Source organism: Miscanthus floridulus, chromosome 1, assembly GCF_019320115.1.
Source record: "Miscanthus floridulus cultivar M001 chromosome 1, ASM1932011v1, whole genome shotgun sequence".
Taxonomy (NCBI): domain Eukaryota; kingdom Viridiplantae; phylum Streptophyta; class Magnoliopsida; order Poales; family Poaceae; genus Miscanthus; species Miscanthus floridulus.
In genome coordinates, this window is record NC_089580.1 from 94,133,632 (window position 1) to 94,277,810 (window position 144,179).

General features: G+C 43.2%; 3 protein-coding genes and 1 pseudogene across 8 annotated transcripts; all 4 read right to left on the reverse strand.

The window, feature by feature from the left end:
- Window positions 1-24,745: 24,745 nt before the first annotated feature.
- On the reverse strand, window positions 24,746-29,305 carry LOC136460459 (suppressor protein SRP40-like; annotated as a pseudogene).
- A 7,585-nt stretch (window positions 29,306-36,890) lies between these two features.
- On the reverse strand, window positions 36,891-39,385 carry LOC136489778 (uncharacterized). Its single transcript, XM_066486328.1, has 2 exons — window positions 38,587-39,385; window positions 36,891-38,341 (listed from the first exon to the last, which is right to left on the reverse strand). Exon 2 carries the CDS (start codon window positions 37,763-37,765, stop codon window positions 37,340-37,342), a length of 426 nt encoding a protein of 141 aa, XP_066342425.1. The 5' UTR covers window positions 37,766-38,341; window positions 38,587-39,385; the 3' UTR covers window positions 36,891-37,339.
- A 2,064-nt stretch (window positions 39,386-41,449) lies between these two features.
- Window positions 41,450-44,150, reverse strand: LOC136537855 (cold-regulated protein 27-like). 6 transcript variants are annotated; one of them, XM_066529858.1, is made up of 4 exons: window positions 43,423-44,150; window positions 42,628-42,958; window positions 41,985-42,095; window positions 41,450-41,851 (listed from the first exon to the last, which is right to left on the reverse strand). In XM_066529858.1, exons 1-3 carry the CDS (start codon window positions 43,498-43,500, stop codon window positions 41,989-41,991), a joined length of 516 nt encoding a protein of 171 aa, XP_066385955.1. In that variant the 5' UTR covers window positions 43,501-44,150; the 3' UTR covers window positions 41,450-41,851; window positions 41,985-41,988. The 6 variants fall into 6 exon arrangements, with proteins under 6 accessions (XP_066385955.1, XP_066385935.1, XP_066385948.1 ...); XM_066529838.1 differs by having other exon boundaries at window positions 42,616-42,958; window positions 43,423-44,144; XM_066529851.1 differs by having other exon boundaries at window positions 41,963-42,095; window positions 43,423-44,142.
- A 6,967-nt stretch (window positions 44,151-51,117) lies between these two features.
- On the reverse strand, window positions 51,118-56,041 carry LOC136537894 (protein STRUBBELIG-RECEPTOR FAMILY 6-like). The gene is given in 17 exon segments (XM_066529877.1): window positions 51,118-51,361; window positions 51,451-51,607; window positions 51,703-51,833; window positions 52,093-52,228; window positions 52,438-52,709; window positions 52,948-53,083; window positions 53,085-53,232; window positions 53,320-53,621; window positions 53,698-53,763; window positions 53,846-53,911; window positions 53,999-54,070; window positions 54,163-54,234; window positions 54,326-54,397; window positions 54,474-54,548; window positions 54,640-54,711; window positions 54,807-54,939; window positions 55,866-56,041. Coding segments are annotated over 17 exon segments (2,157 nt in total). The 5' UTR covers window positions 55,969-56,041; the 3' UTR covers window positions 51,118-51,217.
- Between the last annotated feature and the right edge of the window lie 88,138 nt (window positions 56,042-144,179).

Here is a 144,179-nt window from a genome sequence, read left to right on the forward strand (position 1 = left end):
AGGAAATTCTGTCCGAAGCCCATGATTCTAAGTACTGTATTCACCCTAGAGGTTCAAAGATGTATCAAGACTTGAAGAAACACTTTTGGTGGAAAGGCATGAGGACAGACATTGCGGGACATGTGGCCCGATGTGATACCTATAATAGAGTCAAGGCTGAACATCAAAGGCCAGCAGGATTGTTAAAGCCTCTTGACGTTCCCGAGTGGAAGTGGGAGAGCATATCCATGGATTTCATAGTTGGATTGCCCCGTTCACAGAAAGACAATGATTCCATTTGGGTGATTGTTGATCGTTTGACCAAGATTGCTCACTTTGTACCAGTTAAGACCAAGACCAATGCCGAAAAGTTAGCAGATCTATATGTGGAGCAAATCCTCAGACTGCATGGAGCTCCCTCTAGTATTGTATCTGATCATGGTCCTTAGTTCGTGTCCCAATTCTGGGAAGCCCTGCACAAGTCCATTGGAAGCAAACTTGATTTCAGTACCGCTTACCACCCACAGACAGATGGACAGACTAAACGAGTAAATCAGATCTTAGAAGACATGCTTCATGCTAGTGTACTGAATTATGGCTCTGATTGGGAGAAATGTCTGCCCTATGCAGAGTTCTCTTACAACAACAGCTACCAAGCTAGTATCAAGATGTCGCCATTTGAAGCTCTGTACGATAGACCTTGTAAGACACCTTTGATGTGGTCTCAATCGGGTGAAAGATCGTTCTTTGATTCCGCTAAGATCCAAGATGCAGAAGGAGTTGCTCAAGTGAAGGAGAATTTGAGGATTGCTCAAAGTCGATACAAGAGCTATGCTGACAAAAGAAGAAGAGAACTTGAGTTCAATGTGGGAGACTTCGTCTATCTCAAGGTATCCCCACTACGTGGAACTGTCAGGTTCCATGTGAAAGGAAAGCTTGCCCCTAGATTTGTTGGCCCATACAAAATTTGCAAGAGGATTGGAAAGCTCGCCTTCAAACTTGAGCTACCTGAGGAATTGGTGGGTGTGCATCCCGTATTCCATGTCTCACAGCTACGAAAGTGTTTGAGAGTGCCCGATGAAGTAGTTCCAACTGATATACTTGACATTCAAGACACTCTCGAGTATAAAGAACATCCTATCCGAATTCTAGGTAGAGATACCAAAGAGACCCAAAGCAAAACTATTCCTATGTGCAAGATCCAATGGAGCAATCACACTGAGAGAGAAGCAACATGGGAGAAAGAGTCTAACCTCTGGCTACGATACCCTTACTTCTTCGAAGAGTACGTTACGCTTTAATCTCGGGGACGAGATTCTGTTAAGGGGTAGGACTGTAACAACCCAAAAATCCACACACCAAAAATCACAACAACAAATTTTTTGTTTCTAACCCCATGCAATGTTGAGTGACAACTGTAGGAGCCAACCCTAGGTTTATCATTAGTTGTAACCCAACTAGACAATTTCATGAGCATAGCATGTCATTTGTTAATTATGTTTATTTAAATTCTAACAAATAAAGTAATGCATACATTGTCAACTCAAATTGTGATTTGGATTTCCAACTGCTTTACAACTTCTTTAAAGTAATAAACCACAAAGTAATTATTAATCAAACCAAAGAATAAATGCTTAAAATGAAAACCATTTCTATTTTTGTTAAACAAAATAGCTAAATAAAGTTCCTAATATATAAAAAAGAGTGTTGTGGGCCTCATATCTAAAAATCCAATGAATAAGGTACACCAGATTTGAATTCAAACTACAAATCAAATTTGAATTCAAACAAAGAAGAAGAAAAATAAAATAGAAAAAGAAAAGAAAAGAAGAAAGCCTCATAGTCGGCTCGGCCTGCTCGGCTCGCAAACCAGCCCTGCATCACGCGCTGGCCGGCACAGCTCGCGCGACCGAACGACCGGCCCAGCAAGCCGGCCTAGCACGCTGCTCACGCCCGCGCGCCCATCTGCCCCACCTGCTGCCGCTGCCACCCGAACCCCACGCGTCAGCCACTCCCGGCGCAGTGCCTTCTTCCTCCCCACGCCGGCATCTCCTCCCGACCGAGTCCCGACCAAAGCGACAGGCGTGGGCCTGGGGTCACGCAAATCACCTGGCCCTGTTCCCTTGGCGCCGCACCCATGCAACTCCTGCGCCAACTACCCGTGCCCGTGATACCGTCCGATGCAATCGGCGCATCGCCTGCCGTCCGCCCCTTCCGCCATGGGTGAAGCTCGGACCTTGGGGCTATAAAGTGACACCCAGAGCACACTAGGGATTCCTCAGCCCACCGTCGCCGTTCGGTGGCCCAACTGCCCGCACCACTCTGAGAGAAGAGGGTCGAGAAGGAAATTCAAAAGAGGGAAGCGAGTAGGGAGCTCGGAGACGTCGATCACCAGAGCCCAGAGCGCCGCCCTGAGCACCTACCCCGACGACGCGTCTTCCACCACTAGGCAGCGCCTCACCACCGCACCACCACCAAACGCCGCTAGCACCACTCGGTGAGTTCCTTTGCTGAGACCTCCTCCTAGCCCATGGATGCCATAGCAGTGCACACGCTCGCAGCGCTCACGATGCCGCCATCATGGCGCGGCCACCGCATGCGCACCTGGCCGCCTCGCTGGACTAGGACGTAGCCGTAGAGCACCGCCGTGATGCCTGTAGGGTAGCCACATAGACCAAGACACCGTTAGCCGGCCATAGCACCTTGGCCACGAGCACCGGACCTCGGCCGGAGCTCCGCCATGCACCACCACCGCGTGCAGACTCCACCGCACCCTATGGTCGTTGTCGATGCTACATCCTACCTCCCGCTAACCGTCTAAAAGAAAACGGGGCACCAGGACCCCTGGAACTACCCCTAGATGCCCCGTCGGCGAGCACCGCCACGCCGAGCCACTGACCACCATGGCCAAAGCCCGAGGAAGCCCTGGCCACCACCTTGACCCCACCACCGTACTCGCTAAGGCCTGGCGATGCCTTTCCCCCACATCAATTGAACGCTAGCGCCGCTGTGGGAGCTCGTCGGTGAGCTCACCACCGGTGGGAGCACGCCGGAGAAGGAAACAGAGGAATTCCCCTCGCCGGCCACACACACATGCACCCGGTGCACGTGGACCAGGCCAAAGGGAAGAAGGATAGACTCGGTCCACCAAAGACCTAGCCTACAGTCCATGGACCGTGAACACCAGTCCACCATGAGCCACACGGTGTGGGCCGATCTGTGGACCGAAGCCCAGTGGAGGCCCTTGGCTACGACGTGGCAACACCACAACATGCCACGTGGTGGGCTAAAGCCCAGATCATATCCAGGCCCAACCGGCCTAGTTTGGACCCGGTCTGTGTTGACCGTTGACCGGTCAACGTTGACCGATTGACCAGACCCACATGTCAGCGACATAGAGACTCTGGACCCACTTGTCAGTAGGTGACGTCATGACGACGTCACGCGGGTCCTACCTGTCAGTAACAACACAGCCGAGGTGACGTCATGATAACGTCATGGTGACGTCAGCTGCTGACGACAGCAGCTCTGGCCCCACCTGTCAGTGACTATGATCCGTTGACCATTGACTCACCCGTTGACTTGACTTTGACTTTGACCGGACCCACATGTCAGTAACCCAAGAGCTCTCGGTCCCACCTATCGGAACCGATGACGTTGATGACGTCATGCTGACGTCAAGATGACGTCAGCAGGACCCCACCTGTCAGCTCGGAGCCGAGATGATGACGTCATGCTGACGTCACGCTAGCGTCATCATGCCACGTGGAACAGTCACAGTGTGACACGTGTCAGCCTAGGATTAATTCAGCCTTTTCCCATTTTCAGAAATGATTAAAACTTCGGAAATTCATAACTAATTCATACGGACTCAGAAAAATACAAGACTAGGACCAAAATTCATCTAAAATCAAGCTCTACGCAATGAACCCATGTTTGAGTGCATTTGGTTCTTTTGAATTTTCATTGCTCTTTCTGCTATTCTATAGACGTCGCTAACACGACGATAATGCGATCGTTTGCAGACTTGGAGGAGAACCAGACAGACGAGGACCGAGAGTACCATGAGGAGTATGGAGACGACTTCACTGAAGGTGCCACATCCCACCCAATCTCATAGCGCCTATTACGCATGGCTAATATAGAACTGCTATTGCTTTACTTTACTGTTATAATCATACTATGATAGGACTTGCATGGTAGTATGCTTACTTGATGGCCTTTACCTTGACGCAACCTTACCCCTGCATACCCTGCTATTAGGCTAGACACACGCTTGCTGCTATATTTTATTGCTTATACTTCTACTATGCTTATACTACATTAATGCGTGGTGGAAACTAGTGTTATCTAGACTATGGGGCGAGTGCTGCGCGTGTGACTTGGGTGTGTGGAGGGTGAGGGTTGTGTCGACAAGGTACAAAGTACTAGAAAATCATTAGTGGTAGTCAAGGTAGACACATGCAGTATGAATTAAATGATTAAAAATGTATAGGACAACAAGGAAGATCCCATGCTATACTTGCCTTAAAACACTGATCCTTCGGTAAGCTTTAATCTTCAACGTTCTTCTTCTTCTTCTTCTTGATCACCATGTATATCTCACCGACTGGATGTAATCATAAAGCACCACACAAGCATCCATAAAATCATTCATGAAGCAAACAACAGAACTAAATCAGAACAGTACACCAATCATAGAAAAATAAGTAAAAGAGTTTGAAACATGATTTTATGCATTGCTACGAACACACAGTCGCAAGAAACACTCTAATCCGAGCTACGGCGAAAAAGATACATCTACCGATAGATCTGCTTTATACGTGGAAAACAAAACTATAGGCTTCATTTATTTTAACTATTGAAAATAATATAAATTGAATTAAGTCAAATTTAGATTTGAATTATAAAACTAAAATAAAACAAGTCATATTTTATTTATGAAATCTAGCTGCATAATTATTATCCAAATTAGAAGTTAAACCATGAAATTCTAGTATTAGTGACATGATAAACATTGTTACTAACGTGTAGATCTTGTTGTAATGAATCTAGCACAACTTGAACGGGTCAATTCTAAGCTAATACGTAAAAGATATGAATTAAACAAGATTTCCTTTAATAAAATAATAGATTAAATCTAACCTTGGATTTTAAAAGTTGAAAACATATCTAACAGTAGTATGAACATGTAGATTATGAAATTACGAACCTAACGCAAGGTGAACGGGTCAAATCGGAGTTAAAACGGAGATTTTATGGCTAAAACAAGATTAGTGGCAAAATAATAAATAAGTGAAAACGTATTTTGGATCTAAACCGAAGAAACTACGCTTTCCAAAGAAGAAAACGTAATCTGTGATTGCACCTTGGACTGCGGGTTAAGATCCAATTAATTATAAGGGGGGGTTTTTGCAAATTTCACAGCGAAGGGGTACCGGTCGATCTGGACCATCGGATCGAGAGTGGACGGCGGGGATTAGAGGAGGGAAGGAAGGAGGGGCGAGGCTGGTCAGAACAGTAAGGCCGGCGCGGTGGAAGCCATGGCCAGCGACGGAGCTCATTGGCAAAACAAGAAAATGGCCTTAGAGGCCACGGTTATCGACGGGGAAAATACGGGAAGAGAGAGAGAGCGGCGAGGTGAACTTACCAAGGGGAATTTTGGCGGCGCGGAGCAAGTGAAGGCGGCGCTGTGCTTGGCGAGACAGGTGGCTCGTCGGCAGCAAAGATTCGATGGTGGCGGTGTGACTCGAAAGCAAGGCAGCAGCTTGCAATAGGGCACGGTAGGAGGTGGCGGACATAGGGCTTAGCTTTAAGGAGCAGAAACAGCATGGCGCGCAAGGCAATGACGTGGGGCAGCCTCGGACTCTCGGCGGTGGCGGCGATGGAGTCCGAACGGGACACATCCGAAGGTGGAAGACGCAGCTGACGCATGGGCCAATGATGGTAGCGACTGCGTGAGGGGGAGAGGAGACGCGGTGTGGCCTGCGCGGGTGCCGAGCGGCTACAGGCCTCGGCTGGGCCGAGCGGGAGAGGAAGAGCTGGGCCAGAACATGAGATGGGCCAGTGCGCACAGGAAGGGAGCTGGAGGAGCTGGGCCTCGGGCTACTTCGGCTAGAAGAGGAGGAGAGCAGGAATGGGCCGGCTGGTTCACTGAGTTGCAGCCCGAGAAAGAGATGGATGGAGGAAAATTCTTTTTTTTTATTTCAAACCCTATTTCAACTATGAACCAAACCAAATTTGAATAGAACTTCAAATACACTTTTCAACTTAATTAAAGATAAGAAATTTTGGTAAGTTCTCAAAAATAAATTTTACAACCTTTTTAAATTCTTTATTTTCAAATTTTCTTTTACTTCAAAACCATTTTTAATTTCTTTCCAGAAGCAATTCAAACCATTTTGAATTTTAATCAAAACCACTCAACCAAATAAATCAAATGCACCGGCATGTATGCACAACCATGTTGCTACTCCTTATGATGAATTTTTAATTTAATGATTTTTTTGTTATTTTCCTATATTTCATGAGCGCATAAATTCATAGATAAAGCATTGTAATCCTATTTCCAAAAGTACAAATTTTAGGGTGTTACACCAATATCTCACTAAAGTGAACCAGGTGCATCTTCAGATCTCCTGAAGAAGGGAGAAAAAAGTACTTAGACCAATCTTGTTGTTCAAGCTAGTTTAAAGCCAAAAGAAAAAAATGATGTTTTCCTCGGTGCTCACTAGTCTTAGAGGATATATAGTACTCCCTTCTTTCCAAATTATAAGTCATTCCAAGAAACTTGGAGAGTCAAAGCATCTTAAGTTTGACCAAAATTATAGAGAAAATTACAAAGATTTATAACATCAAATAGGTATACTATGAAAATATAATTAATAAAGAATCTAATGATACTTAATTGGTACATAAATATTATTATCTTATCATATAAATTTAGTCAAACTTGAGATCCTTTGACTCTCCAAGATTCTTGGAATGACTTATAATTTGGGATGGAGGGAGTATCACTTAGATGCTTATAACTAAAAGCCAATTCTCACCTCACTAGACTTGTAATTCTTCACACAATCACATATTTACTCATGCTTCTTCCGTATCTACTAGCTATGCCAAAACCAATGATTTGAACTACTACCCATGTTCTACTATAGCTCTTTCCAAAAGCTAAGAATTTCTTCTCAACAAGGCCAACCTAGGTTTTTAGGCTCTGTTGGTTTCCACTTATAACCCATTAGATTATAATCATTGTACTACAGGGATTTTTTTGATTCTCAATTGTGATAGTTTTGAATTCAAAAGCGGCGGTCAAAAGAATCAGAAATAATCAAAGCGTTTGACGGGATTCTTGCTGTTCTTTCACCAAGAATCCAATTATAAGCAGAAACAAATAGGGACTTAGTCGACCCAAAACATATGGTTGCTACTTAGACATAGGTTTCCACAAGGAGTTCTACACTCGAATGCATACACTACATAAAAACAATTTTTAGCAACAATTCAAATTTTTTGTAGGGGCGGCTGGTGATGTAGTCGCCCCTATAGTGGCATGCTTAGATGCCCAGACACTAGCCGCCCCTACAAATGGAACAGCAGGGGCGGCTGGTGATATGAGCCGCCCCTACAAATGGGGTCTGATTTGTAGGGGCGGCTCAATCACCAGCCGCCCCTGGTGTTTCTATTTGTAGCGGCAGCTGGTGATTGAGCCGCCCCTACAAATACCCCCGTATATATAGCTCCGATTTGTAGGGGTGGCTCAATCACCAACCGCCCCTACAAATGACCCACATATAAAACAACTGCAGCACCTTCTTTCTCCTCGGGTCACTCACTCCAACCCATGAAAGAAAGGTGGGGAGGCCTTGGGCACCTCCCAAAAATTGCTCTACTAAGGGGGAAGGTTTTGGTCTCAAATCCTTTCGTGGAGAGGTTGTAGAAGGTAATAAAATGTTATTCCACACTTTTTTTGAAGTTTTAATGGTTGGTTAGTGAGTAAATAGAGTTTTGTTTTTGTCTCTCTTCTATGGTGCTTGAGCTACTTATGAAGCAAATTAGACCCAAGTTTTAAATGTACTAGGGTAAATTAGGGAGGGGAACAAGATCATACCCTTATTTGGTCCATGTTTCTTGATTTTAGTGAACAATTAGTTAGTTTTATGCATGTTTCATGTGCATGTAGATCTAGATCTAGGGTTTGGTTTTTTATTAATATCATTTTTGTAAATTTATGTTTGATAAAATTGGACTAGGGTTTGTATGAAAGATATTGGTAAAGTATAATTGTTGCTAATTGTTGTCTTCGAAATTGTTTATTGTAATCAATAAATATGTATTTTAATTATTTATGGATAAATGGGCCATTAATTAATTTTCCTCTACCATGGTGTTTTTGTATGCTTCATGTAATTATATTAGATTTATATTCATATATATCTGAAGTATATACAATTATTCTCAAGTAATTATTAATTTGATTCATTTTTATATATATCTGAATAAGTAGTCCTTTAATGTTTGTTTTGTTGTTGTTGTAAAAGATGGAGTATAGGAACTCTTGGATGTATGGTTTGTTAAGGTTCAAGGCAGGTTTCCGTGAAGAGGTGGATAAATTTATTGTAGCCGCAAAGAAGCATGCAACGACATTGAAAGAGAATAAGGATACAACTATTTGCCCCTGTAAAGATTGCAAGAACTGTATGGCATGGACAGATGTGACTATTATCAGATCACATTTGATTATGCGAGGATTTATTGAGGACTACACAATGTTGATTCATCATGGTGAAATGTTTATTGTTAACGACGAGGATGAGGAGGAATACGACGACGAAACCATAGAATCCCTGTCTCAATATTTAGCAGAGCTTGATGCATGAATGGATTTCAAGTTTGGCAATGAACAAGGTGGTGATGCTGGTGGTTGGGATGGTAATGACGAAGGTGGTGCCAATAATGATGGTGGAGCATGTGTTAGGGATGAAGATGATTTGGAGGACATGATTCGAGCCCTTGGACCAGAGATTTCACTAAATAGCTCAAAAGGTCTAGAAAATTTGGAAAGGGTGACAAAAGCATCGAATGAGACTGTGTATGGTGTTGAAAAGGGTTGTGCGACATATTGGACATTGCTACATTTTGTGCTTGAGCTACTCATCCTGAAGGCTAAGTATGGCTGGTCAGACTGTAGTTTCAATGATCTATTGCATCTCCTGTCATGGGTACTGCCACAACCAAACTCAGTTCCCGCTAACACATACCAAGCGAAGAAGGTCATAAGTCCATTGACAATGGGGGTTGAAAAAAATCCATGCATGCCCCAACCACTGTATACTTTTTCATGGCAAAATGTTCAAGTCATTGGATAAATGTCCCCGGTGTGGGACCAGCCGGTATAAGAACAATGACCTTTACGGTGGGGACGAAGCCTCTATGGGAAAAAAGAGGAATAAGAAGGGAACAAAAAAAGGTGGTACAAGAATCTCAGCCCCTAGAGGACACTCCATTAGGCAACGATGCAAAGCAGAGAAGAATTTCTGCCTTGGTAATATGGTACCTACCAGTGACCGACCGCTTGAGACGTATCTTCCTAAACCCTAAAGAAGCCACACTCATGACATGGTGGGATGATGAGCGCAAGGTGGATGATGATAAGATTGCACACCTGGCTGATTGTAGTCAGTGGCAAAGGTTTGATGAGAAGCACAAAGAATTCAGCGATGACCCAAGGAATGTACGGTTTGGCTTGAGCACCGATGGAATGAATCCCTTCAATAAGAGGATGAGCAACCACAGCACATGGCCAGTGATCTTGACCATGTACAACATCCTAACATGGTTGTGTCAGAAGAGAAAGTACCTTCTCCTCACTATTCTTATTTCTGGCCCTAAACAACCAGGCATTGATATAGACATGTTCCTTGAGCCTTTGATGCAAGAAATGGAGAGGCTATGGAGGCATGGGGAGCAGATGTATGATGTGTTCCAAAAGGAGGACTTCATATGTAGAGCAATAATATTTGTTACTACTAATGATTACCCCGCGTTGTTTGCTTTGTCTGGACAGATCAAAGGAAAGATGGGATGCTTGGTTTGCTTGGATGGTACTACATGGGTGTACCTGGATGCATCCAAGAAGATAGTTTACCTAAGAAACCGATGCTTCTTAAAGACAAGTCACAAGTACCGCAGCAAATTGTTCTTTAGATTTTATGACAACACCCCAGAGATTGAACCCCCTCTGGAGAGATGTCATAACGGAGAACACGTGTACAGAATGGTGAAAACATACGCGTCGTCTATGGAAAGAAGAATCCAGATGGGACAAACAGAGATAGAAGCACACCTCCTGTCGAAGGCATACCTTTCAAGAAAAAATTGATCTTCTTTCAGTATCTACCTTATTAGCTAGACTTGGAGATCCCCCATGCCATTGATGCTATGCACGTGCAGAAGAATGTCTTTGAGAGTCTCATTGCTACCATGATGGATACAGGCAAGTCAAAGGATGGTCTGAAAGCATGGAAAGACTTGGTGTAGCTAAATGTGATGCCACAGCTTCACCCGGTACCTGAGGCTAATGGAAAATATACTCTGCCCGCGGCGTGCTTCAACCTAACACCAGACGAGAAGAGAGCTATATGCACTTTCCCGAGGGGGATCAAAGTCCCAACTGGGTTTTCAGCAAATGTGAAGAAGCTAGTGTCGATGAAGGACTTGTCAATAACACACTGCAAGGCTCACGATTGCCATGTGATGCTGATAGTGTTTCTACCTATTGCAATCAGGGCTATAAAGCCAGAGTTCTTGAAAATGGCCATCACCCACATGTGCTACTTCTTTTCGAAGATCTCACAGAAGACGATTCACAAGCATGAGCTGAGTGACCTACATGAATTTGTGGTGGAGACACAAAACCAACTAGAGATGTGTTTACCTCCTGCTTTTTTGATATAATGCCACATCTCATGATTCACATGGTTCATCAGATATAGGCGCTGGGCCCTTGCTACTTGCATGAAATGTGGTCCTATAAGCGGTTCATATCGGTTCTAAGTAGATATGTGCATAATCGAGCATATCCAGAGGGCTCCATGATAGAGGGTTACAGTACTAAAGAAGTCATCGAGTGCTGTCAAGAGTACCTAAAAGTACAGAAAGGGATTGGTAAACCCGATTCTCGTCACAAGGGTAGGCTAGCTGGGAAGGGCACCAGTGGTAGAAAAGTGTTCATCGACCATGATTACAAAGAGGTGAGTCGGGCGCATTACAGTGTCTTGTAGAGTACACAACTGATTCAACCGTACATTGATGAACACTTGGCTATCATTATGGTGGAGAGAAATAGTCGTTTGGATGATTGGGTCATGAAATATCATAAGCAACGACTAACTACATGGTTGAAGGACCAAAACATAATGCCTGGAGAAACCATAGACTCTATTACCATCAGTAGGTTGGCGGAGGGGCCATCGAGACAGGTGACATCTTGGAATGCATATGACATCAATGGGTATACGTATTATACCAACGCAAAGGATAGTAAATATGTGAACCAAAACAATGGTGTTCGAATAGAGGCTCTTGATGGATTGGGGCAAAAGATCTAATACTTTGGCATCATTGAAGAGATATGGGAACTTGACTATGGAAGGGATATAACGGTGGCCCTATTTCGATGTCGCGGGATCAAACAACACCAACTGAACAAGATCGGATTGAGAGTCCTGGACCTCGAGAATCTAGGCTACCAAGATGACCCTTGGGTGCTTGCTTCACGTGTCGCACAAGTTTTCTATATGTCTGACCCACAAAGTAACCTCCCTCCGAAGAAGAAGATAAAGCACGTGGTTGCCTCTGGGAAACAGCACATTATCGGAGTTGATGGCGTGGACGATGTTGAAGCTTACAATAACTATGATGAGATGCCGCTATTCATAGACTTTCCTAAGAAGATCAGTGTTGTGGAAAAGGACCTACACAAAGACATATTGCCATGGGAACGAAAAGGTGTCAAGGGGAAAGTCGTTACAGCGGGCTAGCTAGTTGTTGAACGTGGAGTGTTTGTGTAAGTGTGTGTTTGTAAGACTTCATTTATCCAGATGAATCTATTTCAACATCCACTCTATTACTACTAAAACTTTATGAAATCACTTAACACTTTATAAAATGAAGAAATGGCCAAAATAAAAGTAAGAGATAGTAAAATTTGTACCTAGTCTTTCTCCCTCATACTAGCTCCAAATGTGATGATTTTTTTTCTAAAATTTTCTAAAATCATGCCCTATCTAGTTACTGTGTTGATTTGGTCATTCTTTTCATTTGACAAAGTTTGAGCAATTCAAATTTTCAAATTTAAAAAAATGACAAGTTCTAACGTGATTTTCAACCATTAAATGATTTCAGCTAAAAAAGTGATGAATACCAAAGTTGTATAACTCATCAAGATCTATAGCTTTTATTTTGGTTATTTTTTCATCTGACAAAGTGATAGTAAACATTGTTTACAAATCAACATGTCTCTCGTATAGTTCATGAAACTATGAGTCATATGTGAATTTGTGAACAATGTTTACTAATACTTTGGCACATGAAGAAGTGACCAAAATAAAAGTTGTAGATAGTGATGAGTTCAACAACTTTTATGTTCACGACTTTTATTGTTCAAATCATTTAAGGTTTCAAAATCTTGTTTGAAGTTGCCATTTATTAAAATTCAAAATTTCAACTATTCAAATTTGGTCAAATGAAAAGATGATCAAAATAAAAGTTGTACATATTGATGAGTTCTACAACTTTGGTATTCATCAGTTTTTCAGTTGAAATCATTTACTCTTTTAAAATATTGTTTCAAGTTGAAATTGTTTGAATTTTAAATTTTGAATCGTTTAAACGAAGTCACATAACAAGATGACCACAATAAAAGTTGTATATATTGATGAGTTATACAACTTTTATGTTTACAATATTTTTATTTTAGGTCATTCAATGTCCTAAAATTGTAGTCGAAGTTTTAAAATTCAAATTTTAAAAATTCAAATTGTAGTCACATGACAAGATTGAGTTATGTTTATAACTTTTATGACTACAATTGTTTTTATATATATATTTGTGCATACATAGAATAATACAAAATATTATATACATTTACTTTGTGTTTTTGTGATTTAAAAATTATAGAATTAATAATTTAATAAAATAGAAATGCATTTCTAGGGGCGGCTAGATCAGGAACCGCCCCTACAAATGTATTTGTAGGGGCGGCTGGATCAGGAACCGCCCCTAGAAATGCATTTGTAGGGGCGGCTGGTTCAGGAACCGCCCCTACAAATCGTCCTGAGTATAAAATCGGGGGACGCTCGGGTGAAAATGTGTTGGCGCTCTCTTCTTCCTCTCGACACCGTCAGGCTTCCCAAGTGCAGGGCGACGACCTCGGCGGTGGCCGGCCCTCCGCATGGTGGCAGCCACCCTTCTCCTCCTCCTCTTCCTTCTCCTCCTCCTCCTCCTGGTCCTCCACCACTCCCCTTCCTCCTCGCGACGCAAGGCCGCAGGTTAACGGCGGCCTAGGGTTTGGCGCGCGGTGTCCTCCTCGCCTCCTTGCCGGTCGCTGCCCTCCACCTCCCCCAACCACTCGTCGAGACCTCGATGATCGCTCGCCTCACCGCGGAGCCGACGACGGCCTTGAGCGAGCACGCTCCCTGATTTGCGACCGGATCTGGGGCAAGGGCACACCGAGCAGGAGGTGAAGACGGTGCGAGCGAGGACGGTCTAGCTGAGGCAGGGATCGACGGCGGAGAGGCTTGGTGCGCTGTGGAACGGTGAGGTAGGCTTCTAGCGTCTCACAATTTCTTTGTCAAAGTTCTTGTGATGTTCTGTTCTTGGTGACCCTCATCGAGGGAGTAGTTGATAGGAATACATGTCAGGCTAGATCGATGTGGTCACCAGTGTTGCGTGATTCAGTAGTGTATTGTAGATTTCAGTTAAAACTTAAATCTATTCTGAACAAATATGTAACATCAGGATGCCATATATTCACGTACTGTGAAATATTGAGCAATAAAAAAGTGTATGGCACAGAACCTAACTGAAGTGTTGATAGTTCAATCTCTGTCTCAGAACCTAACTGCTCGATATGTTAAGTGAAGTGTTGATAGTTCTGTCTCTGTCTCAGAACCTAACTGCTCGATATGGAGATTATGTCTGTTCAATTTTGCTCCAGTGCTGACCTCAACAAACTCATATTTACTAGTTGTATCCTGCAAAAAGAAAAAAGAAAGTTTCACAACAAATAAGACTGATTTCCCCTGTTCAACTAAGGTTCATTGATCAATCCCAGCCCAAACACACTAGAGCAAGCACAACTCCCCTAACACCCACAATGATTATTAACACTAGCAAATTGGAGGCAACTGTCTTGAGTCATGACTCATGAGCTAGATCAAACAATGACACTCTAGAATGACAAATGTCCCCAGCTCAGAATCAATCTGAGTAACGCCAACAATCTCTCTTCCATAATCAGCACTGGTGACCACATCTGAATCGATCTGTTTTATGTTAAACATACCTTCCTTCTAAAGTATCTAAGATGATCGAATTAGATTATTTATTTTTGGTTAGGACTCTGACTTGTTTGTATGTTTAAGAGTGAAACTGATTTATGTAATTAGAGCATGTATGTGTTGTCCTAATGTGGATTTAAGTACTGAAATGCATAAAAGAACATTTGAATTGTGTGCTTAAAAAATTCCTACTGGTATAGTTTTGGTTAGAAAAATGTTTTCATGCTTTAAATGACCTTTTATGTGAACCTAGACAATTTAAGTATCTTTGCTGTCCTAAAAATTTCATGATTTTATCCTTTCCGGTTTGGGAGCTATGAAATTTTGAAGTTTGCTGTCAGGATTTTGCGGTGTGATGTATAGTTCTGAGATTTTGTATAATTCGACCATGTTAGCTTGAAAATTAGCTCATATTGATAACTAAGTAGTTGTAGTGTTTTTCATAAGATTTCCAAATTGTTAAAGAACAATATTTTTGGTTGGCTAGAACTCCAGATATGAATTTCTAAACTTTCCTGTCAGGTTGTGTCTATGTCTGTGCAGCAATGCTTCTTTATACTTTTCGACCCTGTTAACATAGAAATCAAGTTTGTATTATAACTAGAAAGATGTGTAGAACTTCAAAAGCTTTCCAAAATGTTAAAGAACATAGTTGTCCATGATCTAGAACTCTGGCTATGATTTATTCTTTCGACTGTACTGCTGTTGTCCTGAAATTTCAGATCTTGTAGTTACATGATTTGCCTATTTGTATAGCTTCAATAGAGCATGGTTCCTGTATGTGGGCTGTAGACGGTATATAGTTTTCAAACTCCAACTAATATTGTTCTCTAGGTTTAGACTGAGCTTTATTGTTTGAGAAGTTGAGTTAATTAAACTGTAGGGCGAAGCAAATGTCTTTCTTTTACACAGATGTTTTCAACTTGTTGTTAATGCTTGATCAAGTTAACTTTGCTGGTTTCTACTTCTGTGGATCCTTGCTTTGTTATGTCCATCCAAATATTTTAATGGTTAGCGTAGAGTTAAGTTAATACACTAAACCTGTTGTGTAGAGGTTTAGCTTATGAAACTATTAAGTGGTCACCTGCAAATTTAATCTAGTAAAGGCTTTTCTTTCTGGTTTGTTGATCTTGCTTAGGCCGACTATATTTTTTGTGAAGCTAGAACATGCTTGCTTATATTATTGCTTTGTTGCTTGCTGGCACGAATCAATTTGCTATTATTAAGTGCAAGTGGCATCCATTTCAGCGAAAGCGTACAATTAATTTTTTTCTATTTCGTCATGGGTTCCTGTTTTGGCAATTTAAGTATTGGAATTTAGCCTGGCAACTATTAGCTGGTTTGTTTGCTTGTCAATTTCAGTTTCATTTTTTAGTAGCTATCTCCATTTTTACCTCTCTCTCTCTCTCTGGTGTGTGCGTAACAGCACCAAGGCTGCTCGGCCAAGCCTGCTGATCCACCAGGCCATCTCTGGTGTGTGCGTAGCAGCAGCAGCAAGACTACTACTACTACTACTACTATACTGAACTACTACTACTACTCTACTCTACTGAACTACTATTACTCTATCTACTCTACTCTCTTCCCTAGCTGCTGGCTGCAACTCTTAACTACTGGCTACTACACTTCTCTACTCCTCCTCTACTATTACTCCTTTTCCTCTCTAGCTGCTTTTTTTACACCTTTTCCTCTCTATGTTTGCTAAGCAGTTGTTGCTTTTTTTGCCAAATCTCCCCTCTCCTCTCCTCTCCTCTCCTTTGTTTTGCCGATGATGAAATTGTCCAAGTCCATACATTATATGGAATATGAGCTGACGATCAAGAACTTGTGAGGAACTTGGCATCATTAGCAGCCGCCCCTACATTACATTCTCCTCTCTTCTCTGTTATGATGCCTTGATGCTCCAAGTTCAAGATTAGATAATGATTGATATGTTTCTGAGGCCTCTACTACTGCTACTTCTCGTTTTTTGATATATTGTTGTTTTATAGGACTACTTTGGTTTATAGACCTTTTTTATTTCTTATACCTTCTCGTGTACCTAAAGCACACTTTCTTGCATCTATTAGAACAAAGCGCGAAATAATGTCGCGGACACCAAACAGTGCAGCCCGATGCCCCAAGCATGATGAGTAGCCAACCTATGAGGAGCAAGCACTAGAGGACCAGCTTACTCAGGAACAGTTCGATAACAAGGTAGAAAAGGATCTAGAAGTGATGCTTACTCAGGAGTAGTGTGACGAGGAGGAAGGGGGAGCAGGAGAGGCTGTTGAAGGCGAAGAAGAAGAGGATGATGATGAGGAGGACTCAGAAGAGGGATATGTAAGTCCCGAGGATCCTTTCCCACGTGAAGCTAGAAGGAGGCCAATGGAGGAAGATTTGGACAAGGATTTTGACCCGAACGAGGAGGTAGGGAAAAAGCCTTAGCTTGTAAATTTTGCTAAAGCTTTAGCTGTGTTACCTCTGCTAACACTTTGACCTATTGTATATACAGGTCCCTCCTAAAACTTAGAAAAGACGATATCGACGTCCGTGACATCTCGCTGGACAAGATCGAGTAGAGGAAAGAAGAGCAGAGGCAACAGCCACAGAGATGGATCACGATGCCTCTGCTCCACAACCTCAAGACACAACCACGACTATCAAGCCTAAGAGGAAACGAAGGGATAGAAAAGGAAATCTATATCCAGATAAGGCATGCTATGTGATAATGGAGGTCGGGCCAGCAGGGGAGATCCTTGAGCCGAAGGAATTAAGAGGATGATTCTGTAATGCGATCGGGGCCCTAGCAAGAGATAAATTGAACCCAGCAATCCCTAACTAGAAAGAGGTACCAGAGAACAAAAAGAATGAACTATGGGATAGGCAGCTAAAGCTCAATTTTAGATTTCTAGAGGGTAAGCACGAACTGGTAAAAAATGCTTTCAGAATGATGGGAGAGTTATTCCGATGTTGGAGGTCGGAGCTCAACACAAAGTATATCCAAAAGGGGTTAACTCCCTTCAACGAGTTCGGCAAAATAACTCCTAGTCAATGGGAGGAGCTCATGGCTCAGAAGACTTCATCGGAGGCATTGGAGCTCAGTGCTCGTAACACCGAGCTAGCAAAGAGGAACAAACACCACCATCATCTAGGCCCCGGTGGCTACTATGCTAAGGAAGAGCAGTTTAGGAAGATGGATGAAGAGGCCGCAACTGCTAGGAATATCGATGTGACAAATTTGAAGGTACGCTCAAGGAATTGGATATATGCGAGGAGTACAGAATCATCTGGCGGTAATCTTAAGTTTGATAAGCCGGAGACCCAAGAGGCAGTATCAAGGATACTAGAATATGCTAAAGACAAGGAGAAGGGCTCATTCAATCCTTCTAGAGAGAGAGACGAGCTTAGCCTTGGTTTGGGAAACAAGGAGCACACATGCCACACCAGGGGGCTAGGGAAAAGGACGACCTAGAAGCAAGGATTTGAAGAGGATAGGCACATGTACAAGAAACATGGCAGAGATCAGGAGACTAGTCTTGAGCTCCAAGTGAAGGCTCTAGTTGCGAAGGCGCTGGAGGAGCAAGGACTATCTACGGAGCCACGGATATTAGTGACGCTGCTGGGAGAACTAGCATTAGTTGGCAGCCCTCCGAAAGTTCCTAGCAGCCAAGGTTCCACTATAGCCACAACCCCCGTCGATCGCATACGGGAACCAACTAGTTGCACCTTGGTGTTTCTCAGCGGTCGGCAGAACACTGTGATGGAGGTGGCAACGGGTGTGGCACAACCTCCCGGTGGCTTACACCACAATAATAAGATACTGTCCGACTACACTAGGGCCGAGGTGCATATAGTGAAGCCCGAGTTCATGCAGTGGAGGATAGACTACCAACTCCCGAGAGGCTGGTGTTACTCGGAGATGTTATGGGGCAGTTCATCCTCTGGCACAAACGGGACATTATATTGACTGCTTCTTCGCCACCTCCTCCTCTCCCAAATTTGGAGCGAGTTGTTGAGGTCGGGGAGATATTTTCACCGTCTCATGACCACCACATTCCTGAGATGCCATATTCTTCCCCGCCTCCTAGCGAGCATGTGCCTGATGAGATGCCACAACCTTCTCCAGCTCATACCGAGCAAGTGCATCATGAGATACCACAGTCTTCTCAACAAGCATAGCCGATACATGAACAACGAGTGCCTCCTGAAGAAGGTGATGCACAAGAAGATGAGGACGTGCCTAAATGGGAACTTCGAAAGAAGCATCCAATCACCATAAGGCCAGTTTATGTTCCGATCAAAGACGTCTCGTCGGTGTCCAAGTGGTTTTCCCATGACCAGTTCAAGCCTGAGAACCAAGTTAAAAAAGTCCCATCACGGGGTTCTGAGCACTGGCACATTTGGAAGCCTAACCGGGAAAATTGTCTTTGACTTCAATGACATGCACACATGCTTTCACCTGGGAGAAATGGAGATGAATCTAATTCGCACGTGGTGCCTGTAAGTCCTTGTCCTCCTGATATGATATGAATGTAATCTTTGAATTTTGTTGTAACTAACCCACGCCGTGATTTGTAGAGTGCAAGTGTACATTGTCAAACAAATACCAAGTGTGAAAGCCGGGTATCTAGACCCTTAAGCTATAGCCCAAACAAATTTTAATTACCCTAAACAGTGGACACTGGATGCCAAAGAGCTAGCTACTGCAAAGACTCTTCAGGAGAAAGAGTGCATCCGTACGGCGAAACTAAGGGAAGAGTCCCTTAAGGTTGCGGCATACATTGCCCTGGCTTTCAAAAATCTCCAACAACACTCTACTATATGGCTACCATACAACTTTGAGTAAGTTCAACTCTATACTTAAAGTTTTGTTCGATATATTTTATTCGATGCAAAAGAGCTTATCTAGTTCTATGATTAAATCCATGCAGCAACCACTGGATTTATATAGCCGTCGATGTCGGGAGGAGCATGGCATGGGTCTTTGATTCAATAGATAGGGACCCGGTGACATACAAAGACTTTATATCGATTCTCAAGACATATATATATCGACAATCCTCATTAGCTTATATGTTTGTATACGTACTTGTAACGTTCACTTTTGGATTCTAACAAATTGTATTTGCTAAAATAATTTGAACATGGCATTTATGTTCTATGTCACTAATCATCACGGAAGGCATGATCCAGCAAGGAAGGAAAAGCTGGCTATAAAAACACTATATGCGGTAAGTGTAACTTACTTCTTCAGTACTCCGTTATATGGCTGTCAAAAGCATTACTTAATATTTTCATATGCAAAACACACAGTGCCCCAAGCATAAGCCTGGGAGTGTACATTGTGGATACTATATATGTTCTATGATGAGTAACACCGGTGCCTATAGGAGACACCCCTTAAGGGTAAGTTTGAACCTCTTCACCCGTAGTATGAAAACTTTGTACATGGTATGAAATACTAAACCGAAACTTGTTCTCTTGTAGTGAAGAGAAGAGAAAGGAATGAAAAGAGACCCATACAAGGATGACCAACTCTTAGAGCTCGTCGGCGACCTTTGCAACTTCATATTGGACCAGATTGTACACGTCAAAGGCGCCTACCATGACCGAGAGTCTGAGTTAGGTACAAATCCTCAGTACCAACACATTCGTGAGACTGAAAGACTAGGTCTAGGACGTTGATAACAATGTGTATGTAATTTGTATATTTAATGATGGATTGTATATATTCTTGTGAATTGGACTTATAATTGTAGTTTATATAATACTCTTGTGCTTGTAGTCGCGGTCGCGGGGCGTTCGGCAACGCCAACGCAGTTCAGAACGTTGGTCGCGGGGCGTTTGGCAACGCGAACGCTGGTCGCGGGGCGTTCGGCAACGCGAACATTGGTCGCGGGGCGTTCGGCAACGCGAACACGGTTCAGAACGTTGGTCGCGGGACGTTCGGCAACGCGATTTTGAATTGTAAATTTGAAAAAAAAAATTGCGGGAAAACGTACTGTAGGGGCGGTTCAACCAGCCGCCCCTACAAATCGATTTGTAGGGGCGGCCTGAGAACCGCCCCTACAAATGCATGATTTATAGAGACGGTTTGGTAGGGGCGGCTAGCCAAACTGCCCCTACAAAGGGTTACGAGCCGTCCCTAAAAATCGATTCTGTAGTAGTGATATGTAACTGCTCTGGCACCAATATAATAGTGACAACTCAGCGCAATACTGTTTTCATGCTTTTATCTGATTAGGTATATCTAGACACAGACTAGGACTCATGCATGTTTCTAGGGCACCAATATATATAGTTGGTACTACGTTAGTGAAAGTTTTACAATTTCAAACCAGAATCAGATACTATTGGTCCGGAAAAACAAACATAAACGAGTATGCATTTCTAATCTTAATGAGAAACAATCTCCAATCCAAATAGGAATAGTCCGTAACTCTTACCTCTGGTAAGACTAGCCACAACGTGGTGTGCAACCGATGCCTGAGTAAAGAGAGAGATCCAGGCATCGAAGCATACCACTGCAGGAGGCGATGTAGGAATCAAAAACATCCTACTCGATCCATGTACATGCATCAATGCTCAATGAGTAAATTACTATTTTCTTCTCAAGTGAAGGTGAGAGATATCAAAGAATCTTATACCGTTGAGTTGGTCCCACAAGAATTCAGCATCGATGCTGACACTGTGTGCTCTATAGTGTTCCAGGCATCGGAAGAGGTGGCATATGGGCATGATGATTTTTAGCATCGGCTACGCTGTGGCCAGTCTAAGTAAAGCATACCGTTTATGTGGCTATGTGTCACCGTATATATAATATTAAAAACGAAAGAAACAAAGAGAAAGATGAAACCCCCCTGTCCCCAAATCAAGGGACGCACGGAGTAGCAAGCAACCGGGAATTTAACAGCTTACCGATCAGAGGGATCGCCTGGAAGTCGGAATCCATCGTTTCTGTGTGTGCGGCTCGTAATGAGAAAAAATGTTGCGAGATAAATTTTCACTTGCTAGATGCTGTGAGTTGTTGGGGTACGTGAGTTAGTTCTTATATAGACCGATGGACAAACTAGGAGTAGGTTGTTGCCATCATATCCGATTGTAGTGTTTTACACGTGATACTAAAGATCATTTTAGTATTTCATTTTACACGTGATCTGACCCCAATGTTTTCCACGCAGTCAAACAAATCTATATTAATTACTTCCTTCATTCCATAATAATACTCCATCCGTCCAAAAAGATGCAATTGAATTTGTACAAGTCAAACTTGCTTAATTTTAAATAGATTTATTTATAGTCAATATTCTTAACATTTATGTCTCCAACTAGATATACTAAGAGAATCAATTTTATAATTAATTTATTAATATTTATTTTGTATCATAAATGTTAGTATTTTTTATATAAATTTAGTCAAATTTTAAATAGTTTGACTCCTCAAAAAGTAGGGATTACATCTTTTCTGAACGGAGGAAGTTCTTTTTTGCGAAGGGGACGGGGACTTATATTAAATATTGATACAGTACATCTCCAAATTACATATGAAAAAAATCTAAAATAAAAAATACATAATATTCCATCCAGATTTTTCCATCTTCTTCTTCACCAATGGCATCCTTCGAACACTGGAGCCAAAGTGAGTCCTTTTGCCGAATCCAAACACCAACCCCAAAACATTGGACATGCCGCAAACGCTTCGTAACCAGTCCAAAACACATCTTAATTGCTGAAAGAATATCGGCAATTGCATCGTCGGGTACGACATAGGCTACAGATTCATCACCTCAAGACCTGGAAATCCTCTCCGCGACTATCGACAATGAGATCGATGACCTGGAGTCGCTGTCCTCGTAGGGGGCTCCTAGAAGCACCCCTCCCCTTATAGATAAAGGCCACAAATTGGATATCTGCCGATAAAATCGATGCCTGCAACGGCGATCTCGTCGTGGCAATCACCGAAGTCATCGCAGGACACACGATCCCGACTGAAAATCATCCGATTTCGCTGAAAATTTATTTGGACTAAATCTAAACAAAATGGAACAAAAAAACTATGAAAAAGAGAGATGGGTCCCCTCTCCTTCTTACCTCCGGCGACATGCCGAAGAGGAAGGAGAGGGGCCCTAGGTGGAGCGTGGAGATGGCGAGGCCCTAGGAGCAAGGGCGGTGGCGGCGCTTTTCTGGAGACCCTAAATGGAGGAAGTATTTGTCTATTGAGGACATCAATTCCACTCTCTTCCTCTAACTAAATGCTTTGAAAAATGAGAAGTAATTTTGCGACAGCATTTTGACCCCATAGAAATCTCCTTGCCCATCACTACTAAGCACAGGCAAGCCGCCTCTAAATAGTCATGAGTGACTGCGCTGTGGTTAGAAAGCAACATGTTTTGTATTTATTTTAGTGAATATTGTAATATATATTTGAGACCCTACATGAATTTAATTAGAAAACTTTAAACTGGAAAGTTTTAGATCTCTTCAACTACTACAATTTTGGTTTGCATCTATTCTCCATCCGAGGAAATTTGAAAATTTTAATAAAATTTGAATTTCAAAATCATTAATTTTAAAATAAATTTTCTAGGCCCCAAATGGTTTCAAATGAAACAGTGGTGAATTGTAAAGTTATAGATCCCTTCGATTACTGCAACTTTGTTTTAGATCACTTTTTTATCCGAGGTCATTTAAAAATTTTAAAAATATTGAATTTTAAATTATAAAAACTTAAAACAAAAATTACAATATTAAATAATTTCGAATGGAAAAGTCATCGACTATAAAGTTATAGATCCTTTGAGTACTACAGATATAAAGTTTGTCTTCACCTAACTTGATATGGAAAAGTCATGAATTTTACTGTATTGAGAGACGAGACAAATTGGTAACTGTGGAGGTTGGAAAGTCTAAAAATGACTGCACCGGCTTTCCACCGACCTCTAAGAATAGAAGAGCATTCCTATAGGCTACTGAAGAACCTAGACACCCTAAAAAAAGTCAGTAAATTATTTTTATAGGTGGATTTTGATAGGGCTGCATCTACCTAAGACGGGAGGCGTCTCTAAAATAGTTTCCCTTGTAGTGACACTCTTATTTATTCATTGCATGTTTCTCACATCTCAAACGCAAAATTTTCCTCCCCATCCCGTGTTCTAGTTTTGCTGTACCAGTATGTTTATTTAGTACAGGGAGGACTCCAGTACAACCTTGTTTTGAATGTGCTCGGTCCATGGCTCCATATATTGTCATATTAAAGATATGAAGGCACGCCGAATCGGCGGCTTTCTGGGATGTTCATGTAAGTTCTTTTTATTTTATACGTTAGATCGAAATTCCACGGCACAGATAAGGCGCATCACAACCGGCCTTCATCCGTGCATTCCATAGTAGATAGATGAAGCAACTGCACGCGTTAAATAAAATACGGCTTTCTCTAATCGTAGGCGGCATGCAAATAGACGGTGTCGCGTATAGATTTTCGACATGGCTGGTGCCTAATTGGTACGGTGATCGACACACATGCGAGTACGTGTGCTGGGGCCTAGCGCGGGTGGTCGGCACCGTCCATTGAATGAATTCTCGGCGGGCATTCAATGAACTGGGAGCATGCGCACTGTTTGGCGGGCTTCACGCTTATCCTCTTTCTCTCTCGTATAAATGGCAGGCGGCAGCAGCTGCTTCTACTCCCTCCCTCACTCTCAGCACCGGCGCAGGATCTCTGGCGCGGGCAGGCGGGTCCGGCGCAGCTGCCACCGGCACAGGAGGACCCCAGCGCGGGCGAGGCCTCGCTCACTCTGTCGGCGTGCGTCCTCACCTAGGGCGGGCCCCACGCGGAGGTGGCGCGGCGGCGTGGTGGCGCAGCGGCGCGCCGGCGTGGCGTCCCGGCATCATGGCCTCGGCAGTGGCGGGCTCCCACACAGAGGCGGAGGCGGCGTTGCTGCTGCGGCGCGCGGCGAGCAGCTACCTGCACGCCGTCATCACCGAGGCGATGCGGCTGTACCCGCCGGTGCCGTTCGACGGCCGGGTCGCGGTGCGCGACGACGTGCTGCCGAGCGGCGCGGCGCTACGAGCGGGCTGGTACGCCAACTACTCGGCGTACGCGATGTGGCGGATGGAGAAGCTGTGGGGCGAGGACTGCTTGGAGTTCGTGCCGGAGCGGTGGCTCGGCGAGCGCGGCATGAAGCGATCAGTATGGTTGCAAGTAAATCTTCGGAGTATGCCGTTTCCAATCCAAAGTTCATGGGTTTGCTGCGGCATCTACCTCAACAGTGGCCTTCCTATTCCTTCTAGATCTGGACCTTCTCCTTCTATGTCTCTTGTTTGTTTCTCTTCTCTCCTCATTATTTGTGGATGTGCTGGGGTTTACATCTGTGGGGTCTACAGCAGGTTCCACTGCTTGCGTTTTGTTTTGGTTGGCTTCGCTCAAGCTGTCTTCTGAGCTCGTGCCCTTAGGATTTCTTTCTTTCTCATTTTCCTTCTCAAGCAATTTAGTTTCTCTGCTGTTGTTGCTGGCCTCACCTTGAGGGTCCTCCACCTGTCTTGTTCCATCTGATTCTTCTTTGTTGGCTTCCTGATTGTCTATCAGTTTTTGGTTCCCCTGCTGAGGCTCAGATTTATCTTAATGGCTTCCGTCTGGAGCATCATCTGATTGCTCATTGGCATCACCTTTGTTCTCTTGAAGCTGGACATCTTCTATGTTGGTTGTTAACTTTAAGAACTGTTCTTGTGAGGAACTGTTATCTTGTTGGTTGCTCTCCCATGTAGTGGTGTTGTAGGAATTTTGTTCTTCTGCTACAGGTACACAACCATTGGTGTTTTCAGATTTGTCAAGTACCACAAGGTCAGAAGTTGCATTAACGTTTTTTGCTTCCACTACAATGCCCTCATCTTGGTGGCTGCTATCTGATGGATTAGTGTTGCTTGAATTTTCTTCTGCTGGAGGAGACATGGAATCACTGGAGTTTTCAGATTTATCAAGTACCACGGTTTCAGAAGTTGCATTTTCGGTGTTTGCTCCCACTACAATGCTCTCATCATTGTGGTTGCTCTCTGATATAGTAGTACTGTTGGAATTATCTTCTGCTGTAGCAGGAATGGAATCACTAGAATTTTCGGATTTGTCAAGCTCAGGTTCAGCTTCTTTCTGCTGCAGGAGTTCCTTTATAGTTGTCTGATTTGGGTTTGAAGCAGCTGCATTCTCTTTCATTTGGTTGATATGGCTCTCTTTCTCCACAAGAGCTGCTTCCAATTTTTTCTGGGTGTTGGTAAGATATGTGGTGGTAGTTTCTGAATCCATGAGCTTGTTTTTCAATTCTGCCCTCTCCATACTCAGGACAGATGTTTTGGCTTCCAGTTCGTCAACTTTCCTCCTCATCTCTTTATTAATTTCTTTTTCTTTCTACCAAAAAGAAGACAGTAATATTTGGTTGATGAGGTGTTCTTGAATAACAGGCTGGATAGATAGTTCATAGAAAACACTAACAGAAAAGGCAGATAGAATGCTCTAAAGTGCTACAGTTATTGCAGTTTACATCAACAATTGGACCATACGGCGGAATATTCTCAGTATTTACTTGCAGAATAAGAGGATGTTCAATTGAATATAGTGACTTAGTTGGCTACTTGCGTTTTAAAACTAAACTGTGATGTGATGCTTCCAGATAAATATATATCTGCAAATAGTGTCAATATTGAAGTCCTCTCAGGGGTGATTAATATGGACTAACTTATGAAGGCATGATTCTAGGTTTGACACTATCTTCATGGTTTGGGTATGGAAAGATTTCGCATGTGCAACACTGTAGTTTTGTTGCATCCATCTTTCTTCCAAGGGCCTGTTTACAATGTGGGAATTTTTCTCCTGCTCTTCTGTAAATCGTCATGAAATTTGTGCTTACGTACACCCTAAATTGGCAATATGATGGTTTTGTCATGACAATACTGAATGCAAATAGAATCATACTTTGCATGACATTGTAAGTTTGACCATTGACTGATAGTACCATGGTTCTGGAAATAAAAAGAAATATAGGTTAGGGAAAACTAGTGTTTGTTTTACTGTTTCGCAAATGTGCAAAGTTGCAGTAACAATATGATTTATCTTTTTCCCACTTAGCTGGCTTAGTAATTCTGCATTAATTTGATTCTTATTAGGTAGTTACATTCTTACCAAGTATTGTTGACTTTATTGTAAATGGAACAGAAACATTTGGCTGCATGTTTGCTCATGAGGTGTTCTGTCATGCTAACGCTGAACGCCTACCTTGGAGGATATTAAACTATTAGCTCAATCCTTTGATCAGCCTGCCATGGGTCTATCTGACACTTAATTCTTCACTGCCTGTGAAACATGATTTCATATATTCTTATTGAAATAGATATTGTTGGCGTTTGTTGCTAGATCCTTATTACAGGATGCTCTACACTAACCAATGTGTATAATCATCAATGTTGGTGTATGCATATGTATCTAAAAGAAAATCCATTTGAAAGTGTTTGCATGTCTAGCCTTGAAACACCTTACATATAGCACCTCAATTGGAGCAGCTCCTTCCTTGCTTAACTGAAAATAAACCTGCACGTGACCACCATGTATGGCCATTATGTTATTCTTAGGCTTTGTAGGCTCTCTGAAGTAGCATTATGTTATTCCTACTCATCCTGATATCCTCTATACCTAACAATACTGAAGCAGTAAAAATGTTATGTTCTATAGTGATTGCCTTAAAATAATATGAAGCAATGGCTACTAAAACTAGACTCATCATATACTTTTTTATACAAAATGTAATGTCATTTTAGTACCTGGCACGGTGGAGCTTGCAAATATACATTTTTGTAAACAGACATTGTAGCATATGGTGCTCCCATGTTGCCAAAGTATAGCAAATCAACTACAAGATGAACCAGCTATGCTGTTCTCAAATGCCTCTGGAAAGATTGAGTTGGATGTGCATAGTTCTTGTTTACTTTCATTTGTACTTAGTATTCTATGGATGTAGTTTAGGGATTAAACATGAACTACTAACAATTTTCTCTTTAAAGATAGACTGTATTGGAAGGGAAGATAAGTGCAGACAAAGTACAGTAAACTCCGCTTGCATTGCTGTGGCTTTTCAAAAGCATTTGTTTCCCGATTTTGGATGCAGTAACAGTTAATATCATTATTTTTGGAGGCCAAACAGCAATATCCTATTATAATGGTACAAGATTCCACTATAACTGGCTACCTATTACAGCATAGCACATGAACCATGAAATGACCATGCTTCTATTTGATGTGAAAAGTTTCTAGAGACCATGATCGTGATAAAAAGCCATAGCCATACTCCACCACACTTTCATGTTTGGTGACTTTGATCAAATTAACTTTGGACAAATTAAGATACATACTGTGTTATGTGGGTGCTAGGATTGAGAGGAGAGAGTCGAGGGGAGCGACGGCGGATGCCGCGCTACAGTACCCGTGGTGCTACAGTACCGAGGGTACTGTTCACGGCTAGGGCTGTGAGGGTGAGAGAGAGAGAGAGCCGGCCACGGGGCGTTTGCCCACGGCCGGGCAGGGCAAGAGGGAAGGGGTTTCCTTCTTAATTCTTGCTTGATTAGATTGATACATATCCTCTCCTTATATAGAGAGGTTTACTTGACTCCTAAGCAAGCGACCCTTATCTCTAATTAACCCTAACACTAATGGGCTATACATCCTGCCCAGGCTTAATAGGCCCCTGCCATACTCTAACACTACACCCCACTTGGACATGCAGCTCGTCCTCGAGCTGCAACCTAACCAACTTATAACGATGTCTCGACACAAACCTATCACTTAAAAACAAGCCTTTTACATCTCGGCTTATTTTATTATTATCAACCGAAAATAGATGTGAACTCTTTATTTTTGCAGCCTCTTCAATTGATGGCGGACACCAGCCCGACGCATAAGCTGCACGTAGACAACCACCTGGATCCCATGGACACCATCTTGACGAAAGGGGTGCATGTATATGGCCACCTAGAAGTAGTCGCAACAACGGCCAGCGAAGGCGCCCTCGCGGTGGTCGGTGGCGGAAAGCGGCGGTGCTAGGCAGTGCGCTCCCGCCGGTGACACCATGCCTTCTCCCCACCGGACGGATGCTGGTCTGCACCGCACAACGAAGAGCGGATGGCTTTCGACGGAGAACGACAAGGGGAGCGCCTCCCCAACCGCCGCCACCGCAGAGTTTGAGTTCGCCGCCCGCGAGAAAAACAGCATGCCCGTCACCCGTGCGGGAAACCGCCGACACCTGGTGTGTAAGCATCTTCCCCGCCAGCTCCATCGCGATGTCCGTCGGCTGCTCGATCTGCCGCGACTTCTCGCCCGCGTCTTGGATCTGCTGGACGCCGGCGCCCCTATAGAAGATGCCATCGGTGAATGGGTGCTGGAGGCTCGGTCCACCGGAAAGGACAACAGCGCCGGTGGTAGGCGCTGGAGCGACCTTCGTCGTGGCCGCCGTGTTGCTCGCCATCATGTACACCGGCCCCATCATCGATGCCATAGCATAAGACGGGATCGGCGAAGGAGAGGGCGGCATCCACGGCTGGTGGATGGGAATCAGGGAGGTCAAATACGCTGGGGGCGGCGGCGGCGGCAGCAGCTGCTGCTGGGACGTCGGCGTCGGGTTCGGCTGTGGCCCCAGCAGGAACCCATGAATCTCGGCCACCATCTTGCCGAGGTCAAGGACAGCCGCCGTCAACTGCTCGTTCGTCATGACGCCCACGGCGGAGGACGACGCACCCGCGGCCATCTACAGTGAGGATTGTGGCACCCTGGCCGACGTGGAGACTACGGACAGCGGTGCGGTGGTGCCTGGCGGGTCCACGCGTGGAGAGCGGGGGCATGGTGGTGGAGGGCAACGGGATTGACATGGCCGGCGGGTGGACATGATCGAACCACATGATCGAACCAGAGATCTCTGATACCAGATTGTTATGTGGCTACTAGGATTGAGAGGAGAGAGTCGAGGGGAGCGACGGCGGCTGATGAGCTACAGTACCCGCAGTGCTACAGTACCACGGTCCTGTTCACGGCTAGGGCTACGAGGGTGGGAGAGAGAGCCGGCCGCGGGGCATTTGCCCATGGCCGAGCAAGAGGGAAGGGTTTTCCTTCTTATAAGGGTCGCTTGATTAGATTGATACATATCCTCTCCTTATATAGAGAGGTTTACTTGACTCCTAAGCAAGCGACCCTTATCTCTAATTAACCCTAATACTAATGGGCTATACATCCAGCCCAGGCCCAATAGGCCCCTGCCATACTCTAACATACTGATCTGACCAATGACTAATGGGACTGCCGAATGCTGCTGTAGCAACATCCCGGTATTCTAACTTTCCTTTCCTACTTTGGTCCGTTTGCTTGATTTCCATTACCTGTCCTCATCTCCTTTTTATTTGTTTTGCAAGGATGTACTGGTCCAGGTCCTTTGTTTTAATAATTTTCCCTTTGTCTTTATTTCTCTCATTGGTAGGTTCTCCCAGTTTTTCGCATTGGTGTTTGACATAGCACATATGACAAAGCTTCGGTAATTACTCTGATGCCTCCTATTTGTTTACTACGCTACAGCTACAGCCTAAATCATGAATTGGCTGCTTCTAGCCTTTCACTGTATGCTGTGGACACGTTTATCTTTCGGAGGTTGGTTTAGATTTAGACTGTACTACAAAAGTAGTCAGTGACCCAAATAATGATCTTATTCAGCTAACTTTATTTTATTTGTGGCCTTGTGCTTCTTTCAACTGACATATATCATATATCATCTATGCGAATTCTACAAAAATTATAGTATAACATCTATCATATATCATATATCATCTATTTGTGGCCTTGTGCTTCTTTCAACATGGGTTATTTTTTTTTACCTTAGCACCTGCAATGAACTATGGGGTTTATGCAAGTTGACAACTTAATATCGACTAGGCTTCTCCAACTGCGTTTTGATCTAAGAAAAAAAAAGAAACCTATTGCCCTTTGGTGGAGTTTAGGATGGCTGTCATGCCAACCTGGTGCCGCTTGCTGCTTCCTGTTGATCTGGATCATTCAAGCCCAGCTACATCACCTTTTAATTAAGATTTGCAGATAATGATGTTTCTCCTTCAATCTGATTTTGCACATCATTAGCTGATTACAGGTGCTGTTTCCCTCAGCTAAACTTTGTCATGTTTGTGATTGGTAGTTAGCACAAGCCTTGGTTCTTCTTGTGTTGTTAATTTACTCTTGTTTCTCTCTCTCTTTGCTGATTACCTGAGTATGGGGTGCTTCTGGTGCTTAGATCGTCTATGCATTGTGATGGTCTATAAAGGCTCAGGCATACAGTCCTATGGGATATAATCTATGAAGGCTTAAACATGGTTGCCCTGTCAGGCTGCCATCTGCCCCTTCCTTTTGCTTAAAAATTATTGATACATTTATGACTGATGCGATATTCCTTTGCTTCAAGTTCTGTAGGCTGCCGGTAGATATGTAGTTGCTGGACCACCTGCCAGAAAAGAAAAGATCAGCATGTGCTGCCATTTCACTGATTGCTGCTGTAGCAACATCCCAGTATTCTAACTTTCCTTTCTTACTTTGGTCTGTTTGCTTGATTCCCATTACCTGTCCTCATCTCCTTTTTCTTTGTTTTGCAAGGATGTACTGGTCCAGGTCCTTGTTTGGGGTCTTGCTTATACTATACCGCACCATGTAGCTGTGATATTGTCTAGGCAAGGGTTAGACACCTCCCTATCCACTTTACCATCTCATCCTCTTTGTTTGACCCCTTTAGTATTCTGTTATGGTTTTCTCGATTCAGTTCTGCTTTGAGTTCTGCAGCGGAAAAAAAAAGACTTATGAGACTTACTTTCTATAGTCTATGCCCAATTCCCTCGCAATTGTGGGACTTATACTCTGTGCTCTTACTAAACTCTATGCTCTTAGCTCCATTATCTGCCGCTGTTAGCATATAATTTTACAATTATTATAACTTGACTTTCTCTCATGAAACATGGCACTTAGGCTACAATTTCTATTGTATGCAAAGATTGCTCTGTTTTGTGGAGACTAAATACCTGCAATGTTGCTACATTTCTAAGGCATGATTATATATACTCATTTCAAATGGATACATATTATGTTCAGAACATGGAAACATTGAGACTAAATACTTGCAATGCAATGCCGCTACATTTCTGAGAGATGATTATATATACTCTCATTTCCTTCCATCTTCCGTAGGTTCTGTGGACTCATCGGAATGAAACGGCCTGGACATAAACTGCAGCAGTAACTCACAACCATGCCGTGAGCTCAAGTGGCTCCATTTCATGGCCTCGTCTATTGATGTATCTCCGCTTAGTACATCTTCTACTTTAGGTTTACTATATTCTGCAGTTGTACCATACGACAGCTATTATGCATGTAATATATGAATAAGTACTTGCTCTCGTAAAAATTATATATTGCAGTCTGTATATTGACATTCAAAAGCTTTCCTGTTGCCTGCCTACGCACCGCATTACTCAATGATGAAGCACTTGCCTCAGCACCAACTGTAATTGCCCAACCAAGCTGGTCATCTCTACACAACGCAGTATCTCAATATTATCTGTATCAAACATCTACCCATGTATATTTGAGTAATGGTATCCTATACCTATCTACTTCTACCTATACAGCCCTAGAAACAACCTAGCACTGATACTATGCTAGGTACGTAAAAACTTAACCGCAATGACAATTGCAAATGACCTCGCATCACAATATAGCTGGTATAGGAATTGCGCTGCTATTTATTTGGTGAATGTAAGAAATAGCTTAGTCATGCGTAGTCAAGTTGTGGACAGGCCCTATGCCCTCGAAATTTGAATAAATCCGCGAAGCTTGAATATTTATTCAGCTCTTCATATTTCAACAACTATTTTAGGGCTTCTCGTTGGGTAGCGGGCGCATTACAAGGATATACAATATGATTGATGCCACCATAGTGGAGTTAGGATAGCAAAGATGATCATGGTGACCTCATCTTCATCTAAGCACATCTTGAGAGTGTCAGCTTCTTACTTCTAACAATGTACTCCGGCTCCTGCTTGATGTTTTCTTCGATAGTCTCTACCTTGCAACATTTGTCTCAGGCTTCTTCTTAAAATGTTGAGATAGGTTGGCATTTGAATAGGGAGCTTATGCGGGTGATTAGTGTTGAGTGTGGAGTGCCTTGTTGTGAAGGGGGAGCTGGGTGCGTTTCATAGGCGATTGACGGCGGGTTTAGAGGGTGGGTGCGCGTCATTATCGGCGGCACTGAGCAGCATTAAGGGCCGAGGGAATCAGGTTTGTGGGGGAGAGGCATTAAATGCATCTAAGACACGGCTTGGTTTGTGTGCACGTTGCTCCCGAGGTGGTCGGTGGTTGGGGTTGGTCGCCAACAGGGAGAGAACGATGTGCCAAAAAGCTAAGACCAGTTTCCCTATATGTTGGCAATAGTGAAAGAACGTATAGGACGTGCATTCATGCATATCCTGTTTGTGCATTATAGTGCCGCATTGCTGGCAGATACGCCATCCATAGGTGTCACACGTGTCGTATTGTGCATGACCTACTCGTTCCTGTTCCAGAGTTAGGTCTGTGTTGTGGCTTTGTCCTCCGTGTTTGTCCGTGTTTCACGGCTGTAGTGACCCACGTCTCCTCATACCCCTTTTCTGCGCTCTTGTTGGACCCTTGCCCTGCAGTCGTACTACTCAGTAATGGCACCGCACGTCGCTCACCTCGAACACACGGAATTTGGTCGATTCATTCATAGTGATCCCGCGCAGGAACCCTAGTGAACCACGTCAGGACCACAGACCGCTCCGCCTTTATAAGCAGAGCCTAGCTTAGCCATTGGTACCGCCACTCGGTGCACTTTAGCTCACTTAGCTTTTCCTTTAAGCACCACTGGCCTTTTGTAATGGTGGAGCGGTCATTGGTCCTAGCACAATCCACTATTTAGTCTGGCACGGAGACTAATAAAAGGAAAGCGTCAGGATTTTTACGCGCACGAAACGAGCAGTGTCCGAAGCCATTCCCTAAGGTATCCAGAAATTCAGTAAGTTTGAAAGCACTGGACATCTTCACCTACGCAGGGTGAGTCGATAGCAGGTGGACACATTTGATGGCTCCCCTTCATGTTACCATCAGATAAAAACAAGTCGGGCAGGTGAACACATTTAATGCCTCTCCTCCTTACCATCAGATAAAAATGATTCACCGACCATGCAGGACCATTTGTACTTACACATGCATCCATGCATCTAAGACACGCCTTGGGTTGTGTGCACGTTGCTTCCGAGATGGTCGGTGGTTGGGGTTGGTCGCCATTACTACAACTGCCATAATTGCATCTGCATCCATGCTTGCAGAGGCGCTCGTTCCTTGTGGCTTTGTGCTTTGCGTCGCCTACGGTTACGCCTACCATGACCCAAGTCTCCCCGCACTCTTTTTTGGGTTCTTGTCGGAACCTTGGCTTGTAGCCGTATTAGTCATTAATGGCCTCGGACATCGCTCACCTCGGACGCATAGGACGTGCATTAATGCATATCCTGTTTGTGTATTATTATGCCGTATTGCTGGTAGATACGAGTTAGGTCTGCGTTGTGGCTTTGTGCTCTGCGTTCGCCCGTGAGTCACGTTAGTAGTGACCCACGTCTCCTCATACCCCTTTTCTGTGCTCTTGTCGGACCCTTGCCCTGCAGTCGTACTACTCAGTAATGGCACCGCACATCACTCGCCTCGAACGCGTGGAATTTGGTCGATTCGTTCGTAGTGATCCCACACAGGAACCCTAGTGAACCGCGCCAGGACCATAGACCGCTCCGCCTTTATAAGCAGAGCTTGGCTTAGCCATTGGTACCACCACTCGGCGCACTTTAGCTCCCTTAGGTTTTCCCTTTGAGCAAGCTTTTTGCTCAGCCCTTCTTTGTAGCCACCGCCAGAAATGGCAGGAGCCTGGGTTGGTAGTTACTGCTTGAATGTTGAGGGTTTTCCTAGAATCCTGCATGCCACCCTGCAAAAGCTCGGAGTCAAAGATCGTCCCGAGTATGAGGGCCGTGAGTATGAGAAGCATGGCACCGATCGGTGTGAGGTTACCGTCTACATTGGGAAGAGTGAAGAGTTCCTCGACATCACCGAAGCCTGGAGTGTGATCGCAACCGGGTTTAGCTTCACCGACACCTACCAAGTTGTGGCCTGCAAAGCCTTGCGGTACCTTTGCCAGCTCTATGAAGAGCCCATTGCCCGTACCCCCATGAGGTTCTTTCCACCCTTTGATAGGAATCGACGGGCATGGAGGGATCGCATGGAGGCTTTGCAAGGGCGGGATGCGCAAGAAGATAGTCCTACCATGGTGCACTTGACCACGTACATGCTTGCTCTGGATGAGCAGTATGACCGGCAAGCCTTGGAGCTGAGGGCGTGCCTCCGGCGCGCCGAAGAAGCCGAGATCTTCACTCGGATGCTCCAGGTGCAGCTCGCCGAAGCGCATGCCAATGTTGCAGCTGCTGAGAGCCGGGAGACTGCCATGTCAGAAGCTCTGAAGGAGGCCGAAGATTGGCATATTCATCAGCTGGGTGAGGCCTATCTGTTCACTAGGGCCAAGCGGAGGACGCTGGTTGATGAAAGGCAGGATGCCCCGATCTTGGAGGGGATCCCTATCCACCCGCCTGAAAGAAGGAGAACCGGTGATACAGAACTGCCAGCACCTCCACCTTCAGAAGTGTTAGAAGCAGAACCCTTGGTTCCTCTCACTCAGCCATTGCCATGAGAAGATACGGATCCATAGCCAGGGCGGTAGAAGAATCCGCCGAGCACACGAATAAAGATGCGTGGTTCCAAGGTAGATTAGTTGCCTTGGGATGCTGTACCCATAGTAGTAGTGCTTTTCATCGCTGTCCTCCTGTATTGTACTCTTGCCGTTGTTGTCGTCCGTAGTTGTTGGATGCGTGTTGTAGTTTTTGCTATTTCCACCTATAATGTAATCCTATCCAATGTTGTGCTTTAAATCTAAGTGTGTTAGTTGCTTGAGCCCAACTCCATCAAATACTTTTTTCCACTAACATGTCATTGATTTGTTGGCCTAGAATAGGCACCATGTAATGACAGCTAACCTCTATGTCCATTTATAATATTAAGACCAAACTTCCGTACCAACACGATGAGAAAACATATTAGACATATGAGCCATATTTCTCAAAAATTTTCCTATACCAAGTACATCACCCACAGCGAAGCGCGGGCAGCAGTGGCTAGTTGATGCTGAATGTCCAACCAACCAACACTACGCATGACGTGTTCACGCGAAGCCATATACAACCTTCCAAAACATCTTGCCTTTTGACCTCGGCCTGCAGCAACTTTTCACGTTATACACGAGATGGTGCAGCTACATTACGGCTGTTCCAAATTATAAGACGTTTTGGTTTTTCTAAATACATAGTTTTTATTATGTATTTAGATATAAACTATATGTAGATGCATAGATAAAGCAATATATCTAGAAAAGCCAAAACGTGTTATACATTGGAATAGATTGAGTATTAGAAAAGGATGCGTGCTTCGCGGCGCCCTACCAATGCCTTATTGCAACTCAATTTCAAGATTGTGGGGAAGTAGAACAAAGATATATGGAGGAACTCATATAGATACATGTATTGATAACACTAATCACTTAGTCTATCCATATAGTTTACATGAAGACTTCAGTTCATTACTAACACTGTTTTTCTAGTAGTTTAAAATACTTGTACAAATTTGCATCCAAAGCACTAAATGAGTTCATCCTAATAATGAATATAATTGAGGTAGCCAAGCTCTTGTTCACCTAGATATCTAGTTGACTAAAATAGTAGCAGGTTGCTTCAACGCCAACCTCTTGGTGTTGTTTTGCCACGAATAAACCAAGATGTGGAGGCTTATCCATCAGCAGAAGCCGGTTACCTAGTGGAAGCCTGCAGTAGAGATCAGAACGTATGCCTAATGATCAATGTCATTAGCTGTGGATAAGAAGCTCCTCATGAAGAACAATTTAGTGTACTAAACTAATGTAACAACTAAAGGCCTTCAATTATGATACTATAATCTTATTTATAAGAACACTGGCTTGTGTGGTGGAGGGTGCATGGAGCCAGCAGATTTGATCTATCTAAGAAACTGATGAAACAAAACAACATATGAAACTAAGTTGGCCCTATGTGATGTAACCCAAAGATGATTCAAGTAAACAAAACACACTACTACAGAAAAGATTATGCGAGGCGTTTTGAAAATAGCGTTGGAGGCGGGCGGGCATTTCAACTGCCTCGGTTAATGCTTGAGATTAACCGAGGCGGTCATTTTTATTAACCGAGGCAGTCACAATCAATTGCCTCGCAAAATCGATTTACGGAGGCGGTAAATAACCGCCTCCTAAAATCTATTAACAGAGGCGGGCCTTATAACTAGCCCGCCTCAAAAAATGCCTTCATTTTCGGAGGCGGGCCACCTAACTTGCCTGCCTCGGAAAAAAGGCTGAGGCCCCACAGGCCTAGACTGAGGCCTGATAGGCACCTTCAATATAAATTGGCAACTTAGGGTTTCAGTCAACTCACCTCACCCTCTGTCCGACTTCCTCCTCTCCCGACTCCCTCTCGCGACCGCGCCGCTCCCTCCGCCTCGCGACAGCGCCGCCCCTCCCTCTCGCGACTGCTTCTCCCTTCCCTGAGCAGCGCCGCCACCCTCTCCTCCTCCGTCTCCCTCTCCGAGCAGCACCGCCACCCTCCCCTTCCTCCCTCTCTCTCTCTCAAGCCCCTCCCTCCCCGGCTCCTCTCCTGAGCTCCTCCCACGGCGAGGCAGTGGTGCTGGCGGCGCGGGCGAGGCGGCGGCGCTCCTTCGGCGTGGGCGTGGGCGAGGTGGGTCGGCAGCTCGAGCGCGGGAGAGGCGGCCCGATGACGCTCGGCAAGATCCACCTGAGGAGGTGGTGGCCGACGAGATCCGGCGCGAGGAAGCGCCCTTCTCGGCCCTCCATCCTCAGCACGTCCTTCTCCGGCGACGACGCCCAGCAATAGCGCGCGAGGAAGTTGCCGTCCTTCTCCGACGATGGGTCCAGATCCGGCCACGACGGGTCTAAATCCAGCCATGGCGGGTCTAGATCCGGCCATGGCGGGTCTAGATCTGGCCACAGCGGGTCCAGATACGGCGGCGGGGAGGCCGGATCTGGCTCCGGCATGCGACGACAGCGGCGGCGCGTCGATGGGCTCGGCGGGCCTGTGCACGGTTTTTTTTTCTTTTTTTATTTGATTAACCAAGGCGGTTAAAGATTTGATTTACCGTGACCTTTAGACCGAGGCAGTTGCAATGGCCGCCTCGGTTAATCTATTTTGCCCGCCTCGGAAAAGTTTTTAAGTTGTAGTGACACTGCATCACCAAAGAGCCAAGTCATTCAATTTTGCTCAATTAGACAGCAAGTTTTTGTTAATGTTGTAGCTAGTCTAAGGCACGATGGTTATATACATATGAAGAAGCATTAAAAAAAATGGAAACCGTAAACATCCATTAGTATGGGTAACAGACCGCAAGTAATCGAATAAGAAATGTCTATGCCTAAAGTTGGAAGGAGTCAAGAAGTAAGCGGGCTTAACAGTGTCATCTGAACATTCCCAAACGTCTTCTTTGTATTTTTTTGGTAGCAGATGAATACAATTTAAAAGGTAGTGGAGCTAGATTTGATGGAAGCACAATCCCACATGGTAGATCAAAGTTCAACTTCACAGGATTGTCAGGTAGTCAGCCGCAAGCATAACTACTATGGCCTTGTTTAGATTGAAGATTTTTTCAACCCGATGAATAGTAGCACTTTCGTCTTATTTGGTAAATATTGTCCAATCGTGGACCAACTAAGCTCAAAAGATTCATCTCGTGATTTCCAACTAAACTGTGTAATTAGTTATTTTTTTTACCTACATTTAATGCTCCATGCATGCGTCCAAAAATTGATGTGATGGAGAGAGAGTGAAAAAACTTGGAATTTTGGAGTGATCTAAACAAGGCCTATATTGAATGACTAAAATCATAATTCCTTTATTAGGATCAAACTTAGGCATAATGGCTTCATCATTGTTCTGTAGTGTTGCTGGTTATTTGCATGCATGGTTGGAGCATTGATGGGCTCTGAAATTTCCTCTGATAGGAGTAAACTCAGGTCAGCACCTTTCTATGGAGTGGCCTGCATAGTACATAGAAATGACATTCGTACACATACATCATTGGCATTTGGCAGAAAGATCTATCAACAGATAAAGAAAACAGAGCAAGCTTGTCCTATTATCCAGTTCTGTAGCTAATGGCCGCACTTCTTATATACAACCATGTCAAGGATAATAATAAAACAACTAAAAGTGGATCATATTACTGCTTATCATTGTCAGCTTATGATCTATGCTGAATCTGTTCCACAGAAGAAAAGAGCAGGGGGAGTCTTGTTTTGTTGTTGTTTGAGAAAATTAAGTACATTCTTGTATTTCACTGTTAAGGCTATGTTGTTGTTGTTGCTGTTGTTGTTGTATTTCACTGTTAAGAAATTTGGACCAAATTGTAGCTTGGAATAAGCTCTATTTCAAGGACTGGTTAAACCATGTAGAGCAAGAAAGGACATGTACTGTTAACTACGCTATCCATATGTTACTTCAATAGGTATTGTTTTAGCTTTATCATAATAAATAATCCCTGTCCTGAAATTAAGCCCATAGTTATTATATCTACAGAGGTTCAGCAAAATGGAATAAGAAAATTGGAGACATTGCAAGTTCAGGCCTTGTTTAGTTCCAGGGTGTAAAATTTTGGGGTGTCACATCGGATGTCACATGGAGTGTCGCATGAGGTGTTCGGATACTAATAAAAAAAATACATTACACAATCCGTCAGTAAACCGCGAGACGAATTTATTAAGCCTAATTAATCCGTCATTAGCACATGGGTTACTGTAGCATTTTATTGTCAGATCATGAACTAATTAAGCTTAAAAGATTCGTCTCACAAAGTAGTCGCAATCTATGCAATTAGTTATTTTTTAGTCTATATTTAATACTACATGCATGTGTCCAAATATTCGATGGGATAGGACGTAAACTTTTGAGGAAGAAACTAAACAAGCCCTCGGTAACCGGAGGACACAGGATGGCTTAAATAGGTTAGCAACTTGATCTTGTCAACAGTCTTCCTGACGACACGAGACTCATTGCAGTTTATAATTACCTGATCCAGAAGAATCCTTATGGAGTCAAATACATGGGTCAGAATGTCAGATCATCAGTATTTGAAGATAACACGGCCAGAAACTTGAGAAAAAATAATACATTTAACACATATATCAACATCAGTATTCCACTATCCTAGTTTCAATGTAAGCTTATTTTTATGCTTTTCAAGATATGGCGGTAGTGTAAGGTGGAGTTTCAGGACTGCACAGCCAGAGTTATACTCACGAACAAGCCAATCTCGACACATCATTTTTCCCACAGCATCGAACCATGTCTCCCCTAAAATAATGGCAAGTTTTTTCTAAAATGAAAAATAGTATATTTATATTTCAGCGTATAAACAAAATGCCTACAACTATATCTGAACCATAAAACTGCAGTTAATTTTTTTTCCTTCTTCAACAAAGCAAGCTTCGGACAACCTGTCACAAGAACAAACGAACGACTTGCAGCTACTGATTTATGAGAACTCCTTTGCCCAAATAGAAAATGTAGTGCCTGCGACAAAGCTGCGCCTTCAAAATCCGATGGGATACTCGTGTACTGGCTGGATCTGGGCGAGATCATCGCCCATGGCCGTGGTGAGGGAGGGCAAGGACAGTGTAGAACCGCTTGCACTATTTTGACATCAAACAAAGTTTAGAGACCTTGTTTTGAGAGTTTGGGGACCGAGATGACATAGCGACATAAGTTTGAAGAACGCTAGTGTACTTTACTCATACCTTTTATAAACTAGTGTTGTTAAAAAAATTAAGCAAGTTGATAAACAAACTAACTAATTAGTAAGAGGTAAGTTAGTATTTGTTAGATTTTGTCCTAAGCTTACTTGATATCTTTTATGTCAGGCGGAAAGAGTATTGCAATACAAAGTTAATATTATTATATTTTTTAAATATATTATCCCATAATTATAAATTTATAATCATAAATAATATAATATAATATAAAATAATGATAAAAGTGTAATTTAAGAGACTGTGCCATATCTGACTATGACCATGTAAATGGGATCTGGGTGAGTAATTACCAGGGTTAGGTTTGAATAAACTTAAAGGCAGACCCATGAGAGAGAAAAGTGGAAGTAAGTGACAGGGTTTTCACATTTTAGTTTTCATCATAAGCATGGGTCAAAAATCCTCCACACTTATGTTTGGCAAAACATAAAAAGGCATACCTTGTCAAGTGAAATGCAAACTCTTAACTGACGGCAGGTCGCGCTCCAGCGTCTAGCGCGACTGCACGACCACATCCACGCGTTCTCTCTCTCCCTCTCTTCTTCTCCATCTTCAGCAAGAATAGAAAGGAGGTCGGGGGAGGCAGTCAGGCTCGATGGTGGGTACGGGAGAGACGGCAGCAGGGCGGAGACGACAGTGACGCCGCCGGAGCGGCCGGCGGAGGAGGCGGCCGGGTGAAGTTGGGGCAGGGGTTGCCATGGCCATGGTGGCGTGGAGGGGGGAGAAGGAGGAGGTTGCTGCGGGCGTGGTAGGGTCCGGCGGCCATGGCCGCGGAGCTCCGTTGAGAACCAACTGCACCACGGCAGGGCGGTGGGCGGTGGGTGGCAGGATCGCTCGTTATCGACCTCCCAAGTGAAAGGCAAAGTACCTTTACAGCAACCAAAGCTCTTGGCCAACCTATCAGCCTTTGATTCCTCGATATTATCAGGAACCAGCATTGTTTTCCAATAATTCACTTTGCAGACAGTGGCTGCTCAAATTCACCAAAAAATTTTTCTCCATGGCACAAAATAGTACTCTCCACACCGCGAAAACAAGAGCATCAATAATTACTCTCCACACCTAGTAATAGCAACAACAAGAACAAAGCTGATGCTCTGCAGAGATCGATGGTATGCATATTCTACGACCACAATTACTCCCCACACCGCGAAATGGACGACGATACCAATTTTGCTAAGCCAAACTACTTGCAACTGCAGCACGACCTGTCACGTAGTACTGAAGCTAGATTTCATAACAGGTCTCCCATGGCCTCCTTCAGGCTTCAGAAAGGCATGGCTTCCACTAGCTTTTGTTGTCTCTGCGTGTGATACTAACCACCTGAGGATACAGATACCGAGAACAGGGGTGAGCACCAACAACCAGTGCAACAAGTTAAACCGTTAAATTCATCAACTAGGAAACGATAAACCTACTTAAGTGGGTACTTACAAAAAAAATCAAGGTTAGTAACCTTGTTATGTATCCTGGTCATTTGATGCAGGGCCAGAAATAGACTTCTGTTTCTTGCATGGATCGTTACTGGATTGAATCCCGTCATCAGGAAAATTCTGATCCGTGACTTCTGAAAATGGGTAAAAATGAAATGTCTCTGTTAGATTACGTCCCTCAGCTCTGATAAGTAGAGCAGGATGACAACAGCAAGTGTTAATGGATGGGATAATATGGGGGGAAAAACTATAGTGCCCAACATGCAATTTCATGTGTATAACTGCAACTTGATGATCTGCTTTGGTCATACAATTTGGAATGACCCAATGATCAACCATATGATCAAATAACATAATTCAGAAAGTGAACACAATAGCTACTTCAACCTTGGTGTTTTTTTTTCTCGAACACACAGGAGGACTGCATATGCTGCATACTTGTTTCACTGTGTGTCATATTCAACAAGTACAAATTAGTGACCTATAGTTTATTATTTTTTGACTGATTGTACTAAGTATCTGCGACTCTGCATCCAAAATTGCATTGATTTTATTGCATACTTACTATTTATCAAAGTACTACCAAAATAGGTTCGAACAAAGTGAAACATATAGAGGACACATTTTGCTGGAAAGGAAAGACAAGGTAGTGACCTTTGCTTTTACCAATAATAACAGAAGTCTTCGCTACTCCTGCATGGGTCCGGACCTTCTCTCGGACCGTGTCAGTGCCTGACCCATAATCGTCAACAATAGGTTCCATCCCAATGCCACGGTGATTCACACAGGCACCGCGTGGCTTGAAACGCCTTACCCAGGGATTCTCAGGGAAGCTATTTATAACAATATTACGGAGATTGTTCTTATTAGCATCATAGTTGCAGTTCTCTTGGCCATAAAGTTGCTCCACGAAAGATGCCTCCATGGAGCTTATGTACGAGCTGTGCCGCTCATTTGTCCATCCAGCTGACAACAAGCCTTCAATTTGATCACCCTGCTGAAGAATCAAAAACAAGATCTGTTTACATACAAGAGTCTAAAAATCCCATACAAGATGAAGGTAACCGAACTACAATAGTGTCGTAGTACAAGAGAGTCGTGAAAGAAAAGTTTCACAGATGGTGCATGTTGTATCTACAGTTATGCAAGAGCAATTCAAGACCACATTGGTTCTTTCTTTAGTTTGAATTTGATGTTCCATAGCAGGACATGAGCTCCTGACGAAAATTTCCTCAACAGACTCTTCAGTTCTATAGTAATTTTTAAAACTGAAGTCTGAAAATGTTTGCATAAGCACCAAGAAATGTACTGCCCCCGTATCCAAGAGATAGTTACCGAAGAATATTGTACGCAATATGAAATTATTCAGAGGTGTATAAAAAAACAAAGTAGAAACTCTTCATCGAGAATGAACACAACCGCTATGTTTCTGAATCAGATCATCAGTTCATGGTCGGTTACCTTGGCGATACTGCCGGGCAGGGGCAGGGGCAGCGGGTCGTCGTTGATCAACGGCTGGTTCAACGACACACCTCCCATTGGATTGTACACCTCTCAAGAACTTACAATTCTATGGATTATAAGTTCTCTCCCTTGTTTGTTTTCCTTCCCGAAAAAAGAAACAACCAAAATGGAAGGAGAGAAAGGACCTGCCTAACAGATCGATATACGAGATATTAATCGGCAAAAATCGGGCGACAAAGAAACAGAATCAGCAGAGAACAACCCGTGCACACCCCAGATTCGAGGCGGCAAAGAAAAGGAACAGCTCCTCGACGAAGACGAAGAAGAAGCAGAGATACGCAAAGAGAGAACAAATCTCGGCTGGTCAGGGAGAGAGAGAGCTCAGGATGCAAACTGAACTGGAACACAGCAGCGTGGTGTATAGAAGAGACGCGAGAGGGAAGGGGGAAGGGAGAGCAGATACATCTCGGCTGGTCCGGGGGTGTGTCAGTGTGTGCGCGGTGGGGTCCCATACGCGCCGGGCTTTTCGGTGACGTGGCGGAGTGGGGCGCCACGGGCCTCCGGGGCAAAATATCTCGGTCCCGATATTTTCTACTGGCATCAGAGGCTGCCACGCGGGGCCCGTAGGAGTTTGCCCAGTCTGCGCGGAAAGATCTGCGTCTGGGATGACGTCAGTCCATGACAGGCGAACCACGCTGGCCGAGCATGGCACTCGCCCCTCAAAGTCCGCCGCCCGCTGGAGTGACGACCCCGGCATTTTTGTGACAATATTATTACTTCCTGTGATCTAAATTATTGTTGATATAATATATACTCTCTCCAGTCTAAATTATAAAAATATTTTGATTTTTTAAAATATATTCCTTTTACTATGTATCTAGATATAGTATATAACAAAAGATATGTATCTAAAGCGAAAGAGAACTCGTAGTATGGTAGTTACAAGAGCCTCGAACATCATATATTTGGAATGGATAAAGTATATTATTACTTTCTTTATTTTAAATATATTTATTATATATATAATTGCATAGTAACAACTATATACAAAGAAAATAAAAAAGGTCTAAAAAGGTCTATAATTTAGGATGGAGAATTTTTTTGATTTAGGAGTAATACTAGTAGTAAAAACAAGATGATCGTGATCCTTTTCCTAAACACATGGTACTTCCTTGTAACACCCCGGTGTTATGTCAGCATTTAGGCACTGCAAATCATACATATCATGCATCATCAAGCATCCTAATCATACATGCCTAATCATGTAAATAATAACTGAAACACTGCTTCGAAACATACAAAACATGCTCGTGAAACATGAATGTTGCATACACTTGTTTAGGGTTGTTTTTGCCCAAAGTATGCTTGCTAGGATTAGTAAAACATGTTTGGCTATGATTGTAAATCATCTAGAATTGTTTAGCATAATTTTTGGAGCAAGGTTTGTATTTAAATTATTGCCAAATTTTGCTTTAAAAATAATTCTCCAAAATTAGGGTTTTGAAGTAATATTGAGTTTAATTTGGTAATCAAAATCTATTTGGAATTTGACTTTGGTCATAAAAGCAAAGTTGTAGATATTGAAAAATGGAACAAATTTCATTTTTACACCAATTTGTGAAAATGCTTTTAAATGGCTCAAAAATGGGAATTTAATTCTGTTTATTTGAGAAATAAAAAGAAAAAATTTTCATTTTCGCTTAACAGGCCGCCGCTCCGCTTCCCGGCCCACGGCCGAAGCCGGCCTGGCCTGCATCCCCGCCTGCCGCGCGTTTCTCCCTGGCCAGCAGCGCTTCACCGGCCCAGGCCCACGCCGCGGCCGCTCCCGCGCGCAGACGCGCCCGCCTTCCCCGCCTGCCCGGCCGCCACGCGGTGCCCGTACACCGGCGGCGAGGGGCGGTGCCTGCTCCGACCGGCCGCGCCCCGCCTTCAAAGCGGTCCGAGCGCGCGCACGCCACCCCACTCCGCCATTTCACTTCGCCACCCTCCCTGCCTCTCGCTCCGTAGCAGCAGTAGCAGCGCCCGAGCTGCCAAGCTCGCCGACACGCTCCACCGGCGTCGAGCTCCCGCACCACCGCACCATCCCTCGATTCACACCGCCAGCAGTTCCGCCTCGTCAATCTTCGTCGCTTGCGCTTGCTCGCGGCTGCCGTCGTCGAGGTGAGGGCCGAACTTGGCGCCTCCTTCCTCTCCGGCGAGCATGCTGCCGTGGCCACGCGGACCGCCACGCCGTCGGGTCAGCTCCTCTCTGCCAGTCGGTGCGGCTCAGCATGTTGAGCACGCTGGCACCACCCGCGCCACGGAGGGGCTCACCGTCGGTGAGCATCGGCCGACGGAGCACCTCCCCTGCCCCCGGGTCGCTGACCCGTAGGGCCCAGCCACAGTGGCTGGCGAAGGCCCCGGGTGGCTGGCTAGTGGGCCGGTTGACCCGCTGGGTCCCGCCTGTCTGTCTCTCTAGCGCGGGTTTTGGGTGAAGAACCGGGTGGATCTAGCAGATTTGAGCATGAAGTCTAAAAGGATTTTAAAAATGATTTTTTAGATTTCTATTTAAATGCTTTGGAAAATGTTTGTGTACTCCTTTTGGCTCCAAATTTGTTGAAACAAATTTTGTTGTGTTCCTTGTCACCAGATCTACATGATAAAATTATTGCATGTCATTTTGATATACTTTTCTGTAGAGCTTTATTTAATCCTTGATATTGCTGATAACTTGAAAAATGTGTAGAAAAACCTATAGGCTTCAGAAAAATATGATTCCAAGTTTGTTAATCTTCTTATGTAATGTACTTCCTAGGAAAAATATGTGTCATGCATGTACTGTAGAAAAATTATGAGGTGTAGTTCAAGTGCCTTTAATGGCTGATTTTTGTTATTTTAGCTAGAGAGCAAACTTTGTATAAAACATGCATGTGATAATTTTTGTACAGTGATTGTATGCTATAAAGATCATAAGAAAAATGCTAACTCTGTTGTTTGACACATTTCACAGTACAAAGTATTTTCATGTTCATAATCATGCCATAGCTTGTTATTTTTGTGTAGGCTAATCCACTCATTCAAATACCATGAAAATCTAATAGTAGACTACTTAGGGTAGTACTGTGCTATGGTAATTTTCTAAGATTTTTCTAAGCAATAAAAATAGATGTTGCTATTCAAACCTATTATTAATTAGGGTTTAATCAAGTGTTGCTTTATGTGTGATTAAGAAATTAGTGAAGCTTTGGTGTATCTTTGAAGCATTTAATAAGATGTGTTGACTTAACATATTAGTAGTAGAAGAGAATGCAGTAGATGACATGTGCTTGTAGTATATGTTCTTGGATGATGTTGACTACCTTGTATTCAAGCATATTCCTTGTATTCATCTCATCCGATGCACCGATTGCATAAGCACTTACGCACATTGCATCATACAGGATCGCAAACTGAGAACCTAGTCGTCATACCCGAGGAGCCCAAGGAGCAGCTCGAGGTGCAGACGCAGGAAGTGCCCGAAGCTGACGAGGAGGACGTTGAGGAACTTCCAGAGTGCTCCGATCACCGCCCGAGCTCCTTCGAGAGAGGCAAGCCTCGAAGTATTTTTCTCCCGGTTTGCAATTATTAATTAAATGCTTTACTTTAATTGATGCATTACGTTCAGGAGTTGTTTGCAACCGCTGCTGCATTATACCTTGTCTACCTTTGTTATACTATATCCTTGTTACCCTGGTATCCGCAGTCGAGTCAATGCTTAGCTGGCTTAGACCGGTAGAAGTCGGGTGATTTCCTGTCACCTGCGAGCTATAGGTGGTTACCTAGATCTGCTTGGATGACTATGAAGTCATGGTATAACTAAGTGTTAAATGAAGTTGAGACCGGACGGAGACTTACAGAGTTTTTGACTGTAGTGCTTTCTGTCTGTGTCGATTAAGGATCGACCGTTGTTGGGCCTCGAGTCATGTTGAACGCATGCCTTACATTTAGCTGGCCGGATAAAGTGCCTTCCGACCACGAACTATGCCGGAGCAGGTGTGGTAGGACACGGGGGCGAGATGATAAGACCAAAGTGCAGTCGATCGGCCCCCGGGTACTTGTGGTTCCTGGCAAACTCGAGATACCTGGATAGTTGACTCGGTGATCAATACCTCACTTTAGCGGGTGAGTGAGGTTTGTGTAAAGAATAAATCACCAGCTGGTTAGGAATCGATTCGAATCGCCATCGCTCCTGGATAGTGAGCACTTGACTTGAGTGACTTCATCGTAGTAATGTTGATGGAACACTTGGACAGTTATAATGAATATGACATTATGGAAGTTGTTTAATGATCATTGGTTATCGTTATCTGCTTAATCACATGTTTGCTCTAGTATAGGTGCAAATCTAGTCGACAGGTTAATAACAATTAACTTGACAATAATGCTTTTGAAAACAGGTCTTGAAATGCTAAAAATGCTTCTTTTTGCAAATGAGTCAGCTACCCTACTATACAGCCCTTCATAATCCTTGGTGTCACTTATTTTCGGTTATGTCGGGTAAGTCTAGCTGAGTACCTTCTCATACTCAGAGTTTTATTCCCACTTATTGCAGATGGGCAGATGTATTACGGCTACTGTATCAACTGCCTTTATCCTGCGATGGGTGATGCTTAGGACCATGGGCATGGTCATTCCTTACGTCTCATCTGATGCTTTTGTTGGAGATGATCATTCGCTGGCACTGTATTTGAACTCCGTGTGAGTGTGTGTGGTTTGAACAAATGGCTTCCGCTACTTTTATTCGAACTTGTTTTGTAATAACTATGTTTAAACTCTGATGTATCTGAGATGCAAACTTTTATGTAATATGTGATGGTGACCGCTAAACTTATTACGATCTTGGCTAGAATGGAAGTTGATTTGAAATCCTTCGTGATTTCACGGACTACCGGGTTATACGGGCTTAAGTTTGCTAAATCGTCTGCTCTAGCGGATGATTTTCTTACTTAATTTCCTATAATTGGTCGGTTCTGTTACATTCCTCATCTCAAATTATAAGATGATTTTCAATTGAAAAATTATAAGAAGATTTCCTTTTTTAGATGCATTGCTTTTACTAGTATCTAGACTAGTGTATATGAAAGTGCATAACAAAAGCTTTGTATAAGTAAAAAAAAAGCTTTGTATATAGAAAAAGTTAAAATATCTTATAATTTGGAACAGAGGAAATAGTTGTCGAATGACTATAATATTAAATGTTATTGTTTTGTTACTCCTACCATGGTGAAGATCCTAATCCCACCAAAGCCTCTTGTGGTATTTAATAGTAGGTGTGGCACATATAGGTGTATCCTATGATGGCTCACACTAGCCTTACAAAGTCTTCTCTAGATAATGGGAAAAATCTTGCTTAAGCCTCTTTATAACAGTGGACCTCCGCCTTACGGGTCCTAAACAAAAGGCAACCGCATGTTAAGGGCATGTCTCGGACTTTCTACTCCATGGGAGCCTTAGGGATCTACTAAATTTGTCTAAATCTATCATACCAAGGCTTCCCAGATCTTTAGGTAAGCATAATGTTGCCCAGTTTACCAGGCAGTGCTTTCCATTGGCAGTCTCCTCTCCAGTGTCCGCCATAGGGGTAGAGCACGAGGTGCGATGGCTGAAGGCCCAAGCGAAGGAGGGTACCAAGCCTAGGTATACAAATCCCCAGGTCCTATAGTCTATTAAATATTAGCAAACTAATGAGAAGAGAAACATAGAACTGCCTAGGTGGTCTAAAAAGACAACATCGGTATTAATTTCCTAATTTTCTTTCCCCACGGCTCTCGGGTAGAGAGGAGGCGAGGAGTCACGCTGCACACAGCACACTCTGATCGTGAGTTCGCGACGTGCGCCTTACACACGCGAAGCTGGCGAGCCGCACCGCTGCGAAGAGCTAGACTACCGGAGACACGGACACGGCGCACGAGGACGACGACTAGGCAGGGCTCCACGGCAACGACATCTTGATTCTTGGCTTCTTATGAATTGCGATCACCGATCAGCTGTTTAGGCCCAAGGGCCCATTCGGCTTGCTAAATCTTGACTGAAATTGGCTTAAAACACTGTTCTGGCTGAATTGCTGTGAGAGAAAAATACTGTTCCGGCTAAAAAAACAAGCCGAATACGAGGTAAGCCGAACGGGGCCAATGTATTTTTTTCTTTTTATTTTTAATCCAAATTAATTATTTGTATAATATTTCAGACTTTTAGTACTTTGTACCCATATAGTCATATTTTTCTTCTCATTTAGGTGTTAGAATTTTAGAATGTTACCTCAAAACATTTGTCATGGGTGAGAAAAGAAAACAAATATATTACTTTTTTAATCTATAGTTCCTCGATAGTTATCATACATCTACAAATATATTACTTAATCTACATTGTTTCCTCGATAATTATCAGACATGTTAAATTAAAAATATATTATTGAATTTGTTTTCGTTTTACAAGTAAAATTAACGCCTATATATTATAAAATTTTATACATGGTCAAGAGGGGCCGTTGCGACGAAATCGCTAAAGGGCCCTTAAAATCCTAGACCGGCACTGCTCCTCTCCTTTGTGAAGGAATGAGTGTCGAATCTTGTCTATTTGTTTTTTTGCCCAGGCAGCAAGTGGGAAGATGGTCAGGTGGTAAGTTGGTATGGAAAAATGAACCAAAGTAACAAGGGTGTGTCTCCCCACACGATTAAGTAATCTTCCTTTCCATCTGAGATGTCGTTTGCTGATTTTTTTTTTCGATGAGTGGTTGCACATGAACTTTTTGTAGGGCACGAACGTGAAGTTGGAGGCCAATGTAGCGGCAGGGGAAGCCCTTTTGTGCTTCTTGAAATGCTGGAAGGATGTGTTGCAAATCCAAGTCCTCGAATCTGATTGGATGAATAGAGCTCTTTGTCGAAATTAGTGATCGAGCCGGACACAATTCCAACGTTTTCGAATATGGTTTTTAGTGCCTGGATGTCTTCATGTCTTGTTCACGAAAATTGCCGCATCATCTAAATAAAGCGACATTCTCAGTCTCACTGAAGCTAGGGGAAGTGGTGTGAGACCGCCTTGTTGTGTTGCTGCATCGAGAATCCTTTCGAGTGGGTCTATGGCCAAGATGAAGAGCATTGGAAATAGGGGATCGCACTGTCTAACACCCTGCATCTGGTTGAAAGCCTCCCCTTGATGTCCATTTATTATCGCCTTAAAGATGACGTGGCAAACAGGATGGATATCCATTCTCTCCAACGTGGCCCGAAGCCAAGGGCATGTAGGATATCAAGGATGTAGCTCCAATTAAGGGTGTCCAAGGCCTTTTGAATGTCCAATTTGAGGAAAATGATGGGTGTCTTCTGCAGGTTTCTAACCATGTTTTGAACATATAAGAAGTTATGCTGGATGCAGCGTCGCTTGATGAAGGCACTTTGACATTTGAAGACTAAATTTTCGAGGGACCACTGTTCGCATTGTTATGTAGAAGCTCAGTTAACAGAATGATCAAGGTTACTCCAGGCAACACCTATTAGACGTTTTGCATTAGGCACACCAGAGGTACAACATATATATTTCATTACATGAAATAAAACCTGTAATATGTATTGAATGGGGTCGAGAGTGTCCTTCCCCTACCTTTTCGCTGCATTACGTGTTTTTTTTTGTTGTTGGGTGGGTTCGGGGGTGGGGGGGGGGGGGGGTGTTGGGGGGGGGGGGGGGTGGGGGGGAGGAGGAGGTGCAAGGTATAACAATCACAACATTAAGATGGTCCAGGTGCAGAACATGATATGAGTACTGTTTCACTAGCTTGTTAGACGAATTCCTGTTCCTGGTCATCCGGCCTCCGAGAAGCCTCCTCACCATCGATCATTCTCCTGGTCATGTTGGCCCTCTGAACAAGACGCACCAATGCTTGCACCACCTCAGACATTGGAGGCCTGAACTCTGGCTCAGGCTGCACCAGCAAAGGTTTTGGTTCACAAGGCTAGTATTTTGATGTACACATGTACTAACTGCGTGGTATGTGGAGACTGAAGTTCATACCTGTACACACAGAGCAACAACATCGGCAAAACGGGAGAGGGATTTGGCGGGGTAAAGACCCTTGAGCGCTGGATCAACCATCTGGTCCAAGGCGTCAATGTCATGCAGCTGGGGAGTTGCCCACCGGACAAGTGATTGCTCTGACCGGGGCCTAGAGCTGCGATGATGTTATGAAATATAGTCAGATCACTAGAAATCACTGCCTGGGCAATGGGTTAAAGTAGTGCTTGCATCTAGTGATGATAGGCATACCTGTCAAATGGTTTACGGCCCGTCAAGAGTTCCAGCATGACGACTCCAAAGCTGTATACATCACTCTTGAGGGTATACTGACCGGACATGTCCACCTCAGGAGCACTATATCCAGAAACCTGATCTGAAGCCTGCAGATGTTCCATTTTGAAGCAAAATGAAGAATAGAACTTGTCAGTGAGATGTGATGTAAATCATTTCAGAGCAATTACATCTTCCATTGTTTTGAATCACCAGATAATTCATTCAGGTTCTTTAATGACTATACAAGCTCATATACCCAACATTTTAGGAAGTCCAGGAGCAATAACAAATTCAGCATGGACTAGGTGTTTCTTTACCCCATATAGTTCTACACATGTTTCTTGGAGCAAATTTGCCTAACTTTACCTGGAACTCAGCATCTGGAACAAAACTTGAATGCCCAGCATCAGAAATGTGAGGATTGAGCTCGGTGTCCAGTAAAATATTGGACGACTTAAAGTTCTTGTGAATTATAGATGGAGAACAAATTTCATGAAGATACCTACAGGAAGGCAAGTAGAGTAAATATTGAGGTGCTTGGCAGTAGAGTTTCAATCACCAAAAGGAATTCGATCAACTATTTTTTACCAAATTTCTATCATCATAATTGCATAAAGTGGACACACACACACACACACACAGAGAGAGAGAGAGAGAGAGAGAGAGAGAGAGAGAGAGAGAGAGAGAGAGAGAGAGATCAGAGTCGCTTACTCTAGTGCACGTGCAGAGCCCAATGCAATCTTAACACGAGAATTCCAACTGAGTGGCTTGTTATAATCATCTGAGAGATGGAGCATATCATGCAGTGAACCATTCCTGTGGAAATCATAAATAAGCAAGTGCTGTCCGTGCTCCATGCAGTAGCCCACAAGCTCACTGAGATTGGGATGGTGCAACTTTGAAATGTTCGTCACCAACTCATAGAAATCATCTGATGATTGCCTTGGCAGAGCTGTACTGTTTAATTTCTTCACAGCTAGAGCCTAATTCGAGTAAAAAGAAAAGGTAAGCTATATCATATAGTCCCGAACCGCATTACATAAACAACATATTTGGTAGCATGCAAATAACAAGTAAAAGAATAAGACAGGAAAGCTGAACTAGTAGGGAGCATTGGGCTCCAAATTTTCATTTGTGCAAACTGATTTAATAGATTTTAGTCCAATCTTTCTTGTCAAAAAGAAATGAATAATTCATTATGGATAACTTATAGTTCTTTACCTTTCCATCACTGAATTGTGCCCTGTACACACGTCCAAAAGTACCCTCTCCAATAAGGTTGTCCATGTTGAAGCTATCTGTTGCCATCTGTAGGTCAGCAACTGAATAAACAGTTGCCTTAACTGGTGCTGCATTACCTTTTCTTGGCAACAGGCTTGTTTGCAAAATCATCATCATCAAATGATTGATTCCGCTCAATCTTGGGAGGTGGTTTCAGGTTAACTGCAGCAGGAGAAGGCAAAGACTCCACCTGTACAGTGGTAGCCTCTTCAATAGGCTTCATGTCTACAAGATTGCAGAACCGTACAGACATCAGCCTATCACACTATAAACCAAAGCATCTATTTAGGAATACAGATCACATAAACTCACTTTTCACTTCATTTGAAGGGAACGAATTGAACGGCTGGCGTTGTTCATAGTGTTCTGGCATTGCACCTTTTCGTTTATTTCTCTTTATCAGGAAGAACGCAACAACTGCTCCAACAACAAGAACAGATATGATAATGCCTGCTATGGCTCCAGCACCTATGCCAGAGCTTCCACCTGAACTCGAGTTGTTACTTCCATTGGAGCGCTGGCCTGGGCTCTTTCGACGGTTGCGCGACTGTGGAGGAGCTGTAAATGGTGGTGGTGGTGGTGCTGGGCCTGTGCTCCAAGAGTTACCATCGGTTCTGTAAACAACCACATCATTAGTTGAAGCCACGGCCCTCCACATCATCATAAAACCAAGAGTTGAATAGTACATACTGCAGACTATTTATCTTCTTTAACTCATTAGGAATCCAACCAGTGAAGTGGTTGTTTGCAACATTCCTGCACTTAAATAATCAGAATCCAAATGCAGTGCAAAGTATGCAAAACACACCATTTATGCATTGCAAATTGGTTTACTCACAGATCATCAAGGGGAAGATTCGCAAGTACATTGATTGAACCAGTAAGTTGATTGTTCTGCAAATACCTGTGAAGAATTGTGACATGGATTAAAGCTTAAGAGGGACAACAGCAAAAAAAGGATCAAATTCAATTAATCGACCATCTTTCTTACAGTGTTTTCAGGCTTGACAAAGAAGTGAAACTTTGTGGTAGATTGCCAGTAAGAGAATTGGAGGAAAGGTCTCTGAAACAATTTCACCAAAAAGATAACCGATGAAGCGTATGATGGACATGTCAACAAGAAGAGAGAAAAAAAATGAAAGAGGAAACACTCACACTGTGGTTAAACTTGGGAGGTTGGAAAATATGTCAGTGATATCTCCTGATAGCTGGTTATGATTAAGGTTTCTATATATACATAGAAAATCCATTAGCCCTTCAAACATGAACATAGAATTTAATGCAAATCCAGTTTTTGGTAAAGAGAAAATGTACTCACAGGTACTTCAGTTTAGGCATCGTGGAAATTGAGTATGGCACAGCTCCAGAGAACTGGTTTCCTGCCAGATTGCTGCAAATCAACAGTTCACTCAGATGGCATATCATGAGATGGAAAAGATTATACATGCCTGCATCTAAAGACTTACAGTCTTTCAATCTTCTTATTTGGAAGATTGTACGGAATCTGTTGGCCACCACCGAGATTGTTTTGGCTCATGTCTCTGCAATAAATTGGGATCAGCCTAGTCAGAAACTAGTAAAACTGCTAGACACAGGACAGCATTGCAAGAGAGAGATATGAATGAAACTCACAGCTCAACTAGTGAATCCATGGTGTTCATGTTGTAGGCCAGATTTCCCGAGAGGCCCAAGTTCAGCAATTTACTATTAGGGCAACCATGATGAACATATCAGAAAAGGCACATAGCAGTAAACAAAGCTTGGAAGCAAGTACAGTGGACTATGCAAAGCTCGCTCACATTGCAGTGACAGAGGATCCAGAGCAAGTGATGCCCTGCCACGATTCGCCGCATGGGTCGCCACCACTCACCTTCCAGCCCTGCAGCTGTCCCGGCGAATTCATGCTGGTAAACAGCGTGTTGAGGGCAGTAACTGCATGTCAGAAAGAGAAGAATCGTTACATTGAGTTTGGCGGGCCACTGAATAAATTCCAGTTACTATGATTACATGGAATGGAAAGTTGGACCATGGTATAATATGTGGACAAACGACATAAATCACGAAAACACGTAGTAAAATCGATCTAATTTGCTTGTGCAGTGATATCACACATCCATGTTGTGAAATTTTAATTGCGTTGGTGACATTGACAAATTTGGATCAATATTTTGAGGCCTGAAATAAGCTCAGAAGCTGACATTTCATTCCTTAAACTACAAATTCCAATCCAGTCAGTAATCCAGAACACATGTTTATATGCCACAATCCTTATTTTCTCCACCGAATCTGTATTTAGAACAGCAGAAGTAAGCAACAAGCAAACTACACCATGATTTGGCTCAGCGACTATAGAGCAGGTAAGAGATGCAATGTTTCCCACAGAGCATGCAGGTCCTTGCTCCTCGAAAATTAGCAGCCAAAGACTGAAATAGATCAAGAGAAGTGACTGGAGTTTGTAGTCATCAGCTGAAGAGTTGGGGAAACAGCTCGGCGGTCCCAAATCTGTTGAAGACGCCATTACAAGGAAGTAACTAGTTTTCACCACCCCACCCAACAACACGAGATTCAGATGATGGAATGGAACCTGCAGAACAGAACGAGTCTCCACAGAATCCCAAACCATGCAGCGGCGATGCAGATGGTGGACACGACACAAGCATTCAAAGAAGGGACAACCAGAGCAGCAACCAAACCTACTGAACCCATACACCCAATGCCGCGGCAAAGCAAAATCCCGAGCCCCTGGCCCAATCGAATCCAGGGCGGCCATAGAAGGAAGCCACGCAGCAAACAAGAAAGATGAGGAGGACATAAGGGAAGGCAGAAATGCGATCAGAGACAAGGCAGGATTCGCCCACCATCATTCGCGTCGGTGGCCGCGGCGACCAAGATTTGCCGCGGGGTCCAAGCGCCGAAGCACATGAGGACGAGCAGCCAAGCGGCCCAGGCCGCCCTCGCCATTGCTCCCCCACCAAGCCTCGTCCCTCTTCCACAGGTCCTCTCTCTCACAGGGCCACAGCACTGCTCAATCTCTCCCGCTCGCTCGCGCTCTCTTATATTTAGGGGGTGTTTAGATCGGACACTGCAGTACTTTTGTTTTTATTTGGCAAAAATTATCTAATTATAGACTATTTAGGCTTAAAAGATTCGTCTCGTCAATTACGGATAAACTGTGCAATTAGTTATTCTTTTTACCTACATTTAATGCTCCATACATATACCGCAAAATTCGATGTGACGAAGAATCTTGGGAAATTTTGGATTTTGAGTAGGATCTAAACAGGGCCTTATATATTTTAGGTCGTGGTAGTTAGACTGGGCCATGGGAGTAGCAAGAAAGCTGCTTTCACGGCTAAAAAGATCCCGCCTTTTGGCTCAGTATACTCGATTTTCTCGGGGTTTCCCAGTTTTTTAATTCTTCACTCGGCGCTGCCGAATTCTTTGGGAGTATATTTTAATTGGGAGCATCAGAGCACTACGACTCTGCGAGCTGCTGCGCCCGGCGCGCTAGCCGAGGCCAGCACCCGAGGCTACGTTTGGTGGGGCCCGCAAACCAGGGGCCCATTAGAGTACTGAGTACTGACCGATCAACAGCTTTAAATCGAACGGTTGGGATCGATTAGGTTCTAGTAGGATTCTGCAGCCTGGATCCTAGAGCGCACAAAAACGCGGGGTATTTGGTTGGCGGCACTAAACGGTTTAGTTATTTTTAGTAATTTTAGAATTATTAGAGAGGATTAAAGTTTTTTTAATAGTTTTTAGTCATAGCATTTAGTTAAAAAGTTACTAAAGTGACTAAAATCTACTAAATTTAGTAGCTTACTAGACGAACCAAACATACCCTTACTTATCCTCTCCTTGTTTCGTATCTTGAATTTGGATGAGTAAATTAATTTTAATTTTGACTATATATCTTATGAAAGAGAGGCACAACATTCTCTACATGAACAACGGAATTTTCTGTTTGTGGACTAATATTTTGTGAATCTTTTTTTAAAAAAGATATATAAAGTACTTGTTTTGTTTAGCGGAGGAAAAATTATTGTATGAGCTGGATGTACTTGTCACAACAATATTATTGTAGCTACTGCTACAACAAGCATACAACCTCTATTGTTCATGTAATGAAGAAATCTGGCAGCTGCACTGCAGCCGCCACTGCAAGACTGTAGAAGCAAGTAGCTCCAAAATTATCAAAGTTTGAACTTAAAAATCATAGCCCAACCTCCTCGAGAGAGAGACTTGGGCTTCTACCATGGTGTCATTTGCATGACAAAACATCTACAGTATTTGAAACAAAAATTGAAACATCGCTACTGACAGTGTGATTTCTAAACCATTTAAAATTTTAATTTTTTCTTTTGCATTTTTGAGATTGTATAGAATCTCAGATAATATGGTCTTGAACAATGTAAGAACTCATGTCCGTTTAGCTACATAGACGTTCAAACATAGAAATTCTAACAATCATCTTTCTAAGTTCACCTGTCAAGATAAACAGCAGTTGAGGACCTAATCTAATCTAGGATCACAAGGCCGATAAAACACCAAACTTTGATCAATCATTCCATGTGACAATGCGTAATAGGATATTCAACTAACCGAAACAACCACTTGACATGGAGACAGAATGGTTGCATGGAACCTTCGCTGGCTGCAACCATTATGTATTACAGAATGTTGCTGGCTCTACCTTGTTTGGTGTCTTAGTTGTTGCCAACCTCCTCATAATTTGTTATCGACGAGTACCGAAATTTCAACATCGTCAAATTTGGAATGATTTCAGAAATGTGAGCATCACCTACGCTAAGTCAAAGACTTAAACTTAGATGGACTGTTTCACCACAAAAAAAACTAATTGGATAAAGACAATGCAGGCTACGCTCTATTAACTTTAATTTTTTTTATTATACTTAAGCTTGTGATCGTTTGACTAAATATATATGGAGTATTATATTATTAGACGATACCATATGTATCCAAAGCTAAAATAATGTCGTATCAAGTGATCCCCTCATACCATTCACAAAGTAGAGTTGTAGGCAGTCTATTATATAACGCTAAGGGCAGCATCGAAAAGTGTCTTAAGAGCTACTCCCTCTATTTCCAAATTATAAGTCACTTTGACTTTCTTGGTTCATCTATTTTGCTATGTATCTAGACATATTATTTATCTAGATGCATAGAAAAATAAATATATCAAAAAGTCAAAACTACTTATAATTTGGAACGGAAGGAGTAGCTCATAGAATATTTTGTCCAATAAAAATGAGAGAATAATAATGCTAGGTTTTTGTGAAGAACTAATCTCATACAGTTTTTTTAGAATTTATGTGTCTATGCTTACATGTTTTTCTATACTAACATGTTAGATTACTTTAGTTTTATTTTTTTTAAAAATATGGAATAGAGAATAATATGCCTTGGATACTGTGATGGATTACAACTAGTTCAGGACACGCGGCGCAAATTGAGTGAGCGGCCAGTGGTATAGTGGCTACCTTTATTTTGTCACATCAGGTACGGCCTAAAATCATGGTTAATCTCTCCCCAATAAAGTGTGTCCGTGTTGCCTCACCTCCACGTTACCTACCTCCACACAATCATCAGTCATCACCAAACAACACGACAAAGAGCTACAAGCAGTTCCTTCCCCAAAAAAAAAGCTACAAAGCACACCAATAAAACCTAATTTCACCGTATAAAATAGAATGAAAATTGCATTTTTCATCAAACAATCTCAAATTTTAATAAGTGTATAAAAACTATTTATGTTGCATAATAAAACCACTAAATTAATCATAGAATATATTTTATAATAAACCTATTGAAAGATACAAACTATGGTACTATAAGTCATTCTAACGTTCTTAGAGAGTCAAATTATCTCAAGTTTGATCAAATTTATATATAATAAAATAATAACATTTATTGCACCAACTAAGTATCATTAGATTTTTTCATTAATTATATTTTCATAGTATATATATTTGATATATCATAAATCTTTATAATTCTCTCAACAATTTTAGTCGAACTTGAGATGCTTTGACTCTTCAAAAAAATTAAATGGCTTATGATTTGGAATGGAGGAAGTACTATTTTTATAAACTTTAGATGAAATTAGAATTGTTTGATTCATAATGATAAATTAGATGAAATTAGTAAACTGTATATATTAGGAGTATATAATTATAATAACAATGAGATTAGTGAACAAAATGTTCACACACGGGCTCGAGGTTTCTCTACTAACTCCACTGAGATTGAGAACAACCAACCGCACTGGTAGGGACAGAAGGTTTCCAAGCCCTTGATCGGCACATGCATGCCTATATACAGGAGTAGTATGAGAGGAATGCATGTATTAGAGTCAAATCAGCTGGCCTAGTTCACAGTCATGGGCTAAAGTTTAGAGGTATCACAACGGAAGTGTTATATGTAAGTGTTTCGGATAGTAATAATAAAACAAATTATAAAAGTCCTTGGTACTTCACTGAGATGAATTTATTAAATCTAATTAATCTGTCATTAGCGCATGTACTGTAGCTTTACTGCCTGTACGACATTGTCAAATCATGAACTGATTAGGCTTAAAAAATTCATCTCGTAAATTAGTCGCAATCTATGCAGTTAGTTAATTTTTTAATATATATTTAATACTCTATGCATGTGTCAAACTATCCGATGAGATATAGATTAAACTTTAGCGGGAGAAAATAAACAAGACCGTAGCAGTATATATCAAAGCTAAGCTCTCGTTCCTTCCTTAACGCGAGATGAAATGCAAGATAGAAACGTTGCAACCAACGGGAATTCCAAGGACACACACAAGCTATAGTCCATCCATCGATGCATGGCAGATTCTTAACACCTTTTGTGGCAAGACACCACCTGCTCCACCAAACGCCTTGCATTGTACGTTGATTGTTGATATCATCATGACATATATAAGAACAGTGTTGCATTATTATTATGTACTGTATGCTCCTAATATAATGATAAATCTAACATTAATTATTTGGCATGTAACAGGGGGCACGCAATATATTTCTTTATTTGTTAGTGATCATTTTGAGTCATTTCCATCTCTTACTATTCTAATTATTTTGTTATTTGCCGATCGTATAATCAAATTTAAATGATATCAACTGCGAAGAGTGATGACTGATGAAGTGTGATGTTCATTTCATCATCACACTACTATATTGTGAAGCAGAGTGCAAGTACGCTAACGCGTGAGTAGTCACTGACTCCATCAAGTGCAGTCACGAACATCACTAGTAGTTGAGTTTCCACCTTTAATTAAGATGATTATTTTACTTCAGAAGAACTCCCCAACCACCGGGCTAGCTATATAGACTTCGTGCACGCCTTTTATTTCTATGCTTTTTTACAAAGTGCTTGGCGACTACTGAAAGAAGCTTTTAATTAATTTCTGGCTGGCGCTCTTCCACCGACAAATTGCTACATCCATTCTAAATTATAAGATATTTTAACTTTTTCTAAATATATTATTTTTACTATATATCTATACATAGTATATATGTAAGTGCATAGTAAAAAAACATATTAAATGTCGTTTTGCCTGTGCTGTTTGGGTCAACCTCGTAGTAGTTCTCATATGTTTAGGAGTTGGCTTTGAGGGTTTGGGAGGGACTTAAAACCTTTAATTTTACTCGGATTGGCAGCTACTTGTTGGTCGCTTTAGTTGTACCGAAATGATTTGGTCTTTGAAAAGAAACATGTTTATTCTCCTTTATAGGTGATATATTTTGTTATCCATTGGCTCCGCACATCGGTTATCCTCCAAAAGGCTACTTCACGGGCTTTGGTTGCAGCAGCATCATAACAATTGGCGCAAGCGGTCGCGGTGTTTTTCTCCCTGACATTGATAGTCATTAGAGTGTTAGGTTTCTCTTTGCTTTGTTTAGGCCGTGTGCTCTTATGCAGGCTAGAAGTGAGTTCATGATTGTTGTATCAACTCAATGTAATGATTATAAATTAATAATCATTCCTTTATAAAAAAGCAAAAGAAACATATTTAGAAAAGCCAAAATATCTTATAATTTAGAACGGAGCGAGTCTAATCCTTTTGTCGGTGTTTTATCACCCGATGAGTGAATTTAAACGAATGTCCGCGTTGCTCCAGAAAGGCGATGGTAGCATCCAAAGACATAAGGAATCACTTACTAGAAATATCCACTTCTATGACTGAATAACTTTCATCACTGAAGGAACCAAATTCGTCATACTTTCAGTTTATGACAAATTTATGGTGAAAAATGGTTCGTCACAAAAGTCGCATCATACTTGAACTTTTATGACGATTTTTGCAAATTGTCATAGAATTGGCTTGATCTGTGATGAAAACAGAACGTCATAGAACTATTTTGGCATGCGTGGCAGGTTGGCTACCACGCTGGTGGGTGCTTTCATTGGAGATGCTTTCCACGTGTATATGCTATAGCCAGCTGCATTGGCGATGGTTCGGGTATGTGTCACCTTTTTATTGCACAACATGGCCATCTTTGGTTCTTGCATGTTTTAGGTTCTTACTGGACCACGTATCGGTTCCTTGTTGTTCCACATGTCAGTTTTCTACTGGCACATGTGTCATGTTGCCGTTGGATCACGTGTCACTTCTTCATTGGACCACACGTCGTATTTTTATTGGTCCACATGCCCGTTTCTTATTTGACCACATGTCACGGTGTTGTCCGTTCAGTGTTGTATTTTTATACGTCCACGTGGCTTGACGATTTCCTTCCACATGTCGGATTTTTAATAGCCCATGTGTCGTGCACTGGCCAATTCACATGTCATGCACTGGTTGGTCCATGTGTCGTATTTTTATTTGATCATGTGGCCTGTCCTGGTTCTACCACGTGTAGGACTAATTACATTAGAAAAGTAATTCGAGATCGTCACTACTACATAGATTGACAACATAATTATTCAAGCTGGCAATCAAATACCAACCATTGACACTTCACACGTCAGCAGCAAGCCACTGATAAAGTTTCACCACAACAAACCATCACATGAGTCCACACACACAGACCACAAATGTTCACCGCATCAAGCCACAGGAGTTGAAGACTGAGAGTTAATTACTAGGAGAGCTTAAGCGCATGACTTGCTCACAAAGCCTATTGTACTCCTCCTGTTGCTGTTTCTTGAATTCCTCCAACTCCCTTTCAGACTCTTCTGTCTTCCTCTTTAGTTCATCCACTAGTTCGACAAGGGCAGCGATACTTTCCTATTCACCAGCAAGCTGCTCCTGAAGTGTCATCTCTGTTGATGTCTGTACTCTAGTGGAGATTCTCAGGATACCAACATTCTTCAAAAAAGGTTTTTCTGCTTGCATGGGAGGGGGTCTTGTCCTGGTAGAGGCAAAGGACCTTGGAAACAACATTAGTACTAGTCCATTGGTTGCTATCCATCAGCAACAGGTTCTGCATGCATAGCTTCCATAGCTTTCCTACTGAAATTCAATCAGTAAAACATTAGGTTAAAGATAGTGGAAGAGGACTTCAATTGAAAACCTCTAGAGATTAATTCATAATAAGTAATGCATATGACTTCCTTAGCCTACTGCTGATAGAGATTACATAAGCACAATGTATAGGTCTTTTGCAGCCTACTATCAATAGAGATTACATAAGCACAATGTACATGTACCATATTGATTGGTGTAAAATTGCAACTACAAAATTAAATGATGTTGCCACATTAGGCTCCTGCTGCATTTTCTTCTTTTATGGCAATGGGTTCAGTAGATTTCAAGGAAAGCAAATGACGGTACTTCCAACTACTGCTCTTACAGCATCGCTCATGCCCTTTTTCATACTAGTATGGAAGTCCTTGAAGACTTCCACAGCATTAACATCTTCATCAGGTCGATCATGTTGTTCAAGTCCTAGATCATCATGTCATTCATCAAGTCCTTGATCGTGTTCTACGACCTTCCTCTTGTTCTCCTTCTATTCACATTACACATGAGTTTCTATTTATATTTATACAAACGCATGAGTAACAATAAAACACAACTATCACTTACAAATGTTTGTAGCTGAACAACATAGGAGTGAGATCCTATAGACTGGTGGTACTTCACTTTTGCACAGTTTCACTTATTCATCTCAAATATTTCCTATAGCTTCATTTGTGTTAGACTGCAGCACAAGTAGACTATAGCAAGACTAGACAGGAAATCCATGGGTTCACACACACCATGTTCTTAGCACTAGACCAAGTCTTGACAAGTTCACACCACTGTGCATTGGTCATGGATAGGACAGGAGAGGTCATAGGGATCTGATCAGCAAGGACGCCATTGAAGTGGGGTTGCTTCAACATGTAGCATGCCTGTCGTACCCTAGACTACAATACATTCCAACAAGCTTCTTGTGTTGGTGGGTGAGCCTTATCAATGTCCATCCTTGACTGCATGTAGTAGTGTGAATTAAAAGTAAATCTATTAACATTTCTCAAAGCAGAGTTGAATGTCAAGAGAGGATATCCATACATATAGTTAGCCTATCCACAAAATTTCTGTAATGGACAACACCGAAGGGCTTCTTGTAATGTTTCCAATGCATCAAAATTGGTATTTGATGCTTGACTACTACACCTGCCTCTAAGGAAAACTTGATAGCTTGCACTGGATCATGTGGCCTTCTGTTCCCCTCAGCAACAGAGATGGGCATCCTCAATCCTCCCATTGATTTGCTCATTTTGTCAAACAAAATTCCATGAGTTCAAGGCCTCAACTTCCTCACACTTCTCAGTAATGGTACTACAAAGTTTTCATACAATCAGATTGTTAGAAAAGTAACATGGATTGATTGATAGACATCTATAAGGTAATACCAATCTAGGCAACTTTCATTGTTCTACGGGTGGGTGAAGACAGGAGTTTGCTCAGAGGACTCCTCTTCAGCATGGCTATCATCATCTGGCCATGGGCAGTCTCTCACAGGGCTAGGTAGCTTAGTGGGCTCCTCTTCGGTATGACTATCATCATCTAACCATGGGCAGTCTCTCTAAGGGCTAGATAGCTCAGAGGGCTACTCTTTGGCATGGCTATCATCATCTGGTCGTGGGTAGTCTCTCATAGGGCTAGGTAGGGTGCTGTCCTGACAAAAATGTCTCCAGTCAATTCATGAAGTTTGAATTGATCCCTGTATATAGGTGTTCGTGGTGATGGAGAATTATGTTCACCTACTGCTGATACCTCCACCCTTTTGCCAGCAGCAACCCTCTGAGTATGAACTCCATGAGCAAACTCTCCTGGTCATGCTAAATTCAATCGCTTGGAGTACCTTCGCCTAGGACTCATGGTAGCACTACCTTTTGTCCTATTGGCAGAGCCTCCTCTATGGCTCCTTCAACCTGTACACTGAAATTGGAGATACAAACTTAAGCAGCAAGCATATACAAATTGCATTGCTATCCAAATAGTAAAGCATTGCATTGCTACCTACACGCACCTCCAAACTAAATACAAGATAGAACAAGCACCTCAATTGCTATGGGTACTGGCTCATCTTCTAAATCTGAATATGTTTCATCTGTAACATCAAATCCCTCAACTACCTCCCCTGGTTAAGGGATATATTCAAAATCTTCACCGTATCTACCCTTTGTGCTTGACTTTTTTGTCTTTGGAGACACAGGTTTTGGGCCCACACATATTCCAAGTTCTTCCATCTTTCTAGATTACAAAGACATTTATTAACTAAAGCTTCTACAGAATGTTAACACAACAGAGCAAGAGTATGCAAATAAGCGCCTAACTAGTAACTATAGCTTATATGGAAGTCATTAATCCAATAAAGCACATGTTAGCTACACTCAACTATAGGAAATATGTAACCCCATCTCTATCCATATATCCTTGGTTCAGCCTCTACACTAGAGCACACATCATAAAAGGAATTTGGGTACCTCTTCCTTCGTGTTCGTGTTTAGATCCGGCCAGCATTGACGAAGGGTTAACAGATTTGGTTCTGGCTAGGGTTCAGATCTGGTCGGTCATGACATGTGCCGAGGTAGGGGATCTGGATTTGGCTTGTACCATCGTCGAGGCTAGGGTTCAGAAATATATGAGAGATGGTGTGGCTGGAGAGTGGAGAGGGAGTCGAGCTGCTATGCCAATGGTGCCTAGGTTCCAGAGCAGGGTGGTAGAGGGGGTGGCTAGAGAGTGGAGAGGGAGGCCATGGGACTAGGATTTGGAGCCAGAGGAGAGACGGTGCGGCTAGAGAATGGAGATGGAGGCAGAGACATTGACTCTTTGTGCTTTTATGTGGCCATCACATTACCACAAATGCCCTTGTCTGAAATCGATGGCGTGGTAAACCTATTTTCCGCACAGAGGGCAAAAGAGAGACATATAATTTTTGGTGCGTGTTGGTGGGACTGCTCGACATGGTGTGAAATCAAATTTTTGAGACGTGTTGGCTGGGACTGCTCAGCGCGCGGGCACGATGCTCAGGAGAGACCAGGATTTATTTCGTGTTTTAATAGGAAATGATTATGACAAAATGTTACTTACCTAATATCTATCTTTTCATTTTTTCTCCTGTGCACCTGTTTATATATCCGCTGAGTTAGTTGTTGCCTTTTTGGTTTTTTCATAATAATATAAATAAACATAAAACTAAAAGAGGATGATAATAAATAAATAATTAAAAGATGCATGAATTTGACACCTAAAAATTACCAAAAAAAAAGAAAAAATAGACCTACTTGCTGTAGCTTGTTGCGCTGCATCTGCCAATTATTATTTTTTATGTGTGTGACTGCATCCACGACTGTTTGAACTAAGGCTTATAATTTGGAAGCAAGTGGAAGGTAGGCCCAGGGATGAAAAACCCTCCATAAATAACTAAATGGTTTATTGATATCCCCATGGATTTCCCAACCTAGAAAAAGTCATGGATTCTAAGGGGATTTGAGTTTCCAGAGAAGAGAAAAGCATCCTCCTCCTCGCTAGTGCTCTAGCGATTCGCCAACTCACCAGACTCATCGCTAGATAAGTCACAGTACTCCAAATCGTCCTCCCCCTCGCTGGAGTCACAGTCGGTGCTATACATGCCATCGCTCGAGTACGTTCCCATTGCTCATCGCCATTACTACTCAAATTGCTAGTGTACGAGTCGAGGGGTTGACGTGTTTCCTACTTTGATAATGAGAAAGTCCACAACTCTATGTATTTAACGCGTCGAACTTTCTCGCAATCAGAGCAAAAAAGCACACCAACCCCTCGACTACTACTCTGACTGCTTGTATTCTAAATCTATTTTCTTAGTAATTAGTAACGCTACGAGGACTCACATCTTCTAATGTTTGTTAGCGTCTGCGTTGAGTATAAATATCCTTCCTGTTCTCTTTTACTTTTCACTTGCAAGTTGCTAGCCAAGGAAAGGAGGCAGTGCTACAACTTCGTTAGCAGCTGTTGCCCATAGAACAACAGTGATCGTCCTTGTTGAGGTGAGTTTTAGTTTATGTCATTTTATTCTAGTCAGTATCTCAATCGAGGCTAAGATATGGCCTAGGCAATATTCTATTGCTTTGTGCTGGTTCTTGCTTGTTCAAGGTGTAGTGTTTCATATGTGGTTTTTTCTAATGATTTTTTCCTTGTGTTTTTTGTTCTGTATGTATACAGAGAGATGTCATCGTACCACAACACCCATGTTTACTCCATCAGCAAGCTTGCGCTTTGGCAGCTAGGAGTGTCACCAGGTATCGTACAAGGGGTGCTTGTTGCTTGGGGATGCCATGTTTATCAACAGCCCTGACGGATCATTGTTGAAGTTACAGTTCGTTATATGCTGTGCAAAGATTGCTTTGTTACTAGTTGTCGAAGATTATGATAGTGGTGAGATTTTTGTCCATGTTAGGAATTTTGAGCAAATGAAAAGACTTGGTAGTGTTACTGTGTTTGTGGGAGGAGACTCTGTCATCTTCACTCATGTTGATCGACTGAATGCAATTTATCAACCATATGACATGAGTCCCCTTGGGGAGATGAGTTCTTTTAGACATTAGAGATTAGAAAAATACTACAGTAATGTACTTTTGTATATAATGGAATGAAGTTTTTATGTTAGTCCAACTATATTTATTTTCCTTTATTTTTTTCATACTTCATATACTTCAGTTGATTCTTATTACATTGAGTTTTTTTTATTTTGTCAAATTTGACAATTCTGACTCATTGATTTGGGATGGTGGGAACAATTGAATTTAGATTTGGGCTGATCACAATCGTCAAAGGATGGATGCACAATTGTTGAAATGTTTCTGCATCCAATAGACAGAACGATCCTTTAAAATTTTTACTAGCCGAACACTAGTGGAGCGATAAGGTTTATCACTAGAAGGTCCAGTGGTTTGAAATCATGACTACCTAGATAGTATTGATGAATGACATGTGGCATCCATTTTTGTCTTATAGGCTCCTGGATTCCCACTGTAGGCGCGCACGCGTGGGTGGCGTCAGCAAATAGTTCTAGCAAGGACGTCGTCTCACGGCCCATCACATTGATGTGACGGGGCGAAGCCAAACCGTCCGTCCACGCAAACGTGTTCAGTGGTTGTGAGGCGTGGGGTGGTTCCACTGGCCCCCAAACTATAGAAGACACAAGGGTGCAAGAGGGAAGGTTATCTACTATCAGTCTACGATCATCTACGTTCCCTCCCAAGATTTCATTCTTCCATCCCAAAGCTTTTGCCCTCCACCCTACTGCGCCCTTTGCACCACCGACACCTCCTACGTGGACCATGACCACTGCAGTGGATGAAGTCATCCATTGACCATAAGGCGTTCCACGAGCTGTGACTGAAGGCGGTGATCGCAGAGGCCACCAACGCAATCGGGTGGAGAGTCCCACCGAGAACCGAAGTGGAGCCGAGGCCAGAGGAGAATTAGGTTGTCTCTTTCACCCATTTCCACTCTTTTGGGTTCAGGGTGCTGGCACACCCCTTACTCTGATTGTTGCTGTACTACTACAGGGCTCCGCCTCCACTGACTTGTCCCCATAGGGGATCCTCCACCTCTCCGTCTTCATCATGTTGTGTGAGGGCTTCCTAGGAGTCCCTACCCACTATGAGCTATGGTGGTCTTTATTCTGAGTGGTTTGCTTAGTGCCCAAGGGGTCCATCTTCCTCAGATGGGGGGGGTGCCTTGATCCAACTTCATCCTAGAATGGAGGATAGGTACCTGAGCCTTGATCGCTACCCTTTCATGGACTTGGGGTGGCAAAAGTGGTGGCTGTACGTCCCTAATGAGAGCCCGTCGCTGTTGTCTTATTCTCCTGACCGACTATGTGGTGACCTCCTAGAGTTGTGGGAGGAACTACCGCCCCAAGAGGACACGTAGGGTGTGCCCTACTTGTTGGATGTGATTCAGGACCTGAAGGGACGGGGCCTGACAGGGATGAGGGTGATCTATACCTTCATTGGCTGTCAAGTCCTCCCCTTGAAGATGAGGCACCACCACCAGTGGGAGTTCCATGGCCTAATGGACCCTACAATTGAGTCGAGGGTCACCATCCGTGAGGATCATCTAGACCAATGGGTGATGAAGGTTATGGGAGAGTACACACTGGATCATGGCTGGGGGAGTCCCTAGAGGCTTCCAGCACCGGCCATCCTCCATCAATAGATGAACCTCTTGTCAGCGTGGTCTCATACCCACTTCCAGTTCCTCCTGATGAGATGATTTTTCACTATTCATGTTGTTTCTCTTCATTTCATTGTTCATGTTGTTTCTCTTCATTAAATTAACTAGAGTATGCAAGTAATGCTCACACTAGTATTTGTGTTCATGCTTCTTAATTTAACTAGTATTTGGAAATTGCCTACTCTCTCAATAGGTGGATGTGGGCATGATGGCATCCCGAGGATCGTTGGCCCTAGAGCTGGGTTCTTCGTCCATGGTCATGCTCGAAAAGCAGCCCTGGGAACCATCACTCGGTGGGGGCAGCCACTAGCAATGATTTCATCCCCTGCTAAACCGGACAATCCCATGAGTCATTTACCTTCTCAATCAGGTTGCTCTCCCCTTATCTTGTTGGCTTGAACTTGGCTTGCATTGTGCTGAGAGATGTCCCATCGCCGCATGTCGTCGCCGATCCCGTCTGACCCTGTATAGTCTTCTAGTGCTGAATCATTAGATGACGAAGAATACTATAAGTAAAAGGAGGCTTACCACAAGGTCACATAATTGTACTCAGGGGCTAGTCTGGATGCAACAAGCTGTGCGATGAGCTGAAGGCTACGTGCGCCGCACTTGGCGTCGCCCAACAAGAAGCCACCTAGGTGTGAGACAAGAAGGTGGCCGCTGAGGTGGAGGTCCAGAACCTGCTTGTCCATGCTACTGCCACCTGTGACACCGCCTTCCTCATGCAGATAGTGGATGATCCAGCCACTGTACCAGAGAAGCGCCTCCAAGCCCTGCTGGCCCACATTCAGGCCATGGTGTTCGAAGCCATCCATCAAGGGGCTACCATGGCGCTGGTCGCTACCCAACTTTAGTTTAGTGCAACGGTGAAAGTCCTGGTGGTGCAACAAGCTTTTCGACTGCCACCGGATGATGAAGATTATATGGATGATCTGTTCAAGCGCATCGAGCTGGCCACCAACGCTATCTTAGCGATGGTGAACATGGATGAGATCCTACACGCCTGCCTCGATCATTGATCTATGTGGCACGTATCAGTAGTACAAGTCATGACTAGGTTTGGTCTATGGGACGACCGTATGTGGTGTCTTAATTATTTGCATGCATGTCTGTGTTAACTTTTGTTGAACTTTGTATTAGTTTGGTTAAACTCTATTGAGCGTGGTGTAGCTCAATTCCTTTGGACAGTTGGTAACTTGTTTTTAGCCCCTGTTGGTTGCTTTTGCCTGTAGATTTCTTTATGGTTCTCTTTCTAATCTATAATATACTGATGGTGTTCTCCCTTTCTGATCGAAGGACATGGGTGTATAGATGTTGAAATTTTCTTTGATAAAATTTATTGAACTTGAAAGAACCATGCAGCAAGGAGTTTATCTGAACAAGTCTTGCCTCGATCTAATGCAGAACGGATGAGCCATAGTTGTTGACTGCTTGGATTGGACTGCACTATGTCACTGTATACTTCACCGAATGACAGAAGGTCCAACCCATCTAAAATATTCACTACTCAGAAGCCTGTTCTAGCCCTAGTGTCCCAGTGTGTACAAAGCCTAGCCGCACTTCCATTGTTTGACTCCCCCCTTGCATTGCGCAAAAGTTGTTTCGAGTTCCCATGCCAGTTCGTAAAGGATATTTCAAGAACTCCTACTATAGCCCCCACTCGGCGGCCTCCCCTACCTCATCCTCAATCAACCTATGCCATGCCACTCTACCTTTCTAGCCCTCTGGCTCGCTGCCATCCACACGTCAGTGGCTTGATCCGCACCGGCAATCATGTCACTAATGGTGCTCCATACCAAGGTGCAAATTGTGATCGCCGGCCACCTCGCTACGACCTCGGAGCGGCCCATGGATGACCTCTACAACCTATGGGTGACCTGCTCATCCATGTGGTGCATCTGCAGTGACCCTGCCGTCGGTCGACATCTAGCACTAGATCAATTTAGACATGAGAGGATGTGGGACAACCCCATCAACTATGAAGCGCTCCTTGCTAGCCCTGACCCAAGTAGGCAACCTAGAGGCTTGCTTCCTCACCGGGATACAAACCGTATTCATGGAAAAGCATAGCCCTCGGCCATGCCTTGACGTTCTTGCCATGACGCTGATGGAGGGCACAATCTGGTGGCCTATCTGGTCACCCTATTGCTCTATAGGCACAATGGTGATGCTGGCGATGATGACACTACGTGGTGGTACATAAGATAGGTCAAGGGCGAGGAAGTATCACGGGTGGTGGCGATGGGCGGCGGTGGTAGACCAATAAGTAGGTGGCTAAGCAACAAGGGGTGTGTGCTGGGCCACCTCCTGGCCATCGAAGTGGTCCTCCGAACAACGTGGGGCAAGTTGTCACTGCCATTCAAGGTGATAAGCACTTCATCGCATGGAGCGGTAACACTTCAAAATAATGAAGGTACGTTATTGAAGGTAAATGGCCACCGTCTCAAGATCTTTCTAGAACCTAAAAACCCACCTGAGGATTTGGATGAGGTAGATTTTTTGATTTTACCATAGATTTACACCACTGCCTTCCTCTTTACGTTGCATAATGTGAAAATATACTTTTCAGGATTAGATAGGATAAGAAACCGTCGTGAGAAAAACCTGTGCAAAAAGATGACGTGTGGGGCTAGCTAGCCCCATCTAGAGGCCACCCGACCTAGTGTCAACTCCTCTCGCACCCAGTCAATTCTCTCATGTTTTCTAGATGTTTCCTCTCCGCAATCCCACAATTTTTCGACGCATTCAATTTTTCCTTGTTATGAGACCCTTATGGATAGATCTTGACCCCTACTGCAAGTTGTTCCCCCTATATAAACAAGCCCCTGCCTGCCTCCATAGCCAACCCATCAAAGCCTCTTTTTTTCAACAGCAATAAAGCTCTCCTCCTCTCTAGTCCCCATGGCCAACAAAGAGATCATCCCTTACGGTTTCGATCTTAGTAAGAAGCCTAACGCGCTTGCCCTTGACCATCGTTCCTTTCAAAGTTACCCCTATTCGCTTAAGCTAGTCTTACTTCGCCCAAGCCATCCGTCATCCAGTGATCGCTCCACCACCACCATGTCTACTTCTTAAGGACAAGCCATGTCAACCCGACGCGCCGCCGCTCATCAAGGTGACAAAGGAGATCAACCTCCTTCCTCCAAGGGCGAATGAGGTGCTGACCGTAGTGAAGACCAACAAATTTGGAGATGTCACATGTGTGAAGTATAAGTCGGCCAAGCTTCATACAATCATTGATGGAGTCCAGGCTATGCCGGATTAGATCAAGGTTGTTTCCCCAAAAGAGAGGAAGTGGAAGGCACCATCCCCAACTATCCTAGAGGTTGAGAAGAATCCATGGATGACCATTGCTCTCTTAGAGAAGAAGATTGAAGACCTCTCCGATGTTATCTATACCTTAGAGCAAAGGATCGATGAAGAACACATCTACCGCAAGAGCCTACAACATGATCTTAACACTTTAAATCATTTTGTTGCTAAGATGAAGAAGTGAGAATTAGGTTGTTAATAATAAGGCATGAGTGGTTAGTATGTTTAGGTTACTTGTTTAGCTCAGATTGTTAGAGTGATTGAAGTTTGTGTAATAAAGTGCCTTATGATATTAATGGAGTCTTATTATTCTTTGCTCTCTATTTCTTTTGGATATGTGTGTCTCCACATGTTGTGCATAAAGGTATATAAGAAAACAAGTGTGGGGGAGACACACCGCAACAACAAGATGGAATTTGATCACGAAAATCAAAAAATTTGGGAAGCAATGGACTAAGAACCACGCTTGGCAAAGTTGGACCCAAGCAGGCCTGAGAGTGGGACACCCGGCCTCCTACATGGGCCGGCTAGCCCAACACTGTGCCGCTTCACCTCGCACTTCATCCATGGTCAGGTTTGAGCCCAATACACTTTATTTTCACATGTTTCGCTTTTCTATTCGAATCAAATTGAAAATTCTTTGATAAACAACTTTAAAACTTAAGGAAAGATTATTTCAGTCATGACTAAAGGATAGATTCACATAATACTTTTCCTGAAAGTCTTGCTACTATTGGGAACTTCTTATTAGGGACCCCACGTTACTTAAGTTGTTGTGGAATGAGATATAGTAGAATAATGAGAACTTGATTCTTGATGTCTCATTATTGGAGAATTTTATTTCAAAAAGTTAAAAGAGTAGCTACACTTCTCCTTTGTGGTGAGCAACATCCCACCTAGAGCCAAAAATAGGATGGAGAAACCTTTCTACATATACTACTTGTCAGTGGTATTGAGTTTGGTCAAACCTTCTGACCCTTGTTGAGAAACTTATCATGCTCTCAAGATCAAGATCACGTACACTCCACATATATCTGCTGCTCCTGCACTAGGGGTACTGCAACAACATGTTTTCCATTCACCCAAAAATGTTCTACTCCTACACTAGGAATAGACACAAAAATAACTTTGTTAGGATAAATGCTCCAAGTTCTTATGAATGTCTCTCTTGAAAAGTTTTAATTGCAGAAGAAGAGGTATGGGCTATGCAAAAGTTATTCATGAAAAGAGAAGAAAAAATGAACAAGTGTCCAAGATATCTAAGACAATGGGTACTCAGATGCCCGCTTGAAAAAAATAGAGAGATGAATAAGATAGCCCATGTTTTCTTGCAAAGTATTTTCAAGTTTCAAACAAGAGAGATATGTTTCAAGGAGCATAGTAGAATTAGGTTAGCCACCATATACATATCCACACATATGCACATCTTGATCTAAGAGTATGACATTTTTCTTCTTGCATCCTTGTCTTGACTTTACAATATATGCAACACAAGTATGTTCTCACATTTATCCCTACCTAAGCTCCACATAAGCTTTTAGAAGTAGGTAAAAAGAAGGCAAAGTCATCATTGCCTTAGGTGAGGATCCAAAAATACCACATATATTGAATGATTTGAGATAACTACAAAAGGAGAAGGTAAGCTATGTTTTGTTTTCAAAAATCTTAAAATGTTTCTCCAATTAACTTGATTGAAAGGAGATGGTGATCTATTTCAAGCTGTTCCATTCTTCAACAGCCCAAAGTTTCTTGGTAGACACTTTGAATCCTGCTGAGCATGTATGACTGAGAATGATTTTATGTTAATGTCTTGTCCTAAGGTTATGTCTTGAGTAATCCATCCTTTTATCGAGGATAAGTAAAAGCCTAAGTGTGGGGGAGTTTGTTGATGATAGTTAACCATCATCATAAACCATCAATATACCTTCCATAAATGGTTAAAATGGATCATCAATGTAGACTTAGGGGTTCAAACTAATAAATTCCATGAGTTTTGGTGAATCTATGTTTCTAGCAGAATTTAATCAGAAAGCTACCAAGGAGGACCTATTCATCAAAGGAGATCATAGAATTTCACCGCATAACCGATGTGGGAAGACTCTAGAAGACTCCAGGAGGCTCTTTCGGCCCCACATGCAGGCTGCCCGGCCCCTGGGGCCCGACCCATCAGTCCCTCATTGCTATGTTGGTTCTCCACCGCCTCCTAGGTTGCATCTATGCTGTTTACTCAAGTTGGTTTGATCCAAGGGCTCAGGATTGACGCTCTAACCTATATATACCTGCCTACACCCCTTGGGCAATCCATGCATTTTGGATCTTGAGAGCCTAAGGGCTAGAAACCCTAATTTATATATTCACCAGGATCAGAGCTAGCAATCAAGAGAAGATTAGTCCTTGATATGATCTAGTCTTATATTAGAGATAGAGAGATAGAGTGAGAGCAAAGAGTTTTGGAGGAGTCTCGGCTTGTCGGTGCTCTCTCTATGGCTTATACCCTGGCGGAATCAAGTTCTTCTTGAGCTTGCTTCTAAGACTTCTCTGGTAATCAACTTCTAATTCAAGTAAGAATCTTGTTCATATTGTTCTTTAGGTTTGTGACTCTCTTTTGAGTACTTTAATCCTTGTAGCTCCTGGGTTAAAGTAGTATTCATAGTGTAAGTGTGGTGCTTAGACTCGGTTACTCGTGGATGTAACCTATTTTCTAGATCGATGGTAGCTCATGAGGGTGACTTTTATAGCCTCGTTGAATCCTCTATAGTCCACCACCCATTAGTAGGCCTAGCAGGACCTTGTTGCTAAAGGAAACATACTCTGCCTATGTTTTCTCTAGTAATATTCTCAGAATTAAACAATAGAAGACAAAGCGTACCGAAGTTAGAACTAGAAGACCTTAGCAATCTCGTCTACACTCCTATTATCTAGCCTTGATTGTGAAGTTGGGATAAGTTAGATTTAGTTATTCTCACACACGTTTCCTTGAGTTCGATATAAAACTAGGGTACTCCTGGTGAAGTGCTACATTGGTATAATATCCATGCGCTTGCGGATTTTTCTGTGTGCATTAATATATACCAACATACATGCGCATCCAAACAAGGCTTAGGGATTCAATGAAAGTACTAGTACAAAATAGGTTTCCCTGTATAACGATAACGTGAGATGTGTCTGGCTTGGTCAGATTTACAATGCTCGGACTTTCTTATGTGTGCAGTAAACTTCAAATAGCTATGTGGCACCTCTGTTAGGCATTAGATTGATGTGAGACTTGATTGGATGAATTCTATTATGCATGTTTACCATACTACAGATCAGAAAGAGAACCAGAAAGAAACCAGTAGGCAAAACCAACCAACAGGGGCTATTAAATGGCTACCAAATGACCAAAGGACCTGATCTACACCATGCTCAACAGAGTTTAACCCACATAATCAATATGTCTGCGTTAACTTTTGTTGAACTTTGTATTAGGTGGGTTAAACTCTGTCTTGCCCCTGTTGGTTGCTTTTGCCCATAGTTCTCTTTCTGATTTGTTGTATACTAACGGTGTTCGCCCTTTCTGATTGGAGGATGTGGGCATATAGATGTTGAAATTTTCTAGTGCCTAAGATAGTCTAAGCCTAGGAAATATAGACAATCTGGATCACTGTGAGTCAATGAACAATGAAATACAGTGATGTCAATTATCAGGGGCCATCCAACTCATCCATAGAACCCAACAATTAGTTTAGGATACAAATAGGCATGGATTAATAAAAGAACTAATTGGCTAATTTTTAGCCATGGCTAACTAGTTGTAGTTCATCCAAACAAGGCCTAAGACAGTTTGATACTTAGAAATCTTGATAGGCCAGATAATAGTTTTGTTGAAACAACAAAATATAGATCATGTCAACTCTTGCACCGAGTTCACCGCCTCCATCGGTCGTTTGTCTTGCGCACCTCCACCTTGAGCTTAGCTTCATCATCCTCTAGCTCCTCCTCTCATTCCTTGTCATCATCATTGCTGCAGGTGGCCTCATGGATCACGCTGAAGAAGCAGGTGTCACTGACATTGAGGTTGTTGTTAGCGCAGAAGGCGCTCCACCCATACTTGAATGACACTCGCAAGACTTTGTTAGTGAAGATCCTCTCCAAGCCCATGAACCAGGACTACCTAGCCATCTTAGCTCGACCATACACCACTACTTGTAGTCGTGCGCTTGCTAAAAGTCCACTGGCATGTTCTTCGCCTCACATAAAAAAGACTGATGACAAAGAGGACAATGGTAACTTGCAACATCATCGGTATGTTCTGCGTCTCATGCGAGTGCTCACCAGATACTTCACTTTGAGGTGGTACTTCTTCAGGATTACTGCAAAGCTCCTCAGCTTTGCGATGGGCAGGGAGAGCTGACTACCACCGGCCTCAAAGTCGTGCGGGTACTACTTGCGATAGGTGGTAAGGTCAAAGTCCTTGATGTTAATCTGTAACCGTCCATCATACCGCAATACAAGAGAGAACCCATCTTGGAGGTCATGGGCGTGGGTGAAGTGCTTCCATTCCTAGTGGAGGTACAAGTGATTGTCATTGGGGAACACCTCCACCTTCCTCCGGGCCAGGCTCTACTCATCATCTAGACAAAGCTTGAGTTTCTAGAGACCTTTGATAGCCCAGGCAATCATAGCCGGTAGCTTCTGCATTCACAAAGATTGACATAGCCAGATAAAGGGACAAGTTCATTCCCAATGGCAAACCCCAGCACATCAGATTTAGCAAACAGAAAATGGGCACTTACTAATTTTTTTGCATACATTCCAGGATGAAGGACCTTCAAGCGCTCTAGGTCACTTTGGCTCGGTCCTACCATGTCTTCTTATAGCCCCACCATGCCAACTAGGGAACCTGACAATATTGAGGAATCCTTGGTGATATATCTCTATTCTCATTCTCCTCTCATGGGGGGCTTTCTTTTTCTATGTTTCTAGTGTTGTCACAAATGCAAGGAGTGCACGCACTGATGAGGCATTAGTGGAGGAGCTAACATGTAGTAAAAACCAGTGTTGTGGCTCATGCCATATCATCGGTGTAAATGGAGGAGACGTGCTCTGTTTTGATCAGTGTATGGTTGGGAACATCAATGCTCCAACATCTCCAGTCGAACAAGCCTTCTGTGGTATGATAGGTTGCAATTCCCTAGGGAGCACGATGGTACCCGAGGCAAAGCACACCAATTAGAAAAAATCTTTATCTTGCCTTGCCCTAGAGTTCTTGTGATGGTCCGAGCGTTGTAAATCTGACAGAGTCAGACATGCCTTCAGTCTACCCCCCGACTATTGTGACTGCTTGGATTGGAATCAAATAAGTATAGAAAAGACCTATCACAACCACACCAGGCATTCAAGTCTCAAGTGTGTCAAAAGCTCCTTTTCTCAAATCACTTCTTGTGTCTAGCTTTCCTGATGCATTCGCTTCACTCTCTTATTTTACTACGCTCGCAAGAAAGTCCAACATATGACACATTTGATCTTGTCAGACACTATATAGTATAGAGCTGTGAGTATAACTATTGCCTACGGAGTGCACTCGGTCACAACATTTGTATTAGTAGTAGTAGTAGTCATGAGTGGCTTTGATCTGTGTTGAACCCAACTCATCCTATTTTCGTGTATTTGATAAGATTAGTTGATTTTGTAAGAACCATGCATCAAGGATTATTTTTATTCAAAAATTTTATACTTTACAGGATCACACAAGGTCCGGCCATCTAAAATCTTGACTACCTAGACGACGTGCTCCTGCATTTTCGTGTAGTCACGCGTGTGTGGATGGCTTCAGCAGCTTGTTGTAGTATGGGACATCGCCTCTCGGCCCTTCGCATTGACATGATGGGGCGAAGCCCCACCACCCACCCACGCAAACATCTCGGTCGTGGGGTGGTTGACGTCCCCCAAACTATAACAACAGAGACAAGGGGCAAGAGGGAAGGTTATACCTGCTGCCTTCTCTCTCCCTAGAGCTCCTGATTCCATCTGAAAGCTTTTGCCTTTCACCCTACTGTGCCACCGATGCCTCCTGCCAGGACCATGGCAGAGCAGACAAGGTTGTCTGTGGATGTGGAGTCCCCAGAGGCCTTCAACGTCGATAATCCTCCACCGATAGATGGATCTCTCATTGGCCTGCTCTCTAACTCGCCAGTCACCCCTTTGGAGGTGGATCATCACCACTCTTCATATTGTTTATCTTCATTTAACCAGAATATGCGAGCAATGCTCACACTAGTATTTGTGTTCATGCTATTTAATTTAACTAGTATTTGGAATTTGCCTACTATCTCAATAGGTGATCATGGGTGTGATGGCGTCCCAAGCCTTGTCGGCCCCGGTGCCCGGTTCTTCATCAGTGGTCACACTCAGAAAGTGGCTCTGTGAGGCATCCCTTGATGGAGGCAGCCACCTGTGATTCTGTGCCATGCTGCACTGGTCAGTTCGGTAAAAGTTGTTTGCCTTCACAATCAAATTGCTCAGCCCCTTATCCTATATGGACTTGAACTTGGCTTGCATTGTGTAGTGCTTCCTCCATGACGGCGCCATCCCAAGTCATGGGGCTTTCCCCTAGTGGTGCCAGAGAGTCATCCCGTCGCTGCTTGCCGCCACCAAGCCCGTCTGTCCCCGCCAACCCTCTGGTTCTAAAGTGGATGAATTGTCAGAAGTGCATGAATCCTTAGACGACATAGAGTACCATCAATTATTGAAGGATTACCATGAGGTCCAAGAGGATTTGTCATTGACCATGCTAAATGCCAAGATGCTGTGTAGTGAGTTAGACGCCGCACGTGATGCACTTGAAGCTTCCAAGAATTTGGTCTCCTAGGCGCGAGGTGACTTGGCGATCGCCTAGGGGTAGGCCCAACACATGATGAATCTTATTGTGGTACTAAGGACGTGGGTCAAGATCCTGTAGTTGTCCATGCTAGCCACCTATATGGCGGCCTTCCCCATTGGAACAGTGGATAATCTATTCACTGCAGAGGAGCACCTCTAAGCCCTGCCAGCCCGCCTTTGAGACATGGTGACCGAAGCCATTTGTCAGGGGCTGCCATGGTGCTGGCTATTGCCTAGCTTCAGATTGGCACAACAGTGAACAATCGGGTGGCGGAGAAGGGTTTTCCACTGGGTTCGACGGACAATAACATCACCGATCTGATCAAGAGTTTTGAGCCAGCCACCAATGCCGTCTTACTGAAAGTGGACGTGGATGAGATCCTGCATGCCAACCTCGACCCTTGATCTATGGGGCATATTAGTAGTATTAGTAGTCATTAATAGGTTTGATCTATGGGACGCCCTTGCAAATATGTGAACTCTTATTTGCATGTTGGTGTTAACTTTTGTTGAACTTTGTGTTTGGCCTTGTTTGGATGCATGTGTATCCACATCAATCCACATGTGTTGGAGTGAAATGGAATGTAATTTTGTTTAATTCCACTCCAATCCACTTCAACACATGTGGATTGAGACAAATACATGGACATCCTTGTTTGGATGCATGTGTATCTACTTCGATCCACATGTGTTGGAGTGGAATGGAATGGAATTTAGTTTAATTCCACTCCAATCCACTTCAACACATGTGGATTGAGATGAATACATGCGCATCCAAACAAGGCCTTAGGTGGGTTAAACTCTATTGAGAGTGGTGTAGCTCATGTGCTTTGGTCATTTTGTAGCTGGTTTGTGCCCCTGTTGGTTGTTTTTCACTGCGGATTTCTTTCTAGTTGTCTTTGTTGTGATCTATAATATGCTAAACATTCATGAGTGCCTTTGATCTTTGTTGAAGCCAACTCATGTCTTTGATAAAATTTGTTGAACTTAAAAGAACCATGCAGTGAGGAGTTCATCTAAACAAGTCTAGAATATTATTTTTGCTTTGCTTTTCTGTTGTTTTGTTTCAATTTTATTTGTTTTCTTTCAGGATTAAATGAAAGTACCTATACGAAATGGGTTTCCATGTATAATGTGAGATGTGTCCGGCCTGGTCAGATTTATGATGCTGGGACTTTCTTACATGCGCAGTAAAATACCTATGTGGTGCCCTAAAGGAAACAAATCTGAAGATGGTACATGCGACAACCATTACAATTTCAGCACTAGGAGCAAGTCTCGCACTTACCATCTGTTGAGCGTGGTGTAGCTCAGGTCATTTGGTTTCTGTTTGTTTTTTTGTTGTCTTGGTGTCTTGGTCAATCTTTGTTGAAGTTGCAAGAACCTTGCAACGATGAGCAAGTCTCGCCTCAGTGTAATATAGAGTAGAGGAGCCATTGGTGTTGAAATGTTATTACACACGTAAGAAAGTCTGACCGCAAGTCTTGCCTCAGTCTAATGCAGAGCAGAGGAGCCACTGGTATTGAAATGTTATTGCACACGTAAGAAAGTCCTACCTCTGTATATTTGAACGCGTCTGATAGTATTCTCCATAGTTTTCCTCGTCTTCTTGTGATGCTTATTAATGTGTCATTTACGATTTTATGTTTGGCTAACTTAATAGTAGCCTAGCCTAGTAGTACAATATGGTGGGTGCATTGAGTGCTTTTCAAGTGCCATTTTTATGTATTTTGGAGTGCCCTCATCAGCATACCCCATGTACCCATGACATTAGAAATCAATATAAGTATTGTACTACAGCTGAATTAATGGATGAAACAGCGATGGGAGCTATAGCACCACCATAACACATGTGCGCACCAAACAAATAATTCAATTTGAAAACAAAACAAAGATGGCACACTAGTTTAGCTGAAATAATGACAACATCCATCATTGAGGAAATTAACATATCCATAGACAAGCAGACAACATTGGTCCATTTAAAATGCATGACAGAGAGATACATCAAATACAACTTTATTTACTGCTCTGCTAATGAATCCAAGAACAAGGGAATAAAAGGAAGATAGTATGGTCTACAGATAAACTCTTTTTTAATGGTACGTTTACCATACCGAAAGACACAGATAGGGATGACATGAACTTTTTAGCGGTCCATGTTATATGTGATGATTGTTCCATCATCCCTAGCAAAGAAAATCAAATTCCATTCTAGGTGAACTGTGATCACTATGTCCTCATGTTGACACAAAAATGTGGCAATGTGATCAACACACAATAAGCTAGAAGATCTGAGTGGAACGAGACCAGAGATCTGCTTGGCTTCAACACAGAACCAACCGATTCTAAAAACCCAACGATGTGCCAGGCAATTTGACCTACAATTGACAAGAAAATAAAATCTTATCAGTAATTTAAGGTGGAACATGTTAGTGTTACTCTGGACAGTTCCAAATGTATGGTTAGATAGACGATTCAATAAGACTATTGACTAAATAATCGATATTTGACGTATCCATTAAATGAAAATCTTTAAATTAAGGATTATCGGCTAATATTAAATGATAATGATATGAATCAAAATGACCAATACTCATGGATCATAGCAGATTTATGGTGACTAATTAATCTAAAAAAACAAGTACAATACACCCAAATACAAAAAATCCGAAGATCTTTCCTTAAAATTCCGCTATATATGACCAAATAGTTGATTGATGATATCAATCGATTACAGAGTTGATAATCAGCAATGAAGCGATATGGGAAAACATCATCAACTAAATAGAACATAATCAGTATAAAGTGCGAGCCGATAAATTTGATGAAAAGAGTATAACATACGAAAAAAATCGACTGTCTAATATAAATTAATCTATAAATAGTCTGAATCCAATCTATTATCATCAACAATGAAGTTCGATCAGATCGATGCAACTATGATAATGATAACAAACTAAAGTCAAAGAATCTATGAAACCATCTATATATTGATAGATTCATGAAAACAAGCTATATGTGTGAGATTATAGGCAATTGACTAAATAACTGATGTAGTCATAGAAAACAAACAGAGTACATATATTGATCAAGAACAAAACCACTAATCGATAATTTCTAATCTAAAGTCTTACCAGTGAGGTTCGACCGGATCAATACAGCTATGATAGTGTTGTTAGATTAGATCTCATTAACTAGTGAGTTTATTCAAGATTGAAACATGTCCTTAGCTGCATACCATGTTTGATTGGAATAGCGATAAAACAACTGATCTAGCGGAATTAAGCCATCAATTATAAGATTTAAAGCATGATGAGATCAAAGGACGACAAATTAAGATGATATGATGCCGATCTATCTCTATCTCAATCGGGTGATTTGTTATATTTAATAAAATTTTAATTATAACAAGATCGATAACTGGTGAATCAACCAAAAACAGCAAGGAAAATCTTACTACTCTTAGCAGATTCAATAACTGGTGATATTGTATTAAATAACAAGTTATTTAATGTAAGATCGATAGCTTTGATCTATATTATGATTCATAAGAGATCAATCAGCTGATGTAGCCTTACAAACAAAGATATGGATCGATAACTAACTTATATTATACCTCATAAAAGATCAATCAGCTGATGTAGCTTTACAAGCACAATACAAGTCGTGATGGTACCATAAGCAAGCTGGAGGTCGATCAGTTGATGCAGCCCTATTTGCTGAACAACTCGCCGAGATCTACAGTACTCCTACTCCTAATGCGATGGCGAAAGCCAAAAAAATTGTGTTGAGTGAGTGTTCATGTCTTTGTACAATAACCAGGGTCTAATATTTATACTCAGAATCTAAATATGAATCCTACTCAAATATGACTCATTATAATTCTTGGAATAAAAGAAAACTTCCTAACTTAACAATAACTTGGACCCTAATTTTTCTTATTTGTAGAGTCCGACACATCTTTCTGACGCCATTCAAGCATAGCCCATTAACGTCGTCTGCTAAAGTCATCTATAAAATAGCCGATTCTGACATCGCATCTAAATTAGCTGATACCGATTCACATCTAATCAATTTCTTGATGACACAATACTAGAAGCTTCGAGTTCCCATGTTCTTATTTTCAAATTTTGGTGTAAACACATGTCCCCAATTTTAGGATAAAAATGATTTTATTCCAAAATTTTGATTCATCTGCTCACCGTGTTGCAACTGCTCACTCCGAAGTATACGCATGACTCCTGATTTCTTGGGCCAAATTATATATAATACCCCAACAGTACCATTTCCAACATACTCGGCCTACTTACTTTCCCCTTTTATCTTGAGCAAGCTTCAACAGTCAAAGCCGCCATCACTAAAGCCTTAACCCTAGTAGATCATCTACTCTACCAAACTACTATTCAAGCCACCTTTCTATAGCCTTCCTCTGATTTAGATCCATTTCAGCGGCAATCCTGATCCATCTAATTTTATCAACCAAGAAACCAACCAAATTCCCTTCAAATAATCTATAATATATTTATCTTCCTAGAACACCAAAACTCCTTTTAGAAACTGACCCAAAATGCCTAAGGGATGAAGAGATGACATGAAATTTTTAGCGGTCCATGTTATATGTGATGATTGTTCCATCCTCCCTAGCAGTGAAACAAAGGTGCAGGCTAATAGGTCAGTGCGGTAGAGTAAGGGAAGGAGGAGGCGCGGTGCGTCGGTGCTGGGTTGTGGCATGGAGCTAGGCCAAAACACGAGATGGGCCGGTGCATGCAGGAAGGGAGCTGGAGGAGCTAGGCCTTGGGTTGCTTCGGTCAGAAGAGGAGGGGAAAAGAGTGGACTGGGCCTGCGCATGGCCTGCTGAGGAGAGGGAGAGCAGAGAGTTTTTTTTCCCTTTTCTATTTTATTTTCATATTTCAAAACCCAATTCAAATACAAATCAAATTTGAATATGATTTTCAAATACACTTTTAAATCCAAATTAAAATGAGCTAATTTTATTAAGTTTTCCAAAAATAAATTTTACAACTTTTTAAATTCTTTTATTTTCAAATTTTCTTCCTTTTCTTTTACTTCAATGCCATTTTCAATTTCATTTGCAAAAGCAATTTAAACCATTATGAATTTTCAATCAAAACCACTCAACCAAATAAATCAAATGCACTGGCATGAATGCACATCCATGTTGCTACCCTATGATAAAATTTAAATTAATAATTTTTTTTATTTTTCTATGTTTTCATGAGCACATAAATTGCAAATTAAATCATTTTAGCTTTATTTCCAAAAATTCAAATTTTATGGTGTTACAGGTATCTCTACGTATATTCTAGAATTGGCTATTAAGTGCTGCCACCCGTTGAGCCAATTGACCTAAATTGTCAAATTCCTTCCCAAGCAGCTTTTCTCTCCATGTTGGTAATATTCCTTGAACGGCCAACGCAGCTAGCTGATCATCAGTCAAATTCAATGAAAAGCATAAGTTTCTTGTTTCTCGAAACCTTTGAAGGAACTTAGCACCCGATTCATTCGCTCTTTGCTTTATAGTTGTCAAATCTGTGATCTTTCTTTCCCCTGTCCTAGTATAGAAATATATATGAATTTTTTTTCAAGATCGCTCCAATTGGCAATAAAATTAACCGCTAGTGATGAAAACCAAGTGAAAGCTGGTCCTAATAGGGACAAAGAGAAGAAACGAACTTGATGTGCTTCCTCAACAGAGGCTTCACCTAACTGAGTAAGATATGAATTGACATGTTCTATTTACTTGCGCTATCTTGACTAGTGAACTTAGTAAATTCTAGAAGCCTGTAATTTGTAGGAAGGGCCACCAAATCATACAACTCTGGATATGGACGTTTGTACAAAAAGGTCTGCCCCTTTGGTTTTAAACCAAACTAATTTTTCATCATTTCAGTTACTCTGAGCAACAATTCATTAGCATTTGAGTTCGGATTTCTTAGCAATTGCTGACCCATCTACGGATTGAAATTTTGAGTGCCTTGATACCTTGGATATGGAATCATATTGAGGGTATTACAATCCAAACCATAATGATATCCTTGTGGAATATCTGATTGTCGGGTCCCTTGCTGACTTGCTGCTTAAAATCTCTTATTAAAGACATTAGGATCTATATATGTACGAATCCTTTGAACTGATGGTGCTATTTTTTGAGCCGATGGCGGTATTTGGCCTAATGTACCAAAATTCACCATCTAATTCTAAACTTGACCTATCGGTTGTTGCACATGCTGCACTGATGATCTAGAATTATATTGTATTTGATTAGTAGTAGCACCCTAAATTTGCTCAGATGAATTCTGAATTGTCTGGGCATCATCACTCTTAGCTAGTGCTGCTTCTTGATGGCTAGTAGTGGGTTGACTAGTCTCTTGAGTCAATGGATGTGGAATATTGTAATAAGCCGGTCCAACCTGATCAAGTGGAAATCCATGAAACACCTCCTTCATGGTATTGTGGAATGTATTCAAGAAAGTTGTATTATGATTCAGCATTGCATCATGAATAGATTTGTTGATAGCTTCTACAAAGAAACACCTATCATCAGCTTTGTCTATATCTAACTATCAATGCATCAAAACTCTTAGTAGTAGATATTTCTAAACAACTTTATTGTCATGTGTTTTGGTGTGTGACAACAAGCACTTGTTTTGAAACTTCTTTATAGCCTTACCAATGACCTCTTTATCCTCATTAGGTAAGTCTTCATAAGGCACCATAAGAATGTCAAAGTTGTTGTGAACCACCATGACGATTGTGGTCCCACTGGGTGTGCCAAAAAGTGTGTTGACACAAAAATATGGTGATGTGATCAACACACAACAAGCTAGAAGATCTGCATGGAACGAGACTAGAGATCTACTTAGCTTCAACACAGAACCAACCGATTCTGAAAACCCAATGACGTGACAGTCAATTTGTCCTGCAATTGATAAGGAAATAAAATTTTATTAGTAATTTAAGGTGGAACATATCAGTGTTGCTCTAGACAGTTCCAAATATATGACTAGATAGCCGATTCAATAAGTCTATTGACTAAATAATCGATATCCGGCATATCCATTAAATGAAGATCTTTAAATCAAGGATTATTGGCTAATATTAAATGATAATGATATGAAAATAACCGATACTAATGGATCATAGTAGATTTATGGTGACTGATTAATCTAAACAAAAACAAGTACAATACACCAAAATACAAAAAATAAGATGATTTTTCCTTAAAATTCCCCTATATATGACCAAATGGTCGATTGTTGTTATCAATCAATTACAGAGTTGATAATCAACATAGAAGCAATATGGGAAAACATCATTAGCTAAATAGAACATAGTCAGTATAAAGTGCGAGCTGATAAATTTGATGAAGAGAGTATAACAAGTGAACAAATCGATTGTCTAATATAAATAAATCTATAAACAGTCTAACTCTAATCTATTATCATCAATAGTGAAGTTCGATCAGATCGATGCAACTATAATAATGATAATAAACTAAAGCCAAAGAATCTATAAAATCATCTATATATTGATAGATTCATGAAAACATGCTATATGCGTGAGAGTATAGGTAATCGGCTAAATAGCCGATGCAGTCATAGCTAACAAACATAGTACATGTCATGATCAAGAACAAAACCACTATTCAATAATTTCTAATCTAAAGTCTTACCAGTGAGGTTTGACTGGATCGATGCAGCTATGGTAGTGTCGTTAGATTAGATCTCATTAGCTAGTGAGTTTATTCAAGATTGAAACATGTCCTTGAGTGCATACTATGTTTGATTGGAATAGAGATAAAACAACCGATCTAGCAAAATTAATCTTTCAATTATAAGATTTAAAGCGTGACCAGATCAAAGGATGACCAATTAAGATGATATGATGCTGATCTCTCTATCTCAATCGGGTGATTTGTTATAATTAATGAAACATTAATTATAATAAGATCGATAACTGGTGAATCAACAAAAAATAGCAAGGAAAATCTTACTCATCTTAGCATATTCGATAGCTGGTGATATTATATTAAACAACAAGTTATTTAATGCAAGATAGATAATTTTGATCTATATTATGATTCATAACAGATCAATCAGCTGATGCAGCCTTACAAACAATGATATGGATCGATAACTAACTTATATTATAGCTCATAAAAGTCCAATCAGCTAATGCAGCTTTACAAGCACAATACAAGTCGTGATGGTACTCACAAGCAAGCTGAAGGTTGATCAGTCGATGCAACCCTATTTGTTGAAGTACTCACCGAGATCAGCTAATGCGATGGAGAAAGCCGAAAAAATTGTATTGATTGAGTGTTCGTGTCTTTGTACAATGACCAGGGTCTAATTTTTATATCTGGAACCTAAATATGAATCCTACTCAAATACGACTCATTAAAATTCTTGGAATAAAAATAAACTTCCTAACTTAACAAGAACTTGGACCCTAATTTTCCTTATTTGTAGAGTTCGACACATCTTCCTGATGCCATTCAAGCATAGCCCATTGATGCTGTCTGCTGACATCATCTATAAAATAGCTGATTCTGACATCGCATCTAAATTAGTTGATACCAATTCATATCTAATCGATTCCTTGATGACACAATACTAGAAGCTTTGAGTTCCCACGTTATTCTTTCCAAATTTTGGTATAAACACCTCGTCAACAAAATCTAGGTAACCAAATCTAATATTAATCCTTCCTAATAGGATCCATGTGGTGACCATATGCTTCAATGTCCAATTATCAGTACAAAAGTCTTCAAGGATCTAGATTGAAAGCTTGGAATCATTAGGACCATCAACAGTATATACACACAAGTAACCCTAAGCTTGATGCATGGAGTGGTGAAGACCATCTGACTTATCAATTTTCCTCCATGTGTTTCCCTCCATATCCACAGCAAGTATCATAGAGTACCCCCAGAGTGCCCCATAATGTGCAGACAACCATTAAGAAACACACTTGGTTGTCTGTAAAATGTCACATCAGTATGCTCACCCCAATTAGATCCCTTATAGATCCAAGTTGTAGTTTGAGATGAGTAGATCTCCAAACCTACGCACATAGCGTTGACATCCACATATTCAATCACATGGAAGTACGAGGAGGCTATCGGATCGAACGCCAAGCGAGCCTCACCAACAACATGGCCAACATCATGGGTGCTAGGCGGTAGAATTTTAAACTTCTAGGTCAATGTATTATAGATGACATAGCGGTATCCATGAACCCCATGGCACCAGCTTAGGATGATGTCGTTCCAGCAATCTGAGAGAGCTACATTGTCAATGTTGAAGGGCAAGAATTCCAAGGAGCAGGGGCATACACCATGAATGATGCTGATGAAGTTTTGATTATCGTTCTCACTGTTGTAGAAGAAGCCGACCACAATCTAGGGCAGCTTCTTGTGGTTGTTGGGGTTCAAGATGAGTTTTTTCTAGGAGCGACAGACACATTTGTAGCAGAACAAGGAGCGGGCGTGGAGGTAGTGAAGGATCTCAAAAATGACATCCTCCATGAGGCTGGCCAGTGCATTCCTCTTGTTGGGTGCCTCCTCCATTTTGTTAGTGTATAGTACGATGAGAGCTTCCTCAGTAATGAGATCACTGAAGAGGAAAATAATCCAATAAAGATCCATCAGTGAAGTCCATAACTCATACCAAAGTGCAACTTTAACAACCATTAACAATTTTCATGGTATGACCTCATATAAATTTAGAGTAGCACCACATAGATATATATAACTCAAACTAGAGTAGCCGTTAATAGAGCTATAACCATTACAATTCTAGTGAAATCAAGTCTAACCATCACACTTACAGTCAGTACATGAGCTTAGAGCTTCTTCCATAGGAGACAGACAAAGATTAAGAGGACTACAATTATAATAGTTTTGAAGGACAAAGAGGGTGGAGCAGCTATTGGGTTTGAAGATAGAAGTCATCATCATGAGCTAAGGCTAGATTTGAGTTGATTCTTGACTTGAAGGTAGCAATTCCTTCTTCATAGGAGTTAAACTTTTTATAACAAGCACCACAAAACCTATGAACTTGTCTATGGTAGTTAGGCTAGTTGTAGTAAACTCCTAGCTCATGGCCATCAAACACAGCATAGTAGGGATGACTCATCTCAATTATGCACAACTCAAAAAGGTTGTCTTAGTTTTCACAAGTAGAATGTTAGTGAACAAGTGATAGTGATCATCATTGGCATCAATAGCAACATGTGTAGCTTAGACATTAATTAGTGGCCTCAATCATGTGAATGATGGACACAAAACATTGATTTGCTTTTGATGCCTTCATCTTGTTTGGAACCAAATGGATAACTTGGTTGTCAACAAGGAGAAGACATCGAAAGCAAACATATGAGATACATCCTAATACATCCAACAGTGATGTAGACATCATTGGCATAGAAATGTGGCCTGAGATATGTTACAAGTTCAAAATACCATAAGGACTCACTAGTGGCACTGGAGCTTAATTACGAATAGAAATGTAGAATCAAGCAAGCACTAGATAGAGAAAATAGTTTAAGGCAGAAGGGAAGGGCCTGTTTGTTTGCCTAGACAGATCTGCAAGTGACATGCACCAACAGAAAACCAACCAGTGCCACCTCCTAGTTCTTTTCATCATCATTTGCCTAACTAGATCTAAAATGCTACAATGTTTCTTGTATACCTCATGTTCAAGCAAGGACCAAAGCAGTGAAGCAAACAAGAAAAGGCGAGAAAGGAGACCTGCGGATCAGATCTATCGCCTCTGCCATGGCACACAACGACGCCAATGTCATCGTGCTCCACCGGGAAGACCCACCGCCTAGCCCCCAAAAGAATGCCTAAGCCACCATAGCACACTGGGGATCCCCCATTGCTGCCACCACCATCGCCATCGCAAGTCCAATGGGCATAGATTTGTTTCCACTTGCAGGGGATATATCCAATTTATAAGTCAACCTATCCACACAGAGAACATATACTACTCCAAACACATGTCAACACAACTAGGCATCTAGCGCAATGGTGAAGATGGTCTATTCCTTGCTCTAGATCTAGGGTTTGACTCCTAGGTCTCATGGTTTTTTAGTTTGAATTTATTAAACCCCGGCAGCAATAAGTGATATGCAAGCTATCGGGTCCCATAGGTTGGATGGAGATGGAAAAAGGTCCCATAGGTACACATGACACGTAAGCCATCGGGTCCCAAAGGTCAGATGGTCCTATAGGTACATGTGACACGCAAGCCATCGGGTCCCACAGGTCGGATGGAGATGGAGAATAGTTCCACAGGTACACGTGACACGTCAACCATCGGGTTCCACAGGTTGGATGCTGAAGGGTCCTATAGGTATACGTTAGTTGGAGAAAGGACCAAGAGAAGACTTTTATGATGAATTGCAAGCATCACTGATGAGTAACTATAGGTCCCATAGGTACACATGGGATGGAGAAGGGTCCCACAGGTACACATTGCATGGAGAAAGGATTAAGCAGAGACTTTTATGATGAATTGCAAGCATCATGGATGAGTAACTGTAGGTCCTATAGGTACACATAGGACAGAGAAAGTGCCATGTGGAGATCTATGATGAAGCACCATTCATTACAGATCAAACATTGTTCATCATAGATGTGTAATTTGTTCAATGATGAAGCCATGTTCATCAAAGTATTAAAGGAGTTCGTCGCAGATGGGTCACTGTTGACAGTAGTTAATGTTAATCATAAACCGTCAATACACCTTGCATAAATGACTAAAATGGATCACCAACATAGACTTAGGGGTTTAAATTGACAATTTTGATGAGTTTGGGTGAAACTGTGTTGTCAACATGATTTAATCAGAAAACCACCAAGGAGGACTTATTCGTCAAAGGAAATCACGAAATTCCGCCATGGTACCTATGTGGGAAGATTCTTGAAGACTCGAAGCGATACTCCACTGAAGCATGGCACGTGACACTAACATGTGGGACCAGTCAGTCCCACTATTAGGCCGGCTGGTTTGTGGGCCCCACCTGGTAGCCTCTTCTCGCTACGTTGGTTCTCCATCGCCTCAAGGATCACATCTATGCTGTTCTTTTAAGTTGGTTTGATCTAAAGGTCCAGGATGCTTGAAGGCCCCTATATATATACCTGCCTATACCCCCTCTAGGGTAGAAGGAGGCATTTGATCCTGAGAGCTTAAGGGCCAGAAACCCTAATTCTTATTTCCACCAGGATTAGATCTAGCAATGAAGAGAAGATTAGTCCTCAATAGATCTAGTCTTGTATTAGAAATAGAGAGATAGAGTGAGGGAGAAGAGTTTGACGGAGTCCCAGCCTATCAGTGCTCTCTCTATGGCTTGTACTCTGGCGAAATCAAGTTCTTCTTGAGCATGGTAATCAACTTCTAATTCAAGTAAGCATCTTGTTCATATTGTTCTTTAGGTCTATCACTCTCTTTTGAGTACTTTAATCCTTGTAGCTCCTAGGTTAAAGTAGTATTCATAGTGTAAGTGTGGTGCTTATACTCGGTTACTCGTGGATGTACCCTACTTTCTAGATCAGTGGTAGCTCGCGAGGGTGACTCTTAAAGCCTTGTTGAATCCTTTGTAGTCCACCTCCTATTTGTAGGCCTAGCAGAATGTTGTTGCTATAGGAAACATATGATGCTTGTGTTTTCTTTAGTAATATCCCTAGAATTGAGCAATAGAAGACAAAGCTTATCGAAGTTGGAATTAGAAGATCTTTGTGATCTCCTCTATACTCCTATTATCTATCCCTATTGTAAAGTTGGGTTAAGTTAGATTTAGTTAGTCTCACACATGTTTCCTTGAGTTCGATATAAAACTGGGTTACTCCTGATGAAGTGCTACATCGGTATAATATCCGTGCGCTTGTGGATTATTCTGTATGCATTAATATTTACCAACAAGCATTTCTGGCGCCATTGCCAGGGAGACGGTTGTTGAGTTAACTTCAAACCTAGCTTAACCTTATATCATTATCTTTTATCTTTTCTTTTTGCCATGGATCTAGCATCCACTTCTATCTACCAATATGCTGCACCTACGCGCGCATGTCTAGAACCACTAGAATCTTCAAAGCCTATCCTAACACCTAGCTATGAGTTGTTCCTGTGTTTAATCAACATGGTCTAGGATCAATCCTTTTCAAGTGAAGATGATGAAAAGCCTTATTCCCACCTAAATGAGTTTGACCAGACCTGTGCATGCCTATGCATTACGGGCATGTCAGACAAAACCTTACGATGGAAGCTTTTTCCTTTCTCTTTGATGGGAAAAGCCAAACATTGGTACAAGCTCACCATAGGGAGTAGATGTAACAGAACCAACCAATTATACGAAATTAAGTAAGAAAATCACCCGCCAGAGCAGACAATTTAGCAAACTTAAGCCCATATAACCCGGTAGTCCGTGAAATCATGAATGATTTCAAACCAACTCACATACCATCCAAGATCATAATAAGTTTAGCGGTCACCATCGCATATTACATAAAAGTTCGCATCACAGATACATCATAGTTTAAACATAGTTATTACAAATGAGTTCGAATAAAAGTAGCAGAAGCCATTTGTTCAAAACCACACACACTCACACAGAGTTCAAATATAGTGCCAGCTAATAATCATCTCCAACAAAAGCATCAGACGAGACATAAGGAATGACCATGCCCATGGTCCTAAGCATCACCCATCGTAGGATAAAGGCAGTTGATACAGTAGCCGTAATACATCTACCCATCTGCAACAAGTGGGAATAAAACCCTGAGTACGAGAACGTACTCAGCTAGACTTACCCGATATAACCAAAAATAAGTGACACCAAGGATTATGAAGGGCTTTATAGTAGTGTAGCTGACTCATTTGCAAAAAGAAGCATTTTTAGCATTTCAAGAACCTTTCCAAAAGCATTATTGTCAAGTTAATTATTATTAACCTATCGACTACATTTGCACCTATACTAGAGCAAACATGTGATTAAGCAAATAATGATAACCCATGATCATTAACAACTTCCATAATGTCATATTCATTATAACTGTCCAAGTGTTCCATTAACATTACTACAATGAAGTAACTCAAGTCAAGTGCTCACTATCTAGGAGCGATGGCGATTCGAATCAATTCCTAACCAGCTGGTGATTTATTCCTTACACAAACCTCACTCACCCGCTAAAGTGAGGTATTGGTCATCGAGTCAACTATCCAGGTATCTTGAGTTTCCCAGGAACCACATGTACCTAGGGGCCGACCGACTGCACTTTGGTCTTATCATCTCGCCCCCGTGTCCTACCACACCTGCTTCGGCATAGTGCGCTGCGGGCAATCTACTCGACCCAAATAATCTCCTAGCTTCGCGGGCGAAAGGTACTTTATTCGGCTAGCTAAATGTAAGGCATGTGTTCAACATGACTAGAGGCCCAACAACGGTCGGTCCTTAATCGACACAGATGGAAAGCACTACAGTTCAAAACTCTGTAAGTCTCCGTCTGGTCTCAGCTTCATTTAACACTTAGTTATACCATGACTACATAGTTATCCAAGCAGATCTAGGTAACCACCTATAGCTCGCAGGTGATAAGAAATCACCCGACTTCTATCGGTCTAAGCCAGCTAAGCATTGACTCAACTGTGGATACCAGGGTAATAAGGATATAGTATAACAAAGGTAGACAAGGTATAATGCAGCATTGGTTGCAAACAACTCCTGAACATAATGCATCAATTAAAGTAAAGCATTTAATTAATAATTGCAAACCAGGGAGAAAATGCTCTGGGGCTTGCCTCTCTCGAAGGAGCTCGGGCAGTGATCGGGGCACTCTGGAAGTTCCTCAACGTCCTCCTCGTCGGCTTCGGTCACTTCCTATGGCTACACCTCGAGCTGCTCCTCGGGCTCCTTAGGTATGATGACTGGGTTCTCGGTTTGCGATCCTGTATGATGCATGTGCATAAGTGCTTATGCAAGAAGTGCAACGGATGAAATGAACACAATGGATATGCTTGAATGCAAGGTAGCCAACATCATCCAAGAACATATATTACAAGCACATGTCATCTACTGCATTCTCTTCTACTACTAATATGCTAAGTCAACACATCTCATTAAATGCTTCAAAGATACATCAAAGCTTCACTAATTTCTTAAACATACACAAAGCAACATTTGATTAACCCTAGTTAATAATAGGTTTGAATAACAACATCTATTTTTATAGCTTAGAAAAATCTTATAAAATTACCATAGCACAGTACTACCCTAAGTAATCTACCATCAAATTTTTATGGCATTTGAATAAGTGGAATATCCTACACAAAAATGACAAGCTTGGACCTAAATATGAGCATGAAAATACTTTGTATTGTGAAAAGTGTCAAACAACAGATTTAGTATTTTTCCTATGATCTTCATAGCATACAATCACTGTACAAAAATTATCACATGCATGTTTTATACAATTTTTGCTCTCTAGCAAAAATAACAAAAATCAGCCATTAAAGGCACTTGAACTACACCTCATATTTTTTTCTACAGGACATGCATGGCATATATTTTTCCTAGGAAGTACATTACACAAGAAGATTAACAAACTTTGAATCATATTTTTCTGAAGCATATAGGTTTTACTACACATTTTACAAGATATCAGCAATATCAAGGATTAAATAAAGCTCTATAGAAAAGTATCTCAAAAATGACATGCAATATTTTTATCATGTAGATCTGGTGACAAGAAACCTAGCAAAATTTGTTTCAATAAATTTGGAGCCAAAATGAGTACACAAACATTTTCCCAAAGTATTTAACAGAAATCTGAAAATTCATTTCTTAATTCCTTTTAAAAACCAGCCGACGAAAAAGGCTGGGTGCACCCGGTGCTGTGCACCCAGAACCTTCACCAGCCACTGTGGCTGGGCCCTGTGGCCCCACAGGTCAGCGACCCGAGAGCAGGGGAGGAGCTCCGCCGACCGGTGCTCACCGGCGATGAGCCCTTCCGGTGGCGCGGGCGGTGCCAGCGTGCACACCATGCCGAGCCGCACCGGCTGGGAGGGTGGCGTTGGCCCGGCGGCGTGATGAACCACATGGCCACGGTAGCACGCTCACCAGAGAGGAAGGAGGCGGCCAAGCTCGGCCCTTACCTCGACGACGGCGGCCGCAAGTGAGCGCAGGCTAGGCAGGGACCTAAGGCAGAGCTGCTGGCAGTGGGAATCGAAGAATGGAGGTGTGGAAGGAGGGGTATGTCGCCGGCGGGGCAGCGGCGGCGTTCGGTGGTGAGAGCGTGTAACAGAACCGCCCAATTTATACAAGATCAAGTACGGCTGTCCCCGCTAACACGTTGACACACACATACTTTCACTCATATAAACCCGGTAGTCCGCCGAGTGTCCCAGAAGACCTCGGTAAATCAATATCACAACCAAGATCGCGTGATTAAGCAAATACACATCACATACGCAGGGTTGCAGCGGAAAATAATATTACAAATGAATTCACAAATAATAGTACAAGTTTGGGTTTCAAAACCGATTAGTGAAAACAACATAGCTTTCAAAAGATTTTATTAATATATGTTCCAAATACATTGCTAGCATAAGTGACATCATCCGACAAAAGCATATAGATGAGAAGTAACTATAGAATCACCGAGCCACCGGTGGTTAGCCACCATCTTCACAGGCCGAGAACTTCACCTGCAACATGGTGGGATAAACCCTGAGTACGAGAAGGTACTTAGCTAGACTTACCCGTCAAAACCAGAAATAAAGGACACCAAGGGTCATGCAAGGCTTATGAGGTGGGCTAGCTTGACACAGTTGCATAAAAGAGCTTATGATTATAGTAACCAATTTAAACTTAGCATCAAGCTTATCATTATTTACCTGTCCACTAGATTAGCACCTGTACTAGAGCACTCACTTATTAGGAGCAAACAATATTAACCATAGCAGGTATAATAAGGCTGTCATCATCATATCATCATTTCCGAACCATTATGTTATTAAGTGTATCTACATTGGAGATAAGCCCGTCAAGTTCTCACTAACCGGGAGAGACGGCGATTCGAATCGAATTACAACTCAGCTGAGGGGGTATTCCTAACCCTCACCCTGGCATACTTTGCAAGAGTAGCCGTGGGTCACCTTTGGGACATCTCAGGAACCAAATTCGCGGGTTCGATCAGCGCCAGCACTCTCAGGGATTACCCTTCTGCCAGGACGACCAGGACTTTTAAATCATCTGCCCTTGGACTCACGCCTATGGCTCCCTTCTGAGGCGCACTTTATACTTATCGACTCCCGGCCTGAGGTGAGCTACTCGGCTTCACGGTCGGTCTTCAGGCCGGCCAACTAAGAGAGAGGCATGCATTCAACATGAACAGGAAAGGCTCCAAGATTCAGTCCTTAATCGACACAGACGGAGTCACTGCAAACCGGCAAGCCTCCGTCCGGTCTTCATTTCAAATTAAGACTGGTTCTTTTCCACGATAGCAAATATAGCCAACCGTGCCACATGTATCATCCTATATCTCGCAGGTGACAGGAAATCACCCGACTTCTATCGAGTTTAAGCAGGGCTAAGCACTACTCGAGCCTGAGCTATATAGGATTCAGGGTAACAATATCTGGACAAGGAATGGGTAACCAATGCAGCAAGTGTTTGCATCCAACACCTAAACTTAATGCAACAATATATATAATAATAATACTGTAACTGCAGTTCGGAAAATAGGAGGCTTAATATGCTCCGGGGCTTGCCTGGGATCCGACACGAATCAGTCAAGTTAGCTTGCTCCGTCTTGACGACGTCTCCACTCAAGGCATGCACTCCAGGGTCCTTCCATCCTCGGGAGGGATCCACCAACATCATCTTCGGGTTTGGCTCCAACATCTCATCCTTCACGTGGTGCATCTAACGTACCTAGATGAGATGCAAGATGCAAGTGCATGAATATGAAGAATAGTACCATGAGACGCATCACAAATAGCAAGCAAGACAAGCATCGTTTACACTAAACACACTTAAGTACTTTGCGATGCTTAACTTAACATCACACAATCTATCATGCTAAGATAACAAAGAATATTATACATGGCACATAAGTCTCACAAGATCTCAGGTGTATTTAACTTAATTACCAAGGACGTGAACCACACCTAGCAACATGCAAAGCAAGTCAAGGTGAAGCAACAACTATAACCGGAATATGCTAATTTCTGGACTTGCAAACAACAGCTTCATAAATCAATCATATCTGGAGTTTTATAAATCCAAATGATATAAAACAAGACATTCTGGAAAGCTTAGGAAATTATCCACATTTCATATTTAATCATCTCAGCATGATTCCCAAGTTATCATGACCAAACATGCTAATATTTTAAGTCTGCGTAGAATGTAGTCAAAATCTGACAGTAGACTTATTAAGCATGCAACTCCTAAACTATCAGACCTAGGATCATGAAAATTTAACACAAGCAAGATAAGATAATCATCTACGACTTTTGTATTTACCAAAACTACAGTAAACATCATTTACACCATGAAACTAGTTGCACATGTAACACTTGCACCAGCAGCCTAAACAGCAGAGGCACAGCTATGGACAGAAAACTTATAGGAACTTTAGAGAAGCATAAATGGAGTTCTAGACCTCCAACAAACATAATTCTTAACTTTATGGAAAGCTTATAAAGTTACCTACAACTTTATTATTATCATCTTAAGATGATTTCATAGTTAACAAGGTCAATTAAACCAAGGAAGACATCTATATCCAAAACATGAACAGAAACTGATATGCTACTTTAAACAGCTATAAGTTGAGTTCCACATGTCCAATAAATATGGTTCTGGAATTTTTGGAAAGCTTAACAAATTTTGAACAACTTTGCTATAAACATCTAGAACTAATTCTGCTACTAACAAGGTCACACATGGCACACAAAGCAACCCTGTCTGGGTTTGGGCAGAAACAACCACTGATATTTAAGCAAGTATAACTCAAGATATACTTAACCAAAAATCATGATATTTAGCTTTTTGAAAATCTTAATAAAAGTACTACAACTCATGTATTATCATCAAGTCATGATTCATAACCTAACTAAGCCAATTAATTTAATCTTGAAGACCTATTCAGAATAGGGGTAAGGCAATACAGGTAATTTGTTATTTTTATAGATCTTAAACTATCAAGCCTAAAATACTGAAATTTTTACCAGACATCACTAATCACATCAGTAACACTCCACAAAAATTTAACATTTATTTGAGTAAAATAAATGCAGTTATAAAAAGAACAAGACATGACTAGCATTAAGAACCGAACTGTCTAAATCTATTTTTACAGCTAAACCTTTAAACTAAAACATGTAATATTATTGATCTAGTACATAGAGAATTTCACAAGGATTCCAAAAAGTACTCATTTACTAATTTATGATATTTCTACTAATTGCTACAATTTTCCAAAGTTCAGCACAAAAATCTGCCATTAAAAGATTAAACCGAAAAGAAAACGCTTTTGCATGGGGAACCCTGGACTTTACTCAAATCAACCAAGCCCGAAAATGTAACTTCTTGTGTCTGGCTATTTTACAAAGTGAACACGTTAAAAAGTTTCTATTTACGAACAGACCCTTCTTCTTCAACAGATCGAGCAGACGAGAGGCAGAGGGCCGCTGCGGCCGTCGGACCGGCCAGCGGCTGCCTCGGCCGGCTGGGAAAAAGGCACCGCGGCAAGGGGGCCGGCCAGCTCGGCCGTGGCCGCGCTCTGGCCACGCCCTGGCCCGGACTCGGCCGGCTGGGCCTGCTGTGCCCGGCCACACGCGCAGGGAGGGGCTGCACCCATGGTTGCCCGCGGCGACGAGCGGTCCCCGGCAACGCTGGACCGACTGAGCTCGCGTGTGAAGCAAAGGAGCCAGACGGTTGGCCGGCAAGGAAGACGCAGTAAGAAGCAAGAACGGCGGCGTGGAAGCTTCGCTCGCTGGCAAGGCGGGCATGGCGACCGCTAGCGCTCTGTGCGAGTAGGCAGAGGCAAGGGCGAGCGAGAGGGGCAATGGGAGGGCGAGCGAGGGAGCCAGAGGGAGCTCGGGCACGCGATTATGGAGGAGCAGGAGCACGACAGTGGCAGGGCACGCGGCAACGGCGCACGGCCATGGTGGGGCGCGAGCTCTGCAAGGCGGCCACGTCCACGGACAGGTGCCGCCCGTTGAGGCATTTCACCGAGCACGTGGCGGGCAGCGACGTGGGCAAGGTGGAACGCCGTTTTGGGCCGCTTCCAGGCCGAATTAGACATTGGGCCATAAACGAAGTTTGTTTACCTTGGCCTGCTCTACGTTTCTTATTTAAGGTGTCCGGCCATTTGAGCTTTGTAACAGCGGATAATTAAGCTCCAAGATGATAGTGTCAATATATTAACAGCGATCACGAAAACTCGCTTTCGGAGGTCGAAACTCGATCAAACTTAGTGCAATTTTTTGCATTCTCTTCTCCATAACATAACCTTGAACTTTTATTTTCGGACCAACTCATGTTGCTTAACAAAATTTGGAGAACGCGGGATGTCAACGTCGATGTCGGTGAAATCCGGACTGCAAACACGGTCGGGTTGATTTCAGCTTTTCTCTTATACTTTGAGCACTGTTTTGATCTATTTCAAAGCTAAATCATGACTTGGTCCTTTAACAAAGTTTGTTATACTCAAACTTTTCTTCAACTTTCATTTTTGGTCAAACCTCATATCTGGTCCAGAAGTCAACTTTATTTCTCGGTCAACGCAAAGTCCTTTCTGCTACAAAATATAGGGTTTCCATTATTTTCGGACATTTTCTCCACCTTCGCTCAACACGAACCCTTCATAACTTTTGTTGTAGAGTTCAATTAGAGTTGTTTGAGCAAGGTTACAAGGTTTGGTTGACTTCATATGTTTCCATCCACTTGATAAAGCAATTCAGGCAAAGATATGACTTATCATTTCATGTGACTTTTTGATTCCAAACTTCATGAAACTTTTCCAATGTTCAAGAGAGCTTGATACTAAGGTGATGCACATGAGAGAAGTATGTTTAACATTATTCTTGCATGAACTTAACAAGGGTCCATATGTAAGCAATTGTGCGTGGCCCAAGTTTAAGTTGGAGCTCCATCATGTAGATTTGATCTTGACACCTTCATTACCACTCGACATGTCATGTTTGAGCTCAAACCCATTGCTTAACTGGTGACAAACACCTGGGGTGTTACAGCCCTCCCCCCTTAAAGGAATTGCGTCCCGAGATTCGGTGCGAAAGGCTTTTAGGGGAAGAGAAACTTGTCATCCAGTTTCCAACATCAGTGATAGCATTAGGCTACTTAACTTTGGAGTATCAGAGAGACTAATTTGGTCATGACACTTTCTGATACTTGCTCTTTATCGTAAGTTGTTGTCTGAAGAATTTCCTTTGTTGGCTTCCATAAAGCATTGTTACATTGGGAGGAATCCGAGATAGCACTGTCCTGCATACTTCGCCCTCGATGTACGAAGAGTGATACAAGTGTATACTAAATACTCGTAACATCTACTTCCCTAGTGGATATAACACGGACCTTATGGACTTTGCACTAGACCGCAGTTTGTTGATGGATATTCCTTGCAACGGTGCTATATTTGTTCCTAAGGTTTGAAAAGTAGTTCTCTCCAAAAGTGGCTTGAGCACAACTTTTCGCAAAGGATGTGATCATAGACAGATTAAACATCCTTTGAGGGTATGAGAAGCTAGTTAACCAATATCCAAACTGGTTGTAGCGGTGCAATCACTCAGATGTCAACTGATGGAAAGCTACATAATGTTCCATGTGTGCAGTGCTCTTTCTCTAATAACAATACTGTATTACCTGAGTCTGTTGAGTGAGTGGTAAACGTAATAGCTGACTCAGTCGGCTCAACGTTCCTGATGATCATTCCTTAGGGAGCCTTTGGATCTAAGTTGCAACAGTGACCTAGGTTGAATCTGATGCAACCTATTGGGTAAAAACACATATAAGGTACCAAAGGCATGTCAGCATTGGAGAACCATTGACACAGAAGGATGTTAGCGAGGCTTGGAGGGCAATATAAGTTGCAAGTAATCACAAAACTAGGGACTAGTTCACTACCAAGCAGGTTAAGTAAAATTTGCCTTCGTGGTGCAGTTGCACAACAAGCTGGGTTTACTTGCATCGTAACAAAACCAGCTTTCTTAAACTATATTTGACATCGAGGCTTCCATTCTTAGGCCAATCAATATCTCAAAAAAAAACATACTCCAAAAATCTATGGTTTGACACCTTTCCAATTACTTTCGAATTGTAAGGGCACAATTTGACTTCTAGAACACCTTGACTGCTCACGCATTGCTGATCTAAGAGGGTAAAAGCAAGGCACATAGGGGTGCAATTAATCTTCTCAAGGTTATGGAGGGTTGTCTAACAGCAATACACCTATAAGTTGTAATTTCTTGGCATAAATTACAAACACATCCATCTAATGCAAAGGATGATCACAGTCATAGCGAAATTGCAGATTCTGTACCCTTTTGTTTTCTATTCATATCTCACAATCTACTACTCCAATATGCACAAATTTTGGTGGGCATGTAGATCCATGGGTCTTCTAACTACTCACCAAAATTCAACTCAACCGGACACCGTTTGACCATCCAAACAATTCATCTACCAAAACTGCTCTGTTCTGAAATGGCAGCAAATCGAGCCGACAAGATATCTCTTAAATCCGATGTTTTACTCAACCAATACTCGAACAACTTAAGGAATTGACTTATCCTAAGTGAGGAATGAGGTCACCAAAGTTTGAGGTCATTCCAATAATGTTCGGGTCACTAATCGTTGGCTTGAAGATGTTCGGTTTTGGTACTCTAAAATCTGGACAGATTTCTCGTGCTTCTCTTTCTTTGCTTCACACGTTGTGGTGTGTGTTCTATACTCTCGATCTCTTTGTATAGCAGCAACAACTCTTTTCTCTGAGGATATAGACTAAGGTTTTCCATATGTGGTCCTCAGGAAACAACCTAATTCGTTTGAGTTAGACACTAACTTGATGATGCACAAGCATTGGACTCGTGACTATGTTTTTAGGACACAAAGCATCCTCTTCATGAAGGGACTGTCCTATAGAGATAAGGAACCATTCCTATATGTCCTTCGGCACTTCGTCCAATAGAGTCCAGACACATGTGTTAGTGGCACCTTGGGGCACAAAGATGCTGACTGAAACTAGGGACATGCTTTCGCTAGCTCCTACATAGCCGATACAATGTCTTGTACTATCTGTGTAATTGTCCAAGATGGAATTGACTTGATAGCACAGGTTTTGGAAAACAAGGCAGTAGTTGCATTTCCAATTGACTTGTTGTTTCGTTGCTTACATTGCTCTGCAAGACATAGCCTTCATAATTAGCAAAAGTTGTCACCTAGCTGGAGGTTAAGCTTCCGATTAGTAACTAATCAGTTGTCTCTCAACACTCAAAGTTCCAATTTTCTTACTCTTGACCACAACAAGAATTGCAATCGAGGCACAAACAGACGGTCGCCATCGAAGTCAGCAGACAAGGGGTCACACTAGAGATTGTTGATCTCGACTGTGCGATCAGCATGCACATAATAATCAAGACTTGGATAGCCAGGTCATAATCATACTGTGACGTTCGCTTCTTATCTGACTAACCACTTGTCCAACATTAAGTGTTGTGTGCCTTTCTGATCCAACAATGATGACATAAGTTGTTCACTAGGTGACGGACGTCAATACTGGGTCAACCAAGTGGAGTCACTTGTCTACCACCTCTTGTAGTCTATTAATGTTTATGTCAGTGACCAGTTCTTCAAGGGTATCCTTTTTGTGACTTCAAAAGGAAGCTCTACTACTTTCGGTCTGATATATGGATCTTCGATAAGATATGGAGAGATAACCAAGGAAGAGCTCACATGGAAATAACACATCGGTACAGTTTGGCAATGGATCATGACTAGAAACCTCGATACCAGCGCGCACCCAGCAACACAACCATGCGTTGGCCGCCCACAAGGAGGCCCTAGGTTCCGTCGTGGCACCGTAGATCGCTAATCGTGGCACCATTACTGAACATACAACCAAAGTGAAACTTTTAGTGGCACCAATTAGATTGTAAGAACAAGCATTGTGCAAAAGAGGGATAGCAAACAAGGATAGTCATAAGGTTAGGAATCAACAAGGAGGCGAGCAGAAGATCAAAACACAGCGCAAAAGAACATAGCCTAATTGCTGAAGGCAACTAAGCAGGAGACTCTTGCTTAAATTCCATATACGCCTTATGTCCACCAAAGTGATTACCAGATAAAGATTAACATGAGATTTGGTCCTGTCGAGCAGCAACAGGAGATCAAGACTGATAAACATCTAGAGACTTGAAAGAGTTGGAGACAAAATACACGAGATTTGAGGGACAGAGCCATTGCACTAACAAGGGATTCAGTCGATAGAGCAATGACATGATCTATGAGGAAAAGGTTCCAAAGCCAGGGTAGATAGCGATTAGTGTTTCACTAGATCATCTGTAAACGAAGGAGCAATAAGATCTAACAAGGATTTTTGAGCAGGGTCCTCCCACACAGGAGTGGGACAACCACGAAACATGCAAGCATTCAAGGGAACTAAGCTTGGACCTAAGGTCAAGCAAAGGCATAGATAAAGTCTTCGTAGCACAACGTTCAAGGCTAGCGACCACGTGTACAGGTTCGGGTTCCTAAGAGAGAACTTAATTGTAGACGACAACCCTGAGATTATCAAAACTTGGACGCTGCTCTAGGATAGCGCTCTTCCACACTCATATGCTTACCGAGGGCAAAAGGGTGACAACTACGACACTACCAAGATAACGAGCACCCACGCCTACATCATGGTCTTAAGCGAGCATTTCGAAACACTCAATCCGATTAGCTTAAGCGACTATTATTAAGCACAAAGCTCGTACATAATAAGCAGTCACCTACAACAACACCACTACACATATCAGGCAAAACATGGTGGTAAGGCACTGTTATCTTTTATTTCCCTTTTTACGGAGTAGGTGGATAGCTCTACAAAACAAGTTTTACTTACATTTAGCAATTCAGTTTTCGAAGGGGTGAGTTTTTGCCAATTAATAACTTGTCATCTATTTCCTTTGGAAGCAAACATACAAGACAAAACTAATCACACACTACCTACAAGCATAGCTATTCAAGCAGCATGGGACAAGGCATTTTGTCTAGCTTCACACAGGGAAGATAGTTACATCACATTGATCACAAGTTACTTAGTATTAGAACAAGGTGAGGGAAGCATATTTATGCACAAGCACAATCATGATGCATGCTCGTCCTATTCGTCCTCACAAAATTGCCAGCCTAAGGCGGCAATCACATTCTATGTCGGTGGCATAACACGTACTCTCTCGATATATAGCTAGTCGTCAGCTATATTCAATCTACGCATTCGTGGTTAGCGTACCTGCAGGCAATTTCATTGCAGCCCATCCCCACCAGAGATAAATAAGCATATAATGAAAGCAGTAAACTAAGATACTCTCCATATATACATCCCCAGATGTATATACTTCGATATCCATAGCTACCCGATAAATATACCCGCAATTAAGTACCTTCATATATACATGTGTGTAACATGTAAATATTCCAGTAACCACAGCTAACTTTCCCCTAGACCGACAGTGGGACGGTCATGCTCTCACAACTCACACTTACCTGGGCGTAGAGGCAATTGATCCATACATTACCATTCAAGTGAATGGCATCCATACAATAGCACGCCGTATGGACGACGAAAGTAAAAACCCCCATGTTAGTACTTAGATAGCCACCTAATAGTCCTTAACTGGGCATAAAGGATGATGTCGCTAGCATAGTTTTGCAAATTAGTTTTGACAAATTTGACTGTAGCTAAAGTTTTAGTTAAAATAGACCTTTTGAAAACCAAAACTTTGTTTTTAAAACAATATACATGATAGTATTATGCTTAATCTTGCTCTGATGCCAGCTGTAACAGAACCGCCCAATTTATACAAGATCAAGTACGGCTATCCCTGCTAACACGTTGACACACACACATACTTTCACTCATATAAACCCGGTAGTCCGCCGAGTGTCCCGGAAGACCTCGGTAAATCAATATCACAACCAAGATCGCGTGATTAAGCAAATACACATCACATACGCAGGGTTGCAGCGGAAAATAATATTACAAATGAATTCACAAATAATAGTACAAGTTTGGGTTTCAAAACCGATTAGTGAAAACAACATAGCTTTCAAAAGATTTTATTAATATATGTTCCAAATACATTGCTAGCATAAGTGACATCATCCGACAAAAGCATATAGATGAGAAGTAACTATAGAATCACCGAGCCACCGGCGGTTAGCCACCATCTTCACAGGCCGAGAACTTCACCTGCAACATGGTGGGATAAACCCTGAGTACGAGAAGGTACTCAGCTAGACTTACCCGTCAAAACCAGAAATAAAGGACACCAAGGGTCATGCAAGGCTTATGAGGTGGGCTAGCTTGACACAGTTGCATAAAAGAGCTTATGATTATAGTAACCAATTTAAACTTAGCATCAAGCTTATCATTATTTACCTGTCCACTAGATTAGCACCTGTACTAGAGCACTCACTTATTAGGAGCAAACAATATTAACCATAGCAGGTATAATAAGGCTGTCATCATCATATCATCATTTCCGAACCATTATGTTATTAAGTGTATCTACATTGGAGATAAGCCCGTCAAGTTCTCACTAACCGGGAGAGACGGCGATTCGAATCGAATTACAACTCAGCTGAGGGGGTATTCCTAACCCTCACCCTGGCATACTTTGTAAGAGTAGCCGTGGGTCACCTTTGGGACATCTCAGGAACCAAATTCGCGGGTTCGATCAGCGCCAGCACTCTCAGGGATTACCCTTCTGCCAGGACGACCAGGACTTTTAAATCATCTGCCCTTGGACTCATGCCTACGGCTCCCTTCCGAGGCGCACTTTATACTTATCGACTCCCGGCCTGAGGTGAGCTACTCGGCTTCGCGGTCGGTCTTCAGGCCGGCCAACTAAGAGAGAGGCATGCGTTCAACATGAACAGGAAAGGCTCCAAGATTCAGTCCTTAATCGACACAGATGGAGTCACTGCAAACCGGCAAGCCTCCGTCCGGTCTTCATTTCAAATTAAGACTGGTTCTTTTCCACGATAGCAAATATAGCCAACCGTGCCACATGTATCATCCTATATCTCGCAGGTGACAGGAAATCACCCGACTTCTACCGAGTTTAAGCAGGGCTAAGCACTACTCGAGCCTGAGCTATATAGGATTCAGGGTAACAATATCTGGACAAGGAATGGGTAACCAATGCAGCAAGTGTTTGCATCCAACACCTAAACTTAATGCAACAATATATATAATAATAATACTGTAACTGCAGTTCGGAAAATAGGAGGCTTAATATGCTCCGGGGCTTGCCTGGGATCCGACACGAATCAGTCAAGTTAGCTTGCTCCGTCTTGACGACGTCTCCACTCAAGGCATGCACTCCAGGGTCCTTCCATCCTCGGGAGGGATCCACCAACATCATCTTCGGGTTTGGCTCCAACATCTCGTGCTTCACGTGGTGCATCTAATGTACCTAGATGAGATGCAAGATGCAAGTGCATGAATATGAAGAATAGTACCATGAGACGCATCACAAATAGCAAGCAAGACAAGCATCGTTTACACTAAACACACTTAAGTACTTTGCGATGCTTAACTTAACATCACACAATCTATCATGCTAAGATAACAAAGAATATTATACATGGCACATAAGTCTCACAAGATCTCAGGTGTATTTAACTTAATTACCAAGGACGTGAACCACACCTAGCAACATGCAAAGCAAGTCAAGGTGAAGCAACAACTATAACCGGAATATGCCAATTTCTGGACTTGCAAACAACAGCTTCATAAATCAATCATATCTGGAGTTTTATAAATCCAAATGATATAAAACAAGACATTCTGGAAAGCTTAGGAAATTATGCACATTTCATATTTAATCATCTCAGCATGATTCCCAAGTTATCATGACCAAACATGCTAATATTTTAAGTCTGCGTAGAATGTAGTCAAAATCTGACAGTAGACTTATTAAGCATGCAACTCCTAAACTATCAGACCTAGGATCATGAAAATTTAACACAAGCAAGATAAGATAATCATCTACGACTTTTGTATTTACCAAAACTACAGTAAACATCATTTACACCATGAAACTAGTTGCACATGTAACACTTGCACCAGCAGCCTAAACAGCAGAGGCACAGCTATGGACAGAAAACTTATAGGAACTTTAGAGAAGCATAAATTGAGTTCTAGACCTCCGACAAACATGATTCTTAACTTTATGGAAAGCTTATAAAGTTACCTACAACTTTATTATTATCATCTTAAGATGATTTCATAGTTAACAAGGTCAATTAAACCAAGGAAGACATCTATATCCAAAACATGAACAGAAACTGATATGCTACTTTAAACAGCTATAAGTTGAGTTCCACATGTCCAATAAATATGGTTCTGGAATTTTTGGAAAGCTTAACAAATTTTGAACAACTTTTCTATAAACATCTAGAACTAATTCTGCTACTAACAAGGTCACACATGGCACACAAAGCAACCCTGTCTGGGTTTGGGCAGAAACAACCACTGATATTTAAGCAAGTATAACTCAAGATATACTTAACCAAAAATCATGATATTTAGCTTTTTGAAAATCTTAATAAAAGTACTACAACTCATGTATTATCATCAAGTCATGATTCATAACCTAACTAAGCCAATTAATTTAATCTTGAAGACCTATTCAGAATAGGGGTAAGGCAATACAGGTAATTTGTTATTTTTATAGATCTTAAACTATCAAGCCTAAAATACTGAAATTTTTACCAGACATCACTAATCACATCAGTAACACTCCACAAAAATTTCACATTTATTTGAGTAAAATAAATGCAGTTATAAAAAGAACAAGACATGACTAGCATTAAGAACCGAACTGTCTAAATCTATTTTTACAGCTAAACCTTTAAACTAAAACATGTAATATTATTGATCTAGTACATAGAGAATTTCACAAGGATTCCAAAAAGTACTCATTTACTAATTTATGATATTTCTACTAATTGCTACGATTTTCCAAAGTTCAGCACAAAAATCTGCCATTAAAAGATTAAACCGAAAAGAAAACGCTTTTGCATGGGGAACCCTGGACTTTACTCAAATCAACCAAGCCCGAAAATGTAACTTCTTGTGTCTGGCTATTTTACAAAGTGAACACGTTAAAAAGTTTCTATTTACGAACAGACCCTTCTTCTTCAACAGATCGAGCAGACGAGAGGCAGAGGGCCGCTGCGGCCGTCGGACCGGCCAGCGGCTGCCTCGGCCGGCTGGGAAAAAGGCACCGCGGCAAGGGGGCCGGCCAGCTTGGCCGTGGCTGCGCTCTGGCCATGCCCTGGCCCGGACTCGGCCGGCTGGGCCTGCTGTGCCCGGCCACACGCGCAGGGAGGGGCTGCACCCATGGCTGCCCGCGGCGACGAGCGGTCCCCGGCAGCGCTGGACCGACTGAGCTCGCGTGTGAAGCAAAGGAGCCAGACGGTTGGCCGGCAAGGAAGACGCAGCAAGAAGCAAGAACGGCGGCGTGGAAGCTTCGCTCGCTGGCAAGGCGGGCATGGCGACCGCTAGCGCTCTGTGCGAGTAGGCAGAGGCAAGGGCGAGCGAGAGGGGCGATGGGAGGGCGAGCGAGGGAGCCAGAGGGAGCTCGGGCACGCGATTATGGAGGAGCAGGAGCGTGACAGTGGCAGGGCACGCGGCAACGGCGCACGGCCATGGTGGGGCGCGAGCTCTGCAAGGCGGCCACGTCCACGGACAGGTGCCGCCCGTTGAGGCATTTCACCGAGCACGTGGCGGGCAGCGACGTGGGCAAGGTGGAACGCCGTTTTGGGCCGCTTCCAGGCCGAATTAGACATTGGGCCATAAACGAAGTTTGTTTACCTTGGCCTGCTCTACGTTTCTTATTTAAGGTGTCCGGCCATTTGAGCTTTGTAACAGCGGATAATTAAGCTCCAAGATGATAGTGTCAATATATTAACAGCGATCACGGAAACTCGCTTTCGGAGGTCGAAACTCGATCAAACTTAGTGCAATTTTTTGCATTCTCTTCTCCATAACATAACCTTGAACTTTTATTTTCGGACCAACTCATGTTGCTTAACAAAATTTGGAGAACGCGGGATGTCAACGTCGATGTCGGTGAAATCCGGACTGCAAACACGGTCGGGTTGATTTCAGCTTTTCTCTTATACTTTGAGCACTGTTTTGATCTATTTCAAAGCTAAATCATGACTTGGTCCTTTAACAAAGTTTGTTATACTCAAACTTTTCTTCAACTTTCATTTTTGTTCAAACCTCATATCTGGTCCAGAAGTCAACTTTATTTCTCGGTCAACGCAAAGTCCTTTCTGCTACAAAATATAGGGTTTCCATTATTTTCGGACATTTTCTCCACCTTCGCTCAACACGAACCCTTCATAACTTTTGTTGTAGAGTTCAATTAGAGTTGTTTGAGCAAGGTTACAAGGTTTGGTTGACTTCATATGTTTCCATCCACTTGATAAAGCAATTCAGGCAAAGATATGACTTATCATTTCATGTGACTTTTTGATTCCAAACTTCATGAAACTTTTCCAATATTCAAGAGAGCTTGATACTAAGGTGATGCACATGAGAGAAGTATGTTTAACATTATTCTTGCATGAACTTAACAAGGGTCCATATGTAAGCAATTGTGCGTGGCCCAAGTTTAAGTTGGAGCTCCATCATGTAGATTTGATCTTGACACCTTCATTACCACTCGACATGTCATGTTTGAGCTCAAACCCATTGCTTAACTGGTGACAAACACCTAGGGTGTTACAAGCAGGCGCGCTGCTGCTGTCGCGGCTTTTGAGCGAGCGGGGGTGCGAAATGGGGGGGGGGGGGGGCGCAGCGGGGCAGCAGATGAAGGCGAGCGCAGGGAAGCGGAGGCAGGTCGTGGCTGCCACACGGTGTATGTCGCCGGCGCATGGTGGCCACGTGGCAAGCACGCTCTGGCGTTGGTCGGGATGCGGCGCGCGCTGGCGAACGACAAGCGGGAGCAGGGGAGCGGCGTGGAGGCGCACCGTCACGCGAGGTGGGCTGGGCCACGGCGAAGGCATTGCTGGGCCAAACGCGGGGCGGGCGAGCGAGCGGCGGGCGCGGTGGTAGGCTGAGCCAGCTTTGGCCATGGGCCGAGAAGCAGGGTGGCGGCCCGTGAAAGGAGAAAACCCCCCTTTTTTAAAAAAAAATTCTATTTTCAAGAAATTTTCAAATACCAGTTTTCAAATATCATTTAGAGCAAGAAAATGACATCTTTTGAAAATGTCCCAAAAATGAAAGTTGCTTAGAATTTAATCCTCTACAACTTTGTTTTAGGGACCAACTAAAAATTTTGCATAGATTTTGAATTGGGAAGCAAAAGCTAAATATGGAGAATTTTTGACCATTTTCAATAAAGATTTCAAATGCATATTTTGTCAAAAGCTTGAATACAAACTTTGCTCCAAAAACTGTGCTAAATAATTTTAGATGATTTACAATCATAGCCAAACATGTTTTACTAACCTAGCAAGCATAATTCGGGCAAAAACAACTCTAAAGCAGTGTATGCAACATTCATGTTTCACAAGCATGTTTCATATGTTTCGAAGCATGGTTTTAGTTATTATGTACATAATTAGGCATGGATACTTAGGATGCTTGATGATGCACAATGTGCATGATTTGCAGTGCCTAAATGTTGGCATAACACCGTGTTGTTACAGCAGACAAGGAGATTAGGAAGCCTTGTGTTGTAGCTTTTGTTCGCATTTTTTCCCATCTCTAGAGTAGTCAACCTTCATTCAGAGGTTCTATCTTTTAAACAAGAAGAAAAAGAATCTCTAGGCATGGCTTGGGAACGCTTTAATGCTCTCATTAATACTGGCCCTGACCTTGCCATTCAAGATCCCATTCTTCTTCAACACTTTTATATGGGTCTTGATAGGAAACCCTCAAAGTATCTTGATACAGCTTCAGGAGGCTCGTTCTTGCATATCTCTGCTAATTCAGGGAGAAGCATTCTTACTAAAATTCTAGAGAATACCCTTGAAGAAGTAGAAAAGAAGTCATTAGAGGAGGAACCCCAGATAGCTAAACTAGAATTGTTGTTTAACCCATCACCAACTTCAGCTGTCTCAAATCCTGAACCACCAGAAAAGGAGGAAACTCCGATTTTGGATTTCATGCTTGAATTTGAGGATGAACCTTTTGATGAATATCGAGATACCTCAAATTACCATATGATGAGGAGACCCTAGAAGCCTAGGAAATCATCATTCCATGAAGAAATTATTGACCCTTCTAAGGAAGCTTTCCTTAAAAAGACTATGAAAGAGCTAGTTTGTATTATAAGCAATGAATGGTTAGTAGAATCAGAGCTTTCCTCTGATGTGATTCATTTAGATTCACCTTCTATTTCTATTCGCTACCAAATTAACAAGGCTCCTTACAAAGCTCTTTATAATCCAGTTGTGGGTTTTAATATCATGTCTGCATCTTTTGCTCATGATTTATTGAAACACATGCCTTTAACCCCAACAACAAAGTTATTGAATGTCACACCCGATTTTAAGGATAAAATGGGACACAAAATCTTATGTGCGCCTAGAGATAAGTCACATACATAAGCTGACAAAATTATGAATAGTATCATCATAAGTGTTTATTACATCATGAATAATAAGATAGAGTCTTCACATAAATATAGCGGAAGTATAAAGAAAATATATCTCGTGGAAGCTCCATATCATAGGGACATCAACTGGTTGACCACAAGTCTAGTATTCCTCAGCAAAATCATCATTACCATAGCCATCTGTTACCCATCTGGGATTTTTATCCAAATAATGAAAATAAACAAGCATAAGTACATGTCATACTTAACAAGTGTAACATGGGGTTCATGTGGCTCAAAATGCTTGACACAGGTTTAACAACATTTAGCTTTTAGTTGTCTCAATTTTAGTATAATAGTAGCAACAAGTTGTGTTGATTCCCAAAGTAAAACACATGATCAATGTAAACATGAATAATGAATAGCATAAATGGATAATTCTTAGTGATCATCTATTCCATAAATGTTCAAAGGCCGCTCATGACCATGAGCATGACTGATATACCAGTTTTACACTCTGCAGAGATTGTACACTTTGACTGTGAGTCATGATACCCATATACCAGGGTTTATAGCTCCCAAAACAAATCCAAGGTGAGTAGGCAGGGGTCACTATGAAGCCGTTCAAAGGTTCATCTAACAAGTTAGGGCCACTAGGTTTATGTGGCCTATGAATGTAGGGATCCCCTTCCAAAAGGTACAATGATGCGCAACCTATACACTGATGGACAGAGGCCACACTATATCCAACCCGGAACACACCCCTCTTGCGCCATAAAGGTAACCTCTATATTGCTAGAAAAGGTCCTCATACTGAGCTAAAGCCAGAGCCATGTAGCCCTCATAGCCATACTATATGTCCCAGATGACCACTTGTAGATAAGTCCTTAGGGAGAGGAATCTGAAGTATTTAGAAAGTAGCTAAACACTCCGCCCCCCTATTTCCAAGTTGCTAAAAAGTTATATTTTAATGTTTATTGCATATACCATTTGTCAAGTTACAACATCATGGTTTAGTTGAGCACTAGCAAAGCTACCGAATGCATATCCCATGGGAGACAAGGTATAAGATCAAATCTAGGGAATCCCTATCAAGGTGACACATGCAACATGAATTTAAATGTATTAAAGTTGATAGGAAAATAAGGATGACCCCATGCTATATTTTCCTTGAACAAAGTAATCCTGTTGCTCCCGCTCATGAAAGTAGTACTCTTGGTCATCCACGAATTGCTCACCATCTATACTTGATAACCACAACAACATATAATCATCTAGAAGCAATCATGCATAGCAAACAAAAGCTATAGATTAGAATAGTAAACCAATCAACATAAAATCAAGATGAAAAGTTTGTAAAATGAATCTATGTCTCGCTATGATCACACAGACACAAAGATCACAAAAATCTTAGCTAAAACAATAAAGTTATGATTTAAACAAGATTTCCTTTAGTAAAATAATAGATTAAATCTAACCTCAAATTTTAAAATTTGAAAACATACTTAACAGTAGTATGAACATGTAGATTATTATCGATAGAATATCATTAGCAGTCCTTCGAGGGGTATCCCACGATGGTAGATTGATCGGCAGATGAGCATGAGATCAAGAACAAGAAAGCAACAGAAACACACGAGTTAGATAGGTTCAGGCCGCCAGTATGATGTAATACCCTACTCCTTTGGTCTGTTGGTTTATATTGTCTATTGTCTGATATTGCGTGAGTTTGGAGGGGGGTCCCTGCCTGCCTTATATAGTTTAGGGAGCAGGGTTACAAGTCGGTTAGATCTAGGAGATAACCAAAAAGTAATAACTGATTACAAGAATCTAGAGATCATACATATCCTAACAGATCTCGTAGTATCTTCAGGATATCCTCTAGATGTCTTCTAGGAGGCACTGAGCAGAGCCGTGCCTCACAAGGCTTCATCTTGTGGGCTGGGCTACCCCTGGGGGCGTAGCCTATGTGGTCTGCCATGGGTATCTAGGGTCATACCCCCATAGCTAGTTCCCGAGCGCCTTGTACCCATTGTGCAACACCGTCTTGAGCTTGTCCGAGCAGGTGCAAACGAAGCTGAGTGAAATGACCCCAATTTCCGCGAAGGGAAATCCACAGCATCGAAGTGTAATAAGATCGTTGTAGATCATATTACCCAAATTCTAGTCGAATATAATATCAGAGTACAAATAGTGCGGAATTACATAATTTATTACATCACCGCATTGGCGGAATTAAAAGTAGCATTCATTCAGAACAGCTTGAAGATAAGATCGCCAAACTCGAGCGTAGGCACGAACCCCTCATCCATCAAACTCCTCAGAGCTATACTCCTCAGTAGAACCTGTGTGCCAAAATTTATCAGTATGATTTGTACTGGCCACTCCCATCCCTATGAGCATTGCTTTGTGGAAATTGGATGCAAGTGGAACATAGTCGAAGGAACCTATAAAGCTGGGGTTTCCTATGCAACAGCATATCAAGTAATTAGTAATAGTTTGTCAAGTTTTAATACCATTCCCACACACATTCCACTCCATTCCCTTTCCCGAGCCAGGTTTTGATCCTAGGATCGACATACCACCATCTCCATACCGTCACCATACCATACCATACCATCGCTCAGTCGACAGGCCAACTCCCTCTTGGCACTGTCTCAAGGCCCGTAGCCCCAGGCTATGACCGACACTCTCTCACAGGGGAAGAAGAGAAGGACTCATCTCACTATCTAGTTTAAGCAAAACCCAGGAAAGGTCCATAGCCGACAAGTCGGCACATGTATCGATCGATCAACCATACACTCTGCAGAGGTTTTACATAACCACAAGATCCACCTTCCTCGCTGACCATCGTCAACTAGGCTGATTCCGGCTGCTTGCTAGCCTAGGATAATGCCACTCTACCATTCAGCCCTGGTTCACCCCAAGTCAAGTCTGGGGTGACTAAAACTGTGAGTCATGAGTCAGGTCCACAAGGTCTCCATGAAGTCTTGGAAGGGTGTGGAGGGAAACCTTCCACGCCCCGTACCTCCTTACACTGTCCGCTATCAACCTAGCAGTAGTGGCAATATCCTACCAAGTAGTCTAGCCGTCCCGCACCATATAGGGCGAGTGGTACATAAGGCTTCCCGGTGAATCTGAGTACTAGTAAGTCCTTAGGGGTGACCAAGCTAGAATGTCTCCATCAGGGTTTCCATTTACCATGCCACCACAGCACCTCCATCCCAGGCTCCACTCATCACAGGTTCACACCTAGGTCCACCTCATATACCATTTTTACCCACCACAGGTATCCATTCCAGGGGTGCCCAGGTAGCACCCCATGGCAAGACTTGCCCCAGGCTCGTCGTATACTCCAACTTGGTCGACACAACCCTCACCCTCCACACACCCAAGTCACACACGCAGCACTCTCCCCATAGTCCCGGTAACACCAGTTTCCACCACGCACGTAGTATAAGCATAGTAGAAGTATAAGTAATGAAATATATAGCAGCAAGCGTGTGTCTAGCCTAATAGTAGGGTGTGCAAGGGTAAGGTTGCATCAAGGTAAAGGCTTCCAAGCAAGCATACTACCATGCAAGTCCTAGCATAATATAATTGTAGCAGTAAAGTAAAGCGATAGCAGTTCTATATTAGCCATGCGTAATAGGTGCTACGAGATTGGGTGGGATGTGGCACCTTCAGTGTAGTCATCTCTGTTCTCCTCACGGTACTCACGGTCCTCGTCCATTCGGTTCTCCTCCGAGTCTGCAAACGACCGCATTATAGTCGCGTTAGCTACGTCTATAGAATAGCACAAAGAAGCAATGAAAATTCAAAAGAACCAAATGCACTCAAACATGGGTCCATTGCATAGAGCTTGATTTTAGATGAATTTTGGTCCTAGTTTCGTATTTTTCTGAGGTCATATGAATTAGTTATGAATTTCCGAAGATTAAATCTATTTCTGAAAATGGAAAAAGGCTGAATTAATCCTGGCTGACACGTGTCATGCTGTGGTTGGTCCACGTGGCTTGCTGATGTCAGCATGACGTCAGCATGATGCTATCATCATGGTTTCGAGCTAACAGGTGGGGCCCAGCTGACGTCAGCATGACATCATCAACGTCGTCCACACCGACAGGTGGGGCCAAAGGCTATTGGGTCATTGACAGGTGGGTCCGGTCAAAGTCAACGTCAGTCAATGATGAGTCAACGGTCAATGGTCAATGGTCAATAGTCACGGTCACTAACATGTGGGCCTGGTATGCTGACGTCAGCAGCTGATGTCAGCGTGACGTCAGCATGACGTCACCTCGGCTGTGCTGGCTTCTGACATGTGGGTCCCACATGACGTCATCATGATGTTAGCATCTAACGTGTGGGTCCAGGGTGTCCGTGTCACTGACAGGTGGGGCCAGGTCAATGGTTAGCGTTGACTAGTCAACGGTCAATACGGGCTAGGTCTGAACTGGGCCGGTTGGTCTTCGGGTTGGGCCGGTCTGGGCTAGGCCGAACACGTGGCGTGCTGTGGCGTAGCCACGTCACGGCTGTGGGCTCTTATTGGGCTTCATCCATAGCACGGCTCACACCGTGTGGCTCACGATGGACCAGCACTCCTAGTCCATGGTCCTAAGGCAGGGTCCATGGTGGACCGAGCCCATCGTCATTTCTCCTCGGCTCAGCTCATGTGCATCGGGTGCAGGGCTGCGCTGCTCACCTTGCCCCTTTCTCCTCTGTTTCTTCCACGGCGTGCTCCCACCGGCGACATGCTCACCGGCGAGCTCCCGCAATGGCTTAGGCATCCAATTGAGGTGGGGAAAAGCCTCCCCGTGCCATGGCGACTATAATGGTGGAGTCAGGGCGACGGATGGTGCATCCTAAGTCACTGGTCATGGTGAACGGCGGCTCAAGCACAACCGGCATGCGGGAATGGTGCGGGTGCAGCGGCATTGGCTGGCTCTATGGTGCGCATGGGTGTCACAATGCTCCAGCGGGCATGTTGGGTAGGTTGAGGGGTCCTCTAGGGCCTCCGGTGGCTTTGGCCACGGCGGACGGCCTTTCGATCATGTTGGCGGCATCGGTGTGGGGGCTATGGCCTCGGAGGGCATCACAGTGGGGCATGTAGGCTCCTACAGATCCGTGTGGACGCGGTGAGGGAGTCCAGAGCTCAGGGTAGGACTTCCGGTTTCTAGGTGGCTGGTAGGGTCTTCCCGGTGGCCATGGCGACATGGTGACGACGGCAAGGCGCGCGGGTCACTATGGGCTCCTGCAGGGTGGTCACGGCGTGCGCGTGAGTTACCCGTGGCTTCAGTGAACGGAACGGGCGAGTCAAGGAGGCGCCAGGCGCTCCCATCGGTACTAGCCACGACGGTCGGTGCTTGGACCAGTGGTCGGGTGCTCGGACCTGTGGTCTGGTGCTCGGACTGGTGGTCGGGTGCTCGAACTAGTGGTCTGGTGCTCGAACTGGTGGTCAGGTGCTTAGACCAGTGGTATGGTGCTCGGACTGGTGGTCGGGTGCTCGAAGGTGGTGGCTGCGTCATGGCGGCGACGTTGTGAGCGTGACATGCGTGCTTGGCTACGGCGTCCGGGGAACTGGAGAGGCCTACAGTGTCCTAGGGCTCGGGGATGGTCACGGTCAACATGAGTGTGCTGTGCTGGTGTGCCTAGAGGCTGGGGATGGCCTTGGCCTATGCGCTCATGGTATGGAGCGCCATGGCTGGAGTAGCAAGGTCCAGTGGCAAGGAGGGAATGAACCAGGGCTCACCGTAGGTGTTGTGGAAGAGGGGATAGTGGTGCAGTGATGAGTTGTGGCCGTGTAGCTCCAGAAGCAGTGCCGTGCAGTGCCGACCCACGACCGTGATGACGACGACAGCGTTGCCTTCGGCTCCAGCAACTTCGGCAGCGTGTGGGGCTCCGATCCTCCTCTCATGATCTCCTTCTCGGCCCTCTACTCTCGGTGGTGCGGCTACTGGGCCACCAAGCGGCGGCGGAGGCTGAGGGAGAAGCTAGGGCACCAGGTGTGAGCGGCGTGCGGGCTGGCTTTATAGCCGAGCGCCATGCCTCCCTGGGTGGATGGCATCGTGCGATGGAGGCGTGTGCATCGCATCAGACGGTGGTGCGGGGTTGCATGGGCGCGGCGCAAGGGGACAGGGTCATGCCCCAGGCATGACCCCCTAGCCCACCCCTGCCACAGCTGTCGGGCGCGGTCACATAGGCAGTTGAGGCGTGGGTGAGGAAGATGACACTGTAGACGAGGGTGTGGCTGACATGTGGGGTCTAGCGAGGTAGATGGGTGCGCGAGCGTGGGCGACGCACTAGGCCGGCTCGTGGGCTGCGTACGGGCGCGCCGGTGCAAGGTGGGTGCGGTTGGCTGGGCAGCAAAGCCGAGCAGCCTAGGCTGCGAGGCCTTCTTCCTTGTTTCCTTTTTTTGTTTTTCATTTCATCTCTTTTGTTTGAATTCGATTCTGGTTCTAGAATTTGAATTCCAAATTGGTGCACCTAATTTATTGGAGTTGTTAAGCATATCATAACTCAAATGAAAATCCAAATCACATTTTGAATAATCAATGTATGCATCACTTTATTAGTTAGATTTTAAATAATCACAATTAACTAATGACATGCCATGCTTATGTGTTAACTAAGGTTGGGGTTAGATCTAATGCATCTCTTAGGTTGGGTTACTATACATGACACTCATCATCACATGGAAGTTTTGAGAAAAAATTTTGTAGTTGGTATTTTTGGTGTGTGGATTTTTGGGTTGTTACAGTCCTACCCCCTTAACAGAATCTCATCCCTGAGATTAAAGCGTAACGTACTCGTCGAAGAGGTAAGGATATTGTAGCCGGAGGTCACACTTTTCTCCCATGTTGCTTCTTTCTTTGTGTGATTACTCCATTGGACCTTGCACATAGGAATAGTCTTGCTTCGGGTCTCTTTGGTATCTCTGCCCAGAATTTTGATACGATGTTCTCTATACTCAAGTGTATCTTGAATGTCAAGTGTACTAGTTGGGACTGCTTCATCAGGTACTCTTAAACATTTGCGTAGCTAGGATACATGAAATACAGGATGTACACCCGTCAATTCCTCAGGTAACTCAAGTTTGTAGGCGAGCTTTCCAATTCTCTTGCAAATCTTGTATGGGCCAACAAATCTAGGGGTAAGCTTGCCTTTCACATGGAATCTGACCGTTCCATGTAGCGAGGATATCTTGAGATAGACAAAGTCTCCCACACTGAACTCAAGTTCTCTTCTCCTTTTGTCAGTGTAGCTCTTGTATCAACTTTGAGCAATTCTCAAATTCTCTCTTACCTGAGCAACTCCTTCTTCTGCATCTTGAATCTTAGCGGAGTCAAAGAATGATCTTTCTCCCAGTTGGGACCACATCAAGGGTGTCTTACAAGGTCTGCCATATAGAGCTTCAAATGGCGACATCTTGATACTAGCTTGGTAGCTGTTGTTGTAAGAGAACTCTACATAGGGTAGGCATTTCTCCTAATCAGAGCCGTAATTCAATACACTTGTGCGAAGCATGTCTTCTAAGATCTGATTTACTCATTTAGTCTGTCCATCTATCTATGGATGATAAGCAGTACTGAAGTCAAGTTTTGTTCCAATGGACCAGTGTAGGGCTTCCCAAAATCGAGACACAAACTGAGGGCCACAATCGGATACAATACTAGAGGGAGCTCCATGCAGTCTAAGAATATGTTCAATGTATAGATCTGCTAGTTTTTCAGCATTGGTCTTGGTCTTTACTGGTACAAAGTGAGCAATCTTGGTCAAGCGATCAACAATCACCTAGATGGAGTCATTGCCTTTCTGTGAATGGGGCAATCCAATTATGAAATCCATGGATATGCTCTCCCATTTCCACTCAGGAACGTCAAGAGGCTTTAGCAATCCTATAGGCCTTTGATGTTCAGCCTTGACTCTGTTGCAGGTGTCACATCGTGCCACATGTCCTGCAATATCTATCTTCATGCCTTTCCACCAAAAGTGTTTCTTTAAGTCTTGATACATCTTGGAACCTCCAGGGTGAATACAGTACTTGGAATCATGAGCTTTTGATAGAATTTCCTCTCGTAGTACTGGGTCAGATGGAACACAGATTCTATTCTTGAACCAGATGGTTCCTTGTTCATCTTCTTGATGGTTGGTCTTGTAGCCTAGTTTCATCAGACCACGAAGATACTCAATCTCTTCATAGCTTTTCTAAGCTTGATGGATGCGATCTGTGAGATCATACTGTATGCGGAGCTCATTCAGCAAGCCATGCGGTAGTATCTCTAGTTGGAAATCATCAATCTCTCCCTTGAGCTTAGGTGGTACTGATTTAGTGATCAAGGTGTGATAGTAACTCTTGCAACTAAGAGCATCTGCAAGTACATTAGCTTTCCCCAGATGATAGTGAATTTCCAGGTCATAGTCCTTGATCAACTCAAGCCATCGGCATTGCCTCATATTCAAATCTTCTTGAGTGAAAAAGTACTTCAAGCTCTTATGGTCGGTGTAGATATCACACTTGTTGCCTATCAAGTAGTGCCTCTAGATCTTCAAGGCATGCACAACTGCTGCTAACTGAAGATCATGAGTAGGGTATTGGTTCTCGTGTTCTTTCAACTATCGAGAAGCATAAGCTATTACTTTTCCATCTTGCATCAATACACAGCCAAGTCCTTGACAGGATGCATCATAATAGACCATAAAATCTTTGCTGATATCAGGCAATGCTAGCATAGCAGTTGTGGTAAGCTTCTGTTTCAATTCCTAGAAGCTTTGTTCGCACTCGGGCGTCCATTCAAACTCCTTGGTCTTCTTCAGAAGATTAGTCATTGGACGGGCTATCTTGGAGAAGTTTTCGATGAATCGGCGATAATATCCAGCCAATCCCAAGAAACTTCTAACTTCTATCACATTACGAGGTTGATCTCACTCTTTTACAGCTTCAATCTTGGCTAGGTCAACTGCAACACCTTCAGCTGATAGTACATGGCCTAGGAAGGCAACTTCCTATAGCCAAAACTCACATTTGCTGAACTTTGCATAGAGATGATGTTGGGCTAATTTCTCGAGCACAGTTCTCATATGATGTTCATGTTCTTCAGCGGTGGGTGAATAGACAAGGATGTCGTTGATGAATACCACCACGAACTTATCCAGTTCTTCCATGAAAACCTTATTCATCATGTTCATGAAGTATGCGGGAGCATTCGTGAGTCCAAAGGATACCACAGTGAACTCAAACTGTCCATACCTAGTCACGAAGGCTATTTTTGGGATGTCACTCTCTCGAATCTTCATCTGGTGATAGCCGGATCGGAGATCAATCTTGGAGTAATACTTGGCACCTCGAAGTTGATCAAGCAGATCATCAATTCTTGGCAGGGGGTACTTGTTCTTGATGGTGACTGCGTTCAAGTTCCGTTAATCAATGCACATTCTCATTGAACCATCCTTCTTCTTAACAAATAGAACAGGGGATCCCTAGGGTGAAGCACTGGGTCTGATATATCCCTTCGAAATGAGCTCATCGAGCTGTTTCTTGAGCTCGGCTAGTTCATCAACTGACATGCGATAGGGTCTCTTGGTAATGGGTCCTGTTCCCGGCAATAGATCAATGATGAACTCTACATCACGGTCTGGTGGCATACCCGGTAATTCTTCAGGGAATACATCGGGATAGTCTCTGACTATAGGCACATCATGAACTAACTCCTCCTCTTTCTGTGATTCTGAACTCGCTTTAAGGGCACACAGGATGGAGGTGGACTTTCCAGACTAGGGTTCACATCTAATGACTTGGCCTGATGGGTGGGTCACTTGGATGTATCTAGGTGAACATGATATGATACCTTGGTGAATGGTCAACCAATCCATACCTAGGATGACATCTAGGTTAGTGGAAGGTAAAAGGGTTAGGTCGGCTTTAAAGACAAGACCCTCAATGGTGAGACTCACTCCCTTACAGATGTGGGTGCATTTTAGGTCTCCTAATGGTGAGCTGGTGATGATAGGCTTTTCACGTGGGGTTACAGATAGGTCATGTTCTCGTGCAAACTTGGATGATATGTAAGAACAAGTTGCTCCAGAGTCAAATAGAACTGATGCAGTATTGCCATTTACTAAAAACATACCATACACAACATCAGGGGTAGCTTGTGCTTCCTCGGTGTCCAGATGGTTGAGACGTCCACGAGTAGCTGATCCCTTGAACTGAGACTTCTGTGCAGCTGAGTTCTGAGGGCACTCAGCGGCTTTGTGACCTGGTTGGCCACAAGCAAAGCAGGTGAAAGGTGTACCGCCTGTAGGGGTTGACGCGGGTGCCTTCTAGTTTCTAGTGCTTGGTGCGGAGTGGTTCTATGCTGGGCATTCATTCATTGAGCGGGGACAGTTGAAATAGTCCTGACTGTTGCGGTCCTGAGCATAACGGTCCCGGGTGTAACGATCCTAAGCACGGCGGGAGTATTTGGCGATGTAGCCTCCACTTCCCCTACTCGATCCAGGGTTGTCATCCCTATTATGGCGAGAGCATTCCCTGGATGGTGCATCTCTGTGGAACCTCTTGCGATCACGACCATGGAAAGACTCCTCAGGCTTATGCTTCCTATCCCTGTACTCTTCTCCAGCTTCAGCACGATCTTTCTCGATCTGGATGCAGCGATCCACCAGAGTACGCAATGTGTTGCTCTCAATACCGCCAAACTTCAGCTTGATATGTGGGTTAAGTCCCTTGTGGTAATAGTATAGCTTCTCCTTCTCAGAGTTCACAACATAAGAAGGTGCATAGTGCAGAAGGTTGGTGAAACAAGTAGTGTACTTAGTCACCTTGTCCTTTCCCATCTTGATGTTGCAGAACTCCTCGGCTTTGGCCTCCATGATAACTTTGGGAATGTGATACTCAGTGAATGCTTCAGCAAACTCATCCCACGAGATGTGGGCAGGGGCCTCATGGGAATCACTGAAATTGTCCCACCAGGCATGTGCTGCACCCGTGAGCTAGTGTGTGGCAGCTCCGACACACTCATCATCAGTGAAAGTAGTGAGGTCAAGCTTCTTCTCCATTTCCTTGAGCCAGTCATCGGCTACAAGTGGGTTAGGGTCGGTGCCATCATAGGTAGGTGGCCTTAGCTTTAGAAATCCCTCTAGCTTCCTTTGGAAGTCATTCTGCTGACCTCCCTAGCAATGGTTTGCTCCTTCAACAAGAGCTGCAAGAAGCTGGGTCTGTTGTGCCATCACTTCTGCCAGGTTCGGTGGTGGTGGTGGTGGAATGTTCTCCTCAGGTGGCGGAGTATTCTCTAGGTGGAAGGGTATCCCTCCATGTCCACGGCCACGGCCATGACCACGGTTGTTGCCACCACGTCCCCCATTGGGTTCAACTAGTTCAGGGGTGGGCGCACATCCACGGTTCATTAGGCGATTTGATCGGCGATTCAGCATCTGCAACACGGATCATAGAGAATTTAGTGCTTTGTGTCAAAAGTGCTTATAATTCAATATGATTACATGATTTTGATGTTTTAAAGAAAACATTTACACTATCCAACACTCATTACAAAGAAGCAATAAGATCCATAAGATGCAATAAGATCCAAAACATTCATTACATGGGTTTTATTACATAGCATCATCTCTAGTAGCTACACTTGAAGATGTGCGAGAATCGTTCTACGCGTAGTGTCTCATAATATATCTCATAAGGGGTACATCATGGGGTACAACTTACGGAAGCTACTAACATGACTCATGACCTTGCAGGGTCATATACTCTAACTCATACACCGTAGCTGGGATACGACTATTCTCGATCTCGATCTCCTCGTCAGACTTGTGAAGTCGGGACACGTACTTTAAGGCTTCTGCGAGCTCCTCAGTAGGCTTGGCTCCAGGTAGGGTAGGACAGGCGTCTAGGTTGAGGCGAGTCAGGGCTAACTCAAACTCCTCTATCCTAGGCTTCATCTTGCTGCGAACCTCCTTAGGTAGCTGATCCCACATACCCTTCATCTCCTTGAGGCGCTTCTTGTCAGACTTCTACCAAGCCTACCATGTCCTCTCACACTTGTCCTGTAGGTACTCGTTCTGCCTAAGTGTTTCGATCAGGTGACCCTGGTTGTGAATAGCCTTCTTCCTGAACTCCTCTAGCTCTTGAGTCATGGTCTTGTTCCGAGACTAGATTTTCAGCATATCAATCCCCTTGGATCTCTCTCTGTCTCCTCTATGGTTGAACTCGGCCTTCTTGTCGTCCAACTCTCTCTGCAACTCCAAGACCTTGCTATCGAGGTAGCAGTTCCTATTACCTAGGTCGGCGGCTTTGTCCTGTAAGTCAGCGACCTCAGCTCTATGGACTTCCTCACGATGGTTGATCTCATCCTATAGCTTGGCAACTGTCTCAAGTAGACTAGCTCGCTCCTGATGCTCCCATAGAAGGGCCTGGTCCTGACGTCTCCTCTGCTCTAACTGGGTCACATACCTATCCTGCTCTAGTAGGTGAATAGCTGAGACACAAAGGCATCTATCCTCCTCAGCAAGGATAACCCTACCGGCTGCTAAACTCTGCTCACTAGGGGTAAGACTGAGGTCAAGGGCCTGAGGAAGTAGATGGAACTCTATCATCTTCAGGTGCTCATAATGGTCCCTCATCACTCTGCGAAGTGCCTTGTGTGAGATAGCTCGCAGTCCCTCCTCGACTGTGTCCTCTATGGTCAACTCGGTGAAAGCTGGGATAGAAGGTAAGGTAGTGCTAGCTGGGAACTCGGCTAAGGTGACAACTGGTCCTTCGATCCCTTCTCTCTGAGCTGGCTTCCCGGTGCAGGTGACCTTGACAAGCTCGTCAGGGACTCCTAACATGACAAGAACTCAGCAGAGGGTCTGTGCAAAACCCCTGAGCTCATGTAGGTCAAAGGTAAGCTTGGTGTGGTCCAGAGGTAGTGGTCCTAGAGGTGGCCATTCGACGTTCGTTGCCATCTGCACGTTTTAAGGAACAGGTGTTAGCAGGTCCATAATAGATAAGCCTTGCATAAAAGTAAATGCAGGGTCGGTATATAACCGAAAGAAGGGCTATTCACATCCTATTCTATCATCCATTTCTAAGGGTTTCGTCCTAAGGTCAAGTATGGCTCTAATACCAACTGAAATGACCCCAATTTCCGTGAAGGGAAATCCACAGCGTCGAAGTGTAATAAGATCATTGTAGATCATATTACCCAAATTCCAGTCGAATATCACAACCATACAACGATAATATCAGAGTACAAATAGTGTGGAATTACATAATTTATTACATCGCCGCATTGGTGGAATCAAAAGTAGCATTCATTTAGAACAGCTTGAAGATAAGATCGCCAAACTCGAGCATAGGCACGAACCCCTCATCCGTCAAACTCCTCGGAGCTATGCTCCTCAGCAGAACCTGTGTGCCAAAATTTATCAGTACGATTTGTACTGGCCACTCCCATCCCTATGAGCATTGCTTTGTGGAAATTGGATGCAAGTGGGACATAGTCGAAGGAACCTATAAAGCTGGGGTTTCCTATGCAACAGCATATCAAGTAATTAGTAATAGTTTGTCAAGTTTTAACACCATTCCCACACACATTCCACTCCATTCCCTTTCCCGAGCTAGGTTTCGATCCTGGGATCGACATACCACCATCTCCATATCGTCACCATACCATACCATACCATACCATCGCTCAGTCGATAGGCCAACTCCCTCTCGGCACTGTCTCAAGGCCCATAGCCCCAGGCTATGACCGACACTCTCTCACGGGGGAAGAAGAGAAGGACTCATCTCACTATCTAGTTTAAGCGAAACCCAGGAAAGTTCCATAGCCGACAAGTCGGCACATGTATCGATCAATCAACCATACACTCTGCAGAGGTTTTACATAACCACAAGATCCGCCTTCCTCGCTAACCATTGTCAACTAGGTTGATTCCGGCCGCTTGCTAGCCTAGGATAATGCCACTCTATCATTTAGCCCTGGTTCACCCCAAGTCAAGTCTGGGGTGACTGAAACTGTGAGTCATGAGCTGGGTCCACAAGGTCTCCATGAAGTCTCGAAAGGGTGTGGGGGGAAACCTTCCGCGCCCCGTACCTCCTTACACTGTCCGCTATCAACCTAGCAGTAGTGGCAATATCGTACCAAGTAGTCCAGCCGTCCCACACTATAACACCTCGGGTGTTAGCCTTGCATAACTTGACTTGCATAACATGAGCATGAGCATCAAGCATTCATAAATCATCATTTACAATTGAAACATTTGATCGAAACATATGAAACATTGCTTGTTATCTCGTGTTTCTTGGAGCATATGCATATGATCTTGTACAAATGAATGCAAGTGGGTAATGCTAGTCACTAAAACACCTTAGCTACACTTAGGTTAACAAAAGGAACCTTGTTCATGAAGGCCACATTTCATAATCAAGCACTTAAGTGATATTTCATGTGTTGACCTGGATAGCTCTATGAGTGACCATTGCATGAAATGATAGGATGACCTTGCAAATTGCTCAAACATGCTTAGGATATCATTAGGAACAACTTTGGTATTTAGTGCTAGGGCTAGTTTGGTCATTTAGCCATGGTTTGAATGTGTATCATGTTTTCAAAGTGACATGTTTGACTAAAGTTGAACTAGATGTTAGAGACCTTGCATGGAGGAGTTCACTAAAGCAAAGTTGTAGTATTTGACATAAGGAACAACTTTTATTTTTGGGTCATGGACTGATTTAGCTTCTAACATGCTTGAACAGGTCCCACAAAAATCAGAAAAATCAAGAATTCAACACTTGTAAAATTTTTCTAAGTCTAGGTTTACTGACCGACTGTCAGGCTGACATTGGTGATGATATAACTTGGTTTTGGTTGCGAATTAGAGTATGATCCTTTAGGAACAATTGAAGCTGGTACATGGGTCTACAAAATCTATTCAGGATGTTTGCATGAAGGAGCCACGGATTAGCCGATAAATCGTTTTGAAAACTCGCTGTCAGGCTCGACTTTGGGACTTAACTGACGAACTGCATCGTCTCGGTGGCCGACCGGTTTCAGGCTTCGCATGCCGCGTGGCGCGGGAAATGGCCGCGCGTCGCCGCCGGTCTGTCCGCGTAGGCCACGCCGCGCCCGAGCGTGCCTTCATCATGCCAACGCCCGCTCGCACTCAGCCGCACTCCGTTTTCGCGTTGCCTCGGCCTTTCTTCCTCGCAGCAGCAGCCGTCGAGCTCTCGGAGCCCCGCCATCGCCATAGCCAACGCCAGCTCGCCCTCGCTGCTTCTCCACCCCTGCAACGCCTCCACTAGTGCCTTAGCGACCCACTGCTCCCTCCCGTGCTCGCTGACCGAGCTTGGTAAGCCCCAGCACCGTGCAACGCCTCACCGGAACTCTTCCGCCACACTCCGTCACCGTGGTCCGGCTGACTCCGACCACCGCATGCCACGTTTGAGCGCGCAATAGGCCAACCATAGCTCGTAGATGCTCGTTCGAGCTTGTGTTTGTGTCACCGTAGCTTCCATCGGTGTTTCACCGTCGACCCACACCTCCACCCCGCCATGGCCGCCGCCGTAGCCGCTAGCTCCGACGAGAAGGCCACCCACGTAGCTCAATCGATGCGCGAAGTCGGGTAGATCATCGTGTGATGATGTCACCGCCGGCGAGTTCGCCGTCAGCGAGCTCTGGCCGTGCCCGCAGCGTACATCGCCGCCACTCTGCTTCGGTGTCGATGACATGTGGGGTCCTCTGACTGACAGGTCCCACCGGTCAGCGACAGAAGTAGAGTAGGCTAGTTCAAAAATTTCAGATTCAAGTGTGATTTGTGATTTTTGTATCTTCAGTTTGGTAGCTCCAAAAATTGTGAAATAAATATGGTTGTGTTGCTTAGGAAGTGTAGTATTTAGTAAAAATATGTTCTTGACTTCAACAGTAGAAATTTCTGGAGATTTAAATAAGGATTTGAAATGTGCTTTTGAATGCATTCAAATTTGTTTATTTTATATCTAGAGTTCCTGTGTTCCAAAAATTATGAAATTTTTGTGGTAAGCTAGTCTTAGCATATGGGAACTCTGGTAAAAATTTGAGGATCAGTGCATGTGTAGATCTATAGTTATAGATTTTTCTTTTATAAATAGTTAATCCTTGCAGGATTTTTTATAAATTAATTATAAGTCCAAAATTCATGAACTTTTTTGGAGGTGATACTAGTACCATATGGATATTAAGAAAAATAAGAAATCTGTTGCTTGACACTTTTCAATAGGATTTTCCATTTATGCTATTTCAAGCCTTGCTTTCTTATCATTTTTGTATAGAATGTTCTACTTAGTAAAATGACATGAAATTTTTATGGTAGTCCTTTTATAGCATCAGTAAGGCACTGTAAATTTTTGAGAATTTATGAAGTACATCTGATATATGTTTATTATTTAACCTAGATATCTAAATAAAATAATAAAGGCAATTAAATAAATAGTTTGGGCTTCACCATTATATTATATTAAATGTAATTAGTATGCTTAAACTGTTGGTAGAATATATGTTGTCAAATTTTGAATAATTACATGAAGTAGAAGTATTTTTACTTTACATTGCATGTTAAATAGTTTCTGGACTGATTCTAGAATGTGATGAGTTGCATGTTGAAACTGATGTAGACTGTAAAAATGGTTAATAACAAAGTTGTGGAGAATTTGATAAGCTTTCCAGAAAGTCCAGTATCACTGTTTTTAGATTTATAGAACTCCAGTTATGAGTGAAACAAGTAGCTACTATTTGTAGCATAATCGATGCATTGTAGAAGTAGTTAAGTAATAATCGAGAAGAGATATGCACCTACTCAAACAACGTGATGCACTTGTTAACATATATGCATTCGTAATACATATATCATACTCATGCATCTAGGATCGGAGGAAGAGATCACGTTGCTGGAATTTGAAGAAGCAGAGGAAGGGAACCCGCAGGAGAATCCGCAAGCCCTAGCTCCCGAAGGCGTGGAGCAGAACCCTGAGGAGCTTCTGGAGTGTCCTGACCATCGCCCTACTTCCTTTCTGCGAGGCAAGCCCCGGAGCATTATAAGTCTCCCAGTAATTTACAAATGTTTACTTACATATTTATGATTGATGCATTAGGTTATAAGAGTTGAATGAAACCACTTGATGCATGTACATTCCTTGTCCAGATATTAACCCTTTAACCGGTATAGGTCCAGGATCGAACATATGCTTAGCCATGCTTAGACCGGTAGAAGTCAGGTGATGTCCTATCACCTGCGAGATATAGGTGGATACCAGAGCATGGTTGGCTATATCTGCTATCGTGGAATAGAACCATGTGGTAAAAATAAATTGAGACCGGACGGGAAGTCGATAGAGAAGCAACAAGACATGGAGGTCTTGGGTGTGGATTTATCCCCGTCTGTGTCAATTAAGGACCGTACCATTGTTGGCGCTTCTAACAAGATTGAACGCATGCCTCTCACTTAGCTGGCCGGATAACTCGTTCCGACCGCGAAGCCGAGTAATTCAACTCAGGCCGGGAACCGTTCTGTTGTGCGCTCCTTCCGGGGAACGATCAGACTGAGCCCAAGGGCAGGCTTGGCCTGAGCATCCTGGCATCTAGTGTTCTAGATTGTGCGGCGCGGTACGGACCCGCAAAATGTGTACCTGAGTTGTACCAAAGGTGACCTAAGACTATCGTGGCTGATAGATCTGGGTTTGTGTTAGGAATAAATTCCCAGCTGGTTGAAATCGATTCGAATCGCCGTCTCTCCCGGATAGTGAGAAACTTGGCTAGTCCCAACATCATAGTAACTATATTATGAAACATGATGGTTCATATGAATATGGAATTACGATACCTGCTATGGTTACTATTGTATGATTCTAAATAATATACCACATGTTTGGCACAGGATAGTTGCTAATCTAGAAATGGATAGTTATAATTAACTTGATAAAGGAATCACAATTGTACAACGGTTAATTGCCTTTTTCGCAAAATGTTGTCAAGTTATGCCCACTTATACAGCCTTGCATAATCCTTGGAGTCATTTTATTTCTGGTTCATGACGGGTAAGTCTAGCTGAGTACCTTCTCGTACTCAGGGTTTATTTTCCCATTGTTGCAGATGGCACTATGTATCATGGTTATTGCAAGAGTTGCTTCTATCCCGCTGTGGATGAGGAGTAAGCCTTGGGTAGGCTTCTTTAGTAATTCCTATCTTTGCTTTTGTGGACCGTGATCTGGCTTGGCACTGTATCAAACTATGTTGGAAACTTTATCTTCGAACTTATTTGCTTCCGCTTTGTTTATCAAACTCAGTTTGTAATAACTTTTTATTCGTACTCTAATGATGAAAAGTATCTGCGAACTTTATGTAATATGTGGCATGTATGTTGAATCCTGTACGATCTTGGTTGTTGTAAATCGTTTATCGAGACCCGTCATGGTACTCGACGGACTACCGGGTTTATATGGATTCAAGTATGACAGTGCGACCGCTTGCGGATTGCCATTGTACTTGTATTCTTATAAATTGGTCGGTTCTGCGACAGCTGGTATCAGAGCAGGATTCAACGTTAATTGTCACAAGTGTATTTAAAACAAAAGTTTTTGTGTTCCAAAAACCCTTCTCTAGCAACTAATAGTTATTTAATAGGTATTTGAAATCTAATGTGTGCCAATGATCACTTTCCTTATGCCCAAATTAAGAACTATTAGGTGGCTATTTAAGTACTAACATGGGGGTTTTTACTTCGTCATCCATATGGCGTGCTATAGTATGGATGCCATTCACTTGAGTGGTAATGAATGGATCAAATGACTCTACGCCAAGGTAAAATGAGTGTATGACCGCAAGATGTGAGCGTGCGGTCGGGAAGAGTTAGCTTTGGTACGGCTATGTATGCATGCTTGCATGTGTATATGGTACGTATTTAATTGTGGGTTTAAATTATTGTTGGGTAGATTGATACGGAAGTATATGTATGGGGATACATATATGAAAGTATTTACAATTACATTCTACATATTTCATTATGGGTTTAGGGCTGAAATGAAATTTTATGCAGGTACACTAACAACGAAACGTGTAGCTCGACTAGTTACGATATATATGAGAGAACGTATGTATGCCACCGTGTCTACCGTTAGAAACAAATTTTTCCTAAGTTTGTAAGGACGTACGGAACGGGCATGCATCATGTTAAATTACCATTCACAAAACTACATGGTTCCTCCCCTTATAAAATTCTTACTCGGTTATGTAACTCTTATCCATTATGGCATTGTCTCACAAAAGGGTACATGTTGATGGTGCAGATGGCACGCACCAAGCAGACTGCTCGCAAGTCCACCGGAGGCAGAGCTCCTAGCCGTCAGCTTGCTTCACGTACCCGTCAACGTCACACGTTCCTTGGAGAGTTTGGGATGCCTACACTCTTATGGAGAGTGCTCAGCTATGTAGGTTATCCTGATGGAATGGAACCCCGCTACTTCTGGGTGAATGAGCGATTGGGAGAAGGTCTCTTAGTTACTGTGGAGGCCATTGTCCGTCCCTGAGGTGACGATTCTGAGTGGACAGGTTGGTGTTATGAGTCGACTGGCAGGACTGCTGAAGAAGCAGCTGGTAGGGCAGCCTTTGGGATCCTGAGGGATATCATGGATTGTTTTCCTCAGGAGCTGGCAGCCGCTTTGGTTGGAGTTTTTCCGAGGGGCAATCCCTTCACTGACTCATGGCAGGAGGCAAGAGGAAGATCTTTGGAGATTGGTGCAGCAGAAGGGCAGAACAGCGATAACCCTACCATGAGCGCCATGTTCGCAGTGATGAGAGTGTTAGATGGAGTTGAAGGTAGCCTCAGACGTGTGTCTGGTGCTCTTGGTCATGCCCATGAAGACTGACGTCAGCTTCAGAGGGAGCACAACGTCGAGATTGAGAGGCTCACTGAAGAGATGACTCGGTTAACTCACCAGCGAAATGCAGCTTGGTCTAGGGAAGATGTCCTGAGGGCTCGACAGTTTGAGCTAGGACAGCAGCTGGCAAATGCGGAAGAATACAATGATAATCTGCATGAAGAGGTTCATCTACTACACAATCAGCTCCACCCTTATGTCCCACCTGGAGCCGCAGAAATGGATCTAGAAGGGTACGAGGAAGAAGAAGAAGTGGAGCCTGAAGAAGAAGTAGAACCTAAGGAAGGAGATGATTCTACGTCTGACCTCGATAGTGATCATGATGAGGATTAGGTCGCTTAGCACTTAGTAGGACTCGTGTATCACCTTTATTCATGTAATGGACCGTAGTTCCAAGTTGGCATTAGTAACCAGACTATCATGTAATGTTAATCGCACGTTTGGTTGAACGTCAATGCAATTCCAGTACTTTGTCGGTAATCACGCTTTAAAATTGCATGCGTTATGAGCACGATAAGTGGTCAAATTGGCGATGTCATGTTGCGAGAATGAGTTATTATGCCTCTGTTTTTATTGTGATTTTGAGAAAAATTTCTCCAGTAACTTCAGTTTGGCATGAGTACCTAATTCATCTGCAATCTCTGGGCATCAACCAATAATCGCTTATTGTTGCAACTTCGCAGATGACGCGCACCCGTGCTGGAGCTGGTGGCAGCCAGGATGGCAACCAGGATGACTTGCCACCCCCACTGCCACCGTCTGCTCAGGAATTCTTTACCCAGTTCCTAGGAAGCTAAAGGACAATGGAGGAAGCTTTGCGCCTCATCGCGCAAAACACTGCTCGTGGCCACCCACAGCAACCAGGGGCCGAACCAAATCAGCACAGTTCATTCAAGGAGTTTCTAGACACGAAGCCTCCGATCTTCAAGGTGGCTGAGGAACCACTGCAGGCCGATGAGTGGCTAAATACCATCGAGCAGAAATTTCGTCTGCTAAGGGTCACCAAACACCTGAAAGCAGAATATGCTTCTCATCAATTACAAGGACCAGCAGGGATCTGGTGGACGCACTTCCGGTCGTCTCTGCCTGCTGATGCGAGAGTGACCTGGGATCAATTCAAGCTGGCTTTTAGGGGACACCATATTCCCCCAGGCCTGATGCGCATGAAAGCAGCCAAATTTATGAGGCTCACCCAGGGAACAAAGTCACTCACAGAATATATGCACGCATTCAACAACTTGTCAAGATATGCTCTAAGTTTCGTGGATACTAAAGAGAAAAAGATTGAGAGTTTCAAGCGAGGTCTGGGTACCAAATTAATGAAGACTATGGCAAATTCTAGATGTGCCACATATAATGAGTTTATTAGTGTTGCCTTGACCCAAGAAAACCACAACAACATGCATGCAGTGGCTAAAGGTCGCAAGAGGGCATATGAGACCGGTGCATCCGGATCTTTCTAGTCAAAAGCGCCTATCGCAGCTAGGCCACAATTCCATCCACCTGCATCCAAGTTCAGGCTTCCACCACCGAAAGCTCAGAATAACAGGCCACAGAAACCGTTTCGTAAGGCGTTCACTATTGCCTCACTAAAAGGAAATGGCAATCAGGACAGCTCCACCGGATTCAGAAGTAATCAACCTTGTTTCAACTGCAACCAACTGGGTCATTGGTCCAAGGAGTGCCCCCACCCCAAGAGGAATAGCAACTCAAATCAGAACAATCAGAGGCAGGTGAATGCCAGGGCTCGTCAGGGACAAGTGCATTATACCGCTGTGGAGGAAGTACCTGCCGGGGAAGTTGTCACGGCTGGTATGTTTCTCGTCAACAAGCATCCCACAGTTGTTTTATTTGACTCGGGAGCTTCTCATTCATTTATGAGTCAAGCATTTGCATCTAGACATGATCAAGAAATTATAGAAGTAAGTAAAGGGGGTTTTAACATAAGTTCAGCAGGGGGTACTGTTACTACCAAAAAGATAGTCAAAAATGTACTCATCTTGATACAAGGGAGAGAGTACACAACAGATTTGATAATATTGCCGGGGTTGTCGATAAGTGTAATCTTAGGCATGAATTGGATGAAGGATCATGGTGTTCTTATTGACACTAGCACCCATACTATTATGTTGAGAGAACCCCCAGGAGGGAATGCTTTTCTAGTTCCACTCTCCCGCGATTTCAAACCCCAACATTTAGCCTGTGCTATCCAAACCACCACCATATGTGATATTCCAGTGGTTTGCGAGTTTCCAGATGTATTTCCAGAGGAATTACCAGGTCTACCACCGGATAGGGACGTGGAATTTAAGATTGAATTAGTACCAGGTACCACACCCATATCCAGAAGGCCCTATAGAATGCCACTCAATGAGTTAGCAGAACTTAAAGTTCAATTGCAAGATCTATTGGACAAAGGTCTTATTCAACCTAGCTCATCTCCGTGGGGATGCCCAGCATTGTTTGTAAAAAAGAAGGATAAGTCACTGAGAATGTGTGTAGATTACAGACCACTCAATGCTATGACCATCAAGAACAAATATCCATTGCCCCGCATTGACATTTTGTTCGATCAACTAGCGAAGGCAAAGGTATTCTCCAAAATTGACTTGAGATCAGGGTACCATCAAATAAAGATCAGACCGGAGGATATACCTAAAACCGCTTTTTCTACTAGGTACGGCTTATACGAGTATTTGGTTATGTCTTTCGGACTAACAAATGCCCTAGCCTATTTCATGTACCTAATGAACTCGGTATTCATGCCCGAACTGGATAAGTTTGTGGTCATGTTTATCGATGACATATTGATTTATTCCGAAAATGAGTCAGATCATGAAGAACATCTGAGGATTGTCCTATCCAGATTGAGGGAGCATAAGCTATATGCCAAGTTTAGCAAATGTGAATTTTGGATGAGCAAAGTACCTTTCTTAGGTCACATTTTATTGAGAGATGGAATCTCAGTAGACCCATCAAAAGTACAAGAGGTCATGGAGTGGAAAGCCCCAACTTCGGTTCATGAAGTTCAGAGTTTTCTAGGGTTAGCAGGATACTATCGTCGGTTTATTCCAGATTTCTCAAAAATAGCTAAGCCTATGACCAGACTACTTCAGAAAGATGAGAAATACAAATGGACACCAGAATGTGAAACCTCTTTTCACTCCCTCAGAACTTTGTTGACTACAGCACCTGTGCTAGCACAACCAGACATTGAAAAGCCTTTTGATGTATTTTGTGATGCATCAGGAATAGGTTTGGGATGTGTGCTTATGCAAGAAGGGAGAGTAATTGCATATGCCTCTCGGCAATTGAGGAAACATGAAGTCAACTATCCTACACATGATTTGGAACTGGCAGCCGTTGTCCATGCATTAAAGATATGGAGACATTACTTGTTGGGCAATGTATGTCATATCTATACTGACCACAAAAGCCTCAAGTATATCTTTACCCAGCCAGAACTGAACATGAGACAACGTAGATGGTTGGAATTGATTAAGGATTACAATTTGGAAGTGCATTACCATCCGGGTAAAGCAAATGTAGTAGCTGATGCACTTAGTCGGAAGTCCCATTGCAACACTATGGAAGCACTATTGGAAGATGGATTCAACTTGCTATATCCTGCCGTACTCCACAATATCACAATCAGTTGTTCGCTTGAGGGCAAAATCATAGAGCTACGGCAGACAGATGTAGGAATAAGTCACATCAAGAGAAAAATGCAAGAGCAAGAAACCAAATATTTTAGATTGGATGAAAGAGGTGTATTATGGTTTGAGGACCGACTAGTGGTGCCAAAAGACCATGAGCTAAGGAATCAAATTTTAGAAGAAGCTCACTCGTCCAAATTGTCTATCCACCCGGGTAGTAGTAAAATGTATCAAGATCTAAGAACCCGTTTTTGGTGGACTAAGATGAAGAAAGAGATCGCAGCCTATGTTGCTAGGTGTGATAACTGTAGTAGAGTGAAAGCTGTCCATATGAAAACTACTGGATTACTTCAGCCATTGCCTATTCCAGGATGGAAATGGGAGGAAATCAGCATGGACTTTATCACAGGCCTTCCAACAACGCCACAAGGTCACGATTCAATCTGGGTCATTGTTGATCGTCTTACCAAGTCAGCACACTTTATACCCGTGAACACGAGGTATATAGTTGGGAAATACGCTGAGATATATGTATCCCAGATCGTGAAATTGCATGGAGTACCCAGGACCATAATCTCGGATAGAGGACCATAGTTCATAGCTCATTTCTGGGAACACTTACACCAAGCTTTGGGAACCAAGCTAATCAGAAGTTCAGCTTATCATCCGCAAACTTCAGGACAGACCGAGCGAGTGAACCAAATCCTAGAAGATTTACTTAGGGCTTGTGTTATATCTTCAAAAGGTTCATGGGAGAAATGGTTACCTTTAGCTGAATTCTCCTATAACAACAGTTATCAAACGAGTATCAAAATGGCTCCATTTGAAGCCTTGTATGGCAGAAAGTGTAGAACTCCATTGAATTGGATTGAGCCCGGTGAAAGGAGATACTTTGGTATTGATTTTGTAAATGAAGCCGAAGAACAAGTACGTATCATCCAACAACACATGAAGGCAGCTCAATCAAGACAGAAGAGTTATGCCGATAGAAGAAGAAGACCACTAACTTTTGAAGTAGGTGACTATGTGTACTTAAGAGTATCACCCATGAAAGGTGTGAAGAGATTTGGGATGAAAAAGAAGCTTTCACCAAGATATGTAGGACCATACAAAATTTTGGAACAAAAAGGAAATGTTGCATATAAGCTACAACTATCACCAGAGATGAGTGCAATCTTTGATGTGTTCCATGTTTCTCAGCTAAAGAAATGTCTTCGAGTACCAGAAGAAGCGATTGCACCCACCAACGTGCAGCTTCAATTAGATTTGACCTATGAAGAAAAGCCAATTCGAGTATTAGAAGAGATGGAGAGAGTAACAAGGAGTAAGATCATTAAGTTTTATAAGGTGGTGTGGAACAATCATAGTGAACAAGATGCTACGTGGGAAAGAGAAGATTATCTACGAGAAGTTTATCCCGCCTTTTTCCAAGAATGGTAGGTCTTGCAAATCTCGGGACGAGATTTTTATAAGGGGGAGGGGCTGTAACACCTCGGGTGTTAGCCTTGCATAACTTGACTTGCATAACATGAGCATGAGCATCAAGCATTCATAAATCATCATTTACAATTGAAACATTTGATCGAAACATATGAAACATTGCTTGTTATCTCGTGTTTCTTGGAGCATATGCATATGATCTTGTACAAATGAATGCAAGTGGGTAATGCTAGTCACTAAAACACCTTAGCTACACTTAGGTTAACAAAAGGAACCTTGTTCATGAAGGCCACATTTCATAATCAAGCACTTAAGTGATATTTCATGTGTTGACCTGGATAGCTCTATGAGTGACCATTGCATGAAATGATAGGATGACCTTGCAAATTGCTCAAACATGCTTAGGATATCATTAGGAACAACTTTGGTATTTAGTGCTAGGGCTAGTTTGGTCATTTAGCCATGGTTTGAATGTGTATCATGTTTTCAAAGTGACATGTTTGACTAAAGTTGAACTAGATGTTAGAGACCTTGCATGGAGGAGTTCACTAAAGCAAAGTTGTAGTATTTGACATAAGGAACAACTTTTATTTTTGGGTCATGGACTGATTTAGCTTCTAACATGCTTGAACAGGTCCCACAAAAATCAGAAAAATCAAGAATTCAACACTTGTAAAATTTTTCTAAGTCTAGGTTTACTGACCGACTGTCAGGCTGACATTGGTGATGATATAACTTGGTTTTGGTTGCGAATTAGAGTATGATCCTTTAGGAACAATTGAAGCTGGTACATGGGTCTACAAAATCTATTCAGGATGTTTGCACGAAGGAGCCATGGATTAGCCGATAAATCGTTTTGAAAACTCGCTGTCAGGCTCGACTTCGGGACTTAACTGACGAACTGCATCGTCTCGGTGGCCGACCGGCTTGAGGCTTCGCACGCCGCGTGGCGCGGGAAACGGCCGCGCGTCGCCGCCGGTCTATCCACGCAGGCCACGCCGCGCCCGAGCGCGCCTTCATCACGCCAACGCCCGCCCGCACTCAGCCGCACTCCGTTTTCGCGTTGCCTCGGCCTTTCTTCCTCGCAGCAGCAGCCGCCGAGCTCTCGGAGCCCCGCCATTGCCGTAGCCAACGCCAGCTCGCCCTCACTGCTTCTCCACCCCTGCAATGCCTCTACTAGTGCCTTAGCGATCCACTGCTCCCTCCCGTGCTCGCTGACCGAGCTTGGTAAGCCCCAACGCCGTGCAACGCCTCGCCGGAACTCTTCCGCCACACTCCGTCACCGTGGTCCGGCTGACTCCGACCACCGCATGCCACGTTTGAGCGCGCAATAGGCCAACCATAGCTCGTAGATGCTCGTTCGAGCTTGTGTTTGTGTCACCGTAGCTTCCACCGGCGTTTCACCGTCGACCCGCACCTCCACCCCGCCATGGCCGCCGTCGTAGCCGCTAGCTCCGACGAGAAGGCCACCCACGTAGCTCAATCGATGCGTGAAGTCGGGTAGATCATCGTGTGATGATGTCACCGCCGGCGAGTTCGCCGTCGGCGAGCTCTGGCTGCGCCCGCAGCGTACAGCGCCGCCACTCTACTTCGGTGTCGATGACATGTGGGGTCCTCTGACCGACAGGTCCCACCGGTCAGCGACAGAAGTAGAGTAGGCTAGTTCAAAAATTTCAGATTCAAGTGTGATTTGTGATTTTTGTATCTTCAGTTTGGTAGCTCCAAAAATTGTGAAATAAATATGATTGTGTTGCTTAGGAAGTGTAGTATTTAGTAAAAATATGTTCTTGACTTCAACAGTAGAAATTTCTGGAGATTTAAATAAGGATTTGAAATGTGCTTTTGAATGCATTCAAATTTGTTTATTTTATATCTAGAGTTCCTGTGTTCCAAAAATTATGAAATTTTTGTGGTAAGCTAGTCTTAGCATATGGGAACTCTGGTAAAAATTTGAGGACCAGTGCATGTGTAGATCCAAAGTTATAGATTTTTCTTTTATAAATAGTTAATCCTTGCATGATTTTTTATAAATTAATTATAAGTCCAAAATTCATGAAATTTATTGGAGGTGATACTAGTACCATATGGATATTAAGAAAAATAAGAAATCTGTTGGTTGACACTTTTCAATAGGATTTTCCATTTATGCTATTTCAAGCCTTGCTTTCTTATCATTTTTGTATAGAATGTTCTACTTAGTAAAATGACATGAAATTTTTATGGTAGTCCTTTTATAGCATCAGTAAGGCACTGTAAATTTTTGAGAATTTATGAAGTACATCTGATATATGTTTATTATTTAACCTAGATATCTAAATAAAATAATAAAGGCAATTAAATAAATAGTTTGGGCTTCACCATTATATTATATTAAATGTAATTAGTATGCTTAAACTGTTGGTAGAATATATGTTGTCAAATTTTGAATAATTACATGAAGTAGAAGTATTTTTACTTTACATTGCATGTTAAATAGTTTCCGGACTGATTCTAGAATGTGATGAGTTGCATGTTGAGGCTGATGTAGACTGTAAAAATGGTTAATAACAAAGTTGTGGAGAATTTGATAAGCTTTCCAGAAAGTCTAGTATCACTATTTTTGGATTTGTAGAACTCCAGTTATGAGTGAAACAAGTAGCTACTGTTTGTAGCATAATCGATGCATTGTAGAAGTAGTTAAGTAATAATCGAGAAGAGATATGCACCTACTCAAATAACGTGATGCACTTGTTAACATATATGCATTCGTAATACTTATATCATACTCATGCATCTAGGATCGGAGGAAGAGATCACGTTGCTGGAATTTGAAGAAGCAGAGGAAGGGAACCCGCAGGAGAATCCACAAGCCCCAGCTCCCGAAGGCGTGGAGCAGAACCCTGAGGAGCTTCCGGAGTGTCCTGACCATCGCCCTACTTCCTTTCTACGAGGCAAGCCCCAGAGCATTATAAGTCTCCTAGTAATTTACAAATGTTTACTTACGTATTTATGATTGATGCATTAGGTTATAAGAGTTGAATGAAACCACTTGATGCATGTACATTCCTTGTCCAGATATTAACCCTTTAACCGGTATAGGTCCAGGATCGAACATATGCTTAGCCATGCTTAGACCGGTAGAAGTCAGGTGATGTTCTGTCACCTGCGAGATATAGGTGGATACCGGAGCACGGTTGACTATATCTGCTATCGTGGAACAGAACCATGTGGTAAAAATAAATTGAGACCGGACGGGAAGTCGATAGAGAAGCAACAAGACATGGAGGTCTTGGGTGTGGATTTATCCCCGTCTGTGTTAATTAAGGACCGTACCGTTGTTGGCGCTTCTGACAAGATTGAACACATGCCTCTCACTTAGCTGGCCGGATAACTCGTTCCGACCGCGAAGCCGAGTAATTCAACTCAGGCCGGGAACCGTTCTGTTGTACGCTCCTTCCGGGGAACGATCAGACTGAGCCCAAGGGCAGGCTTGGCCTGAGCATCCTGGCATCTGGTGTTCTAGATTGTGTGGCGCGGTACGGACCCGCGAAATGTGTACCTAAGTTGTACCAAAGGTGACCTAAGACTATCATGGCTGATAGATCTGGGTTTGTGTTAGGAATAAATTCCTAGCTGGTTGAAATCGATTCGAATCGCCGTCTCTCCCGGATAGTGAGAAACTTGGCTAGTCCCAACATCGTAGTAACTATATTATGAAACATGATGGTTCATATGAATATGGAATTACAATACCTGCTATGGTTACTATTGTATGATTCTAAATAATATACCACATGTTTAGCACAGGATAGTTGCTAATCTAGAAATGGATAGTTATAATTAACTTGATAAAGGAATCACAATTGTACAATGGTTAATTGCCTTTTTCGCAAAATGTTGTCAAGTTACGTCCACTTATACAGCCTTGCATAATCCTTGGAGTCATTTTATTTCTGGTTCATGACGGGTAAGTCTAGCTAAGTACCTTCTCGTACTCAGGGTTTATTTTCCCATTATTGCAGATGGCACTATGTATCATGGTTATTGCAAGAGTTGCTTCTATCCCGCTGTGGATGAGGAGTAAGCCTTGGGCAGGCTTCTTTAGTAATTCCTATCTTTGCTTTTGTGGTCCGTGATCTGGCTTGGCACTGTATCAAACTATGTTGGAAACTTTATCTTCGAACTTATTTGCTTCCGCTTTGTTTATCAAACTCAGTTTGTAATAACTTTTTATTCGTACTCTGATGATGAAAAGTATCTGCGAACTTTATGTAATATGTGGCATGTATGTTGAATCCTGTACGATCTTGGTTGTTGTAAATCGTTTATCGAGACCCGTCGTGGTACTCGACGGACTACCGGGTTTATATGGATTCAAGTATGATAGTGCGACCGCTTGCGGATTGCCATTGTACTTGTATTCTTATAAATTGGTCGGTTCTGCGACACGCACCATATAGGGCGAGTGGTACGTAAGGCTTCCCAGTGAATCTGAGTACTAGTAAGTCCTTAGGGGTGACCAAGCTAGAATGTCTCCATCAGGGTTTCCATTTACTGTGCCACCACAGCACCTCCATCTCGGGCTCCACCCATCACAGGTTCACACCCAGGTCCACCTCATATACCATTTTTACCCACCACAGGTATCCATTCTAGGGGTGCCCAGGTAGCACCCCATGGCAAGACTTGCCCCAGGCTCGTTGTATACTCCAACTTGGTTGACACAACCCTCACCCTTCACACACCCAAGTCACACACGCAGCACTCTCCCCATAGTCCCGGTAACACCAGTTTCCACCACGCACGTAGTATAAGCGTAGTAGAAGTATAAGTAATGAAATATATAGCAGTAAGCGTGTGTCTAGCCTAATAGCAGGGTGTGTAGGGGTAAGGTTGCGTCAAGGTAAAGGCTTCCAAGCAAGCATACTACCATGCAAGTCCTAGCATAATATAATTGTAGCAGTAAAGTAATGCGATAGCAGTTCTATATTAGCCATGCGTAATAGGTGCTACAAGATTGGGTGGGATGTGGCACCTTCAGTGTAGTCATCTCTGTTCTCCTCACGGTACTCACAGTCCTCGTCCATTCGGTTCTCCTCCGAGTCTGCAAACGACCGCATTATAGTCGCGTTAGCGACGTCTATAGAATAGCACAAAGAAGCAATGGAAATTCAAAAGAACCAAATGCACTCAAACATGGGTCCATTGCGTAGAGCTTGATTTTAGATGAATTTTGGTCCTAGTTTCGTATTTTTCTGAGGTCATATGAATTAGTTATGAATTTCCGAAGATTAAATCTATTTCTGAAAATGGAAAAAGGCTAAATTAATCCTGGCTGACACGTGTCATGCTGTGGTTGGTCCATGTGGCTTGCTGACATCAGCATGACATCAGCATGATGTTGTCATCATGGTTCCGAGCTGACAGGTGGGGCCCAGCTGATGTCAGCATGATGTCATCAACGTCGTCCACACCGACAGGTGGGGCCAAAGGCTATTGGGTCGTTGACAGGTGGGTCTGGTCAAAGTCAACGTCAGTCAACGACGAGTCAATGGTCAACGGTCAATGGTCAACAGTCATGGTCACTAACATGTGGGCCTGGTATGCTGACGTCAGCAGCTGATGTCAGCGTGATGTAAGCATGACGTCACCTCGGCTGTGCTGGCTTCTGACATGTGGGTCCCATGTGGCATCATCATGACATCAGCATCTAACATGTGGGTCCAGGGTGTCCGTGTCACTGATAGGTGGGGCTAGGTCAACGGTCAGCATTGACTAGTCAACGGTCAATACGGGCTAGGTCCGAATTGGGCCGGTTGGTCTTCGGGTTGGGCCAGTCTAGGCTAGGCCGAACACGTGGCATGCTATGGCGTAGCCACGTCATGGCCGTGGGCTCTTATTGGGCTTCGTCCACAGCACGGCTGACACCGTGTGGCTCATGGTGGACCAGCGCTCCTAGTCCATGGTCCTAAGGCAGGGTCCATGGTGGACCGAGCCCATCGTCATTTCTCCTTGGCTCGGCTCATGTGCACCGGGTGCAAGGCTGTGCTGCTCACCTTGCCCCTTTCTCCTCTGTTTCTTCCACGGCGTGCTCCCGCCGGCGACGTGCTCACCGGCGAGCTCCCGCAATGGCTCAGGCATCCAATTGAGGTGGGGAAAAGCCTCCCCGTGCCATGGCGACTGCAATGGTGGAGTCAGGGCAACGGATGGTGCATCCTAAGTCACTGGTCATGGTGAATAGTGCTTGAGCACAACCGGCATGCAGGAATGGCGCGGGTGCAGCGGCATTGGCCGGCTCTGTGGTGCGCATGGGCATCACAATGCTCCAACGGGCATGTTGGGTAGGTCAAGGGGTCCTCCAGGGCCTCTGGTGGCTTTGGCCACAGCGGACAGCCTTCCGATCACATTGGCGGCGTCGGTGTGGGGGCTATGGCCTCGGAGGGCGTCATAGTGGGGCGTGTAGGCTCCTACGGATCCATGTGGATGCGGTGAGGGCGTCCAGAGCTCAGGGCAGGACTTCTAGTTTCTAGGTGGCTGATAGGGTCTTCCTGGCGGCCACGGCGACATGGTGACGACGGCGAGGCACGCGGGTCACTACGGGCTCCTACGGGGTGGTCACGGTGTGCGCGTGAGTTACCCATGGCTTTAGCGAATGGAACGGGCGAGTCAAGGAGGCGCCAGGCGCTCCCATCGGTACTGGCCATGGCGGTCGGTGCTCGGACCAGTGGTCAGGTGCTCGGACATATGGTCTAGTGCTCGGACTGGTGGTCGGGTGCTCAGACCAGTGGTCTAGTGCTTGGACTGGTGGTTAGGTGCTCAGACCAGTGGTTTGGTGCTCGGACTGGTGGTCGGGTGCTCGGAGGTGGTGGCTGCGTCATGGCGGCGGCGTTGCGAGCACGGCATGCGTGCTCGGCTATGGCGTCCGGGGAACTAGAGAGGCCTATAGTGTCCTAGGGCTTGGGGATGGTCATGGTCAATGTGAGTGTGCTGTGCTGGTGTGCCTAGAGGCTGGGGATGGCCTTGGCCTACGCGCTCATGGTATGGAGCACCATGGCCAGAGTAGCAAGGTCCAGTGGTGAGCAGGGAATGAACCGAAGCGCACCGTAGGTGTTGTGGAAGAGGGGATAGTGGTGCGGTGATGAGTTGCGGTCGTGTAGCTCTAGAAGCAGTGTCGTGCAGTGCCGACCCACGACCATGATGATGACGACGACGTTGCCTTCGGCTCCGGTGACTTCGGTAGTGGCAATATCCTACCAAGTAGTCCAGCCGTCCCGCACCATATAGGGCGAGTGGTACGTAAGGCTTCCCGGTGAATCTGAGTACTAGTAAGTCCTTAGGGGTGACCAAGCTAGAATGTCTCCATCAGGGTTTCCATTTACTGTGCCACCACAGCACCTCCATCCCGGGCTCCACCCGTCACAGGTTCACACCTAGGTCCACCTCATATACCATTT

Bases quoted from the DNA above. Each gene is read 5' to 3' on its own strand.
- LOC136489778 (XM_066486328.1), bottom strand. From the start codon at position 37,765: ATGCCGGAGCCAGATCCGGCCTCCCCGCCGCCGTATCTGGACCCGCTG.
- LOC136537855 (XM_066529838.1), bottom strand. From the start codon at position 43,500: ATGGGAGGTGTGTCGTTGAACCAGCCGTTGATCAACGACGACCCGCTG. The intron at 42,959-43,422 runs GTAACCGACCAT...TTGATTCTTCAG, and splicing joins TGCCCGGCAGTATCGCCAAG to CAGGGTGATCAAATTGAAGG. The intron at 42,096-42,615 runs GTCACTACCTTG...ACCCATTTTCAG, and splicing joins TATTATTGGTAAAAGCAAAG to AAGTCACGGATCAGAATTTT.